The sequence below is a fragment of the Podarcis gaigeae genome (genome assembly GCF_964106915.1).
Source record: "Podarcis gaigeae genome assembly, chromosome: 11".
Classification (NCBI taxonomy): Eukaryota; Metazoa; Chordata; class Lepidosauria; order Squamata; family Lacertidae; genus Podarcis; species Podarcis gaigeae.
In genome coordinates, this window is record NC_139687.1 from 34,057,133 (window position 1) to 34,181,461 (window position 124,329).

The window sequence follows — 124,329 nt, forward strand, 5'->3', positions numbered from 1 at the left end:
GACACAACAAACTGCAGTTAATTTGAAATAGAAAAAAAAGCTTCCATCTCTTCCTCGGGGATACAGGAGAGGAGGGGAGGGGCAGTAGGTAAGACTGAAGCTTAGTGGAGTTCATTCTTATACAGTGGAACCTCAGTTGTCAAACGTAATCTGTTCCAGAAGACTTCCAAAATGTTCGACAACCGAGGAGCAATAGGCAGTTGGCAATTTCAATGGAGAAAACTGAGAGACTCTCCTCAGAAGCCGTTCAACTTCCGAGGTGCGTTTGAAAATGGAAGCTATTACTTGTGGGTTTTCGGCGTTCGAAAACCGAAACATTTGGCATCCAAAATGCTCGAAAACCTCCTGCCAGTTGGATCACTGCTGCGTTTCCGTGTGTGTGTGCAGCTACAAGATCAAGGTGCAAATGCAGTAGCAGAGCTGATCCAGTGTGCCCACTGGTCCATTGGTAAGGTGCCAACCTTGCCGCCGCCTCATTTCTCTCTATCTTGGTATGCCACTGACCGGAGGTGAGGTGAGCCCCACCGCTCTGCCCCACCATCTGCTACTGCTTAAAGTTGACTATAGATACCTATATTCCTCCAAACTTAAAAGAAACACTTTAGTTCCCTGATTCTACACTATTTCCAGTGGCGTAGCGTGGGTTGTCAGCACCCGGGGCAAGGCAAGTAATTTGCGCCCCCTAACCCGTGGATTTGCACCCCCTAACCCTAACCCCCAGATGTTGTGCCCGGTGCGGCCGGCCCCCCCTGCACCCCCCACGCTATGCCACTGCTTATTTCTGCTCCTCCAAGAAGAGCCTGTCTTTGCACTTTATTTTTCTTTAGGTTTACAACAGTGACTGAAGACTTGTGTTCGCTGCTGCTCTCTGCTGCCAGGGTTTATTGACAGAATGAGACAGTGAGCATGTCTAGTGCCTAGTTTCTAGGTGGATTCAGAGGTCTTGATGCGAGTTTTACATAAGCGTGTGCATGTTTTAAAAAAAACATCATGACTTGAATTTGCAGGATTTCTTCATTGTCAGCATTCAGACTGCATGTGCTATAATTAAGAGAATTGAATTTAACTTGATAGCAGAAAATTTTATTTATCACACAACCACTGGATATAGGAATAAATAATTTTTTAAAAAACCAAAATCAAAATGTCTTCAAAAATATATTGAACAACAGGTATTAAAAGCTCTTTCGAATTGTGACTGTAATATAAAAGGTTGTTATGCTCAAGGCCCTTCCACCAGATAAAATATACAGTTATAGAGATGTTGTTTGCAGATGACACAGCCTTGACAGCACACTCCAAGGAAGCTCTAGAGAGACTTATCAACCATTTTGCCCAAGCCTGCATGGAGTTCAGCCTCACCATCAGCCTGACAAAGACCAACACTCCAGGTCAGGACGTTGTCAGCACTCCACACATCAGCACTGGTGACCACAGACTTGAAGTAGTAGATGATTTTGTCTATCTGTGTTCCACCACAACAAACAACCATTCCATCAAATCTGAGCTAGACAAGTGAATTGGCAAGGCAGACGTGCCCAAAATGTAAGGGAAAATGTGGTGCTAATGACCAACACCAAGATGAAGGTCTATCAGGTGTGTATTGAGCATTCTACTTTACGGAAGTGAGTTGTAGGCAACTTACAACCACCAGGAGTGATGCCTCAATGCCTTTCCACATGTGCTGTGCCAGGACGATTTTGTGCATCACCTGGCAGTATAGAGTCTCAAATAAAGATGTGCTTTCCCAAGCCCACATTCCCATCTTGCTCATAGTCCTGACTCGGCGATGTCTACACTGGCTTTGTCACATACACAGAATGGAAGATGGCAAGTTCCCCAAAAGCTTCAGTTACTAGGCCTGCCGACACACCAACTCCTGTGTTACAAAAATGTCTGCAAATGTGACATAAAGGCTGGTAACCTTAACCCCGCCATATGGTTATAAGCCTTGCAGACGATCACAGTACCTGGAGACAAGACAGGTTGTCCACAGCAGTAACCAGAGGAGGAATGACTGCTGGGAGGAGCGCAGAGAAAAGAAACGCCATGGCGCACCTGTAGCAGCAAAACAGGACACCTTCTGTATTGGCCCACTTGCAACAAAACACATCTCTACAGCCACGGCAGGTGCTGTAACTTTCCAATGGTTTTACTTTACCCCCGAAGGCACACTCTTCCTTTGCCTCTCAAGACAGATGGATGCCAACAACAACCAACAACCAATCTGCTAGAGCAACAGCCATTAGTATTACTAACCAAATGATGTAAGTAGTGTTTGTAACATGCCCAAAACCACTGTAACAACAAAAATACCTGAAACATGGGGTAAGTAAGGAATGTCTCGAGCATTCTGCCCTCACAGGCAGGATTGGCTTCATACTGCTTCAAGAGTTTGTCAAAATCTCTGTTCTGCTTGCAGTTTGCAAGGACCTGGAGACTATATTGATGATTCCGAACAAATTCTTGATAAATATTCAGCATTGGCAGCAGGATATCAAATAAATCAGCTATACAGAACAAAGAGAAAAGTAAATTGTTGCTGCCATCCACTTTTTTTCATAGGTCACATTTAGAAATAAAACAGAACATTAAGTGCAAATTATCTACATCCAGAACTGCAAAATCTGAAGTCCTAACAAGGAATAGTGTTACCACCTTTCCTCTCTCGACAGAAGTTCTATACTTTAAACAGTGGAATTGATATGCAGAGGCAATTTTTCAGCCGCTCTGCATAATGAAACATACTACACCTTCCTAAAATGGTTATATCTTCTGAAAAACACACTTGACATCTGCCCAAAAAAAGAGGGTGCAATTGCTCCTAATATCCCCATATGGCCATGCAAAAATAATTATGGCCCTAGTGAAGAGCACTTACCTAAAATTAAAGTAGGCCAGTTTGCTATTCTTGCTTTTAATCCTTGATGAAATATTTCATGAAGAAACATTATAGTCTCACTGCGAAGAAATAAAAGTTGAAACAATAAACAAAAGTTGGACTCTGTCATTAGAAGATATTCTAGAAGATAGAAGAACATTACTGCATAAATACCTATAGTTCAAAACTTCTGGAAAAAGTGGGTTATAATTTTTTATCAAACAAACAAAAGTATGTTACTGACTAACTTTTGGACCTCATCTATGTAGCATGATTATTAATTATTATTTTATTTTCGGGGGCGGGGAAAGATTTTTTTGCCTTCAAAAAGGCAAAAATCTACACTTCTACCTGAATCTTTTTAAAAAAGAAAAAAGAAAAGCTGTGACTGAAATACTCTGAAGAAGAAAGTTGGGAAATTGCCAAAGCTGGATTTACTTCATTCCATCATAATGGAACAAGATTTACAAAATACATCAAATACTTGTTTTATCCAAGCCATGCTTATCTGCGAGTAAATCTCATTGAACTCAATTCTAAAGATGTACCCGATTGCACTGTGATTACATTCTACAGTACTGCTGCTATATCTTTAATTTTATTCTATTTGTTTTATTTCTCTTTACCCGTTTTTTAAACTGCCCTTTTTATGCATTCATATCTGAAGATGAAAGAGGTCTGGACATATTTTACTTAATTAAATAAAGATATAAACACATGGGGTACCTGTTGAGGAATACACTACTGACGTCATCATGGCTAATTGGTGGTTTCTTTGAACTTGCAGCCATTCTTAACGGCCTTAGAAAACAATTCACAAGGATGTAAAGCTGATGTACGTATTCAGATTCAGCCTCAACCATGTTGAAAACGATCTGATTTCTCTTTCGCATACTTTCTGCATGTGGAGAACAAATGTAATCCTGGACAATTGTCTTCCATTTTCTTCTACACAACCAACCTCGCATAAAACTCTGAACCTGGTAATTCAACAAAAGAAGAACACATTCTTAATGGCCTTTGAAGTGTGTGTGTGTGTGTGTGTGTGTGTGTGTGTGTGTAGCTGCTTCTTCTTCTTGCACCTTTGCAATCTTCAGACATTGCTGTGAGCAGGGGAGTAAACTTTGTACACCTTTGTATGGAAAAAAATGCTTATATGTAGATGGGTAGAACTCTCCATCAATGTAATTGTAGGCAGGTGGGTAAAGCAGTACCATTAGAGCCATGAAAAGGCCATGTAGAAGGAGCAGCCTAGCAGCAATGCTCATCAGCTGCACATCCACAAATTCCCTGGGGCTGATGGGTTAATTATGCTATTCCTGCCCCCATGTACATCCGTTGAGAGGTGGGATCAGCCATTAATTAGCATGCAGCGCTTAGGCTCCAATGAGTACCACCACCATTATCACGGGTGGGCAAGTGACCAGCGTGAGTACTAGCAGCAGTAGGCACAGAAGCAGTGCTGTGAGAGCTTCCATATGCCCCAGTTCACTGTATGCTGGTGCCAGGCATGGTTGCCTTACACCAAGTCAAACCAATAGTCCTTTTAGTTCAGTACTGCCTATGATAACTCATTCCAGCAGTTCAAACAGCAGTACTTTCCAGCCCTACTTGAACTGAACCTGGGAATTTTTTGCATATGCAAAGCATTGACTTTTCCACTGAGCTACAGTGTCAAATACAGAGCAATGCACACATATCTGTGGATTGGGCTGGATGAAGTAAAATCATAAGGAAAAGAAATCTTAATTAAAGTGGCATGAAAACACAATGGTCAGTAAACCTTTTTCAAGCAGTTTATACTGGGTAACGTGATATGCATTGTACATACATCTACCCCAATTCACCATTATCTGCCTGCTCAACTAAATAGTATACTTTCAGATATTAGGTGATCTTGCTGCAGTTTTAAAATTCAACACATACTGAGCTGAATGGAAGAGTTTTACAAATAATAAATTATTTCTTCTATTTCAAAGAAAGGTGTGGACAAATTATTTTATAAACTCTTTTCCATTTAAACAGAAATTTACCTTTTTGATTTTCTTAATATCAGGATCTTCTTCTTCTTGGTTGCCTTGATAAGGTCGCATTCGTTCTTTCGTTTTGTTAAGAGCTACAATCTGTTAAAAACAATAAAATAAGAAAAGCCCATGACTGTTAGGGTTTTCTACTCAGAATTCTCAGTTCGGGAATCTAACGTGAGACTTCAATACCCTTAATTTCCAGATCTTTGAGGCTTCTTAGGCTTGCGTTACTCTAGGGTAGGTGTGCACAACCTGTGATCTATGCAGCCCCACATACCATAGCAGTCACCAGGACGTCTGTGGTCTCTGGCTGCCTGAGAGTGTAAAAACAGGACTTAGCACTTAGCAGGCCACAACAGGTGGCTAGTAGGATGCATTTTAGCTTGGTGGATAAGAACATGTAAATTCCTGCTTTAGGGAAATGAAATAGAATACCATGCTACATGACATTTTTTTTAAAAAAAAATGGCAAAGACTAAAATAAAATTGCATTATTCTGTTGCAGTTTTAAAAGTCTGCATCATTAATGAAGATTATGGATGAAGTCAGGAAAATTATCACGTAAGGAAATCTAAGTCTACATACTCAGTGGTGATTACTTCACAATTAACCTAAGGTTCAGTTCATTCACATAATAATTTAAGGGTTGTTGTTTTTTTGGAGAGAAAAAAAACTATTGACGAAAAAGGGAAGTAGATTGCATTCCTAATATATAAATTGGCTCATAAAGGTAGTGATAAAATGTAACCTGCACATCGTATCGGAACATACCTCTGATTTAAGCCTTTCAATTTCTGTGTCTTGGTCTTCAAGCTGATGTCGTAACTGATTGGCTGAAATCTTTTCTGTCTCTACAATCTGAACTAGATGAATATATTTTTGCATTAAAACTTCCCGCTCAATCAGGATATCTGAATAGCTGCAAAGAGAAAAAAAAGGGAGGGTTGATGTTTCATTTAGCAGAATGCCCATCACAATGCCCATTAATTATGGTAGATAGCACATTTAAGTTGAAGAAGAAAACAGTACTTCTGAAAATATTACATTAAATGGAGAGGAAAACAGACTAAATCTCTCCTACTCTAGCATAGTGTCAAGATATATGCTTGGAGGAAATTGATTATCTGTATCACGCTCCCATCCCTAAACACAATGACAAGAACTCATGCTTAAAAGTAAGGGAAATATCTTTATCCAAGCTAGTAACAGACTCAGGAGCAAGGTCCAGAAGTCAAGATTCCTAAGCAAGAGGTTTATAACCAAATAGCAGCTACAGTGGTGTCCCAACAGTTGACACCCCCTCCTGCCATGATTTTAAAAATGAGTTGGGGCAAGTTCACTCATGGGACTCTCTCATTCTAAGAGTTATGTATGTGTTGTCTAGGTGGGTGCACCTGATTCCACCTATTAATTTAAATTAATAAAAGATTGGTAATCTCTATTTCCCTCCAAAACCCCTAATTAAAAGACCGGCACAATATCAGTACATTCAGTAATGAATGCCTGTAAAAGTGTGAGGTGACTCCCCCTTGCAGAAAATAATGGGAAGGCCTTTAGCATGTGGGGCTCTAAAACACAACCAAGTTGTTAAGAACTGATGCAAGACATTGCTCTCAAGGTCTCCGGCTTTCTGGCAGAGACATTGCCCTTAAGGCACGTGAGCAATTCAATAGAATCAGTGCTGAAATCCTTTGCCTGGCTGTTGGACAAGGTGCACACAGAACACTGTAGGATGGAGCAATATCACCTTCTGCACAGAAACATTCTATTTCTGCATGGGTTATTTTCCAATCAACAGATTATTTCACTTCCTCACACTTTTGCCTGCTTGAGAGGAACAGCTCTGCTCCAGAAAAAGCAATATAAAGCAACGAATTAACAGCACAATCTTATACATGTCTACTCAGAAGTATGTCCCAAGGTCTGCTCAGGACTAGCCTAAACTGAGTATTCTAATTTTTTATCCCTTTTCTTACTTTGCAATAATCATTTTTTAAAACACTTTATAATATAGATTTGAGATCTTTAAAAGGTCGACTCATTCCTATCCATATAATTCTGAAACTATGAATAAGCTATTTATTATGATCTAACGGTATTCTATCTACTCCAAGGCAGAAACTGGGAACAGCTATTAAATTTGGTTGCTGGCTTGGAAAAGAAATTCAGATTAAACCTAAAATTATGAGATCATTTTGAGCTGTTTGAAGACAACAGAGGATGGCTTGAGATTTCTTACCATGATCATCACCCACATTTTATAAACTACACTATCTATGTTTCCATGCTCATGAAAACAATTAGCTACTCATCATCTCCTGATTTCACCCAGAGCTTACATCCTTTTCCCTCAGTGAAGACAGATTTTATTTTACATCCCAGAGAAGAGAGGCTTTGACATGACACATAACCATGTTGTCTGTAACTCTCACATGATCTTATTGTAATGTTACTAGAACAGTATAGGAACAGGAAGTCAGGAGAAATCAGTAACATTTTTCCCTTACTGTAAAACACAGACCTAAACAGTGAACCACAGTATGGCCAGGTATCAGTGAGGTGCAAGGAGATTCAAAGAAATGCTGGCCACCAAAAGAGCAGTGCTATCAACCAAGACCTAATAGTGGCTGATTGCCTACATAGGAAGAAGTGGCTACAGTCCATGCTTTCAGCATTTCTCATGTCCTGACCGAAAGGAGTGCAAGAGACTCTCTTCCCTCACAATTTGATTGGCTGGATGTATCATGTTGACCAAAGTAATGCATTCCAACTCCAGCCATTTGAATCGTGTTGCCAGTGAAGTATGTGCTAAAAAAAATTATCCCACACTTGTTTAATAAATAATGCTTCTCCAAATCACTGTACAGGCATTAAAAGTTCCCTCCACTACCGGCAAGACCTTGTCTTCTGAAATAGTCCATTCTCCTTTGGCCTGCCATCTTATCTGCATCACGTGCTCTTAATATAGCATATCACATTATTAGTGCCACAGCTCAAGCCAAAAGTTGTTAGCCACCATGCCAGGCAGAGCAGTGAATAATACTGGGGCAATAAAAGAAAAATTACTACTATAGGGAAGTAAGTGTCAACAGGCTTATATGTAGGGTATAGTGACTTACTGTATCAGTAAGATACTTACTGTAGAAGTATCAGAGGGATGAGAGTTTTGCATACTTCCTGATCAGTGATGGTGGGAATAAACTGTCTCCAGATGATCAAACTGCGTGTTGCTTGCTACATAGCTGTGTCTTTAAGTGCAAAGGTTTCCAGAGTGGAAGCCTGATCCAGATTGGGGCCCTACCATGTGGGTTGAGAGCATTAGCCCATTGCTCCCACCATGCACCTGTAATTTGCATTGTGGGAAAAAATAATCTGCTTTAATGGGATCTTATTTCTGAAAGAGATTGCAAGGCCAGGACTAGGGCTATGGAGGGCAATCCCCCAACCCACCATGCTAAAGTCCCTATCTAGAACTGTCTTCCTGCATGTGGTAAAAAAAAACCAAAACTCTGCCCTTCAAGGCATGGCCTGTACTGTGTAGTTTAACCCTCAGGACAACTCCAGACTTTTTGTATCAGGAGAAGAAGGAAGAAGAAGAAGAAGAGGAGTTTGGATTTGATATCCCGCTTTATCACTACCCTAAGGAGTCTCAAAGCAGCTAACATTCTCCTTTCCCTTCCTCCCCCACAACAAACACTCTGTGAGGTGAGTGGGGCTGAGAGACTTCAGAGAAGCGTGACTGGCCCAAGGTCACCCAGCAGCTGCATGTGGAGGAGCGGAGACGCGAACCCGGTTCACCAGATTACGAGTCTACTGCTCTTAACCACTATACCACATTGGCAGGTAATGGTATTGTTGTGTAATCTGCTGAGTGCAGAATAGTACGAGAAGGAAGTAGATTTTTCCTCAGTAAACAAAAGGAGTGCTTGACTAGGTAGAGACTGTCAGTGGAGGTTTCATACCTGGCTTGGTGAATAGCCTCTACCCATTCTTCCCCATCTGCTTCCTCCTCACAACGGAGCTCAAGTGGCTTCTGTCCTTCATGACCAAAGAGGACGGTAAAATAGTACTGTGAATCGTAAAAGAAAGTCTTTTAATGTAATAATTACATACAACAGTGCTTGAGCTATAAACATTTAGTTTTATTGTTAAATAAATAACTCGGAAAACCTAACCAACACAAACGACTGAACACTGGTTCAGGATTAAAAGATTATAAATTAAGATCATAGGAAGAGGCCTATTGGGTCAGATGAAAGGCCTATCTAGTTGAGCATTCTGTCTCTTACAATGTCCAGTCAGATGCCTTTGGGCAACCCCCAAGCAGGGCATGAGGGGAAGAGTCCTCTCTTCTGTTGTTTCTCAGCAGCTGGTATTCAAAGGCATAGTGCCTCTGATAATTGGGAGGTAGCTATCAAGATTAGTAGCCAGTGATCTGACTTGTCCTCCATGTATTTGCCTAATCATATTTTTAAAGCTACAGAAGTTGGTGGCCATCATCACATCTTGTGGTAACTCATGCCAAAAGCCATGTGAGTAAGTACTTTTTTGTCTGCCCTGAAATCTTCCACCACTCACCTTCATTGCATCCTAATATTATGAGAAATGGTAACAATTTCTCTATCCAGTTTCTTACAGCACATATAATTTTATAAGCCACTATCGTGTCCCCACTCCTTACTTGCCTTTCCCCGCCCCCCCCCCCAAACTGTGGTGGCTCCCAGAATGTCAAATTCCTTCCCCACAGAAGTACATTTGTCCTTGGTGCTAGAAATATTTAAGTGGATTTTTAAAAACCCATTTATTTTGGTCCACCTTCTCTTAAATAAGGCATTTCAAATTTTATTTTACTTTTTACTTTTAGAGAACTCTCTTAGATTGTATACCTCTTTTTCTGCTAAGATTTATGTTGTCTTACATGCTTTAACTGGCCATTGTTTTAAAGTTATAGATACTGCCTCTGTAATTTGAAAATTCTGTTTTATGATGTGTAAGTTGCCTTCACAAAAAAGGCAACCTATACACATTACTAAATAAATAAAACAAACAAACTTCATCAGCATCTCTCGTTGCTATTAATCACATCAAGCATAAAGGCAGGAAGATTCTTTTCGAACGGCAACTGTCCTTGTTGCATCATGGTTTCCCAGAAAAATCTAAAAACTACTAAACTAAAAAAAATTGTTTTGTAACAGGCTGTCAGCTTTGAGGTTACATGCAAGCTGGTGTGGGTAAAAGTGGAACATAAGCACCAGCAGGTTTATGCTAAAATAGATATCCTCTTCATATGCAACTGCCTTGGTGTTACTGCCTTTATATTATTACATTTTAATGAACATCAGAGACACTATGTACCAATTAGACCCTGTGAATGAACTGTATTAAAATGAAGCGATTCATGTGTATCTGAAATTATTATTTCCTAAATTATGCTAAAAGGGTGCTTAACTAGCATATCTCAAAGCGAATAAAAAAATGGCATATATTGTCATTATAATGCTAAAAGGTGAACCCCAAATGAATGCCAACCTTGACGACAAAATTCACCCCACCATGAAACCATCTTTCATTAACCTAATTGCTTTCTGACAGTCACAGATGATAAGCTGATGTTCCTTCTATGGGAAATAATGACCAATACGCTGTCTCTCTCCTGCCTTTGAAACATAACAAGCTATGGCTAGTGAGAAATGCAGAGATATAGTGTTATGGCAGTGAACAGCTGTTCTTCGGATAGAGTGGCAAACAGATCTGAAAGTTAACTAAAGGTGAAACACTTTGAGACACACTTGTTTCCTTTAGAAAGTATGATGCAGTCTTAGTAGTTGTGTACATAAAACAAATATTACAATGATACCATCTTAAGTCTCCAATGATCTCTCATGCAATCCAAACTAAACCTGAAATCATCAGCACTAAAGAAAGTGTAGGGAAGGGAGCAGGAGAAGAAAATGAAAATACTATAAAATCCCCACTTTAAAAAAATTTATTACTCAAAGGGTTGTATCACAGAATATCAAAGAAAGCACATATAACAGTGGAGAAAAACCATTAAAAACCTCAACACAGAAACAGAATGCCTGGTTTGCATTGAATGCTAAACCATTGTTTAGTGCTACAAGGACATGCCTGAAGTGTAGGTGGGTTCCCACAAGGCAAAACACAGTGATAACGTAGGGTTACCAGACGTCCCTGGTTCCCAGATTTGCAAATCTGTCCCCGGAATGTCCCCCGATTTGCAAATCTGTCCCTGGGAAACATGGCAGCGGCAGCCTCCGCAACCCGGAAGCGTAGCTGGCTCTGGCTGGCTTCAGGAGCTGCTCGCTGCCATGGCGCCCGCCACTTTTCCTCTCCGAAAGTCCCCATATGATGCGTCTTGTGCACAACACATCATATGGGGACTTTCAGAAAGGAAAAATGGTGGGCGCCACGACTGTGAGCAGCTCCTGAAGCCAGCCAGAGCCAACTGTGCTACTAGGCTGGCTCCGGGCTGCTGACTGCCGCTGCCACTGCCGAAGGGGACCCGGGGACATCCGGCGGTACAGATCTCCTGCCCCCTGCTCCCTTTGTTTTGACTGATCGGGGGAGGCTCAGGAGTCGTGGGCGGGTGGCCGTTGCCCAGGTTTTTTTTAACTCTGCACATGTATGTTTCACAGGGTGTGAAAGAAGGGCTTTGCACCTTAATAAATATGCTTGTGTGCTTGGGCCCAGGGTCTTTTTGCCTCACCATCCCCACTACTGACTCCCTGTTGCTACTCAGCTTCAAAAAAAAAAAAAGTGTCCCCTGATTCATTGAAAAAAATTTGGTAACCATAGATAACAGCAATAACATTTATTGAACCAACAGAACTGGACAACAGGGGCAAAGCAACCGCTTATATACCTTCCTGAAGGTCTGGGCCACTCCCACTCCCGACATGATTGGCCGTCTAAACTTCCAAGCTGCAAATCATGACTCAGAGTTTAAGGGCCAATGGCAGAGGCTCAAATCCTGAAATGTTCTGTGATTGGATATCATGTATCAAATCAGAACACAGGAGCTCTAAATCCTTAGTGCAGACTCAAGCTCAGGCAAACACAGACCACTGAATACGTACATAACAAAGTCTCCATAAGGCCAAGCAAAAAATGAGGCTCACACAACTCTCACTCCTCTCTGTTCCTCCCATAAGACTAGTGGGATAATTTCTGCCAAATTTAGCTTTGCTTTCAAATAAATATCTACAAACTAGATATCCTAGTTTAAAACAGTTTAAGAAGTCAGCTTCATAACTCATGGTTTGAAGTTGGCTTGTGTGAAAGAATTGGACTGTTTAAAAAGAAACAATGATCTTGTATAAAGTTTGGTTTGCGAATTGCATGGTTAACTTGCTTCCTAGAGTCAACCTTGGCTGGCGGATAACCACTTCAGTATGTGGTCTGCAAAAGGGATTAAGGCAAATGTGTACTTTTTAATGTTGGCTGGTTTGTGGTTTGGTTTATACAAAAAAAAAAAAAAGATAGCTCAAGGTCACAGTTAGAGAGGTACTTGCAAAGGCAAAGTCTTGGAGGTTCTCAGGAGAAAGTGAAGATCAGACCTGAAGTGGTACATTGAAAACCAGAAAGAGCTGCTAACCAACATAAGATCCTAAGGATTCTGACATTTGCTTAACAGAATTTTAGCTCATAGGAACCATTTTGGATAGGATCAGCTAGATGCATATTATTTATTTTCATTTTTTTAATGCATGCATGTAAGTATTCAGATGTAAAAACCTTTTTCCTAAAAATAATCCTTCCCACTTTAGTTTTATGAACTAAGTTTAAAAGATTACTCATCACAAGGTGTAACCAAAAACAAACTCAGGAAACCCTAAAAGTGACGTTCCAGGTTCCACAAAAATGTAGCTTAATCATGAATTGCCATTATGCTTGGCCACTGTGAGAACAAGATGCTGGACCAGATGGGCCATTGGCAAGCTATATGCATGTATATGATCCAGCAAGCTATATGCATGTATATTTTCGTTATATTCATAAGAATATAATAAAACTTAACAATATAAAATATTGTCAAGTTTAACTGTATCTCTTTAAGAAAAGCATTCCCTACTGTCTCACTACTGCTATATTCTACTATATGTTGAATCTTTACCTGATTTTAGTACTTATCTACCATTGCAGCTGTTAAATTATCAAAAAACCTGTTACCCAAAAAACTTTCATGCACCGATGTAAAACAAATACACCTAATTTGCTTTTGGAGTTGAAAGTTATGTGCTTAAATCAATCAGGAATGATTAAAAGAAAGATTTAAAATGAACACAGCATTCTCGCTATGATTATTGAAAGGTAGAAATCAATTACAAAAAAAAATTGTACTAATAAAACCTTTCATACCCACAAGATCAGCTTAAGTCAGTAATTTCCAAACATATTATTACTACTAAGGGGATCCACCAACTTATGAAATTCATCAGTCTACCACTGACTGAGAAGTGAAACTCTCTTAGCGTTTTCTTGTGCAGCAAACTGTCAATATGTGTTATTTTTTACTCACACACAAAGCCTCTTGGTTTCACCATTTGAGAATTGATAAAATTCCCACAACACTGATTTAGACTGCCATAAAAATGATTTAGAATGTGGTACGAAATATTTATAGCACTAAGGACAGATTCACATCTTCAGCTACTGATTTTCACCCACAAAACATACCTCTAATTACAAGATAGGTACAAACAATATAGGAGTTTGTGTTCTACTTTTAGTTCAAGAGCCCATAACATGTTTGCTGCCCTGCAAGTGATGTCATGTCTAAACACTGCAACAGATGAGCTTTTTGCATACACATTCTATAAATTGAGTCTTCCAGGTAAGGAATCTGGGTGGCTGCTGTTGGAGATAGAGAGATGGTTTGGAAGTAGAAGTTAACCCTGATAAGTATTGTATTGAATATGCTTGCTCTCCCCTCCCCCTTCCTCCTGTAGTACAGTATGGACTTGAGGAGGAGATCAAGAACCTAGTCCAACCCCCTGCAATGCTGGAATCTCAACATGTGGTTTCCCATCCAATTTGAAACCATACTGGACCCTGCTTAGCTTTGCAAATGTGCTATCAGTTTTGTTGCTGCACTAGAAGGGAACAGACATAACTTTGTAGAACTGTGTCTAGAGAGTGAGTCAGACCTAAAGTAAAAACAGTTCCAATTTTGTTGTGGGTGGCAGGAGAGAAGATTTCCCTAAGATAATTTGGAACAAGTAACACAGAAACCACTCACATTCCCGCCCCGAGGTATGTAGCTAGTTCCAATAAGTCCTTCAAAAGTGTAATTACAGCATTATTATTACAGTTATTAATTCAATTTATATCCCATCCTTCATGCTGCCCAGTGTGGCAGATACAGCAATGATAAGACATTAAAAGCAGCAACCAAAAACATACTTAAAGAAGAAGTTAAAAACATTCTACCAGTGTCTTTCAGTCATCAAATATCTGGGGAATGTTTTTCCCGGTAAACAATAATAAGGGAGACAAATGCACTTCACTAGGCAGGGCAGTCTACAAACAGAAAAGGCCCTATCATGGCTCCATACCAAGTAGGAAGGGCTCAATGGAGACAACACCAACAAGGCCTCACCTGCCGGGTGATGTTGAGCACGGCACTCTTTTAGGAACTGAGGTCCCAAGCCATTTAGGGTTTTACATGCTAGTACTAATACCTTGAATTTGGTCCCGTAGCTCAATGGCCGCCAGTGCAGTCCTTTCAGGACTGGTGACACAGGGTCCCATCAGGCTGCCCTTCTTATCAGCCTAGAAGCCACATTCTAGCTTCAAGGGCAGCCCCACATGGAACACATTACAGTAGTCGAGGCAGGAAATTACTAGAGCACAGGCAACTGTTGTTGAAGAAACAACTGAAGCTGGGAATAAGCACTCCTAGCCACTTGAAACCACAGTCACAAACTGGAATCCATAAATACTCCCAGACAACGAACCTGTTGCTTCAACAGGAGTGTGAACCTTCCCAGACCAGGTTGTGCACCCAATTCCCAAACAGAGGGACAACCCACCCACAGCACTTCTACCTTTTAAGGATTCAGCCTTAGTTTATTAGCTCATTAGGGTAGCTCTGTTATCAAGAAATTGGCCTCACTGTTTTTGGTAAGCATGCATAGGATGACAACCTTACAATAGTAAAAATGGTGGAATTATGTTTAAGATGATGAACTAAGAAAGGAAATCCCTAATTAACTGTATTTTCAAAACAATATAAAGTAATAACCGATATCCAGTATGAACAGTAAAAAACAAATATATGGATGAACCTACAAATGCACTAATATTGTCTTATCTAAAAATTGCCATGGAAATAGTTGTCACTTGTTTGACAAATTATTCAAGTACTCTCCTAATGGAGACATTTTGAAAAGGTACATGAGAGCTAGAAAATGCTAGGGAGGTATTCTGAGAGGTGTTTTGTTTCTATTAGTCTTCAGGATCCCCCCACCCATTTGATGGACGCATTGCCATAAATATAAGTTTAAGACAGATGATTCATATTTTTCAAGATTTTTACACAATCAATGCTGTACTTTTTCTACTAGCTGCTTCAAGCAGTGCCAAAAAGGTGGGTAAAATGAGCAATTTCATGCCTCTACACAATTACTGGGAGTTAGGAGAAGGAAGTCAGAAAAACAGTTTGTGTAAGAGGCAGCCTCCACTCCACACCAGGGTCAGTCCAAGGGCAAAGAGCAAGATGGCATCACTTCCATCACCACCACCAGTTTGTACTACACAGTAAGCCAAGCCATGGTTTACTGGGACTATGCAAATGTGTGGGCTCACAGTAAGCCATAGTTTGGCTTAGCATGTCATGTAAACCAGGCCATTGTCAGGAAGTTATTCCCAATTGCAATTTGAACATGTTTGTATTGGTCCCACTCTGGACCAAAAGAAAATAAATTTGTCCAGTCATCTATGCAACATACCTGTTCTTTGAAATTAGTCATGTCCTTATGAAATTAAAAACGAATATATCCAGATTTAGATTATGTTTTATTGCACTGACCTAAAATAAACTGAGCATAGAATTAAGGTAAAGGTAAAGGTACCCCTGCCCGTACGGGCCAGTCTTGCCAGACTCTGGGGTTGGTGTGCCCATCTCACTCAAGAGGCCGGGGGCCAGCGCTGTCCGGAGACACTTCCGGGTCACGTGGCCAGCGTGACATCGCTGCTCTGGCCAGAGCCAGAGCCAGAGCTGCACACGGAAACGCCGTTTACCTTCCCGCTAGTAAGCGGTCCCTATTTATCTACTTGCACCCAGGGGTGCTTTCGAACTGCTAGGTTGGCAGGCGCTGGGACCGAACGACGGGAGCGCACCCCGCCGCAGGGATTCGAACCGCTGACCTTTCGATCGGCAAGCCCTAGGCGCTGAGGCTTTTACCCACAGCGCCACCTGCGTCCCTGAGCATAGAATTACTCACATTCTAAACACAAATTCTGCATTTTGCAAAGGAGTAGAAAAAACCTTAAGTAAAGGCCATGAAAAAAATCTTGAGCGTATTAATTTAGAATTTCCCATAGATTTTTTTGTACAGAAAACTTCAGGCAAAACAACAAATAAAAGAATCAACACAGTTCAATGTACAGTGGTGCCTCGCTAGACGAAAAGAATTCGTTCCGCGATTCTCTTCGTCTAGCGGTTTTTTCGTCTTGTGAAGCAAGCCCATTGACAGCTTAGCGGATTAGCGCTACAGCTGTCAAGCGGCTTCCAGCAATCAGCTGTTAAGCGGCTTATCAGCGGAACAGCTGATAAGCGGCTTAGCGGCTTAAGAAAAGGGCGAAAAAAGCGGAAAAAACCCGCGGGGGGGATGCAAGATTTTTTTCGTCTTGCAAAGCAACCCCATAGGGAAATTCATTTTGCGAAGCGCCTCCAAAACGGAAAACCCTTTCATCTAGCGGGTTTTTCGTCTTGCAAGGCGTTCGTCTTGCGGGGCACCACTGTATTCTTACTGTGCGTTTAACTGGATCTTTAGCAGCCATTCACAAGAGAAAAGGCATACACTATCTTTGAAGTCATAAAATGTAGTTAAACATGGACTTGCCCTCCAGTTGGGCAACATGTTGACCTCATATGGCTACAGAGTAATACTTTTAACCTTTAATTTCTGCAATTTTCTTTATGATCATTAAATGATCAAACACCATGTACAGCAGCATTCTACCCTGGGAAGATCTTGTGGCACTTTTCAAAATCTTAGCGTGAAAATAGTTTGGGGGGAAATATAAAAAAGGAAGCAGCCTGGGACATGAAATCAACATTTCTTCCATCTAACTAGTGAATTGGTTTCCTGATGATATTAGTAGTTGTATACAGAAATGCATCCTCCAGTATTACATAATAATCATGTGCTTCCAAATACCAGCTGCCTAGGGAGCTCGGCATGATCCAGCACCCTGCTGCCATTCCTTAGCTTCTCCTGCTCCATGCAAGCTGTGCTGGAGGGGAAGGTTTGCTTGTTTAAACCATAAAACTGGTTTATGCATCAGGATGTGTACACAAAAATTCTGTGGTTCTTTAACATCTGTTAAAGTCCTATCCTTTTATTTGACACTGGTAATATCAACCACACTCATATGTTATTGTCATCTGTTTCAAAACTGAAAAAGCCAGCTTGTATTTCTTTGTCTTACCTTTTTATATTTCAGCCTATGATCTGCTTCATAATACTGTAATCTTAAAGTCAATAAACCATGATTTATTGACTGAAGAAGAAGCTGTGTGGCTACATATACTCTCCTAGCTTCAGTGCTTCTATCCTGGCTTACTAAACCACCGTTTCCCATGACGTCTGAAACAGGAATCACTGGTTTAATAGCTGCTTACAAACCAGGAGATTATCAATTATAAAGCAGTGGTGAAGTCAGTTTAGCTGTTTGGATGTCACAGGAAACTATGGATTGAAGGATTGAAGGGTGCAAGCAAGTGTGTGTGTAAGAGAGGGACATGGAAGGAGCTTGCACTTGGGCCAATCAACCATGAGAACAAAATTGTCCTTGTGGGTGCAACATGAATGATACAAATTTGTATTCTGAATTGATTACCTACAATCTATAATATATCTGAATCATTATGGATCCTATCAAAAGAATGTGAAATTTTAGTGTTGTTTTCCCTTTCTAACAATGGTCCTTGCAAATGTCAAATTAATTATTTGTACAAACATGTCATGAATCTAATTACTTTCTCAATATACAGTCACTCAAAGTAGCATCGTCTTAATTAACTTCAGTTTGCCAATTAAATGTGAGAAGGGGAATTTCATCATAATTGGCAAAAGACCATATGGAACATGAGTGTCCAGCTCCTATGGGGAAGGGGAGAGACACAACAAAGGTTTGATTAAATCTACACAGAGCATGCCACACGTGGCAACAGAGGGATCATCATAGAACCCACATGGAGGTCTTTCCCCTTCTTCCAGCCCCTCAGTGCATGCAGCTGGGCATGCATCCAGCCAACTGGCTATTAACATGAATGCTCACTTCCTTGGCCAAGTGGAGGAGCCAAGCTAGTTAGGAATGTGGTTGCATGAATAGACTGGTCATTCCCAATAACACTAGGATGCAGTGCCTGTCCATATAACTATCTGCACACATTGTGGGTGAGGGATAGGAGGAGGGTCCCATTATGCCATATGTCAGGGGTGATGAACCTGTAGCCCTCCAGATGTTGTAGCCCTCCATCAAAAGCATTGACCATGCTGGCTAGGGCAGATGGGACATGGGATTCCAACAAGATCTGGGGGGGCCACAGGTTCTCCACCCTTGTCCTGTGATGGCCCATGTCGGCATGGCTGCTACACTTGCAGTGGACTGAACTAAAGCCTTTAATCTTTATGAATGAAAGAGTGTTTCTCACTATAACATCCTCAAATCTGCCCCAATTGGTTTAATAATTCTGTCAAGTTTAAAAACTCTTAACATAAATGATTCTATTATGTTATAATGAAATAAAGCAAATATTTTACTGTATGCTAAATGTTAACGAGCAGCATAACTGCACCTGCACAGAGTGCACTGATACATCTGGTAAGAATTTATAGCAGTTTCATTATATTACCATTTCGGAAGTAATTTTCTAAATGTACAGTAACAGTAAATAAATGCACTCAAACGGGAATCTCACACTGGGAAATATGCCACAGCCATAACATTTTACATCAGGAACAAGAACTGAAAGTCAAGTATGCTGTAAAACTAGGAAACCTATAATTGCTATGATTTTAAAGGATAGGACGTGCTCAAATTCCAATTACTGTTTAATGGTAAACAGAATTCTTTTCAGAGTATAAAGATAAACCAAACTTTTATGTCTTTGAAACCCTGAAAAGTAATCTTGCAATGCAAGCTTCCACCAAACACTACCATTAAAAGCATATAAAGACCAACATATTTTGACCTAGGAAACTGGATTCATGGCTAAGCTAAAGAGTGTGACACTCACATACATTCTTTCAGCACATCCAATGATCCCCCCCTTTCTGTCTTGGATCAAATGCAGTTGGGACTATGAGGTTATATCCACACTCCCCAAAGGCACACCCTCTGTGCTTGCTCCAGTTAATTTTCTTCATTTATATCCCACCTGCCTTCCCATAATATAATTCAATATGGCATCCACAGGGTGACCAGGTGGCCTCCTATCCATGCATTGCTGTACATAGACCAGCTGAACTTTTGCTGGGTGACAGCTTCATGTTCTTCTACACCATGCCCTGGGAATGAACAGCTTTATGATGCTGATGATGCTTTAATATGCTCCAGTATTATTCCTGTCATTTCTTATTCCACTTTGCTCCCTCATTTTCCTTTACTATCTGGTTCTTTCCTCTAATTCTTCTGCTTCTTTTTCCATCAGGATTTTCTTTTCTCCCTGAATTACCAATTCTTTGCAAACCTAAGTGGTCAATTCCTGCAGCCACCATCTTCCCTGGACTTAAAATTGTGGGATTTCCGCCATCATAATAATCATTATTATTATATTTGTACCCCACCCATCTGACTGGGTTGCCCCAGCCACTCTAGGCAGCTTCCAACATATATAAAAACATAATAAAACATTAAATATTTTAAAAAAACTTTCCTATACAGGGCTGTCTTCTAAAAGTTGTATACAGTGGTACCTTGGGTTAAGTACTTAATTCGTTCCGGAGGTCCGTACTTAACCTGAAACTGTTTTAACCTGAAGCACCACTTTAGCTAATGGGGCCTCCTGCAGCTGCCGTGCTGCTGGAGCACAATTTCTGTTCTCATCCTGAAGCAAAGTTCTTAACCTGAAGCACTATTTCTGGGTTTGTGGAGTCTGTAACCTGAAGCGTATGTAATCTGAAGCATATGTAATCCGAGGTACCACTGTAGTTACTTATCTCTTTGACATCTGGTGGGAGGGCGTTCCACAAGGTGGGCACCACTACCCAGAAGGCCCTCTGCCTGGTTCCCTGTAACTCCACTTCTTGCAGTGAGGGATAGATCTCAGGGCTGAATGATGGGGGTGGAGACACTCCTTTAGGTATATAGGGCCGAGGTCCTTTAGGGGGTTAAAGGTCAGCAACAACACTTTGAATTGTGCTCGGAATCCTACTGAGATTCAGTGTAGGTCTTTCAGGGCCAGTGTTAGATGGTCCTGGTGGTCGCTCCCAGCTATTACTACTTACTATTGGCTGGGTGCCTGTGCTTTTTAATAGCAGAAATCAACAGGGTTTGGTTTTTTTAAGCTATTGCTGTATCTCCACACTTGAAAAAGCTTCATTTCTTGAATTCCGAGTACAAATAGTGCCTCTATGAAGCATAAATCTGGCCTCCATGAACACTCCCCAGGTTGTTGGGAGTGTTGGGGACTACTGCATAAGAACATAGGAAGGGCCTGCTGGATCAGGCCAATGGCTTATCCAGTTAGCACTCACAGACCAACGAGATGCCTGTGGGAAACCTGCAAGCAGGATTCAAGCACAAGAGCCCTCTCCCCACTGTAGTTTCCAGCAACTGGTATCTAGAAAATGGAGGTTAAACATAGACATCATAGCTAGTAGCCACTGATAGCTTTACCCTCCATGTACAGTGGTACCTCGGGTTAAGAACTTAATTCGTTCTGGAGGTCCGTTCTTAACCTGAAACTGTTCTTAACCTGAGGTACCACTTTAGCTAATGGGGTCTCCCGCTGCCGCTGCACCACCACCACGTGATTTCTGTTCTCATCCTTAACCTGAGGTACTATTTCTGGGTTAGCGGAGTTTGTAACCTGAAGCATCTGTAACCAGAGGTACCACTGTATTTCAAATCCTCTTGTAAAGCCATGCAACTTGCATGAGCTTGCTCATGTTGACAGATGCATACATGTATCTGCTGCCTGTCATATTTCTCTACAATGGCCCAAAACAATGCAATATTCCAGGTAAATAAGATACTGGCTGTCAGGACAAAGACAACAGGTGAAGAAGATCCACGGCTGCTGGAGAAAGCCAATCCCATCCTTAAATTGCATGAATGTAATGAAAGTTCAAACCCACTCATACCAGTTGACTACAAAACACACTGTTTCTGAAATGAATGGAAAATAAACTGAATGATTCCCCTTTCATTCAAGTTTTCATCCATTCCAAAACAAATGCACACTGCTAATTGTCAGTGGCTGAACAAGAACAGGAGCCATGTTTTTCATCACCACCTAAATTCACTTCAGACTCAGTATATCCTAGCCTTAGGAATTTCACCAGCTTGGTTGCACCTCATCACAAAGATCTTTGAATTAACAACCACTACAAAGCTCAAATTATCCAGATTCAGTACAGCCTCCTTCATCTTTCTCAAGTCCACAGCTTCATCAGCTACTCTAACTTTCCCCCTCTTCCTCCTCCATTTTCTTTTTTCAATAAGGTATGATGTCAACATACTGCTGCTGGGTATACAACACATCTCAGCATGCACCCAGCCACACCTGATTGGACTCTCCTTTAGTTAGTTTTGTTTTGTTGTTTTTTACTATCACTTTCCTCCCCTCCCCTTCTTTGTTAAATACCCTGAAAGAGTGTGTGTGAGAGAGAACACTATGATTAATACAACAAATAAATAATATGGAAACACCAATGTATGAACTAAAGCGCCAATTTGAACTAGGAGCACCACATTATAGAATTTATCTCAGAGGAGAAATCTTGCAAGTTACACCCTCATTAATGTCACTAACAGTTTTTCCTGATATACACGGCAGCATGTTTTTTTCCCTTACACGTTCTTGGTTTTCTTATCTATTACATTAAAATATTAATTAAAAAAAACCCAAAGGAACAAATTTTGGGAAGATTTCCAAAAATGTTACACTTAGCAAAATTGTTTTAGAATTGTTTGCCTATCTTTCACATTGTTTTTCCCCCATTTACTGGCAAAATTTCTCACAGTACTCCACCCCGACCATATCCTTCCTGTTCGGGGTCAAATAAAAATAGCCTTGAAGTCAGATAAAACTTCAGGGCATGTATATGAAAATGCTAGGTGACCACACTTGTAGTTCAGGCACATGGACTAAAAGGAAAACAATTATTTCCAGTACCACTCAGAATATGGAAACACCGCAAAAAATTTAGTGCAATCCTAACCATGTCTACTCAGAAGTATGTCAATCAGGGTTACATTCAAGTTAGTAGAGTTAGGACTACAGCATAAATCTGTGTGTGCATGATATTACAGTCTGTATCTGCAATTTCCCATCCCTACTTGCCTCTAACCTGCACTTCAGTTTTTACCAAAATTGTTTGTAAATGACTACTGTTGTTTTGGTAAACTTGTGCAGTATGAAAGGAATACTCCTTTACTCACACTAGACTTTTAAACACTGAAAAGAGAGATTTAGAGCACCATCAACCAGATCTCATGTGTGAGTGGCTTATTACTAATTCAACTGAACCCATACAGGTGACCTTCTCAGTTAATTGCGCCCTTGTGATCCTTCCCTTGACTTTAAAATCTCCATTATGTATCCCCTAGGAAAATGAAGTTTTTACATTCATTTAGGTGCCATAATCCAGTGAGCAAATCTCAGGGAGTTCTCTTAGGAAGGGGACCAACCACAGTTCTGAAAACATGCCCTAAGTACAGAAGGTCCAAGTCTCAATCTACACTATATTATCTCCAGATAAAGAGAGTAGCTACAACAATATTAATCAGCCAAAGGCCTGGTTGGAGAAGAATGGCATCTAAAAATATATAATGAAGGTGCCATGTGAACTTCTCTGGGGAGAGCATGACACAAATGGGGAGCCAATACAGATGGGGGGGGGCTGGACCTCCTGTGAAGGAGGCACATGAAAAAGGACCAATGTTGATGAACGCAGAGTCCGGAATGGTTTATATAGGGAGAAGAAATCCTTCAGGGATCGCGGTCCTTAAAGTGTAAATGGTATTTATTATTAATGTTCTTTGTTTTTCCTCCCATCTATCTTCTAAGGAACTTAGGGTAGCAATAATTATTTTCCCTCCTTGCCCCTTTATCCTCAAAAACTGTGATGTAGCAGAAGCTAGGAAAGAGAGTGACTGCCTAGCATGCTTTATAGATGTACAAGGATCTGAATCCAGCTCTCCCCTGAGACAACATGTCAACCACTGCAACAAATTGGCATTATTCTGCCTGGTAAATTCTAGCCTACGCATCTCCTACTTAGTTTTCTGCAAAAAATAAACTAATTAGGAGTTGCTTATTATGAAAGAGAGAGCAACATTGGAGTGACTGGAATGATCTTATAGCTCAACTGCAATAAAGTTACATGAATTAGCTTGCAAATGAGCTGTGTCCATTGCCAAGTGGTCTAGCAATTTCAGCTCAGCAATTTACTTTAATTGCCCATAACACTGTTTAGAAAACCACAATGAATGTTACACTTACCAAAACACAGGAAAAAAAGGAAAGCTAAGATTTCAAAGAACGAAGGAAGTTTGTGGGGATGATTAAATGCCTTCATGCAAACCTATTAGAGATGGTTCTGTTTTGCTTTTACAATCTAGCTGCATAAAAATTTTGTTAAATAAACAAAAATGAATGTAGTCCATGTCATACTGATCAAACCTAAACATTCTAGGATAAAGTTAATAGTATGTGCAAACCAATTAATGCACGGGACTATGATAATCAAATGACAGATATGTAGTGAAATTTAGTCCAAGAAAGTGAGGCACAAACTCAACATCTCCTAACATCATGTATGAAATTGGGCTTTTCCTGATATGTGCCTTCTCCACTTGTTTCTTAGATGTCATGATCTTACTGTTTATTGTATTCTGCTTTTCCCCTCAAGGTGTACAGAAAGAAGTATACATATATTCCAAGATAAATAAAACCTGGTACCAGTTTTGTGACTGTATAAAGAAAGGTTTTTTGGTCAAAAGGCAGAACATCCAAAAGTGAAGAAATCACAGAATTACAGAGCTGGGGATAAAACTACACATTAAGACTCTTTTCCATTCCCTCCCCATCTTTCTTATATAAATATTTCTTATATCAAACAAAACTGGGGTGGGTGGGTAGGTGATGTTTTAGTCCTTTCCCCTCCCCAGCTGTTTCACTGTTCAAAATTGCCCCTTCTTAACCTACTTTCCTTCCCAAACTATATGAGGGTCTGTATAGTTTATCCCTCATGAATAATGCACATGGGGGGCAATTTTTAATAGATGAAATTCTAGAAAGGAAATATCTCCTCTTCCCCACCACCCTCTGTTCAACCTGAAGCCTCTTCTAGTGCCTTCATACCTGCATAGAGTCCTGTTCTGCATGGCTGGGCTACCCATGAAGCAGACCACCTCACAAGGCCAAATCCTGCAGGGCAGTGCCCCTATAGGGCCCCCACCCACCCCTGCCACTGCAAGGGTTATGTGGCTGCAGTGATTGCTCACTGAGAGATCTTGCGTCCCCAAATAAGCAAGGTTTGGGCAGGGTGGTGTTGGCACCTCAGGTGGTTTTGCCTCAGGTAGTGAAATGGCACGGGTCACCTCTGCTGCTCTGAAAGGAGATCAGTCTGTGAGGTTCAGACTACAAATTGCCACCAAGCAAAACAGCAGGTGCACAGTGGAAGGTTTACAGAGCAACAGTGATATGCATGCAACTGAATGTCTTTCCTTACATCATTACAATTTCCTGAACGCCAACAAACTGAAATTGTTTTGCATTAGAGCTTTTAAAAAACCCCAGAGATTTGTTTATTTAGCAACTAATTAAGTTATTTACCTGTTGCCTTTCAGCAAAGCTTCAAGGACAAAGGCAATTGTTTTACAAGACAAAAGACCGTTAATAAGGTCCACACTGTTTCCTTTCCATTTTAATTCTGCTATTGGTCCTTTAAATTATTATAAAAACACACTTATGCCATTACTTGTTCTGGCCTATAGCCAAGGTAGCTGCCACTAAGCTGCAAAGTAGAGAACACAGCATCAGGGAAAGAACATTTGTCTATAAAATGCTTTAATATGACTAAATGTTGTGCATCCTTCATAGTTTCATTGTTTGGGAGTAATTTTGAGATTGCTTATCAAAAAGCTCTCTCAGTTCACCGCACCTATTGGGCCACAATGCTGGACACCAGCTTGATAAGCCTCCCTCCTTCCCTCCCCCAGGCCTTCCAATTTTCATTTGCAATGTTTGCAGCAGCACAAACATAAAAACCATTAGGTCTATGAAGAACAAGCTCCTACAGCTAAAAAGGGATAAAGGGCAAAAGGTCCCCCCCCCCCCTTTGCAGGGATGAAAGGATCTGCTACATCGTGCTTCCAATTTTTTCCAGTCATAAATTCAGTTCTGAATGTTTTTGCAGTGATTTGCTTTTTTTTATCCACATGAAAATTCTTCAACATTTTAGTGTGAATTTCTCCTAATTTTGTTCTGCAGTTTTGACTAATGTACATATTCTTGCAATCAAACTTTACTAATATGATGCATTTCAATGTCATTTTCAAAAATGTATTCATTTTATACAAAAACCAAACCAAACCCAGAAGAATAGTTTCAGTTGTAAAGCAACACTCCCCTAATAAATCGCCTTAATCTGAGTCTAGGAATCTGTGATGGGACGCAGGTGGCGCTGTGGGTTAAAGCCTCAGCGCCTAGGACTTGCCGATCGAAAGGTCGGCGGTTCGAATCCCTGCGGCGGGGTGCGCTCCCGCTGCTCGGTCCCAGCGCCTGCCAACCTAGCAGTTCGAAAGCACCTCCGGGTGCAAGTAGATAAATAGGGACCGCTTACCAGCGGGAAGGTAAACGGCGTTTCCGTGTGCGGCTCTGGCTCGCCAGAGCAGCGATGTCACGCTGGCCACGTGACCCGGAAGTGTCTCCGGACAGCGCTGGCCCCTGGCCTCTTGAGTGAGATGGGCGCACAACCCCAGAGTCTGTCAAGACTGGCCCGTATGGGCAGGGGTACCTTTACTTTTAGGAATCTGTGGCCCTTCAAGTGTTGTTGGACTTCACTCCCATCAACCGCAGCCAACATAGGCATTAGCCAGGGATCAACAGAGTTGTAGTCCAACAAAGTCCAGGGGGAAATGGGGTCCCCATCCCTCTCTTTTCTCATTCAGAAACATTAAACAATTTTAGTCAGAGGACTTGATATTTTCGCTGTTACAAAAACACATAGAATGTTAATTTTTTCCTGGTACAATCCATGAACCACAGGGGTTATATTTTTCTGTTTTTAAATAATGCCTACTGCCTAGAAGCCAATGTAATGATTTGAAATTCACTTGGAGATCCTCTGTGAAGAAGTGAAACTCAGTGCTAACTCCTTTAGGAACCAACGTACAGTGATGTTTTAAATTTCTTGGTTAATATGACAGACAGCATTGGTTGGCTGCACTGATTGCTTTCTTACGCTGTCTGAAAATACATCTCTTTAAAAAAAAATTGCAACCAAAGGAAAAAAAATTGATTTTGATGTGAGGCTGCAATTACCTGCACAAGAGTAATTCCAATTGTGCAAGTTGGACTCAACTTCCAATAAAATTTGTATAGGCCTGCACTGTATGTTTGTGCTTATGAGAGCATATCTAGGAAGTAAGTGGGATGCAAACTGCAGCTCTGATGGTAGTTTCTAATCCTTTCTTTTTCAATGTATTACAGCTACACATGTTTTCGATCTCAAACACCATATAAAATAAATTCTGAAAGAGGAATAAACTATTAAGAAAGGAAGAAATAAGTATGCAGTTGTGCCCACCCTCATCTTCACTGCCTGTTTAGGGCAGTTGATGACACCACTAAAATGCCAATGTTAAGTAGTTAGTGTACTAATAGCTGGTACACACATCTCATGGTGCTTTGTTGACATTCAGTTTCTAGACAGCAATTTGCACCGGGGGGAACAAAGGTTTGTACATCACAATGCGATTTTGCCTCTCTCATCCTACAGCTTTCAGTGATGGAAGTAATAATTTATTTATCTAAGTTAAAAGCCCTACCTTAAACAGTTCAAACTGAGACTGGTAAAAGGGAGGTACACACAAACGCACACACACGTTATGCATTTAATCTGATATTCTAACTATTCTATAAAGAAGCAAATATGCTTATCTACTTCACAAATATATACTTTACTGATGTTTGCTAATTTAGTAAACTGGTTTACTAATTCAAATGGAACTTTACTTAATTTCAATAGGAACTACTTATTGCAGAGTCTTGTGGCTAGTAAATTGATTGTGGCATAAGATTTTGTGGACTACAGTCAAATGTGTGAATTATTACTTAATGTTTATTACATTTATATCCCACCTTTCGTCCAAGGAGCTCAAGGAAGCGTAGCATGGTTCTCCCCTGTTCATTTTATCCTCACATAAACCCTGTGAGGTAGGTTAGGATGAAAGGCAGTGACAGGCCCAATGTTGCAGCAGACCTATGGGCCAATGAGGACCCTCCATGGATCCAGACTGCCTGGTTATTGTGCAAGCATCCTAATCTGTGATGCGCACAAGATGCAGAAGCAGAACTACAGCAAAAGTCAGTAGACTGCTTTTGGTGCCAGCACAATGCCATGAATTGTGGTTTCAAACCAGTATAGGGACTGTTCCAAATCATACATCATCCCAGAATGCAGCATGGGGACAAAGAGTTGGTCTCCAAAGCTGTAATCGTATGCACACTTAAATGTAAGCAAGCTCCACCAGCCTTACTGGACTTATTTCTGGGTAAACATGCATAAAACAGCCTGGCAGGACTAGTTATAGAGAAATGTATTCCATTTAAATCCATGGGACTTATTTCTAATGAATCACGATTCAGATTAAGATGCAGAAGAAATTTATCTTTTAGTAATGTTTCAGGACTACCTTATTTCCTAAGCAAAAGCAGAACACATTAAGAGCATGTAAAAGGTTTGTTCTGTCTGAGAAAGAAGGAAAGCCATCTCCCTTTCTGCACTGGCTGTCCCAATATGCAAGCATTAACATCTAAAATTAGATATAATTTTACTTGTGGGTGTAGACTGGCAGCTCACTAAAATGAAGTATGCACCACCGAAGGATTTATTATTTTTTTGTTAGATCCTGCTAGCTGAATCTGGAATCATTATGCCCAACACAGTTACAAAAGTAGAAAAACAAATACCCCAGACCAAAGAACATTCACTTGAAGGTCCACTTGATTTCAGTGGAACTTCCAATAAGTGTACTTATACGATTGTTGCTTAATCACATGTCAAACCAGGTGAGATGCTTTACCAAGGTAGCTCTCCTAGATGGATTTGTTTTTTCATTACTGTTTAAATTGATGGGAAGATTTTTGAAGCTGCTCAACATTTTATTCTCATCTTGTAACAAACAAAGAAGTTGAAAGCTTACATTTCAAGGTTTTTATCTTTTTTGTTTGTTTTTGGAGAAAAGCACTTCCAAAACGACTGACACCTGTTTGATTACAGAAGTCAGAAACAGGTGAGTCAATACCTACCAGGTGTAAATCTAACTCCTGATTGTAACAATGCAATAATAACAAGCCAATAAATTCCAGAGGGATATAGCAATGTTAGGCTGTTGAAGCAAATACAACAAAAAAAGCAACTTTTGAAAATTCTTTTTAACGTTATTGTTATTATATATATATTTTTATACCCTACTTTTACCCTGACAGGAACTCAAGATGGCTTACAGATAAAATAAGAACAGCTTTACCAAAACTCTGTAAACAGGATTGTTTAGTCTACATCCAATGCATTCCCACCACTGGTTTGAGTCATGTGGTGTATACACGACATTAGCCACAATTCATATCTAACCTGCTGTTTCTTATGCAAGACTGCATTTTGATGTGTTTTTCCCCACCCCCAAACCAACTTCAATCCAAACTGTGAAAAGTAAAGACCTAGCTGCTGTTTAAGCCAATAATGTGTACACAGCCTAAGAAGCCTGGATCAAATATCTGTTCCATTAGTACTGCCTCTTCATATTATTTTGCAACACATATCACACGTATCTGGGTAATATAATTTGTCCTCATTTCGTACGTTTATCAAGAAAGGAGTCCATAGCAATTTACAACATAATTCAGTAACCAAGTTCCACCACTCAACTTTACAGATCCATCTGTAGGTCTAGAATATCCCTGCTTCCAGATACCAATTGAAAAAATACATTTGCACATCCATTACTGAGCTTTAAGACTACCGATTCTATCTCTAAATGTCTCGAAACTAAAACCAGTGCTAATCCCTGACTTTCTTGTGGCTCCTATCCTACTGTAATGACTAGATTCTTCGAATCCTTGTATTCAGAGGCTGTAATGCCTCTCCTAAGTATTACTGCTCAAGTCTTCAGGTCTATATATGATTGTGTAAACAGCTGGAGAATTTGGACCTTCAGTTCACATATACAATTTATATTAGAGTTATGTTTAAAGAAACTAAAGTAAAACAAGTTTTACTTGCAATTTGTACCAAATTAAACCCATTTAGTTTAGTTTATGAGTAGATTTTATAAATTAGCATATAAACGGTTTTTTTTTTAAAGCTCTTGTTTTACTGGGCCTTTTGTTTTATTAAGGATTAAGGTGCTCAGAAGCACCAGAACTAGCTGTTGCCAAGCCATAAACTGAATATTTAAAGGTTTATATATTCTAACCACCATATTTCATAAAATCTCTAAGCAATCAAGAAAACCCAGCTTGTTTAGGATAATTCCAGACGGTGTGTTTTTTCCAAGAAGTGGGTACCACAGGCTATATTTGCTCATAATCAACAACAAAAAATCATATATAAGGCACAATACTTTATACTGTAAGAACAAGACAGGATAGTGTTTCAAATCCTTTCTAATGTATATGGAGGTATGCTTGCTGAACTTCTAATCACCACTTCCCCCTGTCCTGTAGTGTCGAATTTTTGCTCTCTCATGGAAAAATACTAGGGAGAAAAAATATTAGAAGTAATGAACCCATCAGTACCACTGTGGCTTCTTACAAATTCTCCAAAGCAGCTAAGGATGGGTATAGTTACTATTCCTTGATATCTTAAGTCTAGGAACTCATTTGAGCAGCATCTGGGTCTGTTGATTTTATCAAGACTCTGCCCTAGAAAGGTACCAATAGCAAAAATAATAAAGAACAAGATGGTTCAAAATACGTTTGGAGTGTATTGAAGTGCGGCTTGTCCACAGACATCTAGGATGGCAGAAGGGCAGGGCTGGAGCAGCTCAACCATACAGGTAGACTACCATAATTAGCTAAGTGGAGAAACATACTATCCCTCATGCCAGCTCCCCCTTATTATTACACCTAGAGCAGAACAATTACTGAAAATGCATCATTCCTATTGCATACAGGGTCGAAATTCCCCCATGCCACTCAAACCTGGGGAAGGGCTCCCAAGTGCGATTTCCACTTAGTCGGAAGTCCAAAATCTTGTAGAAATTGACCACCTCTTAAAAAAAGAAGGCAAATGGCAACATCGTGTTGGTGACGGCTGGATTGCCGACACCACAGACGAAGTTACCCAGACAAAACCCATCCCGTCCCTTATTGCACACCCGGGTCGATGTGTAAATTGGCATCCTCACCTGTATCCCCATAGGACACACACACAAGAGGCAAAGGGGATGGCGCACACTAGCCCTATCCTAGGGACCTCGGAACTTGCACGCTTTGGGGACCAGCGGCTTGCAAAGCGGGCAGCCCCACGGAGGTCTCCCTCCCTCCTCTCCACACGCTTCAGCGACGGACACCGGCCCGTTCAGAACTTCCGCTACAGCCTGCTGTCCATAGCTGACTCAGCCTCAGCTTGCCCCATTCCCAGGGTCCTTGCTCTGGGCAGGCAACCCCCAGCCCCCCCTGCCCGGAGGAGCCGCTTCCTTTGCCGACGCTCTGAAAGGCGACGCCGGAGGCAAAAGCGCGCGAAGGAAGCCGAAGGTGTGGGAGCGGAGGGCGCCCCGTCGGACGGGGCTCGGGCGGGGAAAGGGCAGCTACCTGCTTGTCCAGCGCGGCCTCCTTGGCGCTGACGGCGGAGGCGCCCTTGGGGGCCGGCGCCCTCTCACAGGTGCAGCCTTCCAGCATGTACATGCCGGCGGGCCGGGCGCTCTGCTCGCTCTCGAAGTAGAAGAGCACGTTCTGGTAGAGCGCGAACCACTTGTCGTGCCAGCGGCTCGTCTCCGCCGTCTTCTTGCTCAGGTAGCCGCGCTTGGTGCCCTCCTTGCGAGCCAGCACGGCCAGGTACAGGGCGTGCCCCTCGTTGTAGCGCACGCTCTTCTGCATGTTGCCTCCACCCGCCGCCGGGTCCCGGGCGCCTCCTGGTCAACCTTCCCCTCAGAGTGAGCCCGGCGTCGAGCGGCAGCCCAAGCGTCTCATGGTGAGCGCGGCTTCTCTCGACGGCCGAGGCGGGGCGGGACAACCCGAGCCAGCCACGCTCCGTCGTGGCGCGCCAATGAGGACCCTCGCGCGGGCGCTGCTGCTGCTGTGGCGGCTGCTGCTTCAGGTGGTGCAGCCACCGCCGCCTGCTTCCCGGGCGCTATTGCTCCTCTACTTCGACCCTGAGCTGCTGCCGCTTCCTCGGTCTATCCCTGGGCTTCCTGCGCATCCCTCGCTGCTGGCGAAGGACTCTCCCTCACGCGCCTTTCGCCCAGGGAAAAAAAGTTCTGCGCGGCGCGCTTTTTCGCGGGCTTCTTCCCAGCACGAGCTGGCTCCCCGGCTCCTTCTTGCTGCTCTTCCTGCTCCTCCCCGCCCCAAACTCCGCCAGGAGCCAGAAGGGGAAATATCACGTGGGAGATCAGCTGTAATCGGCTTTGAGACCAATTTAAAGAGCAAAGTCGCCGCCGCTGCCGCTGCCAGAGCGCACGACCCCTCCCTGGGACTGCGCGCGCTTCCGCCTGGTTCCCTCTCTTGCTGCGCGAACGGAGCTGAGCTCCCGCTCTCTCTCTCTCCTCCCCCACCGCCTCCAGGGGGTTTATCTCCAGCCAGTCGAGCTGGCCGAAGGGAGCGTGAAAAAAGGAAGCCGAGAGGAGTAAGACAGGCACAGATTTCCACGGCTGGAGAGAGGGAGACTGCAGCGTCCACGACGCTGATATAGCCGCGAAACAAACACACACAAAATAACGCTGGGCGAAGTTAAGTGGACGGCTCAGGGCGCTCCTAGGCTCTCCAGCGTTGCTTTCTGGACGGAGAGATTAGCATGGAGCGATCATAAAATGCCTTCAGATACTCGCAGGGCACGCGGCAGGGCTTAGCAAACGTTCAGCTCCAGAACCCCTTTCGAGTGCCAAGGTTCAGGCCTGGTGTCGAGCATGCAAATAATAATAGAGTATTTTCCACACCCAGCTCATAAAGGCCGTCTACTTTTCCTTCTTAACAGGAGTCCTTTGTTTTAGAATTGACATCACTATGTAGTAGCTGGAAGTGGTCACCAGGGAATTTGGGACAAGGTGTTTCCAGTGTGCTGATGACACCCAGCTCCGTTTTTCCTTGTCATCTGAGTAAGATGAAGGAGTGCAGAGGCCTGGAACGTAGCAAGCTGCCTTCCTTATTCAGAGTCAGTGGCTTAGCATTGTTTGCACGGACAGGCTTGCAGCTCTCCAGGGATTTAGGCAGGAATCTTTCCCTGCCTTACCTGGGGACACCAGGAATTGAACATGGGACCTTTTGCATGCAGAGTATGTTTTCAGTGCTGAGTTACATCCCTTCAAGTGGATGGAGGCAATAAGGGACAAACAACAACCTAGGCACTGCCTGCTGGTATTTGCAGCTTTGAGTGAAGTCTGAAATAGCATCCTGCTTGTAGAACAAACTGCCCTTGGAGGTTCAGCTGACACTAACATTATTTAGCTTTAGATGCCAGCAAAATACCTGCATTTTTCTTCAATCCTTTTAACAACGAGGATCTCGTCTGTATGTGAGGAAATTGACAGATTGCTGATATTTTACTGTGTTTTATGTTTATTGTTCTAAGTATTTATTGTTGCAACCCACCCTGGTGTCTTGTGATGAAGGGCAGGGTACAAGTTTTTAAAATAAATATAGGGCAGGCACAAATTAAACAACTGAAGCTATTTTTCCTGGCTTGGAAATGTAGTAGCAGGAGAAGCTTCTGGCTAGCGTCCAGTGTTTTCAAGCTTGTTACGCAGTTGTTGAAAACACTAGAGCCCTGCCAGAAAAAAGGGCAGCCTTTCTGTGCCCACACACAGTTTGGAAGGATAAGAAGTCAAGGTGTAACTTTCAGGTAGGCATTAACCTCTTGACCCCTATTCTCTCCATATAATTCCTTTCCTCAACTCTACTAGTAGCCAGAAAGGGAAGTTAAACATTACAATAAGAAATTTATTGTGAATATGCTTTCTCCACACTCACACTCCCCTACCCTCTTCTCAGGATGTTTGTATTAGTTCATTTTCCACCTAAACACAACATCACCTAAACAACACATTTTCCACCTGAATACAAAAGCTTAGATGCCTGTGTTCTTCTAAATTTAAATACGAGCTGCTTGAGTAAAGAAATATTGGCCCATAAGTTTAAGACTAAAACCCTATTACTTTAGTCATTCACTTAAGACACTTGCTCATAGGTATGTCTCATTTACTTTTGGGTAGGATTTACTTTTGGGTAGGCAGGATTGCACCGTTAATCACTTTATTAATTCATCAATTAGATTTGTGTGTGCATAAAGCCAAGTCCTGTTATGAAGAATAACATGCTTGCTTTGTTTCCAGCCATTTTCATAGAATATTAAGGAAATCCATTCTGCAGTGATTTGGACGTTTTTATCATTCCCCTAGACTAGAGTGATTTATAGTGCTCAGATGAACTTGATCCTGGTGAGATTTTTAAAAAGGAACCATCCTCTACTATTTATACAAAAGCAGGTTATTGCAATTATTAATTTGCTTTGAGCAGCCAGCTGAGCTAAAAATCAAACTCAGTGAAAGTAAGGCTGACATATTCTTGCTGCAATAGCAGCTCAGCTGCAAGGTCACTCAAACTTGCAAGATATCTCCCACAAGATCAAACAAATTGGCAAAATCCGAATTGACCAGCTGTTCCAGCTGTTTGCCATTAGAATCTCTGCAGCATTGACATCCCTCTGCACTAATCACCATAAAGGATTGTCAGCTACAATAAAACCATAGCTGCATTTTATAAGTAAACAGGATATACCAACTGAGTTATAACAACAGGTTTCTATTAATTTAATTCTTTTTCTGTATACACAATGGTATAATTTCACATTTGTGAATGTTCTTTTTCAGCTTAACATATCACAAAACCCTCTCTGTAAAATCTCTCACAGTAGTTCAGTCAATTGTGTATGTGGATGGGGGCACAATACTGATAAGATGGCTTATGTTGGGATATATTGACCATGTAGTCTAAATACTTAAATCTTATTTTATGAGTGTCTTCCAGATATTTTTTAAAAAGTTATTGCAAGTTGGTGCATTTCCTAATGATACAAATTTCAAAAAGCAACAACCTGGTATTCAAAATATATTTTACAGTAAAAATGGGTAAAAATTAATCAGCATGTTAAGCACAAAGATTTCTGGTACACTGAAATTGCTGCAAAATCATGCTTAATGTACTCCCACTCTAGGCTTAGGTGTCCTGATCCAGCCAGGATGGTGCACAAGGAGCTTCGTTTGTCCTTTTTGGACTAGAAGATGCATGTGCATGTAGATGCCAGTGTCACATTTCCACTACAAAACTGTAGTGTTTTAGCAATTAGTTTGTGGTAGCTACAGATATTTCCCGTTCCCACTTTAATTTTGGTTTGCTATGAAATTGCACTTAGAGGCTACATGTAGTATTTATTCTTGTACCTTGGGTTACAAACGCTTCAGGTTACAGACTCCGCTAACCCAGAAATAGTACCTCGGGTTAAGAACTTTGCTTCAGGATGAGAACAGAAATTGTGTGGTGCAGTGGCAGCAGGAGGCCCCATTAGCTAAAGTGGTACCTCAGGTTAAGAACAGTTTCAGAACGGACCTCCAGAATGAATTAAGTTCTTAACCCAAGGTACTACTGTATTTCCAGTAAATGGAGTTCATAGATCCATTACTTGCAGGTGAATTCTACTCCTGTTTTACGAGCATAATATGTTGTATTGATTCTTACATGACCCTGAAAAGTGCTGTTGAGCCTGCCTTGTGCTTTTTTTTTGTAGAATTGAAAGGCACCTCAGAGGTCAACTAGTACAGCCACCTCCAGATGCAGGAAACCCTGTATCTACTTAAAAATGTCTAGCGAAGGACTCTTCTTCATTGGAAGATTTTAAGCAGAGATTGGGTCACTATCTGTCATGGATACCTTAGTTGAGATTCCTGCATTGCAGGGGGTTGGACTACATGACCCTTGGGGTCCCTTCCAGCTCTACAATTCTATGAAAGGATACTCCTATCTTCCAATAAAGTCTGTTCCATTGTTGAACAGCTTGTATCACCAGGGCATTCTTCCCAATGTTTTATCAAAATGCCATTCCTTCTGATCTTTAAATTTGAGCCCAGTCGTCGGAGTCCTACTTTGGAGCAACAGGTCCATATATTTGTGACAGCCCTTTAGACATTTGAAGATGGCTATCATATATTAACTTACCCAGCTCCTGGGTAGCTTCCTATGTTCCTATCTTCATCAATAGGCACATCAAAGGTCTTGCCATTGTGTGTTTCCCAAAGAACATTTGGGAAGAAAGTTCAGATTCACTCTCCATGATGGAAAAGATACTGGTACATCATGATGGAGATTGCATAATTCTAAGAACACCCAGATAATTCTCCAACATGAGTCAACTGAGATGTTCTGATAGGAGAACTCAACAAGCAAAATGTTTGGCATTGCTAACTGTATCAAAAGGAACTTGGTAACTATGGCAACAAAATTAGCACTAAAGCAACATGTTATATCAGGGTGGAATTTCACCACTAATAGTTTATATTCGGCTTGAATGTTGCCCAAGAGCAGACATTCAAAGCATCTGCATCACTAAGAAATAGTGTTCAAAAATTTAGAAAGGCTCACTTTAGCACTATACTCTGAAACCATGTTCTAGGCAATTTTACTTCATTAGAAAGGAAAAGCGCACAGACCTGTTGTCAACTGATACAGCCGGCGTTATACAGAAAAGGCAAGAAAGCGTTGTAGATGCATTGCCGATGCACAACACCCCGTGAGACAAATACAGATGAATTCTGTTAGAAAGCCTGAAAACAGCTGCTACAGAAGTTTGAAAATCATTTCAATAGAAACAGGGTTCATAAACCAGATGTAGCTATCATTCCCTATAGTCCCCTGAATATAAACATTTAATCTGTTATGCAGTTCAGAACCTCTCCAAAATATAGTAGGGAACTATTTTCCACTGGCTTATATGGCTTGTGGAAGTTTATGTATTTTCCTAGTATAATCCACTTCAAACTAACCCTATTTTAAGCTTAAGTGTGACTTCACTGAGAGGCAGTCAACTAAATAATTGGTGAATAATAATTGATTGTAAAGATCTCTGGAAGGCTTTACTTTAGATAAGAATACAGGATCAGTACAATTCTGGATTTAATTCAAAACTACTATATTGATATATTTTCTATGTACTGTTGTATTTGAAATCCTATTCAGTGTCTTTGAATAGCAGTGCTAGTAGTATTACTACTGCTATTCCTTGAAATTTAAAGTTTTACTTAAAAAAAGAAACAACACCATGAAGATTGCTTCACAAAGTGAGCTTGTGGCTTCGTTCTCATGTAACACTAAACCATAGTTTGAACTGGGGAAACACTCGTCTCTACTATCTTGTGGGGTGAAAAGTCACTGGCAGGTTGCATCCCCCGCCTTCTAGGATGAACATCTTGTCAAAAAGACCAGCCTAGCCCCACACATCTGCCAGAGGATGAGAATGAGGAGCTGCAGGTAGCTCATTTCCCCACACCCTGCCACATTTCGCTCCAACTACCAATTGCTCTTGGGCTTCAGGAGTGAGAGGAAGCCTTTGCCACAACACAGAGGAACAAGGATTGCTGGGTCAGTTTCAGCACCTCTATACAGTGATACCTCTGGTTATGTACTTAATTCGTTCCAGAGGTCCGTTCTTAACCTGAAACTGTTCTTAACCTGAAGCACCACTTTAGCTAATGGGGCCTCCCGCTGCCGCAGTGCGATTTCTGTTCTCATCCTGAAGCAAAGTTCTTAACCCGAGGTACTATTTCTGGGTTGGGGAGTCTGTAACCTGAAGCGTATGTAACCCGAGGTACCACTGTACAAGCAAGACAAGCAGCAAGATCCACATGGATATGAATGCCTTTTTTTTTTTTTTTTTGCAGTTTATGATTTTGTTCTGGCATTGTCAAACTGATCTCCCTCCTGCACTATTCACCTCAAACCCCTTTTCCTTGTGTCTTCACTTTCTAGTTTATAAGCCTTAGGGCAGTGCCTGTCTGTTTTTTCTGTTTTTTTGATGTGAGCTGCTTAGGGAGACAATCTTTGCCTGGAATGCAAGATAGTAAATAAACAGCTTAGTGTTACATATTGTTGCACGCTACCCCACTCTCTCTGCAGTGTGAGATTCCAGGAGTTCCAGGCACTTACTCAGGGTTCATGTTTCCTTCAGAATGAGGTACAGTGAAGACTGTTGTATCTTTATGGCAAATGGTTTATTCATATATATATAAAATTTGAGCCTACGATGGAGGGATTCACAGCATTAACACTCCCAGAAGGTATTGCTTCCCCCATAGCCACAGCCTTGTATGCAAGCAGAAATCAGGCATTTCTCTACCTGGCAGGCTTCAGCCTTCTTCCTCCAGCTTCTAAGCTCACACACACAACTCAGCTCTGATCTTTTCCTTTTCTAACTTCAGCAAGTTGAGGAAGGGGGGGCCTACTTGTTTGCCGCTAGGCCTTCACTACTGGCAAAGCTGTAGCAAAGAATTGTGGAAGGATATGCTTCCATTTTCAGTTAACCATGGTTTGTTATGCTTGAACCTTGACAAACTGTGGTTAGCTTTAACTATGGTTTCTTAATAAGCAAGCTTCAAATCATAATTCTGGCTTATTTGCCATTTGTCATGGGCATAGGAGTCAGCTTGGCCTGCGGAACAGCAGCCTGAAGGGGGAGAAGACGGAGTGGCTCCACCTGCAGCTGATCAGCATTCAAGGACACAGAGAAGACGACACTGGTGAGAACCATCTTCAGCCATCTTAAGCAGAGCTTCCAGCAGTAGATGCTGGTAAGAATGCTTGTAGTTCCTGGCCCTACCTTGGTGTTTCCTGCTTGTCTTGGTCGCCTGATCATTGGATTCCCTGACCCCTAGTCTGTTTGACCACATGGATTGCAGTTTACTCAACCCTAGGGCTGGATCCAACTTCGGATGCTGACTCTGTGTTCAGGCAAGTACACATTAGAGAGTCTTGTGGTTGGCTGGCCTCCCACTCCACTAAGCTCTGCATGTTTTTGCTCAGCAATGAGACTACGGTAGTGGGGACCCCAGGCTTTTGTTTCTGACCCCTGGGACTCTTCCCCAGCCCTTAACTTCTTCCTTGCCACACTCCTTAGCAGACCTGTTTGGGGCCCTCCTTCGGTGCTTTTGCCTGGCTGGAATCCATCCTTGAACCCTGACAATGCTACTTGCTAGAGGGATAGATAACCTATTGTACAATGATAAAAGTTCACATCAACTTTTCCGCTCACCTTTGCCTCTGGCCTGGTCTAGCAACAGCACATGACCCCAAGAAGGCTCTTGGGCTGGAAAGAGTTCTCTTCACTTGACATAAACTATAGTTAGCAGTAATTGCACTTCTGTGTCTGTGAACTGCACAGTGTTTCTGGAATTGGGCAGTGTTTATCCAGAAGGGATGATGTCTTCAGAGAAATTCTGACCAATTCACATAGTTCTAGTTTCTTTGTTTTAAATGGGCATTATTAGAGTTCTACGGTATTCATTGTTTTCTTTCTTAAAAGATACCCCATGGTGCTCAGTCAGGATTGTAAAATGTTACAGTTATTATCACTTACTACTGTAATTATTTTGTATGATGAAGCTTTCCCATCCTGCAAAGCTGAGCAAGTGTTCTACCCAAGGGTATGTCTTTATGTTTCTCTGTTATTCATCTGTAATGCAAGTTGACAAGCACTATAACTGAGAGGAAGGAAAATGAGGGGTCTGGATTAAAGGTTGCTATTATGTAGAAAGAGGTTGCACTGAAAAAATCTCAATAGAAGACCCAGGAATCCTTTTATCAGGGCTATTTTTGATCTTTTAAAAATGGAAACATTACTCAAGATTAATTTATTTCTAAATTATAAACGTGTGTGTGTGTGTTCCTGGAAGAAACACCCTGTCACCCTGGATTCAACTCTTGTCATGTTCTTAGAAGTTATTACATGACTAATGCTAAAATGTGGATGTGCATTTCCACTGAAAGCAACACAGTGTGGACAGCTGGAATTGAGTTTGCTGTAATGCTAAACTTAGGTGGTTTAATGCCAATCAGTTTGGACATGAAACAGAGCCACCCCAAAAATAAGATTGTGGGTTTTTATATACATGTCTCCCTCCCTAGGAACTCAGAGGTATATTCGTTTATAAATGAAAAGAAAAATAAATGCTTAACGTTCCCTACATCAAAGCAGGGCAACAAAGTCATATACTGAGTAGCTTATTTCTCATGGAAATTGATAGAAAACATTCTTAAAGCTAGAATGATTAAACATATAGAAAAGATACCCTGTAGAGGAACATTAGGAGACTAACTAATTACAGTGGTACCTCTGGTTACATACTTAATTCGTTTCAGACGTCCATTCTTAACCTGAAACTGTTCTTAACCTGAGGTACCACTTTAGCTAATGGGACCTCCAGCTGCTGCTGCCCTGCCGCCATGCGGTTTCTGTTCTCATCCTGAAACAAAGCTCTTAACCTGAGGTACTATTTCTGAGTTAGTGGAATCTGTAACCCAAAGCGTATGTAACCTGAGGTACCACTGTACCAGTGAGTTGAGGGAGTGGGACCCACACATTTTGTGTCTGGCACAGAGCCTAATTTCCTTTGTTACCTTAATGACCCATATTAGAGGGTCATTATAAGGAAGCTTGTCAGGTTATTACAACAATTTGAATCTTTCCTTAGACTTCCATGCTTGCTGGATCCAGGAATTGAAAGGGTCAAATGCACCTGCAACCTCGATTTATATAAATGCATTATGTTACTGGCAGGTCCCCCCGTCCCCTTTCGAAATAATCCTTAGCAAGAAATTTGCATCTTTTCATCTCTTCTGGACATTATATTGACATTACATTGACAGCCTACTCTACAAAGTTAAGATTTACGCTTGTTGGTCCACCTACTTTTCCCTCTGACCCTGCCACCATTGCCATGTGGCCCCTGAAAGATTGTCCAAAGGGAAATGTGTCCTTGGAGTGAATCAGGTTCTCTACCCTGGTCTATATAAAGTCTATCTCCCTCTCCAGGGTCCCTTTCTAGCCAACATGTTTGTTAGCTGGTGTGGGAGTAGAAATGCTGAAGGGAAGAACAGAAATACGTACCAATAGCAACAACAACTCAAGTCTGCAAAGGGATGTAATAGCTTTTACAGCAGAGGGTTCCTGTTGATTATTGGATTGCCACATTTTACTAGAGGTTGCATGGTGTTATGTTATAAACAATTAGTGTAAAGAATTCCTCACAAATTCTATTCTATTAGCAATCTCCACAATTTTTAATTTGGGTATATTTTTCACTTAGCCTGGACTTCTGCAAAAAGTTTTAGCACAGGAAGGAAAATGAACTCTAAAATGTCACTATTGGTGCTTACGCAAAAGGCTTTTTCTGGGGGGAAAAACATTTTTTAGATAAGATATAAGAATCCCAGATTTCAGAATAGGCTCAATTTTAAGCTTACCTGTTGAAATATTAAGAGCACTGTGGTCCAATGCATCTAAATGCCATTATGATAAAAAGCAAGTTACATTGAGGTCATCTTCAGAATTGCTGGAGTAATAGTTCACTCCTGTTTATCAGTGCTCCACAGCAAAGGGAAAAGGCTTGCTTCCAAGTTAGTGTGTTTAGGATTGCAATCCGAGTTAGGAAAAGAAGTTTCTATCACCAATTTATGCTTACCATAAATTGGTGTCAGCAGATATATCTTGAACTAGCACTCACAAATTGCAAGGCATTAAACATGACTGGTGTCACAGATTTGGGAGCCTGTGTACCATAGCCTTAGGGAGCCTAATTGACCACTTAGAGAGCAACAAGAAACAGGCTCAGTGTCAGCATCGTAGCAGACATGAATGAGCTTGCTGGGACTGGTTACCATAACATCCTAAAACAACCACATTTAATAGTCTGGGGATGGCAACTGATGCTCATTCCCTTATTTTTCTTTAAAACTGTATTATCCTTTTCTACAACAAAACGGTGCTTCTTTCCAAGTAAAGGGAAAGAGCAGCCGAAGGAAACAGCACTTTGTTTCTGTAGTCTTGATGGTGCTATGTTTTAAGAGAGTTTAAAACACAAAAGTGCATGTTCCCAGGGGATTTATTTCTTAAGTGAGGTGGTTTTTTTGCTCTAACTTATCAGGAACGTAAAAACGGTTGTAAACAGCAGTGGGAAAGGGAGAGAGAAGAGAATTGTGTGCTTCACAGCTGAAGTAGTACATAACTTTCAATTCAACTGTTATGTCCATAGTAAAAAAAAAACCCACCCAGATGCACTATTAAACGTTAAATCTACGTTGTTGTACAGTTCTGCCCCTGGAAAAAGCACCCCTCTTTTAGTGACTGGATGGGAGGGGTTTTGAAACAGGACAGAAACTTACGTACAACATGCACACATCTGTTTCTTGCAGAAAGTGTTCCCTGAATTGAGTTATTTGCTCTCCAATCAGTTTGGCTGCATATTATCATGCTTAGAACATGATCCCTGATTGGTAAAAAGGTAAAGGTAAAGGTACCCCTGCCCGTACGGGCCAGTCTTGACAGACTCTGGGGTTGTGCGCCCATCTCACTTAAGAGGCCAGGGGCCAGCGCTGTCCGGAGACACTTCCGGGTCACGTGGCCAGCGTGACATCGCTGCTCTGGCCAGAGCCAGAGCCAGAGCCGCACACGGAAACGCCGTTTACCTTCCCGCCGGTGAGCGGTCCCTATTTATCTACTTGCACCCGGAGGTGCTTTCGAACTGCTAGGTTGGCAGGCGCTGGGACCGAGCAGCGGGAGCGCACCCCGCCGCAGGGATTCGAACCGCCGACCTTTCGATCGGCAAGTCCTAGGCGCTGAGGCTTTAACCCACAGCGCCACCTGCGTCCCAGCCCTGATTGGTAAAAGTGCTGGTAATTTGATTCCATAAACATTACCCTCCCTCTGAATTGACTTTATTTGTTCTCAGTGATGTCATCACATACTCAAGCTGAGAGGCTGTATGAGAATTTCACTGTTCTCAGGAAGAAATCTTCCCAAATGGGCATAGGCTGCTGAAGCTGCAAAATCCTCAAAAAGACTGTAAGCAATATAATCAGGGAGAGGGAATTGGGGTACATTTCTTTCCCGCTAAATGTACAGTGGTACCTCGGGTTATATACGCTTCAGGTTACATATGCTTCAGGTTACAGAGTCCGCTAACCCAGAAATAGTACCTCGGGTTAAGAACTTTGCTTCAGGATGAGAACAGAAATCGTGCGCCGGCGGCATGGCAGCAGCAGGAGGCCCCATTAGCTAAAGTGGTGCTTCGGGTTAAGAACAGTTTCAGGTTAAGAACAGACCTCCGGAATGAATTACTTTCTTAACCCGAGGTACCACTGTACTGTGTTTCCCCTCCAAATGTTTAGAAGCAAGCATTTTTGAAACCACAGTTGCAGTACCTACCAGAAATTCAATTTGCAATTTATACCTCCAGACTGAATCTTAATACAGATTTGAAGTCTTAAACATCCAGGATAATTTTTAATTTGGAGGGTTTCCCTATTTTACTTTTTGGGTTACTTCCTGTTAGGCTGGTCACAATAAACATATTGGACTACTTTTGGAGGTTTTTCTCTGTTATGGACTAAGCACATGAAAATGCTTACACGTGATCCCAGGACTTACTTGGTCACTTGCAATGCTTTTCCTCCTGGTGTGATGTTTGTGTGATTTGATTTAATTTATCCTGAATTAAGGGTGTTTTCACAAACTAAGGTTTTCTCTTTCTCTCTTGGCAATTATAAATGGCTCTAATGCTGGAAACACCCATTTAAACACCCATCAATGCCCAAGTAAAAGGGAGTTACATGTCTGCATCATCTATGGAAATTATAAGATATTGGTGCAGATCAATGCATTAAAGCAGTCAATAATTATGAGGTGGGTATGGGTCAGCGGGGGGGGGGGGGATAACATGTTAAATATTAGCCAGAACAGAATTCCCTCTGCTTGCATAAGCAAAAGGGACAGTCTGTCTCCATGCCACATGCTGCAGTTTTCATTTGGTTAATTGCAAGGGAGGAAAGTGTTGCTTTGATTTATTTTTGCCTAGAACTTGGCAGTAACATCAGAACTCCGCATTTTGACAGCGGCTTCTGCAATGTATCAGCCTGACACATTTTAACCGATTTTGTTAAATTCTAATCTTTTCCTTCATAATCAAACTAATTCAGCTGTAATTTTATTAAGGGGAGCCGATAGAGCTTGTCCTCTCTTTAGTGAAGAGAGGGCAATGGTTGTGTTTGTGGAAGGCATGGAGAAGTTGGGGGGGGGGGGAGTATTTCAGTGAACAAATCTTTATGCAGCTCATTTGCCAACACCTTTGTCTGGATTCTACCTCAGATTGAGCACGTTGTTGGAAAAATTCAAAGAGATGTTGGCTTTTAAACAAAAAACGAATTGCAGTGAACTGAGGAATTGCTGGTTTTATAATCACTTTTGCAATAGATCATTTATAACCAGACATCTAAATATTGTTCATGACTATATACGTTACTCTTAAAATACCTGGGTAGATTCAGCCACATCAATGTTTCCCAGAGCAATTAAAAATATAATCCAAATATAATCCAAAAAACTGAATGGGGCTCTGCTGAATATGCACTTTTTCTGCATATATATTTTGCTAAGTTGTAACCTAGTCCAGCAATCTCCTACAGGCACATGGTAGGCCAGTTTTTGGGTTGCTGCAAAATGATTGCAAAACTTTGGCAATGGTTTGCAGTAAATATGACAATGGTGGATTTTGGGTAGTATTAACTGGAACCCTCACATCAATGTATAACTTACCTCTGTATTGTGTGGGGAAGCACTGTAAAATGCTACGAAACAATTACATTCTAAACCTCTGTCGTCTTCTTGTATCACAGATTTGGGATGAGCAATAGAGCCTCACCTGGGGCAAGTCAGTCACAGTTTGGGGAGGCGATGCAAAATGTGGGGCTTTCAGTGCAAAACAATTGCAAAACTTTGGAGTAAATAAGACAATGTGGGAATTTGAGTGCTGTTAACTACAGTGGCATTAACTTGGAACTCTGGTTTGATGTATTACTTGCTGTGCTTTTGGGGGGCACTGCAAAACAATTGCAAAAGCTTGGGCTCAGGTTTGCAGGGAATTCAAAATTTTGAAATTCGTGGTCAGATCTTGTGTATCATGATTTCTGCAAGCAGCTCCCTATCTGTATCCCCATCACCTAATTTTTTAACACCTTCTGAAGGGTTTACCTGCCAGACAAGGTTGGCTCCAGGAACCCTAAAATTCCAAACAAAACGATATGTGGTAAACAGTGTGGTTCCTTCACACATATGGTGGACTGTTGTCTCTGTTGAACTGATTAGGCAACCCCATGTTCATTGGTGTTCCATGTGTTACAGCATACTTTCACCTCTAGTAATACTGAAATGCTAATGAACTTTTATGTCAGAAAGCAAAAATCCTGGAGACTAATTTCCAGAGCTTTATATTATACTAACATATTACATATTTATTGGTAACTTCCCATACAGCTTTCCCCATGGGAGCATATAGATGCTGTTCATTAATGTACATCTACATGTCGTGCTCCTTCTGGGGTAGTTTGTCTACCTTTGGTCCCCACCCTGCACTCAGCTCTCACCTGTGCCTCCTAGAAGCTGTCAGCATGTGACAGTGGCTGCACTCCGGGAAATGGCTTTGACTGGCTGCCTCAATCAGGTGATTGTAACTGATGGGTCTCAAACGCTCAATGAGTTAGGGGGCTTTCCCTGCATGCCAAGACAGGCTCTGGCAGATTGAAATGAGACCAATAGTGGGTCCAACAGTCAAGAAGGTAGTTTCTGCATGTGCTGTAGAGAGAAGTGAAGGGCTGATGAGGCTGGGAAGGCAGCCCATCAAGGAGAAGGAAAACTCTGATCCTAAGTCTCTGCTGCCTTGCCAGATATCTTCAGTTGAAAGGGCTAAGGAATAGACCCTACACAATCTGGAGTGGAGTCCCTAAGGCTGTTGGGTGGCATTTTGTACACCTCCTTCCTGTAGCCAAGCTGGTGCCAAACCCATTCGTGTCTGCTTTCCTGTTCTAGAACAACATGGTGTTAGATCACCCCCAAACACTTAGGTGTGGATATTAATCTGGTAATCAAAATCTGCATTATGCAAAGGCAAGATGCATATAATGCTGTAACAAATATGCATCTCTCTAGTTTTTCGCCACTGCAGTTGAAATTGCTGTTGTTTCTAAAACATAACTAACAGAGATGTATCTGTCATATGTAAACAAGGTGAAGGATTCTGCTTGCATTTCTTTTATAAAGCTAGAGCATACAGTACAGAATAACATCCTCCCCATTACAAGTGAGTTTCACAAATGTTCTACTTTGGCAAAGGATATGTTGCACAGTGCTCCCATAAAAGCTTTATTTGTGAGCCTAGCAGCAGGTCACTGGCAGTTCAAAGTAGAAGATTCATGAAATGCATTTAATTTATAGCACAAATCAGACTTTTGATGAATGAGTAAAAAAAAAAAATACTGCAGCCTTGGCAACAATCAAACTAACCACCTCTTCATGGGTATTATCGCTAGTTCCATTCAAGATGCTGCAGAGACCTTGAGTTCCAGAAAAGATATTGTCTATAACAGCACTTCAAACTAACAGCCTTGATATGGAAAAAAATTACTGTGCATCTCTGTATTGTATATGCATTCACTTTTGTCTTTTAAATGGACAGGGACAATGTTAATGTGACAGTTTGGTTAACTGGCGGGTGCCAAGTATAAAAGACACTTGTGCTTCAGACATGATTCCAATATGCTTGAATGAAGGCAGGCCTCTAAAACTTCCCCAATTCTGACTGATGCAAGACACAACATTAAAACAATGCTTTTCTGGAGTTTTCTAGAATAAAATGCCTTTTACATTCAGAAAATGAATTCCTCCCTATATTGGTGAATTTTATAAAATACCGTATTGGCCTGAATATAAGTCTCACTTTCCCCCCAAATTCCGACTGTGAAAAGTTAAAGTGCAGCTTATGTTCACAATCTGACGGTATGCAGCCAGAAGCATGGCAAAGTGATGCCCACCCTGCCCATAATTTCCCGTCCTCTCCCCCAAGACCAGGAAGGGAAAGAGCAAGGAAAGGAGAAGGCCGCTGGCAACGCAGCATGGCTCTCCCCCCCCAGCATGCAGCCAGGAGCAGCGAGGAATGGAGGGGCTTATATTCCGGTATTTTTTCTTCCCCCCACCTCCAATATTAAAGGTGTGGCTTATATTCGGGCCAATACGGTACGTAGGAAAGTGTGTTAGTTTAAATGTTAGCCTTACTCAAAGTGCTGTGTTTAGCGACCCAGACTACTCATTGAATTTTGTATCTTTTTTTCCTATTTAAATTTTTTATGGAGATTTCGCAAGCTACATAACGTCAGTATCAAAAATATGATAGATTTCCTACCTCCCATTTGGTGCAACAGGTTCACTGTGCTATCCCAAGTAAAAAGTGAAATTGAAATGACATAGACAAGATTTTTTAATTATTTGCTTAACGTTAGAAGTATACTAGACAATACGGCAGATCCCTCCTAGCATTAGTTATCTTTGAATTTTGAGGGTAAAAAATCTAGCATACAATCCATGTATTGATAATTATTCATTCGGCTTTAACAAAATGCTGTTGGTGTTCTGTGGGCCAGTCTCCAGAGACTTTCCAGTTCTGTTCCAGCAATCTGCTTCTTGCAGCCATGTGTAGTGTGTCCATGACCCACCTGCATCCATGTCAGCTTTAGAGCTGCCATTTGACATGTAAAAACCAAAACATAACCTTTTCATCTGACAGGTGAAAGATTGTCAATTATAGTGCTGCATTTAAAGCACTGATTTTATTAGAGCAGTAACAAAGAACGGTAATAATTACACTCAAATGAAAACAGTAGTTCCTTCTTCAAAGAACTCCTGTTGTTTTCAGAAGCCATACTATGAGATTGCATGGAATTCAATCCACCCGTCATTTAGAGCCAGTCAGAACCACTGATTCAACCAGCTACAAATCCACCTAACAAATCTCACAAGATCTGGTACATAAAGACAGGGATATGGGCTTTCGTATCCTAAGCACGATCTACAGTGTAGCCTCTGGGTTGCAGCCTGGTCTTCCTTGTTCTTTGGTCCCTAGTAAACTGCCACCCCCATGCTTGGACTCAGGTGAGTAAGTGACCTTTACTTTTGTCATTGCTTTTATTTACATAAGGGAGGGGGTCACTTATACAAGGCTATTCTTGATGCATTGTACCATCTGATCCAACCAAATAATAGGCAGTCATTTGACCAATATCGGAACACTGATTTACATGCAGAATATATTGGGTTTCCTTGGAACTAATTTACATTGAAACCAATGGAACTTGCTTCAAAGGTTTACTTGGGAAAAGAGATGTAAATCATCTGAAGGAGTTACTATTCTGATTTAATGTCGATCAAATTACTTGCCTTTTCTTCAATTATTAGAATAACATGGCAATGAAATTTTACCAGTATGCTAGGTACTATAAATATGCACTTTTCAACATTCAGAAAGTTTGCAGTGTCTGGACAATAGCTGAATTTTAATTTTTTATATTTAGGGAAGAAAAATCTATTTTAATATGCAGGCAGGAGAAAAGGCTCTGTACTCTGAAACTTTAGTTTCTGTTGCATAAGCACAGGAGATAAAAATATCTAGAAATCTTTGCAGGGTTTTCCCCCCTCTAAGCATTTTATTTATCACATTACTTTTTGTACAATTTTATGAAAACCAGCAGATGATCAGACAAATGAATAGAATACCTGGCCCAAGGATTACTGTAGAGGCACATGCCACCAGTTCCTTATGCATTTACAGATAATTTGACTATAAATGACATTCGTATAATACAGGCAAACTGCCACTTACGTGCAATTGACTTGTATGCAACACATGTATACATGCAGCACTGGGGGAAAAAATAATTCAATTCAAACCTGAAATAGCAGAGGGCTGGAAAGTTCTCGTGGCTCACAAGGAGACCCTCCCCAGAGTCCAAAGAGGACATTGGTCAGCCAAAAATCCAGGAAGAAAGGTTTAAAAGGCTTTTCAAAAAAATGGCATGCAGGAGTGCTCCCTGCCACTGCACTATCCCGCTGAACAGCTGTACTGGGTGGGAAGCTGTATTGCTGCAGGCTCCCTACTTACATACATTTTGCTTATGTGGGGGGGGGGGGTGTCCAGATCATAACCCCCTTGTAAGTGGGGAGTCACCTGTATAACACAAAAATATTGTATTATAATTGAAATCATTGAAACACCCCTAAACTTAAGACATTTGTGAATTTAGGTAGCATGTTTCAGAACCAGAGTGGAGAGAGGACAAAGGGCCCAGCAGGCCAGGAATTTATCCCTGCTCTGGATGCGGGGCCAAGTGCTACCATTGGTCAGTTGGTCCCATGCCCAGGGAAACACCTCTAATTCCTCCTGCCATTGACCAATTTGGCAGCAAGAGGATGATCCAGCCTGCAGTAGGCCAGGTCACAGAGGAAGCCCGAGGGCCCACCTGCAAAGCCGCCCGTCCAAGAAGGGGCAACCAGACTTCATGAAATACCGGTAGGTGCTGCAGGATGGCCAGCGGCAATTTGGAAAATGGCTCATGGTGTTTATGTACCTCCACACATTCCAAACTATTGTTTTCCATGTAATCCAAGTGTAAATGGCTGCCAGTAATTATCTATTTAGAAGCAGAACTAAAAGTGCCCAGACTTACCTTAAAATAGACGACAGCAGCAACATATGTTGCCTTGGTCACTTCCAGTAGAGACCCATAACGAACTACAATACCTGCTGCAAAGATTGGGACTTGCCACTAAAGATGTATAGATGAAGTTCCTGCTGATGGAAAATTTTCAGATGCACATATTAATTCTTTTTAATTTAATTTTGTGTTTGAACACCAAGCAAGACCTTGTATTGCATGCTTAGTTTTTAATGCTGCCTTGGGAGGATTTTCCTCCCTATTCTAATTTTAAAGTAACATAGCAAAACCTGACAAGTAATTAATGGTAATTACTAAGCCAAGTGATGACTACACAGATATGGAGCAGGAATTGGCTGGATACCAAGGATTGGTAGCTAGATACTGATGAGTGGGTACCGGGAGAAGTGGGCACCGACTTCGAAACAACCAGTAATTTAGTGCATGGAATAAAGCTGGTCCTATGATTCCCAGTGGTCTGGAGAACAACAGGTAACAGGAAGGTTGTAACTGGATACCAAAGCAGGTCACATTTTGACCTTGTTTGCTGTGCATGCTTTACACTTCATGTGGTACCTTCAGGGTTTAATAGTCATACCTTCAACTAAGGCAAGCATTTTGGAAACTACCTCGAAGTTTAAATGACCAAGGTGTCTGTTGTGCCACATTTAGAAGCTGGGAAGATGCCCACCAGCACAGACTGGACTGCAACAAAACACAAATATACAAAAGAAGAACACTGTAGGAATAAAGGAAAAAGAAATGCTCTCTCAATGAAAATTGGCAAAAGTTCGTCCTGAAGCTGTAGAGGTTAAGGAAGAACTGAGTGGGAAAGCAGGAGCCATGTCACTTTGAGCATGTGTGCTGAGATGTGGGCTCCCCTCCAAAACTTTCACCCACCTTTAGAAAACTGCAAATGATGCTTTGTGCAGGGATGCAGTATGTGTTTTGGATAAACATGCAAATAATATCAAATAATATCAACTCCCGCAGGGTTTCCTAGGCTGCGGATTTCTGCCCGAAGCACAGGGCACTCTGCTTCAGCGCACCCCATGCAGCAGGCTGCTATCCGCGGGCTCCCCAGGCTTGCTGATAGCTTCCTGAAGCCTGGAGAGCGAGAGGGGTCATTGCGCACCGACCCCTCTCGCTCTCCAAGCTTCAGCGAAAGCCTGCATTCGCCCCATAGGACGCACACAGATTTCCCCTTCATTTTTGGAGGGGAAAAAGTGTGTCCTATAGGGCGAAAAATACGGTATTACATGAAGCCTAGTATCTGAAGAAGGGGTGCCAACTTGAATAAAATATGGGGGGGGAGGTAAGCCCCGCCCCACATAAGTGATCACATAACACAGTGCATGCACACCATTTGAATGACAATGTTCACCAATGTGGGGGGCAGCCCCTCAAATATTTTATTGGGAGGGCCAAAGACCCCTCGGCCCCTTGGAGTTGGCTCCTATGATCTAAAGAGAGCCTTTGGTGCATCCAAACACTTTAGGCATACTCCTCAAAGTTTCTCTGCCTAGCTGCAGCAACTAATGCAGCAATGGGAAGCATTCTGATGAGTCTCCCCAAATTTCTGATTCCTTTTTTTTTAATTGCAGCAGAGAGAAAGCATCAGAAGTCAAAATCAGAGCCACTGCCAGAGATTTCCATGTACAGAAGAATCACTAATGATTCTTTGGAGCCAATTCATTAATTCTGAAACTATATAACCAAGGATGTTAAACTAATATCCTCCATACAAAACATCATATGCCATCAATAAGTGTTAAGCTTTATCAATACCAGCATCAAAGAGCTTCAAGCAGAAAGAATTATAGCATTTTCGACTGTGTGTACATTTTCATTTTGTATACTTAATGGAAGTTAACAAATACAGTAGTTAGTTAGATCATTTATTCTTACTGAGTGCTTGACAAACTGACTTGTACTTGTTTTGTTTGGGCTTGCAAATGCATCTGCAGTAGTAGCAATACTATTTTTATCAAGATTTCATGGGCATTTCAAGAGCATAAAGAGAGATGCACATACATTGAATATTTTCAGTATATTCTGTGGGAATGCATCAGGACAAATGTCAGCAAGAAACTACTCACATCATTAAAAAAATAAGCATCATGAAATATTATTCTGTATTACTGAATTGATAGTAAACATCTGCTAAATCATACTGTTCAGTCATTGTAACATTAATAGAAATCAATGTATCCTTTTAAAATCATCATTTTATTTAATACAAATGTGTTTTCCTGTAATTTATAAACATGATTTTCATGTTTTCCATCTGAAATTAGTTAACATCATCAAACTATAAAAAGCATTTTTCAGTATTTTAAATAAAGTACAGTTTGGAGATAATGTTGATAAAGTTTGGGAAACATAATATGGGCAAATTTAACAAAATACTTGCACTTCAGTGGAAAAACCCACCAGACAGCAGTTTGAAAAAACAAGTGGAGCTTACAAAATATCAACTGCATTTAAATCAATGAACCATTTCACATGGGCCCATTTTGGCTAGATTTTTCTTTACATGATTTTGCCCGTGTTATGTGCCCATGATTATGTCAAGAAGGCACCATGTAAATGGTTCATTCTGTAGCGATTTTAACGGCTGCAGTAGCTATGCTAGTTTACATCTCTAGGTAATGTGGCAGGAGACCCATGAAGTGATGTCCCATGCTTTTTTTGTTATTTCATTTTAAAGTGAAAAGCAACTACAGGCACCTCCCAAACTGAATCTGGCCACAGCATTGGGAGAATGATGCCTAATAATCCACCTACTCACGTGCAGGTTCCAAAACTAAATTCCCGCCAGACTTTTTTATCCTATGGGAAAGAAACATACAGGTACTATGTGGTTACCTGTCTGTTTCTCTGTTTCTCTGATGTCTTCTACTTATCTGGCACATAGTATGCTACTCCACATAACTACATCACTGGAGACAGTTTGCATGAATGAAATGAAAAAAATGTCCATGTGAACCACCCATTCATCAGATACACACCTATGATTTGAAATTTCACTGCGTGAATATATAGCTTTGTATGATAAATTAATTTAAATCTTCTATGCTATTTCCATTTTCTATTGGCAGGTTTTAAGGAATCTTTAAAGTTGGCTGAAATCATTATCTGTTTCGCACATACTTTTCCATTTTTGCAGTTCTCCAGAATCGGTAGTATTCCATATTTTAACAAAGGTCATCAGCCTTTTTCTAAAAGCAAACAAACACCAAGTTCAGTGTTAGAAGTTCATTAAATGTTCAGTTCATTAGTATTTAAATATCTCAGTAAAGAAGAATTAGATGAAGAAAGGCAAGGCTGATTTTTCTAACTAGACAAAGTATTATGAATGCGTTTACATTTGATGTCACAATGGTGGTGTGGAAAGAAAAGAACATGGGGGGAATCCACTAGAATACTTTAACTGAAATGAAAACTATGTTAAAAACACATATCTATATTTTTTACTGCAGAAAGTATTATTACTAAAATGAAAGCATAATCCAGCCTGTCCCGTACATGTGTGCCAATGTGGAATCCCACACACTGGAGAAATATTTATTTTATCCTCACTTCCTACTATTGTGTGAATTTTCACACAGAAGATACTAGAATTAATATCTAATTCCTACAATAACCCTGGGGTTATTCAGAAGACAAAAGCAAATTTTTGAAAACATTAGGGCAAGAGACGCCAATATTTTTGGATGCAGGGACACATCTGCAAACTGAATTGCTGTTGGCCCACAACCAAGCACACACTGCAACCCATTCTACTGGCCAGAAACAATGCTTCTTTTAAGTCTAATTTCAGCAAAAAGAGGGGGCCATGTAGCCAATCAGGAAGGCCATTTGTGGGAGCACATATGTGCCCATAAGCACCCAACTGGCAACCCCTGCATTAGGGCCATAAAAATTGTGATTCTAAAATTTCTTCCCCTTTCAAGTTTGCAAATGGTAAACAGTTTAATCTTTTTTTTATAGTGAATTATTACCAAAGCTATCAAGTTATTTAGGGTGTCAAGAAAGCATTGACCAAATTTAAATAGTGTTTCAAATGTATGAAAGGAATGAAGCATGTGTTTAACAGTTCTGTCTTGCCCTAGCCCTTTAAAGCAGTAATGAACAGTACTTGTTGGGAACTTTTTTAAAGATGCACTAGTAATTTATTTTTCATTACTTTTTAGAAGTCTTTTAGGAGCACACACCCTGATTGTTTGCAAACATTTACAGGGAGGTGATACCACATCACTGTTTAATGAACAGGAGCCCATCTGGAAGAGTCCTCAGTCCCAGAAGTATTTCACTTACATTTCTGAATCCTCAATCCAAAATATAAATGTTATGTTTAAAGCGAGACTTCCATATTACACCCCTATAGCTGTTTAAGACATGTGCTAAAGGGTTGAAGAAATGACTTTAGCACTCTGTTGACATGGCTAGTATGGACCCTGAGCCATGCCATGACTGGTTTTGGTTGTATCAGGTCATTTTTGCTACATCAGGCCATTAATGAGCAGTCATCACAATTGTTAAAGAAAAACATACAGTTCCCTAAAGAAGTTTTTTTCATTAATAGAATTCACGTTTAGCTACTCAGACTGTAGGTTGTAATGACGTTAATGTAATTAAGCATTTAGGCACCTCTTGAAAATCTTTTAAATCTACTTTTTATGGCTGCTCAGAAAGGCTCTCCCAGATGATATATGTGAAAGTTTTATTACTAAGATGTCAATCAATCCATTCTCTAACCTTTTCATATTCTCTAATCTCTCTAGTTCTTTTGATTTGTGAGCTGCCTTTTTAAGAATTTCATCAGGAACATCTGCTAGTTTAGCAACGTTTAGCCCATAACTCTTTGTGGCAACTTCCCTTGTTATTTGATAAAGGAAAGTGACAAATTCAGGATTTTCTTCACCTTCAGATCCTAGGAAAACAAAAAACAAAAACATACATTTGTATGAAGATGTCATAATTGAGTTCAATATGGTTTGTATTTTATTCATCTCAAAAACCTGGAAATCTTACTTCAAGTCAACCACCACACTGCGCTAGCTTTTCAATCGTTTTAGTCACATTCGCTGGGTGACCTTTCACAGCTTAACCAACCCCACATGGTTGTGGTGAGGATAAAAAGGTAAGAAGTATGCCACCTTGAGCTCCTTAGAAGAAAGGTGTGATATGTGAAATGTATATTCATGTATATGTGTATGTATCTAAATTTGATATCATACCCCTTTCTTGTTCACGATCATCTTCATTCACCAGAAAAGCCATATGGTAATTCCCAACTTGTCTCAGGTAGGCCCTTTCTAATTCACACACTGGAGGATAATGGGTGACAAACAGTGTCAATGAACCAACCTAGAGAAATAAAATATATTAAGGCTTTAAAATATGCATACTTCCTATTTAGAGAAGGTGAGGGAGGGGAAGAGGCAACTGGGTTCAGTCCTAGTCATTTGACTGAATCAGCCTTAGTTTTCTTGACAGATGGTCTGTATCAAGAATGGGACAAGGTGTGAACCCTGCTCCTTCTCAATCGCTCTGTGGCTTTTGTTACTGCTGATAACTGTATCCTGGACCAGCTCCACGGAATCTGTTTCTAGGGAAGGTGCACTGAGATAATCATCTGGGGACAACTCATTTTCACAACTTAAAGTCTTCTAAACTTTTAATGTTGGTGAAACACTTTTTAGACATGCATCATTTCACAACACAGTAATTCAGCTTTACTAGCAAACCAGAGGTTAAACTAACCCCTTTCCAGCCCCTGGGGATCATGGGGAGCGTTCGCACTTCACACTAACGTGTCACAACTCACAGTTTGAAAAGCTCTGACTTAGATCATTCAAAGGGACAGATAATGCACTTACATCTCTAATAAAGTATTCCAGGGTAGCATAAGCAATTGCAATTCCATCATGTGTGCTAGTTCCTCTCCCCAGTTCATCCAAAATTACTAGTGAATTGGAAGTTGCTTTAGTAATTATATCAGCTGTTTCTGTCAGTTCTTCCATAAATGTGCTTTGACCTTTGAATATGTTGTCTGTGGCACCCATTCTGCAAAATAAAACAAAATTGTTCAGTATTATTAGAAAATAATACAAATTAGAAAACCAGGAAGCACACACTATTGAGTTTTTAAAATAAAAAATGCATAAAGAATGAGTAAAAATCATCTGAACTTCTATTATGTAATTTTGCTGTACATAAGAATATTATCTGGTTACTGAAGTACACAAGAAAAAACTCCAAAATATAAAAGTGTTTATTAATTTCAATGGGTCTACTCTGAGTAAAACCTAGTTGAATATCATCCCATGGTCTTCAAATATTTATTGCAAGAAAACAAGATTTATGTTCTCTTCCTGCAATTAATTTTAATATTTTGTTTTATATTTTTGCAAACTGCCTGGATGTTTTCTTACAATCATATAAATTTTGTTAAATAAATACTTTTTTGAGCCAGGATATGTTTTGACAAAGTTTTCGTACTGAAGGTTTAAAATATTTAGTTATGCTTGATACTTCACTGGAAACTACATGAACATCTAGACAACAATGCAGATGTATACTGCCGCATGTGTTGCACCCTAACCATTTGTTAAACTAATTACATTCATGGAAAGTTTTTTCCCAGGACTTCCTTAGCAGAAGTGGCCTTTATCTTTTAGCTATTTTCAGGAGCAGCTGTAAAAACAAATCTCTTTTGTCCATGATAAATAACAATTCTACTCTGGTCCAACAGTGATAAGTGGTCCAAATGATACACAAAAACCATTAGATAAGAAATGAACTTGCTTTTGGCATCTATTGTATATAGCACCAAGGTACAATATTACTTAGAATAAATACATTTAATCCTCATCACTAATATACTCTTATTACTTGCTCTGTGTTTAAAAGCATTAAAAAAAATATTGGGCACTTGAAAATAACTTTGCTGCGAAAGGTACTTCAGGAATGATGTATGTGTTAGTTCACTGCTGCTAAGACAAAACCAATTTGCCACCACCACAAGGCACTGGAAGTCAATCCCCAGCAAATTCCAGGCATGTCTTCAGTTAGTATGCTACTCAACGACAACCAATTTGTTAATACTTCATAGTTTTTATTTTAGTTACTGGTAATTCCAAAGAAGTAAAAAAAGGTATTTTCTAGTATTAATTTACTCCAAAATATTGTATGTTTTCCCGGATTATCGTTGTTCTTCCAGGTCTCTAGTCAATTATTAGTAATACATGTAGCAGATGAGGTCCCATGTCACCCAAATTATTATAATTTTTCATCTCTCCCCACTCTTACACATGCAGCAATACAGTTGCACATTGCAAATTGTGCAGAGATCCAATTTAATTACTTATTTCAAGTGTTGATAAGAGACTCATCTGCACAGAGCAAATTCTATCTGGAAACAATTCAATAACTCCTGAGCCAACTAAATCACATTCCAGAGAATAAAGCATTTTGTACAATTATCAAACTTTAAATTCAACAGACAATTTAAAAAACCAAACATATCTTTCAGATTTTTTGTCTGCACCTATCAGACATAAAAATATGCTTTGTTTTTATTAAAGTTACAAAAGAGGTATATCACTGCTGCCAGAATGTTTTTGATCCCATTAGATGATGTGCAACAGGGGCAGCATTGTTTAATTGACTTCTACATTTAGATTAGATAGCCTGTACAAGAAAATACACTCAACGGACACATCAAAGCACAAAGGGGGGAAATGATTACTTGCTATAACCCTAAATTACTAATATGAATTTTCAGCGATAATCATGAGCAACTTCATAAACTGAAACTCTGAAAACAAACAGCATTTAAGGAAATCCTAGTTTCAAAGCAAATTGCTGCATCATGCAGCAGGGAATTATGTAAGCAGGTCTGAATTGCTTAGCACACTGGTCATGAGAGAACCTGCATACTCCTTAAGATCATTACAGACAGAAATGTCATGTAATTAAAACATCCTGGAATCTGATGAGGTGGGCAGTTGTGTCAAGGACATCACTTTAGCAGTTACTGTTAAATTACTTTCAAACAATGAATTAAGTTGGCTGCAAGCTGATTTTCCACATAATCACAAATCCATTCCTGATTGGGGAGTTAAAAATGGCTCAAAGATCTAACTGAGTGTTGAACTGGGTCATTAGGAACCTTTGGTGACAGTTTCCAGCTACCACAAGGTAACTCTCACAGGAAATAGGACCATCCCACAAAACAGATGAAATGATATGTAAATGGGAGACAGAAACATGTGGCCATGAAAAGGAGGAGACATGATAAGTAAATAAATGTGTTCACTAGGTAGGTAGAGGATACACAGACCAATGTGGAATCTGAGCCTTTTAGCATAACCCATCTTCATATTTCCAAACTTTTCCAGTGACCTTGAGAGCTAGACACTTGCTCTTCATTTCAAGAACGAAGCTATACACTGAGCCAATCAGCACACACAAATGATATTTTAAAAGAAATGTCTTATGAAGTGAAATTATAATTTACAAGATTACTTATCTTTAAAACATGAAGCTTTGACATCTCACCTGGTAAATATACCAGTCACAATACCAATTCTTGCTTCCTCAGCTGGTACATAGGAACCAATTTGTGCCATGACTGTGATCAATGCAACCTGCTTTATGTAAGAGCTCTTTCCACCCATGTTAGGTCCAGTAATTATCATTACCCTTTGACCGTCTTCCTGGAGAAAGGGAAACTATCATTAAAATACTTTTCAGAAGCAGGTAATTTAACAGTTCCAGGACTGCAACCTCTGGACCAATGTCAAGGGTAGACCCACCCAGAGCACACTGCAGTAATCCAACCTTGAGGTTTTAATGCATAAACAACTGTGGTCAAGCTACCCCTGGCATCCCCATTCCACACTTCCCAGATACATATTAAAGACATAAAGACACTCCACACAAAACCAGCTGTTCAATCATAATAATGTAGTACCAATAGGTCTTTTGGCAATCAATGTCAAAAGGTAGCAAACTGGGAGAGACATACATATGACATAAAAATATCAGGCATGACCCACACCTCAGCTGTCACCTGAGACAAAAATGACTTCCTCCTCTCCTCCACCCAGGAAGGGTTAAGTTCCATGCTAAGTTGGATTCTCACTGTAGGGGAATGATACCATTTGTCTCTCACGTCACTGCAGGCTACTTCCAGTTTCTCACACTGTAAATGGTCTAGAGAACTGTGCACAGTATTCCAAATGCAGCCACATCATAGATTTGTATAATGGCATTTTGATATCAGCAGTTTTACTGTATTTTCAATTCCTTTCCCAATGATCCCTAGCATGAAATAGCTGCCACACACTGAGCTATCCCCTATTTGCTTTTTCAATAGGTTTCAATTCTACATGATTTCACCAACACATGTGGTGTCTCAGAACATAACCCCTGCATAAACAGGGAGATGCCTGTAGCCCACTTATTCCTAATCTCTGCTTCCTGCTACTTAACCAATTCCTGGCCCACAGAAGGACCCCTCCTCTTATTCCAAGCTTACCGTACTTAGTACCCAGTCAAAACCTTTTTGAAAGTCCAAGCACAGTATGAAATCAAGAAACCATGTTCAGTGTCTTTTTAGTCTACGGGAGGGGGGGAGTTAGGGGGCTAATCCACACCAAAAACATGGTGTCATGATATATTTTGATTCCCTATACCATACTTACTGATAAATGTGTATCATTTGGAACATACTGCTCTTGCTCTCCCAATAACACATCAATCACAGGGTGCTTCCCATTTTTTATCATTATCTCTGACCTTCCATCTTTTATGACAGGTCTGAAAAGAAAATTATGTTACAGCGTGTTAGATGGGAGTTTGGGGTGAGGCATCTGAAACCAGACTCTTGCTTTTCTGAAACTGAATCAATCAGGCCACAATCTACAGGAAATGTAAATCAATCCATCCTACCCAGAAACTACACTGTCTAATCTTTTGAAGCATCACTATGTGTCCTCAAATATAACAAACATACGTTTGACAGTACTCGTTTTTGTAGTCTAGTAAAAAAAATCAACAAAGCTAACCGTAATATTCTACCATTGTTTAGACAGTGATTACCTGCAGTAGTCTCCTTGTTTGGCAACCTCAGCCAGGGAAAATATACAGTCCACAGTTGCTAGGTGACCCACAGCTTTAGATATTGTGTAGTAATGGTCGTTAAAATCACTATACAGAGGTAAATGGGGGGGGAGAGAAAGACGTGAATAAAATATTAATATGAATAAAATGTTGAACTAAGTGGCAGCACAGGATAGTCTTTTAAAATCTTGCTATATAAAGTTCCTATATAAAGGTTTGGACCAGCACTTTTTTGGGGTAAAACTGAAAATAAAAAAGAGATGCTGGTACTCATATATGTGCAGTGGGTGTCAGCAAAAAATGGCTGCCATGGGCAGAAAAAAAGGTGCTGGTACTCTGTACCAAGAAGAGCTCTCTCTCTCTCTCTCTCTCGTTTTCTCTCTCTCTCTCTCTCTCTCTCTCTCTCTCTCTCTCTCTGTGTGTGTGTCTGTCTGTCTGTCTGTATTTCTGTCTCTGTCTCACTCACACACAGGCAGAAACAAAGAGAGAAAACACCCTGGTTGGGACTATTCTTTAAAGGACAAACAAAATTAAATTAGACCATGTGGAAAGGGTATATTAACAGTGCAATGAGGACTGCCAAAAGATGAAGAATTTATCGCATTAAAATAAGTATTTGCCCTCCTCTTATGAATTACTACTGCAAGACATTAGTGATATCAGGTGACACATTCTTCTTTTGTAGCATGTCAAGCCAAGTGATTGATGGTAGACGCTATACACAAACTAAAAGGGACAACAGGCCCTGCCTGCAGACTTACATACTAAAGATTGCCTAAACTTTATATTTGTTAGGCAAGAAAGCAGGAGTAGGAATAGCTGGCAAAGCAGTGGCTAAGTCAGGGCTGTGTGGGTGCACCAGTGGAGCCAATCCTGCACTCTTGCCAGTGCACCCACACAGCCCTGGCTTAGCTGGAGCCTTGACACACACACCCTGCCCAATCCAGGTAAGCAGGAGCAACACGGCTGTTGGAATGGCACCACCCCACCACACCAGTGCCTCATGCTTTCTTCTCTAACGGACTTTGTACCATTGCAGATTTTGTTCAAGAGCAGAACCTACCTCATATTGATCTGCAGCTCTCTGTGCTAAGGTAGAGCTGTGTTACCCAGCTCTTCTGGCAGCTCCTCTCTGCCATTAGGGGGGAAGAATATGTTAAGTGTTGCCAGCAATACATGAGTGATGGTCCTGAGGCATAGTAGCTGCTGTTTTTCTTCAACTGTTGTAGAAGTTGTCTGGGTACAACAGTGCCATTGGTGGAAAGTGGTGGACAGTCTGTCACTATAATTAATTTCCTAATGACATTCTAAATGTCTTTTGCTAGAGAAATGTCACATTCTTAAGCTGGAAGTTCTTTTGACTTTGCTATTGTGCTATTGTGTTGTTCGTCAGGAGGCAAAGAGGGACAACTGCTCTGAGCCTCACAGTTAGTGCACATGGCCAACAGCGCCACTGCCCCCCCCCCCAATCTGCCTGGCAAGGCTTTCTACCTCTGCCCTTTCTAGAGAAAGGCAGGAAGGGGGGAGGTGGAGGGCTTTGCCAGCACTGCCACTGCAACAGCAGCAACAAGAGAAAAAAATGTAAGGAGGTAAGGGGAAGATCACGTCTGCTAAAGTAGTGGCAAACCCTCTCCATTACCAGCAAAAAGTAAGCTGGGGAGAGGAAGAGATCCCCCACTACAATGAAGAGGAACGACAGCAGAGACAGGAAGAACAGGAAGGGGTACACATAGTGTAATCTGCTCTGGATCCTGCACTCCTTAGGGACAGTCCTATTTTGGTGTAATTCTGTTGATTATCTTAGGTTACTAGAGTTCACTGCTGTAACTAGATACACAGTAGCATCTATTTCAGGTGGATCATCTCAAGAAGGGCTGTAGCTCACATATACAGAAGTTTCCAGGTTCAAACTCCATCATCTACCTGAAATTCTAGAGGGGTGATGTCAGTCAATGTAGAAAATGCTAGGCTAGATGAACCAATGGTCTGACTCAGGCTTCCTCAACCTCAGCCCTCCAGATGTTTTGAGACTACAATTCCCATCATCCCTGACCACTGGTCCTGCTAGCTAGGGATCATGGGAGTTGTAGGCCAAAAACATCAGGAAGGCCGAGGTTGAGGAAGCCTGGTCTGACTTATAAGGCAGCTTCTGGTGTTCCTATGACCAATTAGGCTACCCTTTACTTACTTTATAAAAACTGTAAAATGTGATAGAAGTACTCAAATGGGTCGTGGCAGTTCTAAAGTACTGCCTCTATTTTAAATATAGCCACCTTTCGAAGTTCAGGTAAGCCTATAAGCAAGGCAAACTACACACCAGACGCTTCAATAATAATAATAATAATAATAATAATAATAATAATAATAATAATACAAATTGTAAGCTTTATAGTTATATTTTGTAACTTACTTTATAATCTTATTTCAATAGAAAAAACTGAATTTGTAAACTCACTCTAAAAAGCGTAGCCATTCAGCACTGCAGTCAAGGACTAGCTGCTCACGTAGCTGATTCAAATGCCTGTAATTTTCTACAATAAAAGGAGTGTGGAAGCGGCTGACTGCTTTTGTGCTATAAGAGAAAACCAAATAGGAAATCAAGGTTACTAAGCAATCAGTTATGTAGCAATATGCAAAAATCAGACCAGTTCCTTTTTTTAGGACCAGTACACAAATTAAAATTTTTCTGCACAGAGGTAAAGAAAGAGAGAGTGATCCATACTATCTGAAGTGGAAATGTTCTTGACAAAGCAGCTGCTGCTCATATCTGCTCAAATACTTTACTTGCAGTAAACATACCATTGTGCATCAAACAACAAAAAACACACTTTTACTTAATGGAGGTTCCCTTCTTATAGTCAAAATGCAACGTGAGAAGCAGTCACAATTACCTATTGTGAACACAATGTACCGGCAACTAAATCTACACAGCACTGTAATGTTACATTAACAGTTTTCAGGAAAGCAGGATAAAAAGAAATGAAGAGGAATGGGTTTTGAAGGCTGCATGGAGAGAGATGCTAGACAAAGATGTAGCATTGGTCCATCTTGTTTACCTACCTGGTTTAGCCATATGTAGAATCTCTTACATAAGAGCTTCTTAAAAGGATTTAACAAAAAAAATTCCTTCCAGTAGCACCTTAAAGACCAACTAAGTCAGTTCTTGGTATGAGCTTTCGTGTGCATGCACACCTCTTCAGATACACATCTGAAGAAGTGTGCATGCACACGAAAGCTCATACCAAGAACTGACTTAGTTGGTCTTTAAGGTGCTACTGGAAGGATTTTTTTTTTTGTTTTGACTATGGCAGACCAACACGGCTACCTATCTGTAACTTAAAAGGATTTAATTCATTCTACAATATTTAGAATCACCAAATATTTGATTAGAGCTTTTTCAGTGATACCAAAATTTTCAAGTTTTCAGTTGGGTGGTTATCGTTTTCTAAGTCCTTGAAAAAACAGTAACCCCCCCCCCCCATCTTCCCATTTGTACATGGAAGTAATTCCAAGTTCTGTTGTGTAAGCCCAAGTAAATGTTGCCTTGGGCCCTCACATTGGGCACTGCTGAGAGTACCATATGCTCCCCAGAGGTGCATTTAGCATGTATTAGAAACTGGGCTTTTACTGTTCCAGCACCAGTCCTCTGGAATCAGTTATCACCTGAATCTAGATAGACAACTGCCTAGTCTCTTGATATTTAGGCAACTATTGAGAGCAGTTTTGCTTCAGAAGGCTTTCCCTGAAGTGTGACTCAGTAATTTTAGGGCCTCTTAATTGTACAAATACTACAATCTCATATTCTAAATAAACTATAAAATATACATATTATGTTGTGAAAGCAGTTAAACAAGCTTAGTTTTGCTAAGAAAGTAAGTGCTACATATGTTTCAATACTTCCTAAAAGAGAAAGGATAATCATTCTTCAACTATTTCTCTATTTCTTGTTGCTTTTTCAAAACTGCTCTTTCAAAAACAAAATGAAAAAGGAGCAGCTGTCCCAGGTCAGTTGCACAGATCTATATGTAATGTTTAGTGAGGCCTTTCAGACATCTCAGGTATTTCTAAACTAACAACTCAAACCTTTATCTACCTGTTTTTAGGCCAAAGACAGTGTCTCTCGCTGCAATCTAGATAGCTTGCATTTACTTTTATTTCCACCGACACTCTAATCCAAGTTGCAGCGTTATTTGAGAAAAATAATAATTATGCTACCACTAAAAACTGTTTTTATGTATTATATTTTGAATTGGGGGGGGGAGAGTTCCTACTCATCCCCCCCCCAGAAAAAATGCTCCAATCTGTGTCCTTGAAAGTTGACATGTAACAGAACACACAACATAGAATCTTAGAATAGAATTCTAGAGTTGGAAGAGACCCTGAGGATCATCTAGTCCAACCCCCTGCAATGCAGGAATATATAGCTGTCCCATACGGGAATCGGACCTGCAACCTTGATCTTATCAGCACCACACTCTAACCAACTGACCTGTCTTTCTACAGCACTGAAATCTAACTGACAGTGATTTCCTATTTCTTGTGACAAGGCACCCAGGCCTTCAATATACTCAATGCAGATATTCACATTGGTGGCATGTTATGAACCTGAGGCAGCTCCCTGCCTGCCCCCATTCTTTGATTGTGACATGTATAGCCTGCTCTTACATGGGCAGCAGTTTCTCATCCAGACTACACTTGTTTATCTTCACTAATATTACAGCATTTGGTGTTCCCAGACAATTCACCAGGCTCCTTCTGAAAGAGTTCTTTATATCTGCTTACACTTACATATATGCTTCTGAAACACAAAACCAGCAAACACAAGACACTGAAACAAAACGGGAAGATTGCCCAATGCATGTAGCACATGGATCAAGAATCTTTTGTTTTTCATGATAGTTTCTTGATTGGTACTCTTATCATTTTGATGAGCTTTTGATATGAGCACATGCTCCTAGATTCAATTTTATTTTTTAAAATCAAAATAATCAATTCTATGCTAAGAGACCTTTAGAGAAATCAAATTTATTCAGAAATAGGCTTCTACTGCTTACTGTGTAAAATACATATTCCCTCCCTTCTTTGGTAACCCTGATTCAGCAAAGAAGTCCAATGACAATTAGTAAACAAAGCCCTTGTGATCTAGCATAACATTTCAAGAATATAATTCCAGAGGATGGTTTGACTGGGTGAAATACCTCAGGCTTTAATGCAGTCCTATATTAAATTACCAGCCGGAAGACTAGATATCATGTATGTTATAATATTTATCTTTTGCTTTAACAGCAGATCCATTTCGGCTTACGACGTTTAACTTGTTATGAGATGTACATACTATTTTTAAAGGGAAAATATTTAAGTAGTAATAAAAGATTTTAATTCCTCACTGTGAATTAGTGTGAGCAAAGTCACACTGTAGTCTATGGGATGTACCTGCACGTAACAGATGACAGGACTGCATTCTCAGTATAAAAAATAAAAGGAAGAAGGAAATCAGTTTATCTACCTCAAACTTTATGTTACATTATGAACATCCACAAATTATAAATGGAAGCTCCATGAAAGTAGAAAAACGTATTAAATAAGATGAGAACACAGCTGTCCAAATATATGTCAGATTCTTTTGATGGGAAAATAGCCCTGAATTTAGTAAGGAATCTGACTACATTATGTGACTGAGTAAAGTACTGCAGACATACATGGAATTTCTGCACCTACAGATACATTACTGTTAGGCCTGACTACAGCTTTTGAGCGGTCCTTAACAGACTCCCCAGGGCTCCTGCATCTTAACCCTTCCTCATGGCAATACTCCACTATAGTGCTGACTGGTCCACAAGCCTGCAAAGCGAGCATGGCAGGAGGCTGGCAACTGTCTCACCACATCCCTGTGATGCAGTGCTTACTGGGCCAAGAAGAGATTTTCCTGATGGTGGTGATCCTGCAATGGGCTGCTGCCACCAATAAGCCAGCAGGCAAGCAGGAATGAGGCTGACTCACAGTGACCACCGTCAGGCAAACCAAGAAGTCAACTTGAAGTGGTGACTGGCCGTTGCTGGGGACCTCTGTGTCCATAGGACCAGGTAAAGCAACATCCCTGGTGGGGCTGTACTGGCATGTGTAGAAACCTGGAAATGCCCCCTTTGCCATGTGCTGATGCCAAGACTGATTACTGTACCTAAGAATATTAGATACTGATTTATAGTTTGCAAAGGTGTACTTAACATTCATCCAACCCCACCATTCAGAATTTCAAGGTGCTTTCATGCAAATCATCTTCATCATTAACGTAAATAAAACTAATGGTAATCATATTGCAAATTACATTATCTTTACATACCTGCTAACTTTAATCCAATCATATGGTACAGAAGATAAAAGTGAGTTCTTGACTTCAATCTGAAACTAAAATATCTCTGCATTACTATTATTGTTATCATTGTTATCATTTATTCCATACTATCCCACCCTTCATCAATTCACAATCTATGGGCTCCTGGGAGGAAAAGCGAGATACAAACATATAATGCATTCACATAAAGAAAAAATAAGTTGTACAAACCCTCTTGTTTGAACTACAACATTTCACAGTCCTAATATTTTACAGCAAAATACCAAAATCTTGCCACTGAGATTATTGCAGCCATGAATAGATGGCCCAACAAATTGTTATGTAAAATATCCGTCAAGTTTCTTCCCATGCTACCTCTTGTTACTACTTACATTACAGTTTAACTTCTCTGTTATAATGTCAGATTGTACAGCTAAAAGTGTGTGTGTGTGTTTATTTATTTATTGGATTTATATCCCACCCTTCTTCCAAAGGAGCCCAGGGCAGCAAAGTGGGTATCAAGTGTTACCTACTTTTAAAAATGATTCTCAATGCAAAAGCCAGAGGCTGAGCTTATATCTATCTCACTTGTTCTTTGTTTACCCTTGAAAAAAAAGCTTTATCAACAGAAGATAATCTCTTTATATATGACTGTATCTAATATCTCGGATTAGAATGACAGTAGCAGGAAAAATGATTTGGAGTTAATGCAGCTCTATTGGTTGCAAGTCAGCCCATTGGTTGGAAAACAGGTGTCCGGTTCAGAAATGGGGGCTAGGAAAATCAATGTAGCAAAGTGATATGGCAATTCAATGTTATGTATAATTTGGCATTTGGTAGTCATCATACAAATCACACATCTTTTGTCAAACTGACTGAAAAGGATTGTGTATCAACTATTTAGCTGCTGTCCTTCTATTTGCATTCCATTCAAAACATTTAAGCAGCATAAACAGCGGTAAAGATTAACCTTTCTACTAGCAAGAAATCCAAATGATCTTTCACAAAAATGCACTTCAGTTCTTTTATATAGCATATCAATACAACATCAGGGAAAAACATTTCTAAGCTGTTTAGCTTGCAGAAGCATTATTTATTCTGACAGCATATAACCTGCCTACCTAAAGATGAGTAAGAGGATCATTTTCTCACTTTTGAAGATGGGTTGGCAGTCTTACCCTTGTTTTGTCTTTTTATTGTCTCCAAATCCTTTATTATATTGTATGGGTTCACTAATTAACCAATTCAGTTGCACTATAATTTATTATCATCTGTGCTCAAGCAAGCTTTAATTTGGTAATCTATATGCTACTCTTACATCGGTCTGATGAATTCCTCTTGAAGAAGCCAACAAGATTCTTGGAGAATACTCTCTCAACCATTATCTGTGAAAGTTGATAATAGCTATATGGCAGAGATTGGCTGGATTTGTCAGATCACTGGACAATATCATTGTTGGAGGGGAATGTACTTTCTGACTGAAAGGAGGCAGCAGTAATATCCCAATTTAATATACTTACTGCTTGTCCTGACACTGTAACATAATCCTTAGAGGGACAATTTAGGATTCTTCGTATATCCTGAAGGTGTAACTGGATCTGAGAGTGAACTTCCTGAATCTCATCCTTCCTCTTTCTTATTAAGGGAAATTCTTCAAGATCCTTGAACAGTTGGGTTTTGTCTCCACTTCTAAGTATACAGAATCCAACAGTTAAGATAGACCCCCCCCAAAGTACACACATTCCTTAATACTAACAAAAAAAGGACAGTATTTCGTAACAAGAATAATATGTTACCAAATATATGTAATACTAACACACAAACTCCATTACCTTTCAGATTAAGAACAATATTTTAAGTGCGTAAATAAACTAAAGAAATAAACAATTTTGTTTCACTTGCAGGGATTATAGTCAAAGTACGGTAACTTTATGACATTTCAAAGCAATGCTGTAAACTGGGATATATAGCGTTTGATGTACAGAATGTAATAATAAAAAGAAACCAATTAGTATAACTATTGTTCACTGCCCCAGGAACTTATGGTGAAGATTAAGAAATCTTACTAAGAAACACTCAAGGAAACTAACTGCTCAAGGTTAAAAATGAATGGACAGCTTAGAAACTGAACAATCTTTCAGTTCAGTAGGATTTATTCTATATTCACTTTCCGTACTAACTGCACATTGAGTGTCTATGCTAGGTGGCTACTGTCAAAACCAGTGGGCTCAAAGACCTTTGCCTGAGGGTAAATGATGGGGCAACAGGGTAGTAGTAGTGGTGTCCAGGTAGCATGGCCAGGACAGAGGATTACAAGACCTTCTGTTAGAGCCATTTGTTAATATTACATAAGACTATTGTACCATGCTTATATAACAATTTAGGCCGCAATCCTAACCCTATTTACCTGGAAATAAGCCCAATTGAATTTAGTACAGCTTATTTTTGAGTAAACATGGAAAGACTGCACTGTTACTTACTTTGCTGCTGCTTCATTAAGCATGCTTATATACTTTTTTGTTGAACAAAGCAATTCTGGAATTTCCAAAAGACTCTTCTGTAATAAAGGTGCTTGAACCTGAGTACGTATAGCTGGAACCAGTGCTGTGATTGCTGTTTCCAACTGAGAGAGTGTGCTGACTACCAGATAGAACTCTTGAATGGAACACTGAAATTAGAAACAATTGTAACTCCAAGGCTAATGTTTTAAAAATTAATGTTCCTTAGTTTCTTCCCAATTTTGGACATTCATTGAAAATATACACACCCTGATTATACTTGCTGCTGGTATCACAATGGGAAGGGAACTTACATACATGGGATGCAGTCAAATTGGTGTCGTTTTAATAATGTATAAATTAGAATGTCAATAATATTTTATAATATTATTTTAATTTATATTTTAATGCAAAGCCTGAAACTGTAGGCCTACTACCTACTATGAGGCAACTTGCTCAGCAAAGACTGAAGGAAATCCATATTTTGTATTAATCACATGAACAAAATACTTTTCTCAAGACACTGCTAATATTGAAACTGATTTAACCCTCCACTTAATGGCGGAATTCAAACATACTGCAACACGGCGGGGTGGGGGGAGGTAATGAAAACCTTGGGTCAGCCAGCTTATTCAAGCAATGAAGTGTGAATTGCCATGCAGTGTTTCAGGGCCATCTTGCCTGAATTAAATGAAAACAGATGTTGTGTACTCTTTCACCACAATGATTTGTTTGTAGCTTCTTCTTTTTTACTGGAAAACGGAGGGTCTCAATAATGGCTTTTTAAAAAACAACAACTTGCAGGTAGTATTATGCTTAGTAACCAGGTATTTTATTTCAGGTATATATTTGACCCTGGGACTAGATTTACAGTGTTAATTTTTCTACTAATGTAGGTTTAAATTTTCTCCTTCCTTTCAATGTATGAATCTTAAACCTAAATTTCAAGAAAAAATGCCAGTTTCAAACCATATTTTAATATAATAGAAAATAGTATTAATCATTTGTAGCTCACTTTTTTTTATTTTACCTTTTTGTGATAAATACTACAGAGTCCTCGTTCAACATCTGGCATCTTACATAGAAGGTGCTTTATTTGGCCAAAGACACTCGATTCTGATAGGAGAACCTCAGACACCGCATCAAGTCGAGAATTAATTTCACTGTTAAAAAATGATTATTTTACTACAGATTGAATGTTCTCTGCAATATAAGAATTTCAGGATCTCTGTCTGGATCACCCCACTTAAGTGGGCTGGGTAGATACAGTGGTACCTCAGGTTACATATGCTTCAGGTTACAGACTCCGCTAACCCAGAAATTGTACCTCAAGTTAAGAACTTTGCTTCAGGATGAGAACAGAAATTGTGCTCCAGCGGCGTGGCAGCAGCAGGAGGCCCATTAGCTAAAGTGGTGCTTCAGGTTAAGAACAGTTTCAGGTTAAGTACGGACCTCCAGAATGATTTAAGTACTTAACCCGAGGTACCACTGTAGAAGGCAAAGTTACATAAAGCAGCAAGTTTCTTAAAAGATCATCAACACCATCAGAAAACAATTTACAATGAAAAGATTTAAGCCAGAATAACCTTTGCTTATTCTGTGGAATTATATTCCCCACTGGCCACAGCACAGACATCCTTTATTAGTTAACTAGGGGCTGTACCACTGCTCGCTCTGCCTGCTAACACCCCTGCTGCAATTCCCTCCACATTAAACCCCTAGAGCTTCCCCTTAACACAACATGCAACTATTAAGCTTGCATTTCACTTTCCCAACCCCATTTCTGAAGCCGCTTCTCTCTTCTAGTCTGCAATCCCTCTTTGCACCCATTTCCATCTTCACCCCCATGTCTCCTCCTCCTTTTGTGCACCCTCCCCTTGCTTGCGCGCGCGCGCACACACACACACACACACACGTAGCCTACTGCATCTTTCTCCTCCAGGCAGTTTGGAGGAGTTCTTCAGATTCTTTCATGGCCCTGCATTCATCTTTAACACCAATCCCATACCTCCAACCTTCTCGTTTTTTTGCAACGTCCCTTGCACACCCATTTGTACCTTCAGTCTCTTTTCTCAACTCTCATTTGCACACAGAGCACCCCTATTTCCATGCAATGTCCTGTCTCCTATTCTGCAGCTCCCTTTGTGTGTGCACATACCATGATGATATAAGTTACTGTATCTTTAAGATGAACAGACTCTGAAAAGCAATCCTGCCAGTTATCTCGTTTAGTTAGAGAACTTTTCGGTTGGTTCCAGTTACAGATAGGTAGCCGTGTTGGTCTGCCATAGTCAAAACAAAAAAAATTCCTTCCAGTAGCACCTTAAAGACCAACTAAGTCAGTTCTTGGTATGAGCTTTCGTGTGCATGCACACTTCTTCAGATACACTGAAACAGAAGTTTCCAGACCCTTCTATATAGTGAGAAGGTGGGGAGGGGTATTACTCAGAAGGGTGGTGGGAATGGGTGATTGGCAGATAGCCAATCACCCATTCCCACCACCCTTCTGAGTAATACCCCTCCCCACCTTCTCACTATATAGAAGGGTCTGGAAACTTCTGTTTCAGTGTATCTGAAGAAGTGTGCATGCACACGAAAGCTCATACCAAGAACTGACTTAGTTGGTCTTTAAGGTGCTACTGGAAGGAATTTTTTTTTGTTTTTCGGTTGGTGAGTGTTATATTTTATTAACAAGCAAACACCCATATATGCACATCTTCTGAATTCCTACAGTGAATCTGGAACATCATGTTGAAGACAACACATGATACCAGAAGTGAAACATACTGTAGCACAGTATTATGGAGTATCTGAGGGCTCCACATCCTTTATTTCTCACACGTGAAGCAGCTGGGGAATGGAAGAAGGTGAAGTTTAAAACAGTCTCCCCCCCCCCGCCCCTTACCCTGTTCTTCCCTTTAGGGATATAGAGACACTCAAGAGTTTTTAAAAACAAACCAATTTTAACAAGAAGAAATAGCAGAGATGGGTACAATGCAGCAGCTAACACTTTCCCCCACTCCTTAATTGGGGCACTCAAACTTTGTTTTTAAACATTCATTTCCCCAACCCCCAGAGTCACCCCTACTCGCTCCACTGAAAGCTCTGTCATGTTTAAAATTGTCACTTTCCCCTCCCCTTCAGATTTACTCCATCCCTGCTCTATTCAAAGCTCTGTTGTTGTTTAAAACTATGTACCATTTTCCTCTGTGTGTTTTCATCCCTGCTTTATTAAAACCTCTGCTGCTCTGTTTTCCTCTTTATCTTCCCCCCCCCTCGAATTTCTGGCACTCTTTTATGCCAACACTTTCCCTCCTCTCAATTTTTCTTCCTTCTTGCTCCCATGTCAAGCTGATTATACTAATCTGTCTGTATAAACCAGCAATCAGGGGCTAGCTTAGTACCAGTCTAGAAATTAGGAGAGCCAATACAACATACGGGACACACACACCCCTCTCTAAATTGAAGGATCTGGCATTACATTTATGGGTAGAATTCCACCTGAGCTGGCCTTTTCAAAAAGCTATGACTGTTATGATTCAAATGGAGGACCATTCTCTGGGTCAAAAGGCTTCAGACATTCCCCCCTCTCCTAGTTTTTGAATGGGTATTTAAAGGAGAACATAAATACATCTAAAAATACTAACTATATATCACATTGGGATTGGAAAAACATGATACATAATATACTAACATGAACCAGTAAATGTAAACATACTACGACAGAGGAAAGATGAAATACTACCCTCGAAAGGTTAATCTGCACTTTAAATCATTTTCACATATGGCTGTGCTACTATAGCTCTAGTAATCTAACACAAAAGAAGCATGCATACACTTTGCCTGGTGTAATCCTCAATATTTAAAAACCGGGTCAAGAGAACATCATCCAATATCAAGTGACCTATTTTTTTCACCTCACTATGTTTTTTAAACACTTTCCCAAGAATAATAAAATATAAGTCTCCATAGAGGATTATGTATGGGATAAATATGCCACTGTAAAAGGGCCATTTAAAACATTTTTGCTTCTACTACAATCTGTTGTAAATACAGTACAACAAATATTATGAGAAACTAAATATTCAGATCGTATTATCTGAATTTTAGTTTGTTTTTTATCTATACTAGGACTTGCATCATGTATATTGTCTACACTTTATACAAACACAAATTGTGCTACAATATTATTTAGATTTACAGCAATTGAGATAGATGGATCAAACTTTCTATATACTTTTAGCATAAAAGCTGCAACAGTCTTTTTTCTGTCAGGAAGCCCCTGAGTATGAACAACCATGTGGCTGGGGGACAGGGACAATATGGTCCATGCCAAAAGTGTGAGAGAAAGTTAAACAAAAACCCATGCAAAAACACCCATCAAGTTTTGAGCCTGACAGACTCTTCAAGGAACTGCAGAACTATTACTAGGATGAAGTTTTCTTTTCTTCTCTCAACCTTCTAAGTAAAACATTAAAAACTTGAAACATCCTACATATCCCACAGCCCATTTCTAGCAATTTTAGAATGGCTCCTTTGGGGTTTTTTGTGACATAATGGCACATATTTGTGAAACAATAGTGAAAATATTCATGAATGCATCTAGAGGGATGACTAGATCTGCATACTACTATCTCCACATCTGTTAAATGGCAATCAAGGGCTTTTGTTTTGCACAAGTAAAATGCAACTTCAGCAACAATCACCTTGAAAAAGGAAACAACCAAATTTGTACAAAGGCAGGATTTAAATGTTTGCCAAATACAGGTAATCTTATGCAAGGGTTATGTTCCTGGCTATTGAGTGTATAAGCAAAATTGTGTAAAGTACCAGAAAACCATTTTTTAAAATTGTTGCAATTACCAGTGAGGGATAAATGCAGCTCTTAGTCTTCCTCCTCTTTTTCCTCACTGTATGACACTTCAGGAAAGGGGGATTGACCGATAGTTTAAAGAGGTGCTGGGGGGGGGGGGGTCAAACTCTGAAATCAAATCATTTCTCTACAACTGGGAATATGTTTACCCTTTCTCTGCCATATAAAACAGTTGCAGCTGTGTGTGGATAATCTTTAAGTGTCTAGCATAAGAGACAGGATCATTTTTCATACAAAGTTGTATTCATACCTCAATTGTAGCAGGAGAGGAGCCATTCTCCATAGCATTATGAAAAGCTATTTATGAGCAATTAGCCCAATATTGGGACATCAAGCTAGACTACTTCACACATGACTTCTATCTCTGATACAATGGTCCCTGTCTCATTCTCATGTCCCACTCCCATATTTTCCAAAGTAAAGTTTTAGTTCCAAAGTATTTACTGTATGTTGATCCAATTCTAAGCAGAATTTCTACTGGGTCTAAATTAGGCTTTAGTCATACACATTCTGTCCTTAGGGAGAGATGAGCCATTGAGTAGAATGCATCCGTAATGAAAAGCTGCAATCATCATAAATAATTCTGATCTACAATTACAGCACATTTTGTTGCAACAACAGTCATTCATCATGATAAGTCAGGAGAGGAAGCTGCTGAATGCAAACTGATTAGGAAAAAAGATAAAGAGGCACATCAGCCGGTATCATAGTTTTCTCAACTTCCATTCATATATTACTGCAAAGGGGGAAAAAACTGCTGACTGGTGAAGCTTTTACATAAAATTCTAAATTCTGAAATTCAGTTAAATGACAACAACAAACAACAGAATGCTTCCAGCTAGCAGAATTTTGTCTCTTACCAGTGATCACTCCCCACTAGTACTATAACAGGGGAATGTCTCTCCCATTGTTTCCAACTGTTATCAAACTGAACTGCCAAGGGCAGACACTGACTCTTCTATAATTGTCACAATCACTGCACAGCTGAAAATAGTTACTAGGATGAACATGTAAGTAAGACACAGTAGTGAGTGATCCCCAATGGGCACAGCAGAAGTTAATTCTCAATAAATTTACACCGTAAGAGTATCTTATTGGATTCCCTGTAAGAAAGCAAAACCAAACCCAACTATGTTAGATGTGAAGCATTTTATTTATTTCCTTATGTTTTTGTTCTGGCCTTCCTCCCAATGGAAGCACAGGGTGGCTAGCAATACAGAACATCACAATCAAAACAAATAAAATATTGTTAAAACACTGCATCAAATCTAAAAATGGAATCAGAACAAAGCAGCAACACTAAAATCAACAAAACTATCTGTTACATCCCAACGCCTAGCCAATGAAGAGTTTTTATTTTTTACCTAAGTATGGCCAAAGTCGAGGACAACTATATATTATTCAAAAAGGAGTTCCATTAAAGATAGCAAGTAATGCTATTACACTGCCAGCATGTTTAAAGGATGCAGAATCAGGCAAATGCATTTTTTGTAACAGCCAAAACCTAAAAACACACTAAATTTTACATGGTGTATAAGAACTCGAGTAGCAGTGCTGATCTGAACGTTGGTAATTATTCCTCGAAGCTAGCAGTTTTTAATTTAGCCTAAGAAGAAAATTAGCTACATAGACTCTCGTCAAAGGAAAAACAAAAGAATTATACCTTTAAAATAATCAATATCTAGCTCAGCTATTGGGTAGCAAAGTTACTTGGTAATGAATACCTGGATTTCAAAAGAGGCTGTGTCACCCACTTCTTTAGTCTTCGTTGCCCAAATGAAGTTTTTGTATGATCCAAGACCCAAAACAGGCTGCCTTTTCTTTTCTTATCAGTCTGCAGTAATGACAGTGTTTTATTCAATCAATTAAAACACAATTGAAAGAAAATATGGGAAATCTGAACTTTAAGAATCTTAGTTCTTTAAACATATTCTGTTTTTCATCAACATAAAATAAAAGAAGTATGATAAAAATGCACAACAAAGTAAGTTTAAACTCACATTTCCTTGAATGTCTGTGGATCCTTTTTTTTGAAAAGTGGTGTTACAGTGGCTACCACAATCCTCCCATAAAGAGGTCAATGTTAATAATATCTACACTTCTGAAAAGATTGTGCTCTTTGATAAATGACATTTGGTTCTAGCCAATTACTTTGTCTTTTGTCTGTTTGTTCTACAACTTTTTTCCACACATTATACATACTAATAACATCAGTGCAGTGATTTAGATATGAATTTCTTGAACTTCTGGAAAAAAGTTTACTTTTTCTTTTACTTTCTATAACTCCTTCAGTGATTTTTGTGACTAGATTCCTGCTTTTGGTGTAAATGTTTATTTATTTATTTTATATCTTTAGCCATTTTTTTATCTGCAGTAAATTCCTTCTCTCCTTGGCTTATTTTCCATTTACAGTTCTGTTCCAAGTGTTTGTGCCTTTTATGGGCAAGAGCTTCACTTTTAAAAAGGATGTCTTATCTTCAGTATACAGTCATACCTTGTGTTGCATTAGGTTCATGTTGCGTCTTTTTGGCTTGTGAACGCAGCAAACCCAGAAGTGTATACTTCAGGGTTTTGCTGCGTGTGCATGAGCAGAAACAGTTTGAGTGCTTTGTGCAAAAGCAAAAGCATTCTGAGCACTTTGCGCATGCACAGAAGTGCTTTATCACGCTCCATGCTTGCGCAGAAGCGCTGCTCCAGTTGCAGACTTTTCGGGATGCGAACGGTACCCTGGAATGGATCGTGTCCGCAACTAGAGGTACCACTGTACTTATATCTGGCCTTTCATTCATCACAGAATTAAAAACGACTAGACCAGGACCTGCTTAACTTCAACAAGCTGGCTGCATCATATGCCCTCAGAACATGCATGCCCTGCACCATGTTCTTCTTCTTGATTGGTATTAAATTATGCTGACATCCTTCTAGAGTTGTACATTATCTGATAAAAAGACAGGGTACAAATCAAAACAATGATCAAATCAAAACAGGGTACAAATCAAAACAATCAAAACAAAGACAGGGTACAAATCAAAACAATGTCTGTGGATCCTTTTTTTGAAAAGTGGTGTTACAGTGGCTACCTTGTGTCACCTTGGTAAATGCATTACCCCAAAACTGCATTTATTAAAGTACTGTCAACATAGGCTCAGAGGGAAATCAGGAGACTAGCTGCTAAATTCTAACTCAGGGATCCTCAAACTTTTTCAGCTGGGGGCCGGTCCCCTGTCCCTCAGACCTTGTGGGGGGCCGGACTATATTTTGGAAAGAAAAAAGAAAGAACGGCGGTGGAGGGATGATGAGCAGCACGCAAAAGGGCTCTGGAGGGGCTGGCAGCAACAAAGCCCAGCCCCCTTCCTCCTCTAGGCAGGGCAGGGAGAAGCTAGGAGGGAGGGAGGAGGCGTCGCCGCCACCACCACCGTGTGAGGGAGAGGAAGAGAATGCGCGTGCGCTGGCGATCCACGCGGTGATTCCCGGACCATCCACGGCCCGGATTTAGAAGGCAATTGTTTCTGATCCAGCCCGCGGACCTTAGTTTGCCAACCCATGTTCTAACTGCCGATTCTTCCCTGAATATATTCCTTCCGAGAAAGAATAACAGAATTATAGGTCTCCTGTTTCAACTTACTTCCATTGTTAGAGCCTAGCTGGGGAAAATCTGACTAAACACAGGAAGCTAGGGGAGAACTAGTGTATGAAGGACACATGCAATAATCCAAGACATGCTTCCCTAGCAAAGAAATGTGCAGGATGAAGCATACTTTCTTACCTGATTCTGTAAGATTTCAAGATTATTTACTGTAGACCCATTAAGTATCATATATTCAGCTTCATTTGATAACTTCTTAAAATTACTGAAAGTAAAAGCATTATTCCATAGTGATGACACAAGATAGTTGCTTATTAAGCTTTAAAATAAAATCTTGGCTTTGTCTATTGTTGGGGAAAGCACGTTAAGACATATGAAGGAGAAACAGCTTCTGGTAAACACATGTGAATCATTTTACTTCTGGGGAAAACTAATTTAAAATCAACTACCAATGTTAAAGTGAAAGCCTTTGCAGATGACTTGGTTTTAACAATGGAAGAACCATTAACTAGTGATAAAGAAGAACTAGAAGAAATAGAACAGTTCGGACAAGTAGCAGGTTTCAAATTAAATAAAAAGAAAACTAAAATGTTAGTTAAAAGCATGAAACAAGATTTGGTGGCTATGCTGCAACAACAAACTGGTATAGAAGTAGTAAAAAAAGTGAATTATTTGGTAATTTGGCTAACCCCAAAGAATATAAATTTATTTCAAGATAATTAGACACCGATGTGGAATGGAATTAAGAGAGATTTGGAACTGTGGGGACGGATGCAACTTTCTCTATAGGGTAGGATGTCAGTCATTAAAATGAATGTGCTACCAAAACTGTTATTTTTGTTCCAATCAATTCCGATAATCAAAGGGGCAGCTATATTTAAGGAGTAGCAGAAAATAATTTCAAGATATATCTGGCAGGGGCAGAAACCAAGAATTAAATTTAAATTGTTAACTGATATTAGAGAAAGAGGGGGCTTGTATATTTATGGTATGACAAAACAAAACTGCATAAAGGATTTGGAAACCACATATTCCGAAGAGCTCTATATGAAATCTGGGATAGGTATAAAAACCTATTAGAACGTAAAACACCATGGTAGTTGTCACCTTTGGAAGCAATGAGTGTAAAAAAGATAAATATGAGTAAAAATTGGGGCACATATGAAAAGTTAGTAAGAGAAGAAGGAAATAATTGGAAAATGAAACCTTATGAAGAGGTAAAAGAGGCATTTTTTATCATCTGTGGTGGGAATGTAAGAAAGTGAAAGGCTTCTGGGAAATGATTTATGAGATGGAAAAGATGTTGAAATATACATTTATTTAAAAAACCAGAAGCATTTTTACTTGGTATTGTAGGCACTGACATTAAAAGACAAGATAAAAAACTGTTTTTATATGCGACAACTGCAGCAATAGTATTACTGGCACAGAAGTGGTGATTTGATAGAATAAGGATTTCCTTAAAAATTCTTCTCATAGCAGTTCTGCATTTAGTATTATAGTAGTTCAACTAGGCAGTATAATAATCAAGTAAGTAATTTTAAAAACCCCTACAAGCATATACTTTTACATTTCTAAAGTTTTCCCACTTTTGTTAGCTTTAAATGCCTAATTTATAGAACATTATAGAACTTGTTTACAAGTGGGATATCACAAAAAGTACACTTATTTTATGAAAGGAAATTGGCCAGAGGATGCAAAATAATATCCCTACAGTATTCTTTCTTCAAGATTGTGATTTTCTGAAATTAAAAGTACTTACCTTGGGTTGTAGAGTATCTTTTCTAAATTAAATTCTTTAAGATACATGATTACAGCAGCCAGGGAGCATAGCACTGACTTATCCAAGTTTAAAACCACTGACAATGCTTGGGAACCTTAAAAATACAATTGTAATTTGTGTAGTTGTATTACAACCAGCTTTTATTACAGCAACATATAAAATCCAGTGTGTAGGAGCTCCTATTCTGCACTGTATTTTAGCTCTCGCTCCAAATTGGCATCTTAATCACTACTACAATATATATTTCTTTTGCCTACCTCATACTTAGGGACAGTGCAGCAAGGATATCTCCTTCAGCGAGTTATTCGTGATATTTTTACAATCTACACATTTAATGCCTTGTATTTGTTTGTGCATCTTGGGACAGGGAAAAACTTTGACATCTTACTGGGCAAGAAGAGTTATCAAATTCTGCATGATATATTGGATTCAGGCAAGGGAAGAAGCTTAGCTGCACGGGAAATAGTGGCTGCACATTCCAGAGCTGGAGAGGTGGAGAAAGAGGAAAAGCAGTAGCATTGCTACTGAGGAATGGAAAGCCTTCCTGGCATTTGCTTCCTTCAAATTCTTCAGCATATACTTTTGTATTACCACAAACGGGTACAAACACATGGGCAGGATCTTATGCCACTTACCTACAAGGTTCTGTATACTATGTAATAGGGGCTTATGTTACCATTGCAATGGCGCAAACTAGCTAGAAAAAGAACCATATTTTTCACAGCAACAATTTATTACTGGGAAAATGAGAATCCAAAAAATGTTGGGTGATATCCAATGTTATTACATCATTTATATTATTAACATCATCATCATCCCATATATAATATCAAAACCTTTCTTAACAGAAACAAGTTAACTAAGCATTTGTTACTTGAAAAACTGGTTGCATGGAAACAGCCTAAGACTGAAAACCTATACAAAATTACTAAGAAGCAAGTACCAATTAACTCTGAATAGCTTACTTAAGAACAGACATGTATAGGATTGCGTTGCAAGAAATTAATTAGGAAACTAACTTCGTCAAATCTCCTCTGAGACAAATACTCTAAGGCACTGTCAAGATTCCTTGTGTGGCTCCCTTTCCAAAAGCAAACCAGGCCCAACTTGCTGCTCAACTGACTAGTAAAGAGTTTAGTTCTTGAATTATTTTTGGAGTTTTTATTTGAATAATCTGTAATTTAAAATTAATGTTTACTGGTTATCAAGAAATACATATGGATGGAATGACCTCTCTGATTCTTAAATACTGCTATACGATATATATTCTACCTCCGAGGCAGCAGTGGGTGCCGGGCAGCTTCCTCCCAGCACAGAGACCGCCGCCCACTGCTGCTTCGGAGGCTGCCAAAGTTGCCATCACAGCAACAGCTGGCGCCGCGCCAGGCAGCTTCCTCCTGCCCAGCGTATAAGACTGGGCTTATAAGACGAAACCTTATATCCCCAGTCACCTAATACGCTGGAATCTACGGTATATCAAAACCTCTATATATTAACAAGCACAATCTCAGAATATTAAAATCTACCTGTAAATTAAGGAAAATATCACACCATGAAATAACTTTTACAAAATAATAAAATCCTATTTAATACAAATGCAAACTATTCAGACAAATTTCAATGAGTTTCTGAATCAGTTACCTTTACTATCAAGTACTCGGTCTCCATAGAAGTTTGTAATCAGTTGGAAAGCATTGCTGTATTCAAAATGCTTGTTTTCCATCCTCTCTACCCGAATTCTGTCATCCTGTAAGCTGGAAATAAAAAGTATGTTTAATCTTGCTGTACTCTTACAAAAATAACTGAAAGAAAACTCACAATATCAGAAAATCTATTTGTCTTATTTGCAAACACATCAAGACGCAGGACTATTTCATTAAGCGAATCTTTGAAAATAAATTTGATTTTTAAAGTGTGCCCTTTTCTCATTGCACAGGTTGATCAAATCGCTTTGTAACTCAACAAATTAGATTTTAGAGTGGTTTCAAAGCTCTGTCTTCCCATTTCAGTTGCTACTGCATTTTCCCTAGCTAAGCCCTGAAGCATTAATAAATCCAGAAGAATGGCATTAATTGTTCCCTTTATTTAGTTAGTTGGATTGATAACCTGTATTTTTCTAGGTTCAGGACAGGTTTAACATTTTGCTACCTAATTCATTCTCACAGAATTGTGATGAAAGTCCCATGTTTAATTTATAAAATAAATGGTGCCAAGACACATTCTTGCCTTCTGGCCAGCACTGATTCTAATCCTACATTTTAGGGAGTTGGGTGTGTTCACACAGTTGAAGGGTGAAGAGTTTTCCCATACTAAGCAGCATGCGCACACGCGAGCACACAAATACACAGTTTTGCCAGTAAGTGCCAAAAATCCAATTAAAACATGGTAAGGGAATTCAGGGACATACAACATCTGAAACATGTGTGTTCCTGGAGTTCTAAATACTGTTCCAGCTAGAACACAGGAGCTATGCATAAACCTAGCTGAAGGACTAATTAGCAACCAGGGCTATCTTGGAGCGTTTGTGGCTCTGAAATTCAGCTCCTCTGCCCTGCCATAAAAGAACTGCCCCTTTTTAAAAACGAGTATGCAGTTTATAACACTGAAGTCATCTGATCCTTGAAGGACCTCACCTTAGCTATGGCCTCCTACTTGCTGAGACCAGAAGGGTGACTTAGGAATGTGTCTAGTGTTTAGACTGAGGATGCTGTAAATATTTATGTCCCTCTCCCATACAGCCAACCAAATACTGGTGCTATCCATACCAAAAAAAAAAAAGGAGGGAGGAAAGCAAGAGATTACTCTTTCTCATTATGAGAGATCCCAGTACATTCTCTCTTTTATTGTATTTATGATCTTCTAGAGACAGTGAGCCCATGGCTAGTAGTCAAAACTATGTCATACACTCATGAGAAGGGGGTATCAACAAACTCAAGGTAGCCCCAAAGTGTGCAGGAGTGCTCAGGGGGCACAGGATGCTGACTGACTGTTGGAAAGAAGGAATACCATGGGGAGGGGAAATGAAATGGCTAGACCCTGAACAGAAATACTTCACACTACAAAATTTTGCTTCAAGGCCCTACTTGTATACACTAGTAGTGATCTCAATTTACCACACACGAATGTACACAAGAGGGAGGTATCAGCAAGCTCAAGGGAACATGAAGGTTTGCAAAAATTAAAAAACAACAACTGTGGATTTGCTTCCACTTTAACTCCAGCTTTGCAAGGGAATAATACAACAGTACAATAGAGTAATATGCTATTCCTACTTTGCAGATGAGGAACTTAAGGAAGGACTACTCTAATCAATCAGACTGATAATTTTCTTCTAAACTTCTAGATTGTTAATTTGATAACAGATTGGTCCTAACTCTGTAAAACTGCAAGTAAAGAGATGCAAATATGTGGTTAAACAGTTGGACAATACACATGATGTCAATCTGCATAGCACATACGACCTTTGTGCAGCCAGCGACTGCTTAGCAACAAATGAAAGTGAATAATGGACTGAACAAGCAACACAACTAGAGTCTGTAGCAGCCCATTAATCAGAAGCACCACCATCCTTCATTATCATCATGAACCTTCTCCAAAACACCCAGATACATAATAAGTTTGTAATTGTACCATTAACACCTTCAAAAATTCATGGAACACAAAGGGCTAGCTACCCTTACTTAAACAACTGCCAGGGCATTGTTTAACACTCAAATTTTACTTTTATGAATATGAAAATGGCAACTTCACTCTAGCTTTACCACACCTTATTTCTGCATGATGTAACAAATCATGTCCTGGCCATGAACTTGCACCATGAATCAACTGGTAACATGTTTTAAAGCACTACACTAACAATGTAGCCACTCCCCATTCTGCATAGGAAAAACCTGTATGTGTGAACTTTCAAATATGCAGCCAGAGTAGGATGTGCAATGTAACCCAAAAGGTTACATTGTGAGTTTGCAACACACAAGAGTTTTAATTAGTTCCCTAAAAAAATACCTTACAGTGAGTTTTGTGGTTTCCTCAACAGAAGGTACTGGACAGCAAGCAATAGACAGCTGGCTCTGCAATTACTCTAATTAATGCTTTCTTTGATAAGCTGGTGTGGATTTAAGAAGTCATTAGGGTAAGGGAAATGCCCTGCTCTATTTTTCAATTAATTATGTTAAGCTTTCCTGTCAGATTTATGAAAATGCTATGTGTGTCTTACATTTTCTTTATCAGAAGTAATAGAATTCATATTATTCTATTATTCTGTTTATCTAAAACCACATTGTGAGAGAGTGAAAGTGAGATTTTATGTGTGCAATAAAATGATCTTTATGTACTGCAAGGTGGTTTTGTTTACATGTTTCATGTTACTCCAAACAATGCTTTTAAAAATGAAAATTTAAACCTAGCTTGTAATTCATATAGAAACATAGAATTGTAAAGTTGTCAGGGACCACAAGTATAATCTTGTAAACCCCCTGCAATGCAAGAATCTCAACTAGATCATACATGACAGATGGCCATCCAACCTCTGCTTTAAATATTCCAAAGGAGGAGAATCAGCAACCTCCTAAGGGAGTCAGACTACTAATATACTTCCAAATCTTAACAAAACAACTATCTACAGATATTCTCTAAAAGTGGAAAAATAAAACAGACCTAACTGATCAGACTAAATCTTACGCAGATTATAAAAACATGTACATCTCAAAGAAACTATATGGCCAATGCAATGAACCACTATTATCCCTTCTACTATCAACTCCTTTAAAACCTTAAACCACATAAAAACTTAGTGTAAGGTTCAATGAAAACTTGAACTAGAGAGCTCCTTCTTGGTCTCTTATTGCCCTTGATGGCAAACAATGGGGATTAAGAGTATAGGAAGAAAATACAAATATTGCCTTCCAATATAATAGTATAATAGTTTATTATTACATAGCCTGCAGAATGGTTCCACCCCTAAACAGTCCATTGGTTCTTCCTGGACAGACCATAAATGCTCCTAGCTTGCAGTAAGTATTTGCATGTGCAACAAAGCAACTCTCGCATTGGTTCAGTCACTCCCTAACTTTGCTTCTTTGACTGTCATAATGTCTATTCCTCCTGTTTCTCTGCCCACCTTAGCCTGCTAAGAATGTCTGCTGGCTCAGATCTTGGCCTGCAATAACTCTGACTCCGCAACAACTCTCTTTTGAATCTGCCCTAGTTCTTCATCTAAACATGATCGCAATCTAACTGGGACCATGCATGGCTGTCTGCTGACCAACACTGACAGTTAGCCCGAGAATGTTTTTAAGTTAAGATGATATAAAAGTGTTTTATGAATGCTATACTGCATCATATCCAATGGAGAAACACTATCTCTTACTTAACATATTTACTGTGTGCCTACCTGCTTCAGAAGTAGTTCTGAAACAATTTCAGTCCCAGCTACTACATTCATATATGGCAGTTTCATTAAAATATTTTTGTGAGGACTGAAGACCATAAACAAAAGTTATTAGCTGTCAGCATTGCTTTTTGTTTTCTAGACCCCCCCTCCCCGGTGATAATGGTTTCAAACAGAAGTAGAGGTAAATGATATTTCAATGAAATCAAAGTCAGCTAAAAAAAAAATTAAAGCTCATCTCTATTCATTTTTTCAGTTTTCTGTGAAGCCAAATAACAGATCATACTTTCCATTCTTGTTTTATAGTCATACATGCATAACCATCAATTCTGAATCTGGAAGCAAGTTCAGCATCATGGGCTCCTCTAAGCAGCTCTTTCAGTGCCAGTATCAGCAACTCTGAAGCCTAATCTAGTCACAACTAGTGAAGTGCCAGCAGTTGCATATGTTCAGATGAGGCCAGGGCAGGGATATAAGAAGCACATGTTTGCATTGTCAGTGGAATTTAATAGGGAACGAGAAAGAAAGAAAGAAACAGAAGCGTCCAGCAGTTACAGCAATATTTCCACTGTTAGTGTTCTTAAAGGGTGGGGAAAACACTGCATGAGAAAAATCGAGTCCAGCACATATATATTGTCTTACCACACTGTATGATAGACCAGACGAATGCAAATAGCCCTAACAAATTTGTATAGGGCATACTCCAGACCAACAAAGCACACATTAAGATGTCTGCAAAATGCACCAAGAGTGAACCAATAAATTAGTCGGTCACAGCAATTTCTCTCCTTGTGCACAGTCTGCGTATATATTACACTTTACAAAAGGTGCAGGAAATTAGGCCCACCAGGCCTTCCCATTGGGCATGTAAGGCCATTTAAGCCAAGCCCACCTATCTTACACCTTATATCATATATAGTATCAGGTATGGGGCAGGTAAAAACTTGGCTCAGCCAAAAGGGCTTTTCTCTGGCACTGCTGATTAGTGGTGCCTGCAAAACCCTATGGCAACATAACATTTTGCAAGGGGCTATGATGATCAGCTAGTTGTTGTGTCTTGCAGAGCACTTTGCAAGGGGCATCTGGGAACCCATGCAAGCAAAAAAGATCACCCAATGTCACTGTCAAACTTGACCCACAAGTTTGACCCTGCCAGCCAGATGCATTCTCCACCCTACTTTATCACGTATTTAAATTGCTATAGCTTGTTAAATAACTCCCTCTGGTAGGAGGCCAAACCTTTCCAGTCCTCTAGAAAATTAAAAGTTAAATTCACATCAATTAAGACTACAAATCTGGATTTTAGGTATTTAAATAACTGATCAGATTCTTCTTTTATTAAAGAGCTTTTCTTTAAGTCACCTCATTTCCGATATTAAGGGTTAGAAGAATTACTGTGTACACACTGCTAATAAGTTATTTTAGTGAATTCTGAAAAATGGATCAAGGGGTGCTTGACAGTCACAGACAAAATACAGCATGATAGTAATGGTCCACCTTCAGTATATGTCTGTGTACCTGTGCTGGGAAACTGGGATACAGCTTCATCACAAGTGGAAAGAGTGCTTTTGCACTGATGTCCTCCTTCAACTTTTTCATAGTCATCTGTTTGATCACTATGAGAAAAAGATGCTGGGATAAATGGGCCATCAGTCACATCCAGTAGGGCTCTTATATTCTTAACAATTGGGCTTGAATAATGCATAACCCTGTCCAGCCATGATTAGGTGATTGCTTGGGCAAAAATTAATTCAAACAGAAAGTATTCTTATAGTCATTCCTATTCATGAGCATCTAATAACCAGTCTCGGAGGGCAGGATCAGTTCTGGACTTGAAGATACACCTTAGGCAGATGCCTTAACATGAAGTTCAGTTGCTCATCACACAGTGCAGCCACACACAAACTGAAAGTTTGCTAGTTTGAGTGATGTTATCTACTGACACAGGTAGAACAGAGTTATCCAACTGCCAGTAATACACTCGTATATCCTTATCTCAGCAATTAGGATATTGCATTGTGAGGCCATTAACAGATAATTCCTCCTTTCCATTTCTGTATTAGTGACTTTTCAAGGCACTGGTAAACAGAAGTGGAGGACTGCTGCAGATTTTGTCACTGCAAGTCTACTATTATTTTTTAAAAACTAGGAAATTGCAAATAAAGATTCCCGAAGGGGGGAAAAAGACAACTACAACAAGAGTTACTTTGTGCCTTGTACTCACTGCCTTCTCATTACAGTACTACGCAGGAGACACAAACTAGGGACTCTAGCAGTATGACCTGGACACTTTGTTCACTACCTCGGGCTGCAAGAGAAAAAAATAGAGATGAGACTGCTCTTCACCTGCTCTGCAAAACACTGGCTTCATCAGACTTCCTCTCCAGAAGCCATCCATAGCAGCCATTCCATTAGACACATAAAAGGAGAGATAGGACTGCAGGGACTTCACATCTGCTGTGTTGAAAGACTAGCCACTTTTGGCTTCTCCTCTCCTTGAAATCTTTCCATTCCCACTGATCATTACACAAACTTTACAGCTAGGAAACAGTGCCAGAGTTTGCTTTTCCCCCTTCATACTTCCCAATTTCTTTTCCTTTTGTGTCATACCTTTTAGAATGAAAGCCTGAGATAGCCAGAAAGTAGGACTGCTGTTACTGGCTCAGTGTGGGACAACTGGTATAATCTGGTCCTATATAGCATCTGGCCTTGCTTCTCAATCATTTGCATACTTACACTGCAATGTCTACTCAGCAGTAAGTTTCACCAATTTCACTGGGATTTACTCCTATGTATAGTACTGAAGCCTGAGCCCTTACACTATCTGGAATAATCTGTTTATCTGCCTGCTTCCTGTGTCACCTCCAAACAAATAGTATTGACAATGAGAGTAGAAAGAGAGAGAACACATGAGCACTATGGAGGGGATAGAGAATAAAGAAAAATAAATGTCCCACCTATGAGTGATAATTCACATTTAGCAGAAAGTACTACTTTGATATCTCGGCTAGATACTGGAAATTTAACTTATTGGTATCAGTTTCTCCTATAACGCAGAAAAACTATAGGGCCAACAATTCAGTTAAGTGCAAAGCTAAGTCAGAAAGTTAGGGAAATTTCAATGCCAAGAACCAGGGAGATCCAAAATAGAGTAATTTGTTTTCCCAAAGGCCTGAGTTGTCTTATTCCTATTATATTATACACACATTGAAATATCATTCATTAGATTTTTGCCTGCCCTTCACCATGACATCTTAGGGTAGCTTACAACAGTTTAAGACTACAATATTAATATCAGTTAATATCCAGCAAGACAGTTTTCCCAAAAATTATGAAAAAACAAATTTCCTGGGAAAGTTTTATTCCCAGTGCTCTTAGCAATTAGGATCAGATTTATCATTTATATTTGTCATATCAATTTTACACGCTCTATTAATATCTTTAAAGCAGTAGTACCTAACATGGTGCTCTCCACTTTCGCCAGTGGGGCCAACAGTTAAGCATAAGGGAAGCTGTAGCCCCCATTACAACTGGGAGGGCACAACATTGGATATCTCCATTCTAAAGTTTTCCCAATAGCCAAAAGTAGTTGGATGTTGAACTGAAATAGTTGGTTTTAGAAGGAAATCAGTAACTTGTACTCCAAAGCTATATTTTTTTCATAGGAACACCTGTCAATATTTTAATAAATGACTACTCAGTAGTATCCACTTCATTATATAACCTGTTTTTGAGCAACTGTACTTGCTTCTGGGGCCCCAAATTATTTAAAACTCTATGACTTAGGCCCCACATAAGACTACCTCCTTGTCCACAGAATCTCTCACATGTTAAAAGCAACAGAGGGGGACCTCTTAGCAGTTCCATCATGCCCAGATGTTCAGAAGTGGGGCCCAGGAAGAGAACATTCTCCTAAGTTATGGAATTTCATCTCCACAGATGTGTGTATGATACCTTCATTATACAGTTTTCACCATATGGTGAAGACACAACTCTTTCCCATAGCCTTTTACACCTGAAATGTGTGTTTTCAGATTCAAACACACTCCTTTAACTACAAGATGTTTCAACTGTTTATACTATTAAATTTAAATTGTTGTAACCCACCCTGGGACCTGATGGTGAAGGCTGTGTAATAAATTGAAGAAATAATCCTAATACAAATAATACTGTTAAAATCCTGAGAAAAAAGGAAGGGACTGAAAGCTGCTAATATACTGATTTTAACAACTCCCCCCTAACTATGTATTTATTTTTTACTAGAAATACATGAATGCTTCAAAAAAAAAAAAAAACCAAAAAAAAGCAGACACCTAAAGAAAGGTAATTACAATTTTGAAACTTCCAAATTTAACTGGCATTCATTATACTTTTACTAATTTTACAAAACAATGATTGTTTCCATGGAAAAACATAGCAGTAGAAAATGCTCCCACCCTACAGGATACATTCTCTCTCTCACACACATACACCCTACTGTTAGCAAGTCAATCCTTACTTGAGTATTGGGTGGTACCTAAATACTGGCAGAACATTACACAGGCGCATGGACCACAGATAATTACGGCAAGTGAGTTGAATTAGAACATTTCCTACATTTTAGAGCAAAAAGAAAGACATATACCTAACAATTAATATGCAGTGCTTGTAGCAATGCTGAACGGCCTGATGCTCATGTCAACTGTAGTACTTTACCTATATTATAAAAAACAGATCTTGTGGAAGCTAGACGATTTCAGGTCACTGCAATAAAGGATGCTGTCGTTAACACAGGGTTGCCCTGAAGGCTCAAAGAAGGTTACAGCAGAATGTGCAAATGCAAACCAAATTAAGAGACTCTCAGACAAATAATTGATGCTGAGATTCACTGACATCCAATCATTGTGGATATGCTGCAACAAGACAGGCCTTGGACACAAAAGTAACAAACAAGGCAGTGAGAGTAGTCACTGCCAGCACTTGAGAGGAAAGACTATTTAGAGGAAAGAGTTTGAAATGGATTAAAAAGGGGATAAATCTTAGATTGAGCAAAAGAACCTTCTACTAACTTTAAATCACATAGGCTTCTTGCACTCAGAACATATTGACGTTATTCCCAACTAGGTATGGTGAAGCACATTATCGAAAAACAAGAAATACTTTTGAAAGTAGCTCTCCAGAAGGAGCAGGTTTAGAAGGTTAATTTCTCTGGCAGCTAAAATTATGGTTTATCATCTGACCTAGAAGATTCATTGAGAGTAAAAATCATTAAGTTACTTTAACCATTTTAATTACAATAACCTAGTCTTTGACTTGAAGAGTAAGTTGGATTTATCATACATTTAGTTGTATTACCAGAGTTAGAAAAGATCAGCAAAGGATAATAACCTGGGGAAGCAACCCCCTAAGAAAGTTAATGCCCCAGACACATAAAAAAAGAAGGTATGTTTATATTATCAAATAAAATGACCCATGAATAAGCCACTGATTGTAATCCTACTTCCATTGCTCCAAGCAGTTCTACAGCAAGATTTGACTAAAACTAGATGACTCTCGTGGTTCCTTCCAGCTGTACAATTTTATGATTTTATCTTCAAGATATGGAACTTTGCATACAAAGAGCCAGTGTGGTATAAGAGTGTCAGACTATGACATGGAAGACCAATATTAAAATCTCTTCAGCCATGAAATTCATTGGGTGACCTTCAGCCAGTCACTGCCTCTCAATCAAACCTACCTCCTAGACTTGTTGTGGGGGTGGGTATACGTACTAATGTTCATAACTTGGAATCCTCAGAGGAAAGGTAGGATGTAAAAGTACTTAATTAATTAATTAATTAATTAATTAATTATGTAATATACTTTTCCCTAGCAGTTTAAATGGGAGTTTTATCTCTTTAACTGTATGCTATTTTGAAAACTACTTTTATTTGCATATTTTTATAATACTTTTTTTATTATCATGTGTGAGACATTTTGGAAAGTTTTCAAAGGGTAAGCTAGTAATCCTTACTGTATATAAACAAATGTTTACATTTCCTCGGTTGAAACCAGTGACTTAATAATGTCTTAATTTTGAAGGGATTGTTCCTATAGGAAATATTTAGAAGGAGAAGAACAAGAGTTATGGAGTGCACTGATGAATATGAAACCCTATAGGACCCTCTAGTGGCAAAGAGTTTATCATGGAAAACCAGTTTGTTATGTAACTTTTCTGTTCAAAACACTAAAGCATTTGGGTGGTGATTTTGAATTCCTGATTAATTATATCCATTTAGCCTTGAAAGTTGGTCTATTAATACTCTTTCATCAGTTTCATTCATTAATTAGTCTGAGTATTCATTGAACATTAACTATATGATTGAAGGGGAAGGAAAGATGCAGATACATCCAGTGAACCCATACAGTCACACATCATGCTCTGCCTCTGCTGCTGCACTTCCTTCACTAGGAACCCATCTAAACCTATATGGAAGTCATCTCAAAGGCAGAAAGGAGATGTCAAAATTTATTCTTACATTTTAATTTAAAACAATTATTTTAAAACGTTAATTTTTTTTAGAAAAGGTATGGAAGGTTAGAACATGATGCAAACAGTTATTACCAAACACAGAACAGTGAATGCTTGGGTGCTCCTAACTGCTAAAACCAGGGAAAAGTGAAAACCAAGGAAAAGTGGATTTCATCTCACAGCTACATTAACTGGCACTCCTGAATGCAACAGACTAATTTTTAAACAGCAGGCCACCATCTGTTAGTATCAAATTATTCACAGCTTTTAGAACAAAATAAACAATGACTTTTAAAATTCTTTAACAGATTTAGTACCTATGCCTGTAGCAGATTAGAAAACTGACTCAAATTCATAGTGATCTCCACAAATTATTCAGGCGCACACATGCTTTAATCCATCTTCCAATAATATACTTCATAAGCATAAAAAGTCATTCTACTTCCATCACCAAGTGCTGCAGTCCTAAGCCCACTTCACAGATCATTTAGTGATCCAGATGGATGACAGAAAGAAATCATTGTAAGGTATGAAGCATCAGTATTAATAAGGAACACACATTATTACTATCAAGAAAGATGTAAAATAAATACCAAAAAAACAAAAAGACTCTGAACTGAATTATGGCACATTTAGCCTATGAAGAAAATAATTTGTAATTCAATTGCTAGAGGTTACTAGTATGCAAAGAATATACATATAACATGAAAATAATACAGAATTATCACTAAAGAATAGGCAAATTATTTTTGTGCTTCACAAACCCACTTCCAAACCACTGAGAATTAGACACAAACGACAGCTTCTGAACTCAAGGATGCAGCTATGAACAAGATTAAGGCAACCATTGAAGCACCCAATCCATCACACTTGGTGGGTGTTGGATGGGATGGAAGTTTCCTTCTGCTGAGTCCAAAACAGCTCTGCTGACCTGTACTCACAGAATGATCACTTTTTCAGCCTTGAGCTCCCTTTCTACCTGTCAAAACTATGGGCTGATTGAAGTAGCACCCAATGGCACAAGCAGAAACTTGCAGAAACTCCAATACAGGGCATTCTGGGAGGGGCTGAGGCAGCCCAAGATCCTATGGAACCCCAAACCCATTGCTATCGCTTGACTACAGAGAGCCCAACTCAAGATAAGGTATGTTGGAAATGCAAGGAGAAGGAAGGGAATTTCTTTCATATGTGGTGGACGTGGTTTCATATGTGGTTAGACCAAAGCCTACTGGGATATGATATATAATGAATTGAAAAAGGTTTTTTAAAATACTTTTAGCAAAAAACCAGAGGCTTTCTTATTGGGTATAACAGGAGAGAAAAATTCTCCAAAAAGACATAAACATATTTATGCATGCTACCACTGCGGCAAGAACACTTTCAGCCCAGAAATGGAAGCAGCAGGAACTTCCAACATTGGAGGAATGGCAGACTAAGATGATTGAATAAGCAGAACTGGCAAAGCTGATGGGGAAAATCCGAAACCAGCGTGACAAACTGTTTGAAAAGGACTGGAGTAAATTTTTCAATATATGAAGGAACACTGTAAACATTTGAAAACGTTTGCAGGACTGACTTAAAATATTTTGTAAGGTTAAGACTTGACACCTGTTTGCAAATATCAGTTGTTGTTTTTTAAGCACAGAAAGAAGGTAAATAGGGGAATATAGAAATGCTAAGATGAATGTGATTATCTATGGAAGGCAGGGAGTGGGAGGGGAAGTCGATGCTCAGTTTGAGCAAAGATGTATGTGATGACATGATTTTATTTGATTGTAACAAAGGAAAAAAAGGAAAACTTAATAAAAGATTATTTGGACAATGACTACAGTGAACCCAACTGCTACAGCAGCTGCAGTTTGCCATTGAAGACAAGACAAATCATTTCCATTTATTTTTAACTTAGTATATTTTCACTTGTCCAAGGCTTCCAGTTCAGTTTTTCTTCCCATCGTTGCCTTGGTCTAGCTCAAGGCCTGGTACCAGTGTCCAAATAAAAATATCAAATGTATCTGTTACATAGAAGCGTACCTTACAGAAGTCACAGTATTGATAAGTTTTTCAGTTTGATCTGACACATCTGCAGGAAGAATAATCTCAACAGGCTGCAGGCGTAAAATTAGACTTTCCAACGCTATACGGCCTACAGAATCTTGAAAACTGTCATAAATAACTTCTCCTGTAGTAGGCTGAGCCGCCTAAAAAAAAGTAAAGATAATAAAAACTAAATACTTATTTACCCATATGGAGGTGAACTGCTATTAAAGTAGACGCCGATGCATCTCAAAGAGTATAAAAGGCTACAGAAAATATTCAAGGTTACTTACCACTATGCCTATGACAACATTTTCCTGGCTCTTATTTCTTAAACTGTCTTTGCTTTCAGACACACACAGAAGATAATTATCACAGACATCAGATATTTCTTCAGCTTCCATAGCATTGTCGAACATCCGCAGAGGATTCACATTTAAAAAATCTTAAGGAAAACTAGTTCTCTACCTCGTTTTTAGATAAAGGAATTAAAATAATAAATCACACTACAATGAATAAACATTGTTACAGCTCAGTTAGTCCACTGTGTGAAGCATGCTTTTGGATTGAAGCCAGGCATAGTCATGTTCACAGTATACCCACTAACATTAATGGGACTTAAGTTAATGGGACCCACTGATTTCAGTGGGTCTACTCTAAGCATGCCTAGCAGTGAAAGCCTAACCATGTAAGACCTACTGAATTAAATGTGGGTTACTCCCAGGTAAGCAAGTTTAAAATTGTAGGCCCATGGCTTTCACTTCAATAAGGGTCATTGGGTTATCCTGAATTCTAAAAGTTCAAGAGAGAAAACCTATCTATCCACACAATTTGCTTTAGAAACTTCTATCCTTTGGTTGTCTTTTTTCTAAACTAAAGAGGTCCAAACGTTTTAACCTTTTCACAAACACTTCAAACCACCCCCTTTGATAGTTTTAGTTATCTAACTCTAGTTTTATGACAGTCTTTTTGAGATGGATAAATAATGTATTACAAAAGTGGCCACATCACAGAGCTATATAATGTGTGTCACTGTGGAATGAATGCAATGCCATTTGAGAACACTCAGGAAACCCTGGGCACAAAGAGAGAGAAAGAGTGTGCACATTAATATAGAACCAATTGTCTACTGCCAAGGGAGTATTAGAATTACTGCACAATTCTATACATGTCTACTAGAAAGCAAGTTTCATTAAGTTCAGTGGGCCTTATTTCCCAGGTAAGTGAGTACTGGATTGCAACCTGATTTATGAATTACAAGGATATCTTCCCCAAGAACTGTAGATTTTGTATACAGTGCAGTTAGTTGTCTGCTAAAGAGAGAGCTTCTGTTTTCTCCAACAGCCTTCAAAGCAGCTGTTTCCATTTGTTTTATAACTCCAACCTGCACAAAAAACAAATACCTAAACCAACAAATAATATGAAAGTAAAATAAGCATAAAATTTTAACTTTGTTACATTATGGATGGGTATGGAAATGCAATATACAAAGACATATAACATATTTAAGTGAAGGAGCAATATTCATTCTCTTTTCAACCTAACAGTTCACCATTCAATGCAGAAGGATCAAAAGAGGAATAAGGTAAGAATATATGAAAAGACTACTAAAACACCACAATTATACAGCTGAACAAATTATTCTTTAATTTTAACGTGCCATCCAAAATCAGGACATATCATGTAGTTGAACTAGTTACTGAAACTCACATACAGTAATGAGAAAGAGAGCATACACCTTCTTTGAATTTTGTGGTTTTTCGTATCAGAACATAATAACAATCATCTGTTCCTTAGCAGATCTTAAAATTAGGTAAATAAATCTCAGGTGAATAACAACACATGACATATTACACTATGTCATGATTTATTTAACAAAAATAAAGCCCTTCAAGCTGTCTCTCAGCTTGTTTCCTTGCCTTAATAAGCCAGGCATGCTCCACAAAGATGGAGAGGCCACTCAGATGCAATTGTGTCAACAGCCCTAGCTATTTGGATGTTGCAGAGGTTGGCTAGAGCTTTGACAGTAGTGCAAGTCATAGCTGCCAGAAAATCCCCCAGAGCTGTCTGGAAACCTTATGTGAAGATGCCACAGACATCCATAAACATGTGGCACTGATTGTTACAGCCAATCAAATTAAACAGAAGTAAGGGCAAACAAGACCAAAGACATAACCGTGAAAAATGTTAAAAGCAAAAACAGCAAGAGAACAAAAGGGCCCCAAACAACCATAGGTTCAAAAACAAAATTAAATGAAAATTAGAGGCACATACTGATGTTTTCAAGAGCACGCATAAAACTAGGCATGCAGCTTTGGTTCAGCCTAATTATGACTCCCAGTACAAATAAACAAACAAAGAAAACAGAAACAGAAAAAAAGAAAATACTGGAGTGGGCGAAGAGAATTATTTTGGAAACTATTTTTTTCTTTTCTACTAATAAAGTGAAATTATATAGCTGTGAAACATAAGCTCAAATAAAAATAAAGCGTTAGATAACTTATTATAGAGCCAAACCTTATAACCCTTTGCTACGAGACGCCGAACATGAACAAATAATCTGTGAGTTGGTATGCTGGCAGTCATAAGGTTGTGATTTTTATGGCAAAAGATGTTCAGCTCCTTAGCAGCAATCTATAAAAGATGACAATTATTAGCAATTTATTATGACAGCCTACAGTTACCACTGAACTTGTGTCTATTTAGCATTTAATGAGCAACTACCCATAAAACTAATAGAAGTCAACATTTTTTTTAAAGTCTCCCAAAAACAGAAAGAAAAATGTGATCTGGTTTTACTAGCTATTAACAATATTAATTTTTATCAAGCGATATGAGCTCAAAGGAGGCAAACACATGCTAAATTTAAAATCAATTTTAATGATTTGTAAATTCTGTTCTAGGTAAATATTGTGATTTATTTATTTTTAACTACAAGATTATGCAGAAGTACCAGCATTCTAACTTGCAAAGATCTGGGCTACAGACATACTGTTCAATAAATAGCCTTTTACATGGCATTAGGCACAGCAGATTTCCTCCAGGCCCCTGAAATCCACATGCAATTGCTGTGGTCACACCTCTTCCAACAGATTTGCATGGCTGTTCCTACTTAGGTTTAAGTATGTTTGGATGCTTTTTGACTTCACATTGCACCTTCTGCATATACTTTACAGAGATCATGCACAATATGTTAATAGCAAAAGTGTGTAACTGCAAAACAATGTGGTTGATAGAAGTCCTTTACCTCTGCATCTTCTCCGAAAAATCTGTACTTGTAACCACACTCAACACACAAAATAGCATCCTTATACTGATTTTTAATTTCTAGGAACTGGAGCTCAAGGGGTGTATACACACTTTTGTTTCTTTTTTTAAGAGTAGTATCAGTTGCATATTGAGTGTTTTCCAAACTCAAATCAGAGGAAGAAAATTGGCTTTTATCTAGACACATTTCTTCCTGTGAGCAGAAGAGATCAAGCAAGAATGAAGAAAAACACAATTACACAGTTAGTAAAAACAGTATGATTCACTTCATTAGATGTCACATTTTCCAGCAAGAAATAATAAGTGAATCTAGAATTCCACTCAAGTTTGAATTCCAACCCAACATTTTAACTTTAAAACTTACTTCCTTCCCAGCCCATAAATCAGTGATAAGGTGGCAAGTCTGGCTCCAACATGAAATCAGAAATAGAAAGTTTGACAAGGCAGTAAGATGCATTCCCAAAATACTTCAACAAAATGTTCTAGCCCATAACACATTTTTACCAGCTTCCTTGTTTGCATATTGTATCTTTGTTATTCAATGCTGGTATATCAAAAAACTCTTTTTCCAATTTATGAAAGCTGGTCCCCTAAATCGTTTTTTACATAGATCACCTGAAGACTAAAATATGCAATTTTTCAGATGTGTAGTGAAAATATTGCAACATAAAGGGTTGTATTAAGCTAACTTTTATTCAGAGCAGACCCACTGAAATTCATAGGCTTAAGTTAGCCAAGTTTATTAATTTTAAAGGGTCTGTTGCAAGTAAAAAATATTTGAACACAACCCAAAGTCTGTTAGACTTTATAAAGACTCTATATAGACTCTATAAAGGAGCAGAAGAAAAACTAGTCATGCAACTGATACATTACCAGTCTGAATCTATAAAATCTGGAAAACTAATGGCTTAATCTAGGGGTGGAAAACTTTAGGCCCAGAACCTGAATGTGGTTTTGTAGGTCCCTCTGTTGGGTCCTCACGATTCTCCCTAGGCTACACCCCTTCTCCCTAGGCTATTTGCCTCACCAGTCATACTCTGCAATTTCTTTAAATGCTTTTATCTGGCTCTATTATGCCCTTGAATAACTGGAATGTGGACCTCAGAAGCTTGTCCAATAGGAAATGTGGCCCCTGGGTTGAAAAAGGTTGCCTACCCTTTGCTTAGTTTTCAAGAAAACTCTGCCACTATCAAGAAGGATTAACAACCACATAAACTGAATTTGGGAATCATCACATACCTTTAGGATTAACAATTATTTGATTCATAATAATGCTTTTTGGCACATTACTAAATTATGATAAATATACAAGGGCGTTATCTTTCCACTAGCCATGTACTGTACTTTAAAATGTCTTCATTAATAACTGGCTTTCAGCTCATTGTCTTCTCTAGCTAACCATCAGCCACAGAATCAATTAACTGTAAAGTCAATGTAAAATCACACACACAGGTTTTTTATCAGCAATTTTCCTTATTAATGCATCATACCCATATTTTTAAGTGGAGAACTTAAAAGCAATATGAGATCAAGTGAGTGAATGTTGAAACAAAACTCTCTCTCTCTCTCTCTTACTGACTCCTCTGTACTGTAACCACAGTCATCCCATTCAATCTGAGCTCTAACTTGAAACACAGAACAGCCTGTCTCCGGATTCAGAAATATTATGCTACCAGTATTCACCGCTGCTTGCATTTGGAAGGGCTGGTGGCCTAATCCATGAAGAAACACACAAATAACATATTTTTAATAACTGAATGTAAAAGTACTGTGGGGCAGGGTGGGGACTACTTGCCTTGTTAATGTCGTGAGAATGTTGAGAGCCACTTATACCATTGTTTCCAACCATAGAATGCTGGTACTTGCTTAAATCCACAGAATGACTTCCATGAAGAGTCTCTGAATGAATTCTTTTTCTTGGACGCTCCAAATTGAAAGAGAACTTTCGCAGTTTATCTAAGGTTTCTGAACTTATTTGGGAACTGGTAGATTTGTTTGGCTCTCCTTTGTCAGCAAATATAAACAAATAAACAAACCAAAGATTTTCACCTCAAACTCAACATGCCCAAGGTCAAATTTCTTATTTTCCCTCCCAAGCTTCCTTTCCCACACAAGTTTTCCTTATCCAAGGACAGCGTTACCATCATGTTTAAAAGGCACACAGGATGGCATTGTCTATGGCTCCTCTCTCTCATTTGTTCTCCATATTCACTCTGCAGTCAAGTTGCATCACTTCTCCCTTTGCAGATTTGCAAATACATGTTCCTTTATAACACTGCAAGAATATGGCCCTTCCTGCATTGGAGAAGGTTGGACTAGATGACCCTCTGGGTCCTTTCCAACTCTACAATTCTATGATTCTGTTATTCCTCTGTCCCGCTCAGCAAAGGCAATCAGCCCTCCGGTCACTCTGCACATGACATCACTCCTTATATATCTATGCTGGCTTCCTGTCTGCTCCCAGATCTAGCAAAAGCTTCTTGCCCAAACTTTCAATGTCCTCTGTGTTACCCTTTCTCTCACTCCTGCCTGTGATCTTTGGTTCTCTGGTTCCACCACCCTCCATCATCCAAGGTCCTCTGCTCTATCCCCACTGCTTGGAACTGCCTGATAACATCTATGTAGTCTTTTGTTCAAATACCTCATCAAAACCCACATCAGAATGTTACTAACCCTAAGCATGTGCAGGTGAAATCACCTCATATTGCTTACATGTCTATGCCTCCCTTTACTTTACTTTCCATTCTGCTTCCTCTATGTCAAATTTCAGGTTGTACGTTCTCTCGGGACAAGGACCTGTCCTCTTGTACTATACATACTGATAGTGCTACATTCATTATTAGTAACTGAAATAACAATGGTTCTAATACAATATGCTGTTGTTAATAATAATAAGTTATAAGTACTAAATATAATGCATTGTGGGTTTTATCAGCTAAGTAAAGAGTCTATCATATCCACAATTTCCCCCCTTCACATCTATGCATAGGCAGGTCAGGAGAAGGTCTCAGACTCAGTACGTGTAGCTTGGTGGTAGAAAACATGTTTTGCATGCGTAAGATTCCAGGTTCAGTTCCCAGCATCTTTGGGTAAGGCTGGGAAATTCTCCAGTCTGAAACCCTGGAAAGTAATGACCAATTAGAATAGAAAATAATGAGTGAGATGAACCAATCATTGGACTGTGAAAGACTGCTTCATATGTTCCTATTGTGGGGGATTTGCAGTAAACCTAACAATGCTAGTTAGCATGTGAATAGGTTAAGGACCAGAGAGTTCTAAATTACTAGAGCAGGCTCTGCAATGTTACATGCCCCCTTCTGCAAAGAGGGAGAAAGTAAGGCTTATTTACTCTTCCCCTCCACTCTCCCTTTCTGCTTGGGATGGAGGCAGTCATGCTCTCCATCCCTCAGCTCTTTGCCTCAAATACGTATCTGAGGCTGTTCGTGCTGTAGCTTTACAACCTAGCAGCTCGAAAGCACGCTAAAAAAAGTGCAAGGAGATAGATACCGCTCTGGCGGGAAGGTAAATGGCGTTTCCATGCACTGCTCTGGTTTCAGTGTTCTGTTGTACCAGAAGTGGCTTAGTCATCTGGCCACATGACCCGGAAAAACTGTCTGCAGACAAACACCGGTTCCCTTGGCCTGTAAAGCGAGATGATCACCGCAACCCCAGAGTCGTCTGCGACTGGACTTAACTGTCAGGGTCCTTTACCTTTACCTTTATTTAATTCTTGATTTTAATTATAACCAGCTACTTTACTGAAAACTTACCAGTGTTCAGAGTATTCACTCTATTGACCTCTTCTTTTCTTCTACTCTGCAGAAGTTTTGAACATTTGTCCGCGTGTTCTTGGTTCACAACTCTTCTCTTTTTCCCATCAGGTTCATGAGTCTGCAAAATGTTATTTCAAACAGTTTCAGTCAGTTTGGACTCTGGAATCAGTTTGAAGATAAGTAGAGAACAATCAAAGATTCAGAACAAACTATCATGAAGACCTCTTTACTGTAATTATTTGAAATTAGATCCACTGAAATCAATGGGTGATATCCAACATTAGTCATATTCATGTAGGTCCACTGAAACCTGATTTCAATAGGTCTGAGTATGACTAATGTTGGATACAACCCAATGTGTCTCTACAGTATGACTGGTGAAAGACCCACAAGTCTTTCCCACAAGTCTCAGATTTTAGTTTTCATTTAAAACAAAGTTTTTACCATCGGTTCTTTTTTCCAAAAGATAGAATACAGTCCAAAACTTTTAAAAGTTGAACATGCAAGGTTTATCAGCCTGCAAGATTTAGCAGGCTTATCTGACAGTCAGCTGCCAGGACATAACTGGCAGTCCTTTTGCCCTCACCCCCAAATGTCAGTAATTTAGACAAAAGCCTGGGCACAACCACGCCCTAGGCCAACTCCAACCTCTCTCACCACCAAAGGAACACAAGTGAACAGCAAAGAACCTGCAAGCAACGCTGACACCAAATCCTACATATAGTAAGTAAAATAGAAACAGCGCCACCTGACCCCACCCCCACTCATCTTTTCCCCCCTCCACTTCTTTCCCCCTTTTCTTCCCAATGTCTCAACAAATGAAACTGACTTGTAAAAATGTTACATTGGGGGGGGGGTGGAATATACGAGAAAGAGACATTGCACACACTTTTGTAAATCAAGAAAATCTTTAATAATAATAATAATAATAATAATAAAGCCTGGGCACAGTTATAAGAGGTGGTGCAACGGTTAGTACTGGATTAGGACCTGAGAGACCAAGGTTCAAATCCATACTCAGCAATGAAGCTCATTAGTTTATCAGCCTAACCTACCTCACAGGGTTGCTGTAAGAATAAAAGAGGGTTCTTGAGCATCTTGGAAAAAAGGAGATATAAATTGTAGTAATAAAATCTCTCTGATAAGACCATAAGGTGAAATGAAAAGTTAGCTATGTTTCTATGCAGTAACCACACAATCCATTATACCCTACACATTTAACTTTGGAGTGCAATGTGTGCCCCAGTATTTATTTACCAACTAAAATATGTTAATCATTAGATTTTTATCTTTTGTTGTCATATAAAATGACAGAAATCAATGATACAGTATGAAAATCCAAACTAATTTTACCATACCACTAAAAAGCAAGTAAATTTTAGAATGGGACAGTCTATCCAGAGTGTGATTAGGAGTAAGCCTTAAACTCACATTTACTGCCTCTCACCAGAGGAATGTACTAAATGAACAGTAACATCTGCAGTCTTCCTGACAGATAGCAGTAAACTGAAACTTCAAAATATATCTTGCTGTTCCTCCTCAAAGGATGCCCAGGATGCCATAAGAAAATGAAATTAAATAAAATCATGCACAAAATACAATAATTAAAATGACAACTATAAAGACTACAGTACCTAAATATATCAATCCCCTTTCACAGGCCTGGAGAAATAAAAATGTCTTCAAATTCCACAAGGTTCATATAACAATAATTCCTACAGCATTTGATATTTGCAAAATGTGTTGCAATTTGTCATTCCTATCTTAAAAACACATTTACTTTCATTTAAACCTCACTTAATTCAACAAGAAAACATGCTTATGTTTTTCTCATTTGTATGCATTCTCAAGAACCCTCTGAGACTGGCTACAAATAAGAGACCTGATGTGCCAAAATCACATAAACCCAAGATAGCCAATGTGGTGACCTCCGGATTATCTTGAAATACAGCTCACATCAACCTCAACCAGCAGGGTTAATGATCAGGGACGATTGGAATTGTGGTGCAGCAACATACTTCTGATTCCAGATCAAGAGAAGTAATAGTACTGTTCTATTCTGCCTTGGTCAGACCACACCTGGAATACTGTGGTGTCCAGTTCTGGGCATCACAAACTAAGAATACTGACAAGCTGGAACATGTGCAGAGGCAGGTGACCAAGATAATCAAAGGTATGGAAACCAAGCCTTATGAGGGATAGTTGAGGGAGTTAGGTATGTGTAGCCTGGAAAAGAGGAGGCTGAAAGGTTATACGATAGCCATCTTCAAATATCTAAAGGGCTGTCACATGGAAGATGGAGCAAGCTGCACTAGAGGGTAGCCTGCACTGCATTTTCTCCTGCACTGGAGGGTAGCTACTCCACAGACTCTCCTTCCTTGGAGTTTTTTACGCACAGGTTAGATGGCTATCTACCATGGATGCTTTAGCTGAGATTTCTGCATTTCAGGGGGTAGGACTACATGACCCTCTGGGTCCCTTCCGACTCTACAATTCTATCAACAGGGCACATTGGGTAATCCAGACTTAAACAGTCACAGGGCTAAAAAGTGTGATGTAAACCTACACTCCCTGTTTTGCATCAGAACAAAACAGCTGGGTTCAAATCCCTGCGGCACTATCAAATTCATTTGTCCAATCACACATATACACAGCTTAATACACATAACTTATTAGCTATCAGAAAAAAGTATTTCTTCCTGTATGAGTTCCTTAATGGAACATAACAGCCCTGATTGATCAGATCAAAGTTACATTTAGCAGTGGTCAACTAGCTTTTTTTGCCAAGACCACAAACAGGGCTTGAAGGCACACTCCCATCTTTTGCTCCCTAGTATTTAGTAGCATACTGCCTCTGAACCTGGAGTTTTCTTTTAACAATCGTGGTTAAAAGTCTTCAATGCAACTGTTGAGTTTGCTTAACCCGTTTGCTGTGTCTGCCCTGAATCTTTCAACCAATAAATTTCATTGCATGCTCCCAACCAGTGCCGGTTCCCCAACACAGAGCACAGAGCTGAGGGGATACAAAGTAATAAGAACACCACCAGCAGCTATTTTATGTAGGGGGGCATACAAATGCCTCAAACTCGACCTTTAACAGGTTGTCGAAGAAAACGAGCAACTTTTCAATACATTCAGTGAATTTCTTCTAGCTGTCCTCTGAGCAAGTCAAGCTGCATCAGCCTACAAGTCTATACTCGCGTTTGGCTCGTCAGAGCACCCAAGGGCACGAATGCAGAGCACCCTAGAGAACCAAGCCTTGCTCAAAGAACAAGGCTGAGAGGGAACCCTAGTTCTGGAAGTACTGCGGCTGCCTGTAGGGACGTCCCGGGGGGGCGAAGGAGGGGTCGCTTTTTCCTGCGCCGCGAAATAGGATTGAAAGATTAGTAGGCGGGGACGGAGCAGCCGGAGAAAAGAAACGTGCTTTGAGGAGGTTTTACGTCAAGTCAGGCTCAGGCACCCAAACGCCGCCACCCGCTTCCCACCACAGTCAAGGCTCGCACCGTGTGCGGAACAACTCCTGCAGCCGCCATACAGCCCTCGCTTCTCTTCTCCTCTTCAGCGGCGGCGGCGGCAGCAGCCGAGGAGGAAGCGGTTGCCCGGAGGGATCCCGCCGCCTGGAAGAACTTGCTTAGCACCGGCTGCCCTCGGGCCCCGCCGCTTGGGCCGGGCCTGCTTCGCCCCCGCGGCATCCCGGCCTCGAGACTGGGCAGTTGCCCCTCAGCAGCCGTTCGGAGAGCCACGCGACCGGCCTCGCGCCGTTCCTCGGCCCCGCCCCTCCCCCGCGCCAAAAAAGCCTATTGTGGAGATTATACGAGGGGGCGGAAACCGTTGGATTTCGTCACAGAAGGGGGGGGAAGGCCGTTGTTTTATTTGAGTCGCGGAGCCTCGTGGGAGGAGGTGTGTCCGCCTTACGCATGCGTAAGTGGCGCAGAGCTTCACCACCCCGCCCCTTCGTTGGACTCGTGGGCTGTTTAATTCCAAAGTCTAACAGATACCGCTTCAATACCGGAGGCAGATTCAGCACAGGCACGGGAGGCATTATGGTTCTCTCATTAAATTCCATTGCTGCTGTATCCCTGAACATGGGCATCGGGAAGAATGGGGCTCTTCCTTGGCCCCCGCTCAGGTAAAAATGCTTGCTCGCTTATGTTTTATCCCGCGCTTTTAAACGGAATACAAATCCCAGCATGCACTGCTGCCTTTACACGACGGGTGATTGTGCTGAGGACGAGAAAAGCAGGCTGGGAGTTGGTGTCTTTTCTGAAACTATATTATGCTAGTCAAAGGGGCAGTAATTGTAATCGTTTATTTATACATACCTTTTACATACTTATTCAGCCTCTCCTCCCTCCCACCCCCGGATATTTTTATGGCACCCTTCAGGACAGAAAACCCTTTCCAAGGCTGCCGGTGGAAATGCTATAAAAATCAGTGTGAAAAATATAAAACATACCAAACGCCTAACAATATATACTGTATTTTTCGCCCCATAGGACACTCTGTCCCATAGGACGCACCTAGTTTTTTGGGGGGAAAATAAAGGAAAAAATTCTGCTTCAGGGCGCTCTGCGCGCTGGCCCCACGCTGCGGATGTCTGCCCGGCACGAGGGGTGCTCTGCTTCAGGGCGCCCTGCATGCCGGGCGGCAGGCTGCTATCTGCAGCCTGGGGAGCCCTGCGGGAACTCCCGCGAGCTCCCCAGGCTTGCTGATAGCTTCCTGAAGCCTGGAGAGCGAGAGGGGTCGGTGCGCACTGACCCCTCTCGCTCTCCAAGCTTCAGCGAAAGCCTGTATTCGCCCCATAGGACGCACACAGATTTCCCCTTCATTTTTGGAGGGGAAAAAGTGCGTCCTATAGGGCGAAAAATACGGTAATTAAAAAAACTAAAGCAGCAGCATAGAACCAGCTCCGAACCAAGCCAGCAACCCATCAAAAATATAGCATAAAACATAAGTGACAACCGTCTGAGTATGCAACCCAACTTCATTAAAAATAGATGGGGATAAAAACAAGCATTGGCATCACGTAATACCTGTAAGTCTGGATTTGGTACAAATTTTGCTTTAGTGAGCAATTTTAGGCTTACTATGGAAATTTCTTTCCTTATGCACTCCCATCACATTCATTTTCACCATTTATCAGGGAATCATGATCCCAATGCCTTATAGAAACAGTAATAGTGGCTCAACGGCATGCACAAATAAATAAACAAATAACCCAAATAGGGGTGTGTGAAATCAAGCCAATCCACAGTTGTATGAGCTCCAAAGTTAGCATTTAACAAAAGAGATGCTGAAATCTTGAGGTCAGGAATAAAGATAACTATTGCAAGGATGACATGATTGATTACAACATTGTTCATTTGTTTTTGAACAGGAATGAGTTTAAGTATTTTCAGAAAATGACAGTGACACCTACACAAGAAGGTAATGTTAGTTAACTTTCCATGGGTCTTGTTTTGTTTGTTTCAACCACGAGCTCTCATCTATATACTTTGGGAAATGAGTGACTTTGGTCCAGATTAATTTTTTATTCTGGTGAAAGGGCCTTCAAATCTTAGCATATTTCAAAATTTTAAACAAATGAGGTTCGAGATCCTAATGCTAGTTATCATGCCATAAGTCTACAAGTTGCTGAGGAAGAGAGGTGTCGTGTGTCTTAGTGTATGGCAGTGCTTAATGATGTGAGAATATTCTCCACAAATTGTAAATTCTGTGTCGTCTACATAGCTGCTTTAAATGTTCACACCTCATTAATCGAGATTATTCTCCAAAAGATTATTCTCAAGAATTTAACATCACTAGCAGTGCCATATGACTGCAGTCCTGGTTCAGTTGAGGTTGGTGGCACAAACCTTCCATGGAAGATTGTAGACTAAGTCTGCATCCTAAACTAGTGATTTAATAATAGCACATTTCTTTGGCAAGTTAGAGTGTTCATTTTGCACACACATCTCTTGGTGGAGCCATAAAACAATCTTTACAATTTTAGTGTTGTTTTTATATTGCAAATCTGTGATGACTGGTGTGCATTAGGACAGGTAGGGTGAAAGGTAGGAAGACCAGCAGTACATGGATCCAGAGCCAATGACAGGCAGAGCCCACTAACTCTAATTTTGTCCCAATCCTCTTGCTGGGTTCTACAAGGACTAAACTGAGACTAACTCTTGAATTTAAATATGTTGTCTTTTTTCTTCCATAACTCTTCTTGTAACCTAGGTCCATTGACTTAAATGTTATTAATTCAAAGCATATTAATAATAAAAATAAAAGGTTTAAATTGTCTCTGTTAAATCAGTTGGTTTGAGCATGGTGCTGATAATACCAAGGTCGCAGGTTTGATCCCCATACAGGCCACCTGCATATTCCTGCATTGCAGGGGGTTGGACTAGATGACCCTTCCAACTCTACAATTCTATGATTCTATGAATTCAACTGGTATTAAGTCGAATATTGTGGTGCTGCTGCTTAAATAGAGGTTGCATGGACATACCACCACCACTAGATGTCACTAGATAATAACATCAAGTATGTTCTTTATATTTTACAGGAAAACAAAATGTAGTGATAATGGGTAAAAGGACTTGGTTCTCTATTCCTGAGAAGAATCGCCCTTTAAAAGGCAGAATTAACATAGTGCTCAGCAAGGAACTGGTGTAAGTACCCATTTTTTTGAAAAATTGGAAGAGGATATAAAATCATTTACTGAATTTAACTGGCTCAGTGGGATTAGTTTTAAAAGTTTCTGTGTTAGCAATAGTACCTTTTAAAACTAATCCCCTGTTCAGTGCTAAAAATGCCTATCCTGTAGAAAGTGTTAACTTTTCTATGTGCTCTTTAAAACCTGGGGGCCATGTCAGGACACATTTTCTGTTCTGAATCTTTTAATTCCTGCATGGTTACTAGTATTTTGGCTCCAAATTTCCAATTTGTCCCAAATATAGTTTCTATTTTAGATCCCACATTTCCTCCACAGAGCTCAGGGTGATTAGAAATGGTTCTCCCCCATTTCTGCCCTAACAGCAATCCTATGAAGTCAGTTAGACTGAAGGATAGTGACTGTTCTAGGGTCACCCAATGAGCTTGATAGCTCAGTGGGGACTTGAACCTGGATCTCCCTAGTCCTACTCCAACACTAACCACTACACCATGGTCATTGAAGCAGAAACATGGTAGAGATAAATGCTTGCAGTTCACAGCTGAGATTATTGCAATATTATCATTTTTATACTTGGATGCTGTAATGGGAAAAGGGGGCTGCTCGTGCGTAAGCGTTTAAGTCCTCCAAGCTTTACCATCAGTTCCTAAACTTTCCCAGTCCGAGGAGCCATGGGTGCATGGCTACCTCAATCGCTGGCAGAATCCGTCAGTGGGCGTTTCCGGAATTTATGCCAACATAAGAGTTCCTTGACGGAAACTCTCCTTCTGGATTCTCTGCGTGACAGTTTCCTCCGCGGAGTGGGCGTCCCCAGCGGAGGTCCTGAGCCCTCCCCGCTGTTCTCACTGGAAACATCTTGGAGCCATTCCTCCGATTGAGTTTCTGCAGGAACTCTCCCTCTCCCCCTACTGGTTCCTTCCTCCGCATCCGAGGCTCTCCTAGCCTCCTTGAGCCCTTCCACCACCCGACTCTCCGATGGCAGTTCCCTGACAGATGCATACATGCACACACATATGAAACATGCATATATCTATACACATGACTATTTTTGTAGTTGCCTGTGGTGTTCAACTGTAACATAATAGATATTATGCTGAGAAACTTCATGTGCATGCTTACGAAAATGTGATAGGAATATTCAAGGATGGATATATGCATGTATGTATGTGAACTGTAGCATATCGCCTGATTTCTAAAATTGTAGAAATATCTCAAGGACAACAAAAGCGAACTATCTGTAGTACAGCTAATAATTTATTTTAATTTCCTATATTATTTATTTATTGAATTTATATACCTCCCTATACCGGGGGGGTCTCAGGGCGGTTCACAGAATAATGTCTTGTTCAAACTGTAGGCTTAACAGTTTATGAGGATGTAGTTTTACCTTCTCACAGAAGTGGTTTTACACTGTAATTCTAATTGTATACAGTGGTACCTCGGGTTACATACGCTTCAGGTTACATACGCTTCAGGTTACAGACTCCGTTAACCCAGAAATAGTGCTTCAGGTTAAGAACTTTGCTTCAGGATGAGAACAGAAATTGTACTCCGGTGGTGCAGCAGCAGCAGGAGGCACCATTAGCTAAAGTGCTGCTTCAGGTTAAGAACAGTTTCAGGTTAAGTACGGACCTCCGGAATGTATTAAGTACTTAACCCAAGGTACCACTGTATCAGCCACAAAATCTAATGATCAAGGGATGGTTTTATAAAGGGGGGAGGGGGAATGTGCTTAAATATTAAGCAGTGACATTTGTTTGTTCTAGGAAAATTCCTGAAGGAGCCCATTACCTGGCCAAAAGTCTAGATCAGGCATTAGATCTTCTGGAATCACCAGAGTTGGCAAGTAAAATAGACATGATTTGGATAGTTGGAGGCACTTCAGTTTATAAGGTATGGGTCAAACACAAGATTAATATTCTAAAATAATGTAATATAATAATCAAAGATGGACAATACCTACTTTTAGCATGGCCTTTTCACATCCTGACAATTTTCAAATCATTGAAGTAGACAACACATTTAAAACAGTTTCCATAGTGGGCTTTTCTCCAAATGTAGCTGTACTTTTCCTTTAACAAAGTCACATTTATTTTAGAAAATTATTAATTCTGTTCAAAAGTATTGCAAAGTGATATACTAAACAGAAATTTACTACAATATATTAATAATCAAGTATAAATCTAAAAAAAATACATACTGTTCGACCAATAGTACTTACCCATCCATAGTGGCTGGTACAAAATGCCAGCCAGTCACATTGTATAGCAGTGCAAGATAAAAACTCACACAGCCTCAGAATTCAGATAAATATAATTTCCTACCCCACTTCCCACCTGGGGTGCACAGTCACTCCCTCCCCGCCTCACACCAGTGGGAAGGGAGTAGCTAGGTGCAATCCACCAAGAAACAATACATTTTTGCTTATTTATTTTAATGGTCCTTAGATGGGATTTTCCAGCAAGCCACATTAAAATAAATGCAGCCTAAACAAGTACAATCCTTTGTGAATTGTTAAAAAGAAGGGTGCACATTTTCACCACATTTTTTACCTTCCCGGTTTCTACTGATATTTTTTATATAAAATATATACATATGTTATCCTGGTGACTATAGTGAAGCTTTTTTGTGCTTTTGGCCTCTGTAACCTTCTAATTTAGTGTTTTATTATTATGCATTTTAGTTTGTTTATTGTATAACATTCATTTTCAATGAATGTTGTGAACTGACTTGAAGAATTCTGAGAACCTGAAATACATTTTAAAATAACCTGCCTCCTACTGGAGTATAATGTTTATCTTCCATTTAGAAGAAAACGCCAATTGAGAACTGAACAGTCAAAATGCATGCTTCACAAAGCTGCTTTTGTAGTGTTCCAAAAATGTATACTTCAGTTAATAATTTATATTCTTCATATCTAACCTAGTTAAGTTTTATGCCTTCTGCTTCACTTCCTGTTACTTAAAAGAGAGCAGTGCTATTCAGCGTTGCAACTCTCAGGCATTAATTGTTTGTTTTTTATTATTGTTCCCTGCGTCCTGTTGTTCCTGTGGTGGGTTAACCTCATAGCCACAGGCTGTCTTGCCCAAGAGAGTATGCTACTCTACTAGTCAATGTAACATTTTAATGTAAATTCTGTCTATAACTTCAAGTTCTAGTAATAAAGCCATTTCCTGATAGCCTGCAAGGAAAAAGTAAAATGGTTCTAGAGACAGCTTTATTTGTGAGCTGACATGGTTTTAATGAGATGGACTAAATTAACATGAACACCAATAAAATTCAGAGTGTTTTAGTGCATTTATCAGAGATGTAGTATGCTGAATGATAAGAGTTTCTAAAGAACTACTATTATTTTATGAACAGGTGTGTGGGGAGAAAATTATCTATGGGTACTGAATATCTGCTGGTAATTGAAATGAATCATTTTATTTTATGTAATCCATTAGTTGCATGAATTTGCTTTTGAAAGCCTTGTTTTTGACATTACTGTGTTACATGTTTTAATGTAACAGCTTTTGCACCATATCATTAGGCAAAGCCAGTGTTGGGGACAGTGGGGTATAGAACTTTACCAATTAAAGGGACCCCTCACTGTTAGGTCCAGTCGTGGACGACCCTGGGGTTGCAATGCTCATCTCGCTTTACTTGGCCGAGGGAGCCAGCGTACAGCTTCCGGGTCATGTGGCCAGCATGACTAAGCCGCTTCTGGCAAACCAAAGCAGCGCACAGAAATGCCATTTACCTTCCTGCCGGAGTGGTACCTATTTATCTACTTGCAATTTGATGTGCTTTTGAACTGCTAGGTTGGCAGCAGGGACCAAGCAACGGGAGCTCACCCCATCATGGGGGTTCCAACCACTGACCTTCTGATCGCCAAGCCCTAGGCTCTATGGTTTGGTTTAATTTGTAGCCTCACCCAATCCAAAGAACTCTGGCCATACAAGTTTGGGATGAAAGTATATACATTAAAATTGCTACTTTATCCTAGTCAGTTCCAAATATCATTTTACTTCTAGGGTATGTATGAAAATCCATTACAAGTATCATACTGTTGGACTTGGATTGAGGAGTTGAAATTTCCACATACCTGTGGAAGCACTCTGAAGCAGCAGGAGAATGCCTGTCTCAAACCCCTTGGAAGAATGATGGGGTTAGAATTGTGATTAATAATAAATATGTTCCTTTATGTCACCAAAAGGGACAGGGTGGGGCAGAACCTAGTGTTTTCAGACATTCTCAGTGGTGTTTCAAATACACATGTTTTCACTGAGCCATGTGCTGCCTCGAAACGTAACCCCTGGGTATATGCGGGGTGGCCTGCACATAACGGGGCAGAAAGTGAAAAGGGTGCTTCATGGTTGCAACATGTGGGTGAGGAGGAAGATGCAGGAGGTTACAGGATGGTGGGGTTGTGTACATGCAGGGGCATGGGAACGTGAAGAGCAAGGTCATAGTTGTCTAGGGTGGGAAGGGAAAGTTATAAAGGGCTAGTGGGAGCAGGGTGCCCCAGCAGGGTGAGCACACACACATAGTGAATTACATACATTTAACACAGTTACATGGTGATTGTACAGAAATACCTTTAATTAAGAAGGCACGCAGGGTGATATCAAACGTAAGTCCGCTGATTTCGATGGGTCTTCTCTGAGGATGACTAACATTGACTCTTGCCCATTGTACATAGCTTTCTGACAATGTTTGGATCCTCTTCCAAACACATTCCTTTCTCATGTGTTGAATATTGTCATAAAGCTTTCTGTATAGGTTCCAAATGGGAACACGGGTGGCGCTGTGGGTTAAACCACAGAGCCTAGGACTTGTCGATTAGAAGGTTGGCGGTTCAAATCCCCGTGACGGGGTGAGCTCCCGTTGCTCGGTCCCTGGTCCTGCCAACCTAGCAGTTCAAAAGCACATCAAAGTGCAAGTAGATAAATAGGCACCCTCTGGCAGGAAGGCAAACAGCGTTTCTGTGTGCTGCTCTGGTTTGCCAGAAGCGGCTTAGTCATGCTGGCCACATGACCCGGAAGCTGTACGCCGGCTCCCTCGACCAATAAAGTGAGATGATTGCTGCAACCCCAGAGTTGGACACGACTGGACCTAATGGTCAGGGGTCCCTTTACCTTTACCTTATGGGTTCCAAGAGTGTTGCCTGGGGCATAATGAACTCTTTGGAACAAAACTTGGCATTGCAGCTACATCACAGGAGGTGTGATAATGCGGATAATACAAAGTGCTATTCATTCTGCATGTCTTAATTCTTCTCTTTTACTCAACAAGATGGCAGTATCAAAGAAGAGCACTAGCTAAAGATTTTCATAAGTGCTTCTATTTCATACCTACAGGGGGGAAAACAAATGCTGGATCCTCAATGCTGAATATGATTTGTCCTAGTCTTTCCTGCTGCTTGTACTGTTCCTTCAAACAGACCACATAGGGCCAAACTATTCATGTGATGCTAAGTATGTCATTAGAAGGCCCCTCAAAGTGCATTAAAAAACAACAACAGCAGGCATGGGAGTTCGATTTTCATTGCACTGCAACATGAAAAGAGGTTTAACCCTTTCTATTTTCCAGCAATCCTTCTGAAATACACACTCAATATTAATCTGAGCCGGGGGAAGGTTGTTCTCATTACTGTTGATGGGAGCCTTTTTCTGAAGCTAATAGCAATGCTTTGGAGTTGCTATTTTTGTCAGGACTGTGCAGGGAAATAAACCTCCCCTCCTTGGATACCGTGGTCCTAATAAAACTGGGAACTGTGTTGTTTGTTGAAACATATTGATGTACAGTGGTATCTCTGGTTACGAACGGGATCTGTTCTGGAGGCCCGGCCGTATCCTGAAAATTTTGTAACCGGAGGACCACTTCTGCGCACTCATGAGCGGCAAACCCACTGCCGGGTTTGCCGCGTTCGCAACCCAAAGATTACGTTACCCGAAGATAATTCTTAGTGATACTGTAATTCTTCGTGATACATTGAAGATCACACATAGTTTGCCCCTTAGAGAGGAACTGGTACAGTGTAGCATGAGGTTTCATATACAACAGTCTACTGGTGTATGGACTAAGAACATGGTAGAGTCAATACTAGTAGTGCAAACTTGCAAGATCAGACCATGATTGAAATATGATATCTGTGTGCTACCTGTTGTAGCTGAGTTGGGAATGTGCTCTCGCCCTCATGTGCTTGTAGACTTCCCAAAGGCATCTAGTTAGCTACTGTGAAAACAGGGTGCTGCTCTAGATGAGCCTTTGATCAAGCAGGGCTCATTTTCTGTTTGTTCTGGCAACAACTGTATTCCACCTCACTGATAACTTTTATATAGCCACTACAGATTTTATACAGACGTGCAAATGGCACTGAGTTAAATGTGCCTGTTGTTTGGTAGATTTAAATACATTTTCTGAGCCATGATTCATAAACAGTTTTCAGTGGCAAACAATGTGCTGGTTGAGGCTGTTTTATACACGAATGGACAGTGTCACCTGAATGCTTTTTGATTAAAGCATTGTGTAAAGAATTACTCATTTGGCAAAAGGACAGGAGGGGATGTTAAGCTTATCAGTCACTGAACAATGGAAAATGAAAGCCCTTTGCTGTACACTCTCATAAAATACTTTGCTCCATATTTAATGTCAGAGTGTTTAAAAGAACATATTTTATTCTGTTGTATTTAGCATGGCTTCCAGCTTTTTCCAATTACTTTCCTTGCATTAATTAAGAACCGTTTATTTGCGCTTTATTACTGTAGCAAATATCTGCTTAAAAGATAAACTGTCTCTTTAATAGAGTACTTCCCAACAAAAGCAGTCAGCATACTCACTGATTTGCTAAAAATGCTACTCTGTAAGCTTCACATTGAATAGATGCCCAGAGCCAGAATGTCGGGGGAGTGAGAGTACGACATAGTATGTTGTACAAAACAGCAAAGATCTAAATATAGGTAGTCCAATATGTTTTGTATGATTTCATTTATGAAATCAATTTAATAATAAAAGTTTGATTTTAATAAAATAAATGTCAAGTACTTATCAGTAATACCATGTACCGGAACTCTGGGGGAAGTAGTTTTATATATTATTACTGGGTTATTTGGTAGACCAATACTTGGATGTTTTTCCTTTTTTCTATAGGCTAAAAAATTACCAATACTTTTGTGTGTGTATGTGAAAAAAATACAGGGAAGAAGTCTGGTATGTCCTTGACCCTAACAGCCCATACCTTACTCTTGAGGGTTATTGCAATAGTTTAATAAGTCCTTTCCCCCCCTAAAAGGATTCATTAAAAAGTTTGTTTAAGATGTTGTGATGCTGGTGCATGCACACGCACACATTGTGCTAGGACAGTAAGTGAATCTACACTGGGGAAGTAGAGAAACCCTTGGAACTAGGCAAGCAATAGGGAAGAAAGCAGGAGGAAGCACACCTTTCACTTCTTGTTTGCCAGTCACTCTGAGACTGGAACATTCCTATTTACTCAGGTTTACTTGAGAGGGTTTGTGTGATGAAGACCTTTGAAATTAATTAACATGAGTAAGTTAGGTACACTTAATTCAATAAGCAAAATGTAGTTGAGTACCACCCTGAGTCTGCCTTTAAAAGATTGTTTTATTGCATGCACTCCACTTCTGCGTTCACGTTAACATAAAAGGCTATGCTCTATGTCACCCCTACTGACAGAAGCTCAGCTGGTGGGTATATGAGAAGGTCATAGCACCTCGACTCTGGGATGCCTTTTCTAAAGAGGTCCACCATGCTCCATCATTACCTGTTTTTTAAGCCAATTGTTGAAAAAAAGGCTGTTCTAGGGTCTCTTCAGCTATACGAAAATTTCCATACAGTACCAACTTATGCATGCTTACTCAAAAGTAAGTCTGTGTTCATTGGGGTTTATTTTACTATAGTAAGCATGTTTTGAATTGAAGTTATGATAATCATTTATTGAATTGTTAGTTTGCATTTTTGTTTAACTTTTATTTTAGAGACTAGTTGCTTTGAGGACCATTGGCAGAGGTGTGTAGTAACCACAAGATTTGGCTTAGACCCCAGTTTGGTGCTTTGGAAACATACAGATTTGGTTCAGACTGCTTCAGAGCCTGCCCAGTTCACCTCTGATCTGAATCCAAATCCCAGTTTGGGAAAAACAAAGTTGTGTGCCTCCCTAGTGCTTATCATGGAGAAAACAACAAACGGCTATAGCTTTTCTTTTTGACAAAACTGAATGAAATTAGCAGGCATAGCAGGCTCTTTTGGGTCTCAGCTCCTGCCAACCTAGCTGTTCAAAAGCATGCCTGTGCAAGTAGATAAATAGGTACTGCTGCAGCAGCAAGTAAATGGCGTTTCCGTGCACTCTTGTTTCCGTCACGGTGTTCCATTGCACCAGAAGTGGTTTAGTTATGCTGGCCACATGACTCAGAAAGCTGTCTCTGGACAAAAGCTGGCTCTCTCAGCCTGAAAAGCGAGATGAGCGCCGCAACCTCATAGTTGCCTTTGACTGGGCTTAACCGTCCAAGGGTCCTTTACCTTTATACAGTACTGCTCTGCCTAATTGAGTGTGCTAAATCTACACTATGCTTGCAAGCAATTGCCAGTTCATTAGTGCTGATGATGCAGGCTGCTACATGAACACTGAGGGCAGAATGGTTCTAGTATCATGGAAACATCACAAATGGTGGCAATGCAGCCACATCAGGACTGTAGTACATGATCTGACACTTTCTAGAAGCAGTGCCATGCAGGAGATGTTCAAGCCTTTAAAATAATACACAGTTCCAATATAGAAAACAAATATGAAATTATTTATCCAAAATTAGCAATAAACTCTTATTTATATAAAAGAAACATGCTGATTTGACATCTCTTTGGAAAATTATAAAATGGGGGACGGGTGGAAGAAAGGTTAGAGCATGACTCATTGATGGAGTCATAAGTCACTTAAATCCCAGTCTTCTGTATTTTAAGTGCCTTTTTAGAAGTGCTTGCTAAGATTGAAGTGGGAGGATTTGAACCTCTGCTCTGAATAAGAGGTGTGGGGGTGGGGACTTGGTTGAAAGAAATGTCGCAACGTCTTAACTATATTAGAGTTGATGCCAACTGACAATGTGACTTTAAAAAACCAACAACATTTATAAGATGCAGTAGAATCTTTTTCCTTCCTTTTGTGTACAAGAACTGTGTGAGATTAGTAGCTGAACGTTGCCCACTGTCCTGTGTCAGTAGATGTATGTATGTGGGATTCACTGTGGGGTTTTCTCTTTCTCCCCTCATTTTGTTAAGCTGCAAGTGCTTAGCAAGCGAAGATTTGGCACTGCAAGAATGGAAGGATTAATTCAAGAGCTAATCCTTAGTGGTTTCTTAGTATTTCCTTTTCCTTGAAATTTGTTTTATATAATCAGCAGAATGAATCCTCTCTGAAAACTCTGCAGTATGTACACAGAGGATTCTAAAGCAAACACTGGTATTAGATTCCATATGAACCTTTTTTTAGCAGGATACAATGCAGTTTGGAAGTTACTTTCCACATGTGGCAGCAACTTTACTGCTTAATTCGCAAGAAATTTCTCCTTACCCAAAATGGTGGACTTCTTGTTGCAGAATTTACATGGAAATAGAAGTACATATGCCCGAGGTGGGTGGGGGAAGACATAAAAGTGAGCAAAGTAAACTAATGTGAAATTTACCTTTGTAAATTTGAAAAACTCACTCATAACCTTTGTACCTTGCACTCAGACAACCAAAAAGCATTATCAGAATTCAAGGGCACATTGTAGCCTGGCAAAAGGGTATGACCTGGTGAGAGTTTTGAAGGCCAGCAGGAGAAGCCTGGAGGCCCCTGGCCCAAAGATTCCCCATCAATGATTTGGCCCCAAGTACTTCAAAATCTGTTTCTGGTTTTGATCATGCCTTTGTCTTGATTTGGTCTTAATGGTGAATACATTGCAAAAGTTGTTAGCAGGCAATGGGGACAGAGAGGATTACAATCAACGAATAGTGTAATTTTATTCCTGTGCACCCCTTATAAAGAAATGAAATAAAAATTTGGCTTTTCTTGGTCACTAAATGCCAAAAGAATTCTATCTCGCTGATGTGTTCTCCTTTTTACCTGAAAGTATTCAAACTGAACCAGTTTCTTTATAAATTTGTGGCCTCGGCAACTGCTGACTTAAATTGTTGGATTAGATCTGCATGAACAGACGTTTGTCAAAGCAACAGTTACCAACTCAATGTTAAGTGAATCATCTTTAGAAGTTTAAGTGTTCTGCGGGAGAAAAGTGGAAAGAGAATTTGAAATCGTTATGTTGGTAACCATATAGCTGTAGCTGGTTGTGTACTTTTCATAAGCAGGTCTGGGGGCGGTTTCCTGCATCTGTAAATTAAAGAAAGAGGCTACACTTATCAGAACACACAATATTTCAAAACTGATTGCTTCTCCTTATGTGTCCTTTTAAAAAAAATATATCAAATGGCTGCCACATTCCAGGCTAAATTAATACAGTTGTGCATGGCTGTGTTCAGATGTCACTCTAAACTATGGTTTGGCATAACCTAACCTCCTCCCACACTCTCAGTCCTCCCTTCTCCTCACAGATGTCTGAGAGGAGGGATTTAGAAGCTTTTGCATCAACTTTAGGTTGACCACTGTTTATTGTCTTATGTGGAATTGTGGTTAATCTTAAGTATGGTTAAGTTTAATAAGCCAACTTCAGAAACCATGTTTTAAACATGGCTTATTTGAAACTAACCATAATTAAGATTAACTACAGTCTGTCAGGTTTAGAAGGCACAACAAGCTATGGATAATCAAAGCAGAAGGAAAATATATCAAACTTCTCTTCCTGAGTGTTCAGGTGGAAAGTAGGTGGAGTGCAGGAGCCCAGGAAAAGGCTATGTTCATTCATGCCTTGCTAAACTATAGTTTAGCATGATATCCAAATGCAGCCAATACAGTGCTACCTCGGGGTAAGTGAGCGGTATTGGCCTAGGCACTGAATAGACCCGACTATATCTGACTCCTGCCCGTTGTGCAGGGAGTCCGGTAAGGCTAAACCACCTTTGTATTTGTTAAAATTGTTTAATATGTCAGTGTCACTGCTGTGTGGCGCCGTTTGTTATTTTTGTAGTTTCTGTTTTGCTGTGCTGCAAACCACTTTGGGTGCAGTTTTTTGTGGAGAATTGGGATACAAATTAAACAATAGTAACTCGTTGTGAGAATCTGTCTGCTCCTTTTGGTTTCCCAAAACTCCAATATTTCTAGAAATGTTTACAGTTTACAGTAAATGTCTTTTTGTCTAGGGTTGCCATGTGTCTGGGATTTCCTTTTGAGGGGGGCCAGAGCACCCATCCAGGCAGATTTCTGCATTTTTCATGGATTGTCTGGGTTTGGGGGTTTTATTTTATTTTATTTCTTTATTTTTTGTGGGGCACATGCAGGAAGGGAAAGGAGAATGTTAGCCGCTTTGAGACTCCTTAAAGGGAGTGAAAGGCGGGATATCAAATCCAAACTCTTCTTCTTCTTCTACTCAGAAGGCTCTGTGCCCTGGAACAGGAAGCACTGCATCAGGCGGCCTTGCATGGCCTTCCCAGGGCTGTGCTAGGCGCTGAATTGCTCCCAGCGGCCAGTAGGCCTTACATGGAGATGCAGGATGGGGGGGGGGGCACAGTCCCGGGTTTTTGCTCTTCAGAATATGGCAGCCCTATTACTGTCTGCAAATTGATTGATGATATATTATTAAAATTGCCTGTAAAAATTTAAGTTCCTGCCCAGTATTGGCTAATTAAGAAAACACATATTCATTCATTTTATCTGGCTTTTTAAGGCAGCAATGGACAAGCCAGTTCATCAACGATTGTTTGTGACAAGAATCCTGCATTACTTTGAAAGTGATACATTCTTTCCAGAAATTGATGTAGAAAAATTCAGGCTTCTACCTAGGTAAGTGTTTTATGAACAGTAATTTCTCGTTTTCATCTGAAGCTTTACTATTAGTGGCATAACAAAATATTTCCCAACTTAATTTATGCTAATGCAAAACCTGAAAAGAAATATTACAACCAACAATATGTGAAGGACAAAATAATGTCTTCATGTTTTTTTCAGCCTAGTCAAATATGTAATTATTCTTTTTATCAAATTACAAGCAATGCTTTCTCTCTACACAGTTTCCCAGGTGTCCCTGCTGATATTCAAGAAGAGAATGGCATTCAGTACAAATTTGAAGTGTATGAAAAGAGCATCTAGACTTCACCTGATGTGACAACTCTTTGCTCAAAACAAGCTTCTTAATTTAATCCATTTTGGCAGAATAGACGCTCCCCTCCCTCATGTGCTCTCCATGTTGCTTCCTCCTGACAACTGCAGATGCTGAGAATCAGACAGAGGGAGCACCAGGCTCTCTTTTGCCCTCCCAGAGACCAAAATTACATGGGAGTAAGCTCCACTGAAATAAATGAACCAAGTCTCTTTCATGAGTATTCATCTCTGGCTCACTCTCTTCAGGCTAAGGCAAGTTCTGTGGAGAGGCTTCCTCACAACAAGCACAATACAGTGTAGAAACTACAATGAAAAAGTTGTCTCTTGTATATGTGAGACTTCCGTAAGTCCGCTGAAAAATGCCTTCCGTGTTTATGGCTGACAGAATAAATAATGGGTTTGTTTATGTTGTTGTTTCATAAATAAAAAGGTGTGTTTTGAATTTCATCTTGTATGAATACTCTCTTGGACTACAACTCCCATCAGCCCCCAACCAGCCACTGGTCAATGCATAAGTTTTAGTTTCCGGCCATTAACTCACATTAAATTTCAATTTTCTGGAAATGGCTCAAACTTTAGGTCTCATCAGTTTCATGCTTAAAATTGGAAGTGGAGTTTTTTTTCCTGCTGTTGATAATTTTTTTCTTGGTTTTCATAAAAAAAGCTACGTTGCTAGGCAGCAGTCACTTTGCTTATGAATCACTGCCTGGAGTAATTACCAGTGATAAGAAGTTACTATAATCTCCATTAAGAAATTTTAAAAGTGAGTAATTTACCATCAATTGTGTTGGTCAATCTCGCCACAGAATCCTACAGAATAGGGGGGAAATGACAATTAGTGAAATTGTCTTAAACATTCTCTGGATAATACTATCTGATACATAGTCTTTTCCCCCTTCAGCTGCTCAAACAGAACACTGTTGTCAGATTATTTTCCATAACATGTTTTTACTCCTCCACCCTGGTACCATCTTCCATTTAGTGCTCTTTTTGTAATTTTAGAGCAAGCCTTTGTTCAGTTTGCTGCTGAGCTTATATCAACATGTAAAAGTGTGTGTGTGTGTGTGTGTGTGTGTGTGTGTGTGTGTAGTTGTACAAAATGTGTTTTGTTACACTCAGCTATAACATCCCAATTTACTTCAGAGTCCAAAGGTGGTGAGGCAGACCATACACCTTTCGACCCTAATTGAGGCAGATTTTACTGCCAATACTGGGGATCCAAAATACCTGGTCTCCCAAATGCCAGGAACCCCTCCCCCCAAAAAAAACCTCCCTCTTTTCCTTTTCCCTTTCAAAGTGCTGTCTCCACCCACTTCTGTACCCACAACCAATCAAGGTGAAGCTCTTGCTTAGCATACTGAGAATTTTGCCTGTATTGTTCCACCAAACTCTGATTTACCTGGGCCATCTGTCACAGATGCTTCTGATTTTTTTTAAATTAAAAATCATCTGTGGCTTTAAAAATAAATTATTATACTAAATAGAGTTAAACCCTTTTTATTTTTCTGGGGTTCAAAAATGACTTACGAACTTATGTTCATCAATGTAATTTAAGTCCTGTGGTAAAAATGCCTAAATTGGATTTCAGTACTGATCTTAATAAGTCACTGTGTGTTACTGTTTTGTAGTATTAAGAATGTCAGATTGAGATTATTTGTGACAAAGGGTGATATAGAAATTTATTGAATAAATAAAGTAAATAAATGCATTTTGCCTGAGAGTAAAAACAAAGTTTTGCCTTTGGTGTTCATCTCTGCCAACTAAGAAGTTCTAGAAGCCATCGATTCACTGCTGCTCCACTGTCACTTTTCCTTGCAGTGGTGGATCTAGGGGTCTCAAATTTCACTGGCACTCTGTGCAACACTAAAATCCAGTGCCCCTCTGCCTATGGTGCTCCATTCTAAATCATAGATGTGGCAGCCCCCAAATCTGCCTCTGTTCCTGGTGAGCTACACAGCGGGTTTGATCATCTCATGGATGAGCCTGGCCTCTCTCATTGTTCTGTATACATCACATTGAATAATAATGCCTACAGGCCTGAAGCTATTTCAGAACTAGTAGCTTTCTAAAGTACATGCCATAGCAATGTAAGGAATGTATGCACAATCCCTATTACCATTTCCTCTAAGACTCCAACTACACGACACAAAGAGAATGAACTGGCCAATTTCACACTAGTTCTAAAGTTGGTGTTATGGCACAATGAATTGTTTCACCTCCTGTACATTGTTCAAGAATGCAATGCACTTTAGGTGGGCTGCTTTTAGGAACAGGAATATATTTCATAGGGACCTAATTTAGCTCTTTACTACACTCACTACTGCTGCTGTTCCAGCTTTTCCCAGCCATTGAACTTTTATTATTAGGGTTATTTGAGGTAGGGGTGATCAGTTATTTGACTTTATATATAGACACAAGTGAAGGTTGATAAAAGAGAGAGTCTGTTATATGTGTGCATGAAGGTATGACAATGGCAACATCTGAAAAAAAGGGGCTACTGTTACCCATTAAACGGCCACCACTGTGCACAGGGAAAAGCAGTCTGCTAATTAAACTCTCCAAAATTTTGCTGAAGGCTGGCATATTTTAGTTGAATCACCAGTCTACTTTTGGAACTGTAATGCAGACCAGCTGGTTTCAGCTTTCTTGCTAGTTCTACTATTAAACAATATTTAATTTTTAAGCTGTTTAGAACACTTTGTTCCCAGGGAAGCATGAATGAGGGGGATTAAATTATATCTGTATTATACTTCTCTTAGTGACTGGTAATTATATTGTCACTCATTGTGCCATGCTATTCACTGCACTTAGCTGCACAGAGAACTGAGGGAAATGGTTTTATTTTTCCTGTTCTACAACAATAAGCTGACTCAAAGCTACTTTTAAAGTATCTAACTGATGCCAGTGGGGCTACTTGTGAAAAAAGAAAGGGCAACATTCTGAAGATGAATAATTTCCCATTGCCTCAAAGTGAGGTATATAGAACAAGTGAATATTTTTTTTAAGCGTTTTGGAAAACTTCATTTGTGTTCTGATGTACAGTGGTACCACGGGTTAAGTATTTAATTCGTTCTGGAGGTCCATTCTTAACCTGAAACTGTTCTTAACCTGAAGCACCACTTTAGCTAATGGGGCCTCCTGCTGCTGCCGTGCCGCCACTGTGTGATTTCTGTTCTCATCCTGAAGCAAAGTTCTTAACCTGAGGTAATATTTCTGCATTAGCAGAGACTGTAACATGAAGCGTATGTAACCTGAAGCGTATGTGTAACCCGAGGTACCACTGTATTAGGAGTATTAATTTTTGACTATTTTCTAACTTGTACATTTTACTAAATGGGGCTATTGTTATTTTTACTGTTTTCTTGCTCTGTGTAGAACTGTTGTTCTTTAAAAGTGTTCCATTTGTGCGAAGTGACTCTCCACATAGGTGCAGTGTTTTAACAATACCAACATAATCAGCAAAAACAAGAGAGTTTGCTGCTACAGTTAAAACAGCTACATCTACATCCGACAGGAATGGTTACAGCTCCATTGGGGAGTGGGGACCATCAATCAATTTCCTTTATTCGACCGATAGTCAGAAATAAAACACAGAAATAAAACACAATACAGAATTATGAACTAAAACATCATAGGGGTACATGAATAAGGTAGGGCCAGAGCACTAAACCTCTCACAGATAACCCACATCAAGGCATTCAATTGTACGTTTCCGACGCTTGAGTGCCAAGAAAAGGAATTTAGCCACTGACAAAGTTGTTTTCCTAGAAGACTTATTTAGCAGATATGCTGTCTGCTTTCCTCTTTGTCGGGGACTAAGCTGGGGTAAGTATGGGGTTATAAGATACTGTCTTAAATCGTTGTAGAAGGGACAGCTCATTAAAATGTGCTCTGTGGATTCTACCTCACCCAACGCACAATGGCATAATCTCTGGTCATATGGGACTCCTCCATATCTTCCCTTCAGAACCGCCGAGTCAAGAACATTCAGCCTAGCCGCGGTAAATAGTCTGCGGTATTCCACGTAGTGGATATCCGCCAGGTAGCGAGCTGGAGCAGCTCGGTACATCTGCTCCCCCAGAAACAGCCCAGGTTTCACACGGGCTATGTCCTCCTGTCTCGCAATATCCCTTAATCTTTGGGCGATCACTGCCTTTGCATGGCTATACGTCATGGACTCTATATAAAGGGAGGACAACCCGCACTTCTGCACTTCCTCCACTATCTCCCCTTCCCATGGAGATTTAAAGTTATCCCTCAGAATCAAGGGGGCCAAACCCACCAGTCTGAAGCAAAGCTTAAGCCAAAGCCATAACTTCGCTTTCAGGGCCACATACCTAAAGGCTTGGCAACCGGTTTCCAATCTCATGATCGCACCTGCCACGGAGGGGGGGATCCTGAGTATGGCCCTGAGGAATTGGGTTTTTGTCCCATAGGATGCTCCGTCCCATAGGATGCACCTAGTTTTTAGGGGGGGAAATAAAGGGGGGGAAATTCCTTTATTTCCCCCCAAAAACCAAACCAGGTCGAAGAACAGCGGGATGGTGGTGCTGCACCTCCTCGCTGTCCCCCGAGCTTGTGGGGCTGGCCGATGTCTGCCCGAAGTGCGGGGCGTTCTGTTTCAGCGCGCCCCGCGCTCCGTGCAGCAGGCTGCTATCCGCAGCCTAGGGAGCCCTGCGGAAACTCCCGCAGGGCTCTCCAGGCTACAGATGTCTGCCCGGCGTGTGGGGCGCTCTGCTTCAGGGCACCCGTGCGCCGGACAGCAGGCTGCTATCCGCAGCCTAGGGAGCCCTGCGGGAACTCCCACGGGCTCCCCAGGCTTGCTGATACCTTCCTGAAGCCTGGAGAGCGAGAGGGGTCGGTGCGCACTGACCCCTCTCGCTCTCCAAGCTTCAGTGAAAGCCTGTATTCGCCCCATAGGACGCACACAGATTTCCCCTTCATTTTTGGAGGGGAAAAGTGCATCCTATAGGGCAAAAAATACGGTATATTTATCTGAAATCCTACAGCTTCTGAAAACAGCATGCAAGGAATTCACTGTATTTTAATATTTTGCTGGAAGCTGCCCAGAGTGGCTGGGGAAACCCAGTCAGATGGGTGGGGTATAAATAATAAAATTTATTATTATTATTATTATTATTATTATTATTATTATTATTATTATGTATCACACATTGCACCACCACCACTAAGTAGCATGACACACCAACCCCACATAATGGATAAGGGCAGCCTAGTTGAAGGAGTGATAGATTTATGGTTCGAGAAAACATTTTATAACATTGTAAACCGACAAAATATTTGTGGCATGCGCTTTTGAGGGATAGATCCCATCTCAGATCTAGGAAGAGGTCACTAAGCAGCTAAGTGCATATTCAGTGAAAATTGGGGGGGGGGGGTGGAATCACAGGGGATGTGATTCACTCTAAGCTGGCTGCCAATGGTGATTTATAGGCATATCAAGATAAATTAGAAAAGCATACCTAAGGAGGGCACAATTCCTTCCTGTAGAAAGCCATTTGCAGCGTTTCTTCAACCCAGGTATGTATTGAGTCTTTATTATTTGGCTTTATTATTGGTGGTTCAAACTGAAGCTAATCAACCTATTTGTGTAATAAACCACATATTTGAATCCTCTAAAGTTTCTCTTGTTCCCAATTCCTTCTGTTGGAAAACCTTACATTTGCGGTGCCACACCATGA

The 124,329-nt window shown here is 40.0% G+C and overlaps 3 protein-coding genes across 10 annotated transcripts in view; 1 reads left to right on the top strand and 2 right to left on the bottom strand.

Annotated features, from left to right (window-relative positions):
* RASGRF2 (Ras protein specific guanine nucleotide releasing factor 2) overlaps positions 1-36,871 on the bottom strand; it is a 91,554-nt gene extending 54,683 nt beyond the window's left edge. For 2 of the 4 annotated variants that reach the window (XM_083703121.1, XM_083703120.1), the window contains exons 1-7: positions 31,367-35,192; positions 8,871-8,977; positions 5,680-5,827; positions 4,915-5,004; positions 3,608-3,861; positions 2,882-2,961; positions 2,317-2,510 (exon numbers count right to left, since the gene is read on the bottom strand). In XM_083703121.1, coding sequence (XP_083559247.1) covers positions 2,317-2,510; positions 2,882-2,961; positions 3,608-3,861; positions 4,915-5,004; positions 5,680-5,827; positions 8,871-8,977; positions 31,367-31,651 — 1,158 coding nt within the window. In that variant the 5' untranslated portion in view covers positions 31,652-35,192. Of the gene's footprint in view, positions 1-2,316; positions 2,511-2,881; positions 2,962-3,607; positions 3,862-4,914; positions 5,005-5,679; positions 5,828-8,870; positions 8,978-30,960; positions 30,988-31,366; positions 35,193-35,977 lie in introns of those variants that run through there. The other 2 variants (XM_083703123.1, XM_083703122.1) reach the window with 2 other exon arrangements.
* Positions 36,872-51,771: 14,900 nt separating this feature from the next.
* MSH3 (mutS homolog 3) lies at positions 51,772-103,411 on the bottom strand (the record flags this gene model as incomplete). 5 transcript variants are annotated; one of them, XM_083703125.1, is made up of 25 exons in its annotated part: positions 51,772-52,782; positions 54,323-54,497; positions 54,805-54,934; positions 55,447-55,633; positions 58,130-58,287; positions 59,278-59,392; positions 59,675-59,782; positions 62,151-62,267; positions 66,036-66,100; positions 67,547-67,715; positions 68,507-68,694; positions 69,555-69,687; positions 75,122-75,231; positions 77,164-77,248; positions 78,746-78,860; positions 80,408-80,520; positions 92,677-92,843; positions 92,973-93,113; positions 93,944-94,063; positions 95,197-95,313; positions 95,927-96,139; positions 97,742-97,950; positions 99,717-99,837; positions 100,775-100,816; positions 103,223-103,411. In XM_083703125.1, the coding sequence occupies 25 exons, from the start codon at positions 103,409-103,411 to the stop codon at positions 52,677-52,679; spliced, it is 3,393 nt and encodes a 1,130-aa protein (XP_083559251.1). In that variant the 3' UTR covers positions 51,772-52,676. The 5 variants fall into 5 exon arrangements, 4 of the variants coding, with proteins under 4 accessions (XP_083559251.1, XP_083559250.1, XP_083559253.1 ...); XM_083703124.1 differs by having other exon boundaries at positions 95,927-96,135; positions 97,738-97,950; XM_083703127.1 differs by lacking the exon at positions 100,775-100,816.
* A 210-nt stretch (positions 103,412-103,621) lies between these two features.
* DHFR (dihydrofolate reductase) lies at positions 103,622-119,074 on the top strand. Its single transcript, XM_083703356.1, has 6 exons — positions 103,622-103,848; positions 105,097-105,146; positions 106,270-106,375; positions 108,144-108,270; positions 118,194-118,309; positions 118,537-119,074. The coding sequence occupies exons 1-6, from the start codon at positions 103,637-103,639 to the stop codon at positions 118,613-118,615; spliced, it is 690 nt and encodes a 229-aa protein (XP_083559482.1). The 5' UTR covers positions 103,622-103,636; the 3' UTR covers positions 118,616-119,074.
* The last annotated feature ends 5,255 nt before the right edge of the window (positions 119,075-124,329 follow it).

Coding starts and splice junctions, on each gene's coding strand:
- DHFR (XM_083703356.1), top strand. CDS start 103,637: ATGCGTAAGTGGCGCAGAGCTTCACCACCCCGCCCCTTCGTTGGACTC. Junction 105,147..106,269: donor AGTGACACCTACACAAGAAG/GTAATGTTAGTT, acceptor TATATTTTACAG/GAAAACAAAATGTAGTGATA. Junction 118,310..118,536: donor AAATTCAGGCTTCTACCTAG/GTAAGTGTTTTA, acceptor CTCTCTACACAG/TTTCCCAGGTGTCCCTGCTG.